The sequence below is a fragment of the Pituophis catenifer genome, unplaced genomic scaffold, assembly GCF_029215685.1.
Source record: "Pituophis catenifer annectens isolate HBS135680 unplaced genomic scaffold, rPitCat1.0.hap2 SCAF_4, whole genome shotgun sequence".
In the NCBI taxonomy this organism is placed as follows: Eukaryota; Metazoa; Chordata; class Lepidosauria; order Squamata; family Colubridae; genus Pituophis; species Pituophis catenifer.
In genome coordinates, this window is record NW_027256884.1 from 33,083,023 (window position 1) to 33,227,201 (window position 144,179).

The window sequence follows — 144,179 nt, forward strand, 5'->3', positions numbered from 1 at the left end:
TTAATTATTTGTGGTGCTTCATTTACTTCCAAAAATGATAGTTCTGATAACTGATACCCTGAGCGTTTGTGCTAAAGTCTGGTCTTGCCAACAGCATTGCTCTGCAGCTGAAGAGATCTAAAGAACAGATTAATGAAAAATAAAATTTTGCTAGCAGCTTTTCAGCCACCAGATGGAACTAGAGTTCTATTGTGTTTATTACCTTTATGATATCTAATATCAAAGCTCAAAAATGTGACAGATATTAGTTCTGACAGAGATGCCTTAGCATCATGTTGAAATCACAAATACATTCTAATTTCCTTCAAGGTTTCTCCTTGTTTTCATCTTGTTGGTCAGCCTTAACATTAACTATGTAGTTTAAGCATATTTTAAAGCTTAAGCACATTTAAGAAACAAGCAACTGCAAGTCTAAACAACTCTTCAAATGACCTTGTAGATGAATAAAATTAATTCATTGTTGTCTTTCAAAGAGAAAGCAAAACATAGCATACAATGCAGGAGAATGCAATACTAATCTACAGGTATTATACTCTAGCACAAAAATAGCATCCATTCTTTCAATAATTCAAGAACTAAACCAAGGAAAATCCACTGGATTTTATTTTCTAGTCACTTAACTAGGAAGCTTATGAAACTTTTTGAACCCCTTCAGAATTTAATGCTATGAACTTTTTTAAAAATGCACATTGTGCTTAATGGGTTTTACTCCCAGATAAGATATGGAGATACAGCTTTCTTTCTGAAATCCAAATTCAATGGATCTTTTTTTTTATTCCTGCAACAGTGTTTGCTTTCGGGATTAAGAATAGAGCCTATGAAAAAAAGAGATCTACTTGTCTCTTTTGATTCTCTGCTATTTTAAGAAAAAAGAACCAGATCAACATATTCCCATAATTGTGTAGCAGAAATGAGCCTGTTTATTTATCTTGTTTGAAAAAGAGCACATCTGCAGAAGCTGGGAGAATGCCAAAAACTGCCACTAATTTCAGCAGAGATGGTCTTTGCTCAGTGAGTAGGAAATTCCAGATCAGCAGATGACTGTAGCCTTCCTGAAGGATGACAGTGCAGACATCAGCGTAAGGACAGGGAAGAAATGCATGTAAAATGCAATGAAAAGTAGAATAAAAAGCAATTGTCTTTTTTGGAAACATTTATTTTTAGCATCGGATGCTTATTATGTCTAACAAAAAGAACTGAAGCTTCAGGCAGCTGTGGGTTAAGAGCCAAAGAAGATACATTAATAGAAATCTCATTTACTGCTACCTTTAATTTAAAAATAAGCAACTTCTATTAGGCAATGGAGTTTCCTCGTTTCTTTTCTCATCATAATCCCAAGGAAAAAAAAAACCCTTCTACTCATGCATAGCTACTACTACCGGTACCTATTATTATGATTATATTATATGATTATTATTATGATTTATCACTTATATCTTTTATGTACACTAAGAGCTTATGCACCAAAGACAAATTTCTTGTGTGTCCATTCACACTTGGCCAATAAAGAATTCTATTCTATTATAGGGAATGTTCTCCTGTCCTTTCTCCCTGGATTTTCACTTAAAAGGGTACAGAATCTATGGCCTTCCTATTGACAACTCCCAGAAGCCTTAGTCAACATGGCCAATAGCAAGGGATGCTAGAACTGCCCTTAAGTAACATCTGCACTGCCAAGACAAGGTTAACTCCACAATCCAGATGAAATGCAGCCATGACTAGGCTCATCCTCACATCATCTTCACAGTCAGCTTCATTTGGTGGATGTGTGACCGCATGTTAAGTGTTGTAGTTGGCACTTTTTTTTTCCCTCCTCACAATTTCTCATCAGGAGCCTGCATTCTTCATCATATTAAACAACTGCATTCAAACAGGCAATTTTGTAATTAACAGATTGGATTCCCAGGATTTTTCATCAAGGTCTGTCTCCCAGCTACTGAGAGTTTTATTTTCCTCTTCCTAATGCATATTCCTCTCCAAGTTTGAGTCTACTGGAGATTTTCTCCCACACAATTTTAGCTGAGTTTCCTTTAAAGCCCCCTTCAGCACAGCATTTCTGCTAATATCCCATATTGTTGAACTGAAAGCCTTCCTTTTGCTTGTCAAAAATCCCTTTTGTTACCATACAAGCTGAAATATAGTACTCAAAGCCATGAGGCATCCTCAACTTTGCTGGAAAGACAAATCTAAAATTTCTTCAGGCTTTATGAGTCACATTAAAAGAAAGTAATACTTTGCAGGTAGTCCTCAACTTACTACCGTTCATTTAGTGACCATTCAAAGTTACAACAGCACTGAAAAAAGTGACTTATAAATGTTTTTCATACTTACGACCTTTGCTGCATCCCCATGATCATATGATCAAAATTCATATCCTTGGCAACTGACTCATCCTTAAGACCATTGCTGTGTCCCAAGGTCATGTAATTTATTTTTTGAGACCTTTTGACAAGCAAAATCAATGGGGAAGTCAGATTCACTTAACAACCATGTTACTAACTTATCAACTGCAGTGATTCATTTAACAACTGTGGCAAGAAAGGTCATAAAATGGGGCAAATTCACAACAAATGTCTCACTTAACAACAGAAATGTTGGGGTCAGTTGTCCTCATAAATCGAGGACTACCTGTACTCCTTTAAAGGTGGAGACTGTTGTATTCCCTAACATGCAATTGGCAGTATAAAGCCTCTCCAGAATAAGCATGAGTAGAAATGAAGAACATTCAGTTGTGAAAAAACTGAGATGGTTACAGCTCACAAAGCACCAGGACTAGTCTAGCCAGATCTCAGGGTATAAGGCAGTGTCTCTCAATTTTGGCGATTTTAAGATGTGTGGACTTCAACTCCCAGAAGTCATGCTGGCTGGGGAATTCTGGGAGTTGAAGTTCACACATCTTAAAGTTGCCAAGATTGAGAAACACAATTCAGTATAGAATAAAAAGTGTATAAGAATACAGAATTTTATCCTTGCAGTCTTAACACGAGGACTTATTACCCTTCAGCAGATGGGATTCTTTTGTATTCTGCACCCAGTAATGCCTGCTATGTACCATACAGACAATAGTATTGGTCTTCTGTGCCATGGTTATAAATTTTCATGTCCATCTGTGCCCTGTTGCACAAGAAGAAGGTTGCTGAGGGATGACTTGATTCTTTTCTGAGCTCTCCCTCTGCCTTGAACCAGATCCTGTCTCTATGTACTGGTGCATCTGTGGTTGTATCAAGCTGGCTATGATGGCATTTTAAAATATCCAAGTTAAATTTCAAGACATGAAATTTGGTTCAAAGCATAAAAAGACAAGAAATGTGCCTTGTTCCTTTATGAAAACAAAAACTGGGATTTAGAATAGTTCATAAAGAGACATTTACTGATAGAGAAATAGACAAATTATACAACAAACTAATTAAAATTATTAAATGGGGTTATTTTTTATAGAAAACAAGAATATGTTCAAGAATATATCAGTCCATATAAAATGTGTAATTTGGATTATATTAATCTAATTTACAGTATGATTTAATTATTGTTGAGAACTAGCATTTGTTATGCTTTTACCCTACATCTTACTTTATAATGTCAAAACAAAGTGGATTTCATTACTTAATATGAGTACTCTTAGTCAAACCATTGGCTGCATTTGCATTTCCAAAAAATAAGTGACAGAAACTCATTTATTTTAATAACTATTTCAGCATCTCATTTTCCTATGCTTTTATAAAATGCTGCTCCCTTCAAACTGTAAAGAAGGAAGCATACATTATTAGTCATTTTCAGTTTACTTTTTTAAAGAAACAAGACAAATCATTTATTTTTCCAAACGTATCTTGAAGGAAAATTGTAGTAAAGGGGCCACACAGAAAAGGACCAGGAGAAAAAGCAAGAAAGAAAATATTTGCTAATTTTCTTCAGCAATCAAAACAATACTACCACATTTGTTCTCTTTCACAGAACAAATACATTTTTTTTTGGAAATATTGTCAATTAGAATGGTAGTGGTTGCTTTATGCTGAAAGCCCCACCCAAGCTGTGGCAAGAAGCTATAAGGGAATGAGAAAACTATTTATGAGCTAGGCCAGCAAAAATGCCAATGGGTCAGAAAAACATTCTAATATAGAAGGCACACTTCTAAGGCATTTGCTATCTGCCGAGTTTAGATCACTTCACTTTTGAACTGTAGTATTAGTATGACAAAGTAGAATAAATAGGTTTCCCCCAAGCTGGAATCTTCTAAATGTGTTGGATATCAACTCCTAAAATTCTCAAGCAGGAGAAGTCTTTTGGTATATCTTGGGGAAAATTGTATCTTAACTTGAAATCTCTTTCTAAGCTTCTGTGCTATTGTACTACTCCAAGATCACATGATGCTATTAAATCAAACAATCTCTAGTGATTTTATTGCCCTGGCTATATAATATTTTTAGGAACAGTAAGGAAATGTTTTGTCATGCCTTCTTCTGGTATACTATTAAGATACACAAATACAACGAAGTAAACGTATCAACAGCAGGCACAAAGACACTTGGTGGAGAATTAGCTAAAAAAAAAACTTAGTAGGCACAAATACAAGTCTACAACTGCTGCTAAAGAGAAGGGCAAAGGAGGATAATAGCCATTTCTTAAATAGACAATGTCTCGTGTAGTGCCTTTGTTTTTTAAGATAGGCATGGAGAGATTTTACAATATGGCATTTAACCAAGCAGCCGTTTAGTACTTGGATTTCTGACAAATTCAGTCCAACTACAAATACACATATACTTAAAATCAGAAGAGTTGCTTGATCATCAGAAAAAGAAAAGTACAGGTAGTCCCAGACTTGCAACTCCACATTGTTAAGCAATGTGGCCATTAAGTGAATCATCACATGACTGGATCCAATTTTACAACTATTTTTACCATGGTTAAGTGAATCACAAGGTTGTTATGCAAATCCAGCATCCCCAATTGACTTTGCTTGTTGGAAGCTGGCTGGGAAGGCTACAAATTGCAATCACATGACCACAAGACACTGCAATTGTCATAAATATGAATGTTGTCAATAGGGGTGGGTTCTAATTTTTTTTACTACCGGTTCTGTGGGCGTGGCTTATTTTGTGGGCAGGGTAATATGGTGGGTGGGTAATATGACTGGTGGGCGGGTGGGCGGGTAATATGACTGGGTGGGCGTGGCCAACTTTTTTTTTTTTTACTTTTAAAAGCATACTTCTGCAACCTTAAGAGGTTGCAGAAAAAAATGCTTTAGAAGCCTCTGACAATCCCAGCTGAGCCGCGTGATCCTTTTACTTTTAAAAGCATTTTTTCAGCCGAAGAGGTTGTAGAAAAAATGCTTTTAAAAATAAAAAAAAAAGCCTCTGATGAGGTGGGAGGAGTAAGTGAGCGGCGATCGGGCCGGGGACCGGATCGGGGCGTGGCCAGCCAATGTTATTACCGGTTCTCCGAACTACTACAAATTTTTACTACCAGTTCTTGTGAACCGGTATGAACGGGGATAACCCATGACATGATATGATGGTTGTAACTTTGAAGATTGGTTGTAAGTCACTTTTTCAAAGCAGTAATAATGTCACGCCATTGTTGAATGGTCATACCTCGAGGACTACATGTAGTTCGTTACATCATTTTGACGACTCTCATTGCACTAGCACTGATGATGTTATATAGTTTGGGTAATGAAACATCTGCAAGAAAACAACAAGCTCAGAGAGCACCAAGGACCCCTCAGAATGATGTGACAAACTACAGGTAGTCCTCGAGGTATGACCATTCAACAATGGCATGACGTCTGCAAGAAAACAAGAAAGCTCAAGAGCACCGAAGACCTTTCATTTCAACCCTGAGCTACAACTATTCTCTTTTATTGGTTACATCATTCTATCAATTGGAAGGAAAGGAGGACTATAGAGCAGAAGCTAAAATAGAACTGCTTAGTTTGAAGGGACCTGATCATCTCAGGGGATCAGGAAAATTGAAAAGGTTAAGGAAAATGACATGTTCAGAAAGGATAATCATAATCATAAAACATGCTGTCTATAGATAGCAAGGTGTTGCAGAACCTGTAAATGTTGGATGAAGAATTCTACTCAATCAACTGCTTTTTTGCAACTTCAGGTAGGCAACAGATATGAAGATGACATTTTGTAGACTGCCTTACTTGGCTGATAGACTTTGCAATCAATGAACTCATGACCTTGTGCAAAGGCAGATGAGCACACTATTAGTTCTGCTATGCTTGCACAAATGTTTTGCAAATGAAATGAAAGAATCTTTTCTCTCTGCTTTACTGAAGGGGAAACCAGCTTCATCTTGTTTATATATGCCTGGACTGGGGCAGAAAAGCATCTAGTCATAATTTCTAAATAGTAAATACAAAAGATAAAGATAATATGACTGAATAGAAACATGCCAAGAAGATCAGTTCTCCAGACATTATTACCAGCATCAGAACCAATGCAGTTCTGAAAATGAGTTGAAAGCACAGCATGGAAAATGCTTGTGTGACAACTTGGAAAAACATTGTCATACAGTTTGAATAATTTTGCACTTTTATTAATTTTTGCTTTGTCCTTAATTCTTTTATTTTCCTTTCATGTAATTTAATTTAATTTAATTTAATTTCCAATTTATATACCGCCCTTCTCCCTGGGGACTCAGGGCGGTGTACAGCCAAGATAAAAAACATAGAATACAAATATTAAAACATTTAAAAATATATATAAATTTTGGCCCGAAAGTTAAAAAATCACAGACTAATTAAAAGAATTTAAAAATTTCTTCTTAAGCCAACCCGGCTTGCTGAAAAAGATGGGTTTTCAGGGAACGATGGAAGGCATTGAGGTCATGGATTCTCCTTATCTCCGGGGGCAACTGATTCCAGAGGGTGGGAGCCCCCACAGAGAAGGCCCTCCCCCTGGGGGCCACCAGCCTACATTGTTTGGCTGATGGCACCCTGAGGAGGCCCTCTCTGTGGGAGCGCACGGGTCGATGGGAGGTCGTCGGTAGCAGCAGGCGGTCTCGCAGATAGCTAGGCCCTATGCCATGGAGTGCTAATGTTATTCTAATGTGCTTCAGTGCTACAAAAATGTTCCCGCGGGCATCAGAAAATCTGACCTTTCAGGCATAATATTGATCGATCTTCTAAGCAATAACAACCACATTGTTCTCACCAAACAGTTGTGTGAGGACGATGACATTGAGGTGAGGGTTAAATTCTTTCTTACACATAGTTCAAAATTTAAATCTTTGTTTTGTTAGATAAGCCACAAGTATTTTGGCTTGATGGTACACAAAGCTGAATTTACTTGTCTTTCCCAAGCCACCTTATCTCAGGCTGGAAATACATTACTATTACTCCATACCCATTTGAAAAGATAATATAGGTAACATATATTTTATTTATTAAGAAAATTTATATAGCCACCCAACTCATAGTGACTCCAGACAACTTACAAAAATAAAATCCTAAACACAAAATCCAATAAGCCCTCATCCCCCTAGCAACAACAATCAAACAGACCACTTGATGTGCTCCCTAGCACCATGGTGTCCCAGGTCCAGTGACAAAACCATGTTTTCAGGGCCTTTCAAAAGAGTATTAAGCTGGGGGCCTGTCTTATAACAACAACAATAACTACTACTACTACTACTACTACTACTACTACTACTACTACTTTATTGTCATTGTACATGTGTCATGCCTGGAAGCCGTATTACCTGTGTGCCTTGAGGATCCAGACCTGCCACAATCATACCATGGGAAGTTGGGAGGGGGGGATTGCATGAGTAAAGTAGAGATAGTCATAACAAACTTCTCTAAGAAAGTTCAAGGCCATGGTGTCCAGCAGCTGTGCAAAGAAGAAATTGGAGGATGTCTTCTGTTCGGGAAAGAACTGATTGGAGCTGTGTGGACATGTGGAAGATATGGGCAAGGTCTTGAACTTTCTTGTGGGTGAGGAAAACCTGGAAGCTTTCAGATTGGGGTTTTCCCAGATGTGCCAATATGATATCCCTAATAAAAGTTAGCTTTGAGGAACTTCAAGCCTCGGAATTTGATTTTGTTGGGGGTGTTACTTGGAACCCTGACAACGTGTGTACACAGTATACCCATACAGCGAAATTCACTTAACACCCAAAGACCAGGTTCAACACACATTATTCCTGCTATCCTATTGATGTGCCCACTCTAATTAGGTTGGTGCTAGTATATTATTGCAACAAAAAGCCAGCAAGCAGTTATTCCTAAATGAACATGGTTGTATTCTTTAAGTGCCATCTCATCAGTTGTAATGGTGTGTGGGAATGACCTTGGGAGACAGGAGGAAGAGTTACAGACTAGACAACACCATGCAAAAGACATCTCAGCCCACAGAAGGAAAAGGGGTGGAAAGTGTCTCAGAAGGTTTTCTGAGCCTCTCCCGCTAATTTAATTTAGTTAAAAGTTATGGTGCGGAAGAAATGCTTTTGTTACTGATTTTGTTACTGCAGTATTGTTATTGTTTTGTTTACAGTAGCGTTTATGGTTTATGCTTCTTGTCTGGACAACCTTAAATGATTGGTCTTTAGTCCAATTTTTCATGGCTGATAAATATTCTCTTCTTGGAAGAAACTAATAGATCTTGATTTGGCTTCCTGAGGACTCTCAATGATTCCCTGCATATGTAAGAGTTAGAAAAAGCCATGACTGAAGCAAAGTACAGATTATTTAATTTAGACCTATAAAATTATACAACCAAAGCTTCCACATCATTGCTCAATTGCCTTCCAACACTCCTCCTATCATCTTAAATACCTCTAAGATACCCACTCTGTTCCACACAGAGGATGTGATGCCTTATCTTCAAAGTGATGGACTAGAGATTCAACATCCCTTTTCCAAAGTAATTTGTGTCTGCATTTGTACAATTACAGCTAATGTGCCAAATGCAACCCTTGCTGAGAGAGCAAGGCATGCCAACAGTTACTCACATCTTGACTGGAATCCAGTTCAACTATTACAATTAGTTCTATTTGGGGCTACCCAGAAATTGCAGTTGATATAAAATGCATCAGTTAGGCTGCTCACCACTGCAAAATATGCTGCTTGTATCAAGTGCTTCCCTGGCCCAATTCAAAGCACTGATACCAATGTTTAAAACCTATCTGCAGAATCACCTCTCCTGCTTTGAACCTGCCTCAATACTTAGATCAGCAGAAAAGGAACCTTTGAAGATCTCTCAGTTGTTATGGAATTGACTTTTTAGTAGAAGAAAAGGATTTTATCTGGCACAGCTCCAAGGCCACGGAATTTATTCCCTGGGGAGATACATTCTTTCTGCCTGAGTTAACATTCTATAGGCTGCTTATTATAAGGAAAAATGGCTCACTCATAAACCATTGACAAGAAAAATGTTCCCTTCTATCACAGAAGGTCTCATGATCCCTGCATGATCCCACAGGACTCAAATTGGTTATACAAGCAGCAAAGTGACATTATCCTTACCATTCAGTTCGAGTAAAATAAATAACTGAATATAGAAAGCATTTGCTTACTGACAAACATGTGTACCAGCAATTTACAAGCATCTTTCTAACCTCTTTTCTTAAAATTTTCCTCATTAGTCTGTTTTGAACCTTTAGTTAGAGATTATTCTGAACACATCCTCAAAGTCCGCACATACATATTTCCTAAGGTTATACACTATTTATGTCACTGAATTGTTTTTCTTATCTTCATCCATCATAATATCATAATTCTAAAGGTGTTGTTGAAAAAGAAAAGGGAAGGCTCACAATGCAGAGAATTTCAAAATTCCATTTCCATTGCCTTATAAAAAGGTTTTTTTTTTCCTGGATCTGACAGCCAAATCTCTCTCATCCCACAAAACTATTTGCTCCACCTTGTTCTTTTAGCTCCTCTCTTCTTCTGTGCCTAGAAGACTACTGGAAGAAGGAGTCTCACTTAAGAGAGCCAAGAAAATTGCTAACATTCAGTTTTGGAAAAGAGGCCAAGGGCTAGTTGAGAGTCCTAGTTTGCTTCACTCCTGAAGGAAAGAAATAAGAATAAGGCAGGAGCAATTTCCAAACTCATCTGCAGTCCATGTTAGTGGAGGCTTTCACAGTCCTGGAGCTTCAGTTAATAGAGGAACAAGCCTTTCAGAAGGCTGGCCTAGGCTGCTGCAGTGAACTCCAAAATCCCATGCTCTGCCTCATTAACCTTTTGCTATTGCTTTGTAAGAGTGCTGGATTTCTACCGCATCAGGAAACAACCATTGTACTCACACTGTAAGAACTCCCATTCATCCAGACTCCTTTCTTTTAATCTGGTCATTTTTTCCTGCACTACTTTTAGCAAATTTTTGAAAATCAGCTTCATCTTAGCCGATACCATAGCTTTAAATTTACTACTATGCAGCAGCCAAAAATGAATAAAAAAGCAGGAGGCAAAATGCTAATGCAAAATAATTAAGGGCTAAATTTGATTTAATGCCTCGTTTATACCAGTCAGTCTGTTTGTGAATCTGTTGTATTAGTTATCTGTTTGTGAAAAAAAACACAAAAGGTGGGACTAAATGTAAAACAAAATGGGAAATGAAACATCCTTCCATTGTTTACTTTTTCATATTTGACAAACTGATGGCATAATTAAGAAACAAAACCTGTTGACAGTTACAGGTCATAATAGCAATAGCACTTAAATTTATATCCCGCTTCATAGTACTTTACAGCCCTCTCTAAGCGGTTTACAGAGTCAGCATATTGCCCCTAACATTCTGGCTCCCCAATTTACTAACCTCAGAAGGATGGAAAGCTGAGTTAACCTTAAGAATCAAACTCCTGGCAGTGAGCAGTAACTTAGCCTGCAGTACTTCATTCTAAGCACTAACCACCATGGCTCATAATGATACAAAAAGGGAGGAAGGCAAACTATTTAAAGCTAATAAGTTCAAAATTAGAACTCTTAATTGTAAAGAGTCCATAACGAAGACTTTTGCAAGAACAATGACAACAATCAAAGAGAAAAGAAACAATCTACATCACAGCTGAACTGAGATACAATGCTTAATTCCAAAACAAGAATGATATTAGGAAACAGACTGGTCATTTCATGTAACTTTGTTACCTTTTGAATGTGTCTAGAGAAGCTGTATTTAGTTTTGCAAAAAGAGATGTCATAAGAAAATATTTTAACCATAAAACATCTGCAGATGATGATTTGCTATTTAGATCCTCGGAATGTGAATATATAAGCTAATTAGGCAATTAAAACCCAAAAGGGCCCCAGGTCTTGATTTAATTCTCCCTGAACTGAAACAAACCCAGTTTGACCGGTGTTGGCTGTATTTTTCACTTAGGTTGATAAAATACCCTCCACCCATAGAAACTGGATATGTAATAATTCCTATCTGGAAGAAGGGAAAAATGATGATCAAGCCAACAACTGTCCAGTGAGACTATTTAGAACTCAACTGAGGCACAGTAATTTCATTTTAAACTTGCATTATATATGGCCAAACGTTCAAATAACAGTCTTTGGCATTTACTCTTTGGGGATTTAGTATCTTGTCATCCATGTTGGAAAGTCCCTAAAAAATCTCCTATGCTGAAATGCTTTGTCCTTGCAAAGATGGGAGTCCTCATTCTGGGAACATATTCTGCTATAGTGTAACTTTTACCGAGATACCCACAGCGAGTTGCGAGCAGCTCTTCTTAGCTCATTCTCAAGACAGACAAAAGAAGTGCCGCTTCTTTAGGTCAGGTAGAACTCCCAAGATGACCTTTGATGTTGTAACATTTATATCTGTAGCCTGCAGAGTTCATGTTTTATTGACAGCAAAGTAGGTTATGAATGATTACAGGCCTTTTTTTTAGAATACCTGCTGTATTTTAATTTTTATTATGCAATCTCTCTCTGTTAATACTTTAATGACGTATGGATCAATCATGAATAATACTGTTTGCAAAGGATCCAGGAAGAGCATACAAAATACGTACAGGCTGAAGGACAGAAGTGGAAAAAGGTGACATGACTGAAACCTTTAAATATATTAAGGGAATGAATAACATTCTAGAAAGCAGCATGCTCAATATTAAGCAAAAATCAAGAAGATGGGGGTATAACCTCAAACTGAAAAGAGGGAAGTTCAAAAGTAATACTTAGAAAGTATTACTTCACAGAAAGAATAGTGAATACTTTGAACCGACTTCCAGTAAGGAAGGGTAGTTGATCGATCATCAGGAACTAAGTTTAAACATGCTTGGGATAAATGCATGTCCACCATCCAACAAAAATAAAAAATAATAAAAAATATAAAATTAATAATTAAAAATAATGTTCAGAGAGTAGGATTTTGGCTTTATGGAAAAACCTCTTTATAAATATTCCATTTTACTTAACAAAAGCATTCAAAAAGCTTTTACCAAAATGATTTCCACTATGTACAGTAAATATTAAGGACCAGAGCTGTTCTAATGAAATTAAGAAAAGTGAACAGACAGTGGGGAGCAGGGGTATAGAGAGAGGATATATAATTTCAACCATGTACAGATAGACCTACCACCACAATTGGGACTGACCAAGGTGGTTAAGTGAATCACATTCAATTTTACTTGCATGTTGTTAAGTAAATCTATGCAGTTGTTAAATGAATCATGTGGACGTTAAGTGAATCTGGCCTCTTCCATTGAGTCTGTTTGTCAGAGGTTTGCTGGGAAGATTGCAAATCAAATGGCAATCGCAAATGGGGTGCTACAATTATTGCAAATGCATGCTGGTTGACAAGGGCCTAAGTTTTGAATACATGACCATGGGGATGCTGCAAAGGTCCAAATCACAGAGACTTTTTTCGGTGCCATTGTAACATTGTACGGTTGCTACACAGATTGTTGTAAATTGAGGACAACATGTACAAAAATTATGGTTAGATGGGTTAACAAATGTTGTGGACTAGCAGCTTTGATGCACTTATTTGAAGACTCTTTACAGCAATCTATCTGCTAGATCAGGGGTGTCAAATGCATCATCACGTTGTCATCACATGACGTATTGTGACTTTTCCTTTGTTAAAATGGGGTAGGCGTGGCCAGCATGTGACGCATGCAGCCCTCGGCCCACGAGTTTAACATCCCTGTGCTAGATGGGTAACATGAGCATGTAGGAATTTGAGGCACCAAACAGTGACTCTTACAAATGACTTCATATGCTTTCTGAGTATATGGAGTATATTATATAGATATATTAAATGGAAATGGGTTTTTCCATTAAGATGAATGAAGTGAGAATGAGGTACAACTGTGTGTAGTAAAATATAAATTTCCCTCATTCAAAAGTACAAAGTGTGCATTTGTGGTATAATGTATGCATGTGTATTGGATAAAATGAGTGACTGATATGTAAGAGTTATGCTGAGGTATACTAAGAGAACGCATGAGTATTGAATTATAAAAGAAATATATTAAGAAAAAGTTGAATGGTCTAAAAGAAAAGGGAAGATCATGACTGAGGAAACTGATGAGATCCTTTAATAGAGAAAAGTGAAATGTTTAAAGAAGAAAACATGTATGAAGCTGGTGGAGACATGGTTTGTTGTTAGTTGTGAAGTCGTGTCCGACCCATCGCGACCCCATGCGATGGACAGAAAGCATGGACAACGTTCCTCCAGGCCTTCCTGCCCTCTACCATCCTCTGGAGTCCATTTAAGCTCATGCCTACTGCTTCAGTGACTCCATCCAGCCACCTCATTCTCTGTCGTCCCTTTCTTCTTTTGCCCTCAATCTTTCCCAGCATTAGGCTCTTCTCCAGTGAGTCCTTCCTTCTCATTTGGTGGCCAAAATATTTGAGTTTCATCTTCAGGATCTGGCCTTCTAAAGAGCAGTCAGGGTTGATCTCCTCTAGGACTGACTGGTTTGATCGCCCTGTAGTCCAAGGGACTCGCAGGAGTCTTCTCCAGCACCAGAGTTCAAAGGCCTCAATTCTTTGGCGCTCAGCCTTTCTTATGGTCCAACTTTCACAGCCATACATTGCAACTGGGAAAAACCATAACCTTGACTATACGCACTTTTGTTAGCAGGGTGATGTCTCTGCCTTTTAGAATGCTGTCTAAATTTGCCATAGCTTTCCTCCGCAGGAGCAAGCATCTTTTAATTTCTTGGCTGCAGTCCCCATCTGCGGTGATTTTGGAGCCCAGGAAAATAAAATCTGTCACTACCTCCATTTCTTCCCCATCTATTTGCCAGGAGGAGACATGGTAGAAACAATAATAGTTTGCAAGAGGAAAAATATGTGAATGGATTTTAGAGGTAAATTACTTTCACTGTGTTTACTTTATCTCATGATTTTAATTTACCTTTTTGGGTGTTTTGCATACCCCAAAAGAGAATCATGATGGGTAAGATGCACAGAAACAGTTCTCTTGGCTGCTTCACATATTATTATTTTATTATTTTACAGATTATTTCATATATTATTTTTATCTGTATGCATGTGGCAGAAAATGAATTTAGAAAAAATGTATATCACAGAGGTAGTCTTATAAAGACAGCTGGGGAGCTGTAAGTCGCTGCCTGCTAAGCGTATACTTTTTGCAAGCCATGATTTGCTGTGTTGCAAAGGAATGTGTCAATTGGCATCCGTTGCTGAATTCCAAAACCTGGCAAAATGAAGCCTTCAGGCTAATTTCACTTCAGCTCTTGTCCTAACTTCAAAACATATGCAATTAATCAGTTCAGACTCCTGGAAGAGCTATTCATCCCTTTCCTGTAACTTTGGCTTGAGAAAGAAACAGGGCAGGAAAAGCATGTAGAACAGTGGCCATAAAAGGCATCTGGCTATTCTTCTTAGTAGTGAAGCATCATGTTGCATTTGTCTGTATATTTCTGCTCTCTCCTCATACTGAATCATAGTACATGTCTGTCTACTGGAAGCACAGGGTGAAAGTGTAGGGTGCTCTCAGAGTCATGTGACTGGAAGGGAGGGGGCAGAGAATGGAGCAGCCACCAACCTTCTGAGCTACAACCTCTCCCATAGAGACACATGGTGAGATTTTTTTCCTGATTTTTTTTTAATTTGCAGCCAATGGCTGATATACCCTATTTTTCAATATGATCTTTTTATCACAAACTCTGCCTGACATAGTACATTTCATACCATTTGGTTCAGTTTTTGAACTGTAGCCAAAGTCCTGCATTGTTAAGTATTTGTTTTTATTATTATGGTTCATCACATAGTCAGCCAGATGTTCAGACTGGAATTGGCATTTTTGTCCACTTATCTAGCCCTTCCCAAGGACGGAAGATAAGCAGATGTGGATGCTCAATGATGTTAAAGGTATTATTGCAGGATGTGAGCTGTTCTGAGTGAATCTGCCTTTCACAATTGACTGATGGTGAATTTGTCAATGCCAATAACGTTCAAGTGGTGCTCCAGTTGTTTTGGGATTGCACCCAAGGCATCTTATTGACAATTGTTAAATCTGGCATGTTATGTGGCAATATATATATATATATATATATATACACATACATATACATACATATATGTCTTTTTCTTTTTCGTAGGCTTTTATGTGCATATTCTTTCTAGGTAGGTAGGTAGGTAAAACCTGGCTAGAAAGAATATGCATATATATATATATGCTCTTTTTTCCCCACAACAACAAAAGTTGGACTGAGAGAGACTCCCAAAGTCACCCAGTTGGCTTTCATGATTAATGGCAGCCTAGAACTCACAATCTCCAGGCTTTTAGTTTGGCATTTTAACCTCTACAGGTAGTCCTCGATTTACAACAGTTCATTTACCGACTGAAAATACTGAAAAAAGTGGCTTATGATCGTTTTTTACACTTATGACCGTCACAGCATCTCCATGGTCATGTGATCAAAATTCAGATGCTTGGCAACAGGTTCATATTTATGACGGTTGCAGTGTCCTGAGTTCATGTGTTTACATTTTGCGACCTTCTGACAAGCAAAGTCAATGGGGAAGCCAGGTTCACTTAACAACCATGTTACTAACTTAACAGCTGCAGTGATTCACTTAACAACTCTGTCAAGAAACGTTGTAAAATGGGGCAAAACTTCCCTTAGCAACAGAAACGTTGCTCCTCAATTGTGGTCATAAGTCAAGGACTACCTGTACACCAAACCGAAAAGAAAAATAGTTTTATTTCCAACACTCCGTTGGGTTACAAGGAATAAAGAGAGCATGGAAAGGATCAAAGGAACAGAAGGGGCGTCTTTGATCTCGGCCCCACCCACGTCTTACTTCTGCCCCGCCCACCGCATGGCTCCCAACAGATTCCTCCTTGAGGTAAACGTGGCTTTCCTCACCGTTGCTGGCAATCTGCAGCCACGTCGAATTTAGAGAAAGGGGAAAAAAAAAAAACAGAAGAAGGAAAGTTTCCGAATCGCCTCCCTGGATTCCTTCCCAGGACACCAACTGCTCTAAACTTCTCATTTACCGTTCTTCCTTTTCTAAATTGCCTCCCTGTGTCTTGACATAAATTGTTTGCCGCCACGAATGCCAAATATCGTCCCCTCCTCGGTACTCGCCCGGCTTCTCTCCACTTCCCCAGAGAAGTTTAGTTCTCTCGCCCCCACTTTGCCCGCACTCTCAGCACGCCCGAATCTCCCTTCCATTTGCTCCAACCCCAGGCGGCGTATTTCCTCGCGCTCCCCCTCCCACCCCAGCTCGGTGTCTTCCCAGCCCTTTGGCAGCACAGCCCTCCGCCGCCGCCCGGCCCCCTTCTTCCAGGAGCCTCCGCCGCCGCCTTGGCGCGCGCCCTCCGGAGACCCTGGATTCCGCCTCCGCTGGGCGCTGCGGCTGGTGCAGGAAGGCGCGGTGGGATTATCTCATCCCTCCTTTTTTTCCGCCCGGGAGGGAAGGGGATGCAGCCTCCCCTTCCGAAAGTTACTAGAGGCGGAGAGAAGGAACCTACAGTTTCTCTCCTCCAAGCAGCCGGGAAAGAAGCAGCGGAGAGACCCCGGGATCGAAGCAGGGACGGCGGCCCCGGTGAGTGACTTTCAGCCGAAGGCTTGCAATGAATGAAGCGCTCGGGCGCTGTCAAGAGGTATGAAGGACAGACTTACCTGTTGGTCATTCCAGCAGCCGCGACCCCCAACATCGCGAAACCAAGAGAGCAAGAGAAGCCCCTCAGCGTAAAACAACTTTCTCCCCTCCCTTCCTGGCTGGTTCGGGCGCTCTTCGGCTTTTCCAGACAAGTTCCGCGCAGCAGCTGCAGGCGGGGCCGCCCCCGCAAGGCAACGCAGGAAGCAGGAGGAGGGAGCCGGGAGGCGGCGGCGGCGGCGGCGGCAGCAGCAACAGCAATGGCGCGTCACTGCCCACATCAACCCAGCCCCCTCCGCGTCTCTTCCCGCGCCCGCGGCGCTGAAGAAAGGAAGGCCGGCGAAGTCTCCCCGGGACGCCTCGCAAGCAACCTTCCCACTCCCCAAGAGCGAGCTTCGGATGGGCGGCCGCGGCTTTCTGACCGTGGGAGCCTTTCTAAGTTCTTTTCCTAGCCATACGAGAGATAACTGACCCACCCACCGCTGAAAAGTTGCCTCAACCCACAAAAAGGGCCGGACTAGAATTTGTGTGTGTGTATCTGTGTGCTTGTGCGTGCGCTTTTGAGGCGCGCGGGGTGGGGGATTTGCTTTCCCGTCTGCCTTCACCTTTGCTGTTAATCTTCTCTTGCGTTGAATCCTCGCCTATCTCCCACTCCCCTCCCCCGGAATCCTAGACTGGAAGTTCTACAATAAGTGGAAAAGGTTCCCCTTCCTAAATCCTATTTAGGTTTTAGGACTCTTCAAATATTTATTTATTTATTTATTAGTTCTATTTATAATTATAATTATATAATTATAATAATTATAAGCAGGAAGCCTGGTCGAAATCATTAGAAATCCTTCTGGACGTTTCTTGTGATGCTTAAAACCATTTTTTTCCCCTTCTTCTTCTTATGTCAGAGTTCTCATTCAGAAGGATCAATAATGGGTGGAGTCAGATGTTCCCATCTGAAGAATCTTGGAAGGATAGAGATGATAGTTGTTTTTCTGGATGTCCATTTACTTAAGAGTATTTCTGAATAAAGACTTTGATTACCTAAATGGCCTACTGAAGTCACTGAATTTTATTTTGTTTGTGGTCTAGAATTACGTCACCCTTTTCAAAAAGAAACCATTAAGACTCAGAATAGCAGTTTGATATCTTTAGATCGGTAGCATCTTCAGGGATTTCAATAACCAGGACAAGGACATGTATTATCAAAAGTTTTTGACAGCTGGTGATAGCAGTAGTATGAGCTTAACAAGAAGGTAGATAAATAGTTAGTGTACTAATAGTTCAAGGTTACAAAAATTTGGAAGCAACTGCAACAACCAATGCATGCCCAGAAGCACAGTTATATAATTCCTTGTTAGCACAGCAAAAATGTCATTTAAAAAACTAAATATCTCCAAACTGCTATTAAATTGAGCCTAACTGCATTTAACTAGAATAATAATTAGAATGGCAGTCTGAGGAGACATTAGATAGGACATGAACTGTGGGTTCAGCAATATGCCAGAAGGAATATCCATAGCTTCCAGACTGAAAGAGTTGAAAACTATTGGCTTTCTAATTCATAGAACAGATTTGCCAGAAGAATGTTATAATAATAGATCAACATTCAAACAAGATTTAAAAGTTCAGGTAAGTGATCATTCAAACTACCAGTATATACCTTACAAAATCCTATAAGTATTTGGGAAAGTGAAGGTGGTAGATTTAGTTGCTTTTCACTGCACAGGTAGTCATTGGCTTACAACCACAATTGAGTGCAAAATTTCTGTTAAGTGAGACATTTGTTAAGTGAGTTTTGCCCCATTTTATGATGTTTCTTGACAAAGTTATTAAGTGAATCACTGCAATTGATAAGTTAGTAACCTGGTTGCTAAGTGGATCTGGCTTCCCCATTGATTTTTTTTGTCAAAAGGTTGCAAAAAGTGAGGACACAGCAATGGTCATAAGTATGAACTAGTTGCTAAGCATCTGAATTCTGATCACATACATCAGGTGTCAAACTCTCATCATGGTGGCATCATGTGATGTATCGGGACTTTTTTTTCCCCTTCGCTAAACTGGGGGTGGGGGGCAGCACGTGATGCATCCGGGCTGCGAGTTTGATACCCCTGACATAGCAATAGCAATAGCACTTAGACTTATACACCAATTCATAGTGCTTTTACAGCCCTCTCTAAACTGTTTACAGTGTCAGAATATTGGCCCCAACAATCTGGGTGCTCATTTTACCCATCTCGGAAGGATGGAAGGCTGAGTCAATCTTGAGCCTGGTGAGATTCAATCTGCCAAACTGCTGGAAGCTGGTGATCAGCAGAAGTAGCCTGCAGTACTGCACTCTAACCCTTGCGCCATGGCATAAGTTACTTTTTTCAGTGCCGTTGTAACTTTGAACCATTACTAAATGAACTGTTGTAAGTCAAGGATTACCTGTAATCAGAACAAGTGTTGACTCTTATCACTTACATGAGCATCATCTTTTACCACAGATATTCACATTTACTTACTTGGCACTTCGATGATTTAAAATAGTAGTAGTAAGAAGGGCACAAAATATATAAAAAAAAATGAAAACAAATTAATTAACACCAACATAACAATCCAGCAGTTAGAAAGGTAATGGTATTTTAATCTTGCCATTATATTTTAAAATGATGAATTAAAAACCAAACCAAATTGAAAACAAAAAGCCATCCAATGCTCTGAAGAATTCCCTTGAGCATCTGGTATAGAGAGTTGGAGAGGCCATTTTAGAAAAAAGCTTTTGCAATTTTCATCTCGGAGAGAAGTAGTTCAGCTGGAGTGTATCCTTAAATAATCTAGTCCAAAACCATATAAAGCACCTGGAAACACATAGAGGGGATAGAAATGGTCACCATACACTGTGTTAGATTTTTAGTTTGGAGGTACTAATGCCTTCTTAAACCAAATTTGACAATTGAAGCAACATCCTGAATAAAAATCCTTTTCATCCCATCCCACCACTATGTAGATATCTGCATATCTACATAGTGGTATATGCAGATATCTACATAGTGTATAGTATGTGTGTGCATTCACACGTACGTGCACTTTCAAGTAAATTATTTAACTCCTGGTGACTGTCTTAACTAGTCCCTGCACTTTTCTTGGCAAGGTTTTTCTGCAGTGGCATGCCATTGCCTTCTTCCTAGGACTGACACAGAGGGACTGGCCCAGGATCACCCAACTGGCTTTTTACCTAAGGCAGGACTAGAACTCATAACATCCCAGTTTCTAGCCTGATTCATTAACCACTGTACTACCAAATATTTATAATTATACAATTTAATATTTATTAAATGAAGAATGATTTTATACACATTCATAGAATATTTCATTTGAGCGGCATTGTGGCCTAAGCAGCAGTCCCCAACCTTTACTGGCTCCCTGCTCACGCAAGTTGAGCTGTGCGTGCACATGTGTGCATGGGCCTGCTGCTTGCACAAGTTGAGCTGCACCAGTGGTGGATTGTTCCCGGTTCGGTCCGGTTCTTGCAAACCTATAGTAATGCCCACCCGCCCAGATGGCATCATGAACGATCTGTACACGTGCAGAAGTGCAAGTGCGTGCGCTCCCATTGTGAACCGGTAGCGGAAGTAGAACCTACCCCTGAGCTGCACACGTATGTGTGCACTGGCCAGCTTCTCACACAGCCCAATTCTGAATAGGCCATGGCCCAGTAGTGAGCCACAGCCTCAGGTTGGGGATTCTTGGAAGGCTGAGAATTCAATCTTATGTAGCAACAGATGTTTTTCTCTCTCAGGGCTCAAAGAGAAAATATTTGCAAACTTCACATAGGTGTCAGGAAGGGCATGTGGCCAGTAAATGCCTAGCTCTGTTCAGTTGCCCTGACTCTACACTGAATAAAAGGTTTACAGGATTGTAAAAAGAAAAAATATAATATTTCATTCATCAGTGTGGAGCTGCTGCTGTTGGATTCCTTCAGTATAGCATTACGTGCAAGAATTTGTCCCTTTATTTGGATTTGTTACAGTAGCTAATGGGCTGCAAGTCTTCCTTACGCAGAGATATGCCAGCAAAAGGACTTCTGAATCTAACACAGAGATCAACATGGTTTCTAAGGAAAGTCTGGCAATGGTCCCCAATAAGTAGGTATTGCCATTGCCTGCTTCCTAGGGCTGACAGAGAGCAACTGGCTCAGGGTCAGAGAACAGAGGAAATAACAGCCACCCATCACCCATGCATTAAAATAATACATTGAGGATATAAATATGGACAGGCCTCCAAGACATCTCTCTTCATAATGTATAAGCAGCTAAAGAACAGGAAAGATCTGATGTGCTGATTTCTCAGACATTCCTATTGTTGAGTTCAAGTCCCATGACACACACACAAACACATACTCAAGATAGTCTGGCGTAACCAAACCCCACAGAGCTCCATTGACAGGCTCCACATATACTTCTTTACAGGGTGAAGTGTGAGTACACCTAGCAACGAAGTTGTTTTATGCAAACAAATAAAGGCAGTAACTAGGACTTCATCCATTTTATATACTGGGGAGCAATTTCTTGCCACTACTCCAACCTACAGTAGCAGACAAAAAAAAACCTAACAGAGGGCATCTATTTTCCTTCAGCATCAAGAACCAGCCAAATCACCAGAATGCTTTGTTCAATGGGAGCCCAAATTGAGTGGTCACCCCAGATTTGAATACAGCATGTAGTTCTGCTTTGAAAAATGGTCAGAAGGCTCTTAGATGTACAATAAGAAAATCAATAGCTGGACAACAACAACAGTGGACCGAGGATGGCAATCATTTTGAAGGTTTACTTTCCTTTTAAAGTATTATTTTGGCCTCTGAGACGTTGAAATAGTATGGCCTTGTATTTGGGTCTGGGCACTGGATGTTCAGCTTTTGTGTTTTTGTAGGGAGGATGCCATCCAATATGTCCATTTCAAATCCTTACAATGCCAAAATAATTTGCACAAGTCAAAAAGAGGGCTGTGAAAATATTTACAGACCCCTCACATCCTGGACATAATTTGTTTCAACTCCAACCCTCAAAACGACACTATAGAGCACTGCACACCAAAACAACTAGACACAGGAACACTTAAAACTACATCAAGCTACTGTTTAGGAAATGGTTGTACATGTAGCATGTTGATGATACATATTTTATTTACAACTACCCTGTTTCCTCCAAAATAAGACATCCCCTGATAATAAGCCCAATCAGGCTTTTGAGCGCAAGGCAATAAGATCAAGCGCTTATTTCAGGGTTCAAAAATATGTAAGACAGGATCTTATTTTCGGGGAAACACGGTATCATCTCATCATCTCATTCTTTGGCTGAAAAAATCAAGGGAATGAGATAACCAACAAATATTGGGACTCCCAGTTGGCTCCTGTGGGGCATATCCCAGTTTTTTTACAATGTAGAATCTGGTAAAGCCGCGGGATGGTACACAATCACAAAAGTTTCTACCCAATTTTAGTGTTATTTTGTATGATGAATGGAATTTATCTTTTAATTCCTCTGCAAGCTGTAATGTTTTATAGTGCTATGTGTTCATTGAGCCCACTTGCTGGAAATGATTGAGCCTTAATCCAAATAATTTGGAATGCTCTGAAATAAAATGTGTAGAGTACACATGTATGCAGGTTCTTTAGTTTTTGAAGGGATTTGAAAAAGAATGGAAATACCACCATATGAGAGTCTGCAGTGAGCCCTTCAGAGAATTAGCTATGGATGTTGACATTTCACATTGTATTTGAAGGAGTGAAAGCAGATTCATCTGTTTCCTAAAATAGCTCTTTAAAAGGTAGGCATGGCTGAATAATCTATTATGCCCCGCTGAACAAAAATAGAGCAAGATTACACTTAATATATTGACAAAGGTATGTTAGTGATCACTTTGACTTCCTTTCTGATTCACTGCCACTGTTCAGTCTGAACTTTATTAAAGATCAACCTTAAAGAGTTTTATTTCAGCCAGTTGCCTCGGGAATAAGCAAACAAAACAGCCAAAATGGAATATTGCCCTTTATTACCCCACCCATCCAAATCTATGTTTTTAAAGTGTTTATGCATGAAACAAACCTTCAAGGTTTACCCCAGAAATTAAGTAGTGTTCTATATTGATTCCTGTATTAGTATTAAAGAACTATTTGTTTAAAATATTAGATGAGCATCCCACAAGCCTAAAATACATTTTATTAGTATATAACTGATGGACTCACATTGTATTAGTATATAACTGATGATGTGCTCACATGTAGAACATTGCAACTTGTATTGTATTTAAGTGGTATTTGCTGCCAGTGTAACACATTAGCTTTAAGAATATTTATGGCAGTAATAATCCAATAATTTTGACACAAAAGTCAAAGTTATGCAGCTGTGCAGTATTGGCAGCTCCTGATGTTTAGTAAGCATTTGGTAAGAATCCAAAAAACACATAAACCCAAGTCAGTAACTCACAACTGACACATCAGAGCCCAATGTGAGCAAAATATATTGCAATATACTCCATCTCCATCTGTATCGTCAAATCCACTTTATCTTTAAGTATCTCAGGTGTTTCTTGATTCATGACAAAGGCAATTTGAAAGAATATGTTTTCTAAGGAAGGCTAGGGCTATTGTTCTTTAGTTCCTCCAGTTGGAAGGATTGAAGCATTTTCTTTTAAAATGATGCCAGAACTTATACTATTTTTTTCCCCTATCCCAAGATGATGGGAAACATAACAGAAACAATTTTGGACCACTGTCCTGCTAACATTGATAAGTATCAAACAATCAAAAAGATTTGAGCAAATTCAAAAAGATGTGGTCCAGAGTTAGATTACTTACTCCAGTCAAGTGCATGGAAATGGCAACTTTACTGTCTTTACAAAACCAATTGTTCCTATCTGAACTGCATAATTTTCCACTGGCCCCAACATGATCCATAATTTTATTGTACCAGCAGAAGATAAAAAGTTGGCCCATTTTTGTGTTCCTGCTTAAGGTTGCTGGGGAGTCAGTATTGAAGTTGTTGTCCTAGCATTACTGTTCAGGAGGAGAAACAGATGAAAGTTTCAAGTGATCCTGTTGAAAGTGGTAATATTAGTCCTCAATTTACGGTGATGATTGGGATTATTAAATGAAGCAGTTGTAAAGTGAGTTGGATCCAATTTTACAATCTTTTATATTGTGGTCATTAAATGAATCACGTGGCTGTTAAGCAAATCCAGCTTTCCCCATTGACTTTGCTTGTCGGAAGCTCCCTAGCAAGATTGCAGATGGTGATCACATGATCCAGAACTCCGCAACCATCCTAATGTGCCAGTCCCCAAGTAAATGCAAATGGAGCATGTGCGCATGCGCTCTCCCATTGCTCACATGAGAATGTGCATGCACACATGCACGTTCGCTGGCTGTTTCCATGGCCCAGTTTCAAACCACTCACTGCCCAGTATGGGCCATAGCCCACAGGTTGGGGACCTCTGAGCTAAAGAATAAACTCATAGGCGAGGAGTCAACCAGAATATATGTATATAGGAAGCTACTATACTGCTCAAAAACATAAAGGGAACACAAGCAGAAGACATCCGAGATCTGAATGAATGAAATAGCCTTATTATACACTGCTCAAACAACTAAACGGAACACAAAACTACTGTATGTAACAAACAAAGTATTTAATAAGGCTATTTCATTCATTCAGATCTCGGATATCTTCTGCTTGTGTTCCCTTTATTTTTTTGAGCAGTGTATATTAAAACTATGCAATAGCTCAGAAGGTGTAACATATTTTATTCAGCTGAGACTTCCTAATCTAAGATAACTGTTCCAGTTTGAATGCTTTTGCTTCAGCAGGAAATAGAAAACACATGTGTAGGCTAATCCAAAACAGTTAACAATTAAATTAAGAAAAAGCACTGAGGCATCACCTTTCTGTCTTGGTTGCTTAAATCCATTCAAATTATGTTTCATCTGGTATTATCTTGCTAATAGGCAAATAGTTTGGCTATATATACAACAATGTTTTCTAAAGAAACCACATATAGAGAGCTCAGAAAGACTCTTTAGAGAGTTCAGTGACAGATGAGCCAAACTGGAAAAGGCAAGAAAGCAAGGCTTCGCCATATTTATCTAAGAATATAGTACAGACAGGAATATACCCATGTAGCTAGGCTTTGAGAAAGTATGGTACATTGGATATCATATCTGCTCCCTTTTATAATTTGCAGCATTGTTAATAAATTCAGATTTGAAAACAAGGCTATCCTCATCAGTATTACAGTTTGGTCATGAGACTTAATTAACTAATACAATATTCTGCAAAACAAAATTGAAAAGTCTCAAGTCCCTACAGTAATATTTATGAAATAAGACTGTAGCCAATTCTCAGCCATCCACAAATCTCAGATCTATTACTATGTAAGTTTTAAAGGAAATACAATAAAATTAGGGGGAGGGAAATCCAGTGGTGTAATTCTTTTATTAAAAAATCACCAGGTTTGAACTGGTTATGGCAGAATGTTTATATATGTGTTTGGAAAAATAAGCACACAAATTGTAGTGTGGTAGAACAAGGATGAGTTTGTTCCAAAGTCCTTTACGTGCCTCTTCTCTCTCTTCATTGTCAGAATGCTAACTTGTAGGAAGGGTGTCAATGGATATATCTCCTCCATTGAGATGATGATTTATAGAAGTAGACCTTCACCTATAGTTGTAGCTACTGGCCATGATGCTAGTCACGATGATGTCCAAATATGTAATTAGCTCTGTAATGTATGTATGTCTGTATGTCTGTCTGTCTCTGTCTCTCTCTCTCTCTGTCTCTCTCTCTCTCTGTCTCTCTCCTTTTTCCATTTTTCTGGAAACAGCTTTACATACTTTAAAAACAGCAGCTCAATAAACTTTTACAAAAGACCACATTTTGCATCCATTATTTTAATTTTGAATCCTTGCATTGTCACATTACCCAAAATCTTTCTCTGTAGTGTAAAATATATTTAAGGCATGTGGATAATAAATTACATTTACAAATTTTGTATTTTAATATACTGAACATACAACCAAAAATGAAAAGTAATAAACAGAGATATATGCATAATTTATTCACAGTCTGAAATTATTAAGAAAAGGATTTGAAATGACCAAAAAGACAATTTCATATTGTCACAGCTATTAATAAAAGTGTGTAGATAAGAAAATAATCAGTAGCAAGTTTACAGGTATGCTAATTCTGGAATTAGTAAACTATTAATGATGGTGCAGAAATTGTCCTTCTCAGTTTAAGCATGTAATGTACATGATAGGGGACAAGTCAAATTATTGACTTGTGAAATTAACACTTTTTAAAAAGGAAGAGACACAACCAATTCTAACATATGTTATAGTGGCTGTCCAGTTCCACCATTCTGAAAATGTTTGGAAAGTGAGCTCAGTTTAAGCATATAAAATGTTTCTTTTCAGTAGTAATAATTGTGTGACATTTCTTGATCATATCAGAAGTCTCTTTGCTTAGCCTTGATAGCACTTGACAGTAGGAGAGACAAAAGCTAAGCATTGTGGCTGTTCAGGTCCCAGCCTTTCTTCACAAGTCAGCCACCTCTTTCATCATCCTGGTCTCTTCTAAATGTGTTGGAGGTCAATGAGCATTCAGTGACAAACTTTTAACATTTCAAGCAACCTTCCCCACTCATTGCTCCTCAGATATTCTCTTTCAATTCTTTGAGACCACATTGGCTAAGAATTCTGGGAAAGGACCTCCAACACATTCAGAGGAGACCCGGATGACGAAAGTTGTGGCTCAACTGTGAAGAAAGGCTGGGATCTGAACAGCCACTGTGCTTAGTTTTCCCTCTCTTACTCTCAGTCCTATCAAGGCTAAGCAAAGAGACTTCTGATATGATCAAGAAATGTCACACACTTATTATTACTGAATAGAAATGTTTTATATGCTTAAATTAAGCTCACTTTCCAAACATTTTCAGAATGGTGGAACTGGACAGCCTCTATAACATATGGTAGAAATGTGTTGAACTAGACAGAAGAGCTAAGGGCTATATTCTCATGTTATACTTCACTGACGAATGATGTTTTCTCCTGACTCTTATATCTGAATGTCTATGAAAATTGATGATGACCAACATATTTTGTTGAATAGGCATTTCTGAAATAGCCTTGCCATTAAAATGTCATCTCTTAATAACTAAATATTTCTTCTTCCATATAATAATTACACTATTTTCAGATACAGGATATTCATTGGAGAAAGGTGGTGAATAGGAACTAAATCATTTCTCTCAAGAACAGTTATCTCCAAAACTTCAGATTTCATTCACAGACAACACAGGGCACAATAGCATCAGCAGCTTCTTCCCTATAGACAACAAGATAATTGTTTCTTAATCCATCTTGGTCTTGTGCTGAACTCTAGCAGTAACCTATTTGACAGCACATACAGCTGGACACCAGGTATTCTATAAACAATAAGTTGCCTCCACCCCAAACAGCTTCAATCACATTTATTCAAATAAATGGATTTTAAATTATTAATGGATCTTAAATTTTGTGAGCTCTAAATTCAAGCTTCTATGCATGTCAGCATCTTTTTTGTACACATTACACACAGAGATCCAATTCTGAAGTAGAATGCAGATAAAAAACAAGAGTCACAAAGGTTAATCTAGATGTGACAAAATGGTATCTTGACAAACCTATAAAAACTACATTTCAATATTTTTTCTTTGGCTAACATTCAACTTAGATAATACCAAGCAATTATATTTTGGATTCATCGTTCATAGCAAAATATCATTTTTTAATCTTTAGATACTACTAACCTAAGTAATGTATCAATGTTTCCTTTGAATGACAGTAGAATGCAGTTTCCAACTGATTTTTTAAATGATGCAATTTGTTTTCAATTTGATTTTTAAAAGTTTGCTCTTAGTCTTTTTCAAGTAGCAATTGAATGGAAAATGCAATAATCTGTCAAAGCAGTGTCCCAAGATTATTAGTCTATAAAGAATCATTAAATATTTTGGGGAATTTCTTATTGTTAAAGAAAAGTGAATGTGCAGAAGATATTCACTTTATTTTTGCATTTGGCTTTCAGTTCCAGAAGAATAAGCATTTTAAAGCTCAGCAAAATTTTCTATTTCTTTTTTTTTTAGTTTGGGGTACTAAAGAAATAAAGCTTGGAACAGCATAGGAAGTCTGTAGTCAGCATTTTCTGTCAATGACAGGCTTACCACAGATCACCAAACTGAATCATACTTCTTCTCCTAGACAGATAAATAGAAGGAATGCAAGTGGTAGTTCAGCCAAAGTTAATAACCTCTTAATGTTTTGAACTGCAACATATAGAATTCCAAGGCTGAAAGTTTTAGAAGTTGTACTGAATCTACTACTGGAGGACAGCAGATTGTGGAAGCCTGCTACTATCAGAAATTCCAACCGAGGGGCGGGGGGGGGGGGGGGGTGTCTGCAAACATACAGAATTTTGCTCTGTGAAAGCTTACAGATTCATTTTGATGAATGACACAGTCACACAAAGTATGTTCTGCAAAATTGTCTCACCAGTCAATGAAAAGGATAGCTCTTCCAAGGAGGAAAGTTCACTGAAAACCTCCATACTTGCCCTAAAAAGGGAGTCAGAAACTGAGACTACAAGACATTACTCCAAGTCCTTCAACAAGTCTCATTTAGAATATTATTATTTCTTAAAAAGAAACAACAAAAAACCAACAACAACTGAGGCAGTTGTGGGAAAACCCCAAACAAGAGTTACCCGGCTATATGCTTCATTCTTTATGGTTGAAATTCTTCTCAGTGCAGCTGCTGATTTTGAATGCCCGAACAGTGAAAACTCATCGGAGTCCGGACCAGCTGTGTAAGTATGATGCCCATCCAGAGGCTTGGGACAGGGTCTCTTCATCACCTTACAAAACATAACACAACTCATATTGGTTTTAAATATCCAGCCCCAGATTTAAATGACAAGACATAAAGCACAATTCAATCTTTTAGTAAATGACACTATACCTTTAATGTGCATACTTGAGATGATTAGTTTGATTATAATCACAGCAATTACCAACTGTAGGAGAGCTATGTTAGTCTATGATAGCAAAAGACCAGAAGGCATCTGATATCACCTTTACTGATTAACATATTGAATTGAAAGGCATCGCTTTTTGTGAGCTGTGGAGATCCAGCAGAGTTAAGCAAGAAATGTCAAGGATCTGCCATGAAACAGACAGTCGTTTGTTCCATACAGATCGATTGGATAATGATTTTAAGGCACTTTTGCCCAATGTTTTTTTTAAATGAATAAATTGAAAAAATATTGAGAAAGAAAATTACTCTATAGTTAAATGTTTTGAATGATTTGAACATAAGTAGTCACAGATGGCCTCTTAGAAGCATAGTTTAGATTGTACTATTGCTTTTGTTAAATAGTCTTTTTTCAACAGTGTCAAATACAGGAAAACAATGGTTGGAATTAGTTGCAGATATATTCAAACAAATGTTACTATGTGTCCCTTCCATTAGCAAGTTAGTAGCAAAACAGACCGGCATACCTTGAGCAATTGCAACAAGTTTTCCTTTTTCTTCTGGGCTTAGTTGCAACATGGTGTCTATTACTGGAAGAAGTCTCTGTCTTTCACTGCCTGATTTTAGAAATATAAACTGCAATAGAACATTCTTCAAATATTCCAGATTAGCAACAGATTTCTCTCGTTCCTGGTTTCTTTCTAATCGCCTTATTTCACTTTTAAGAAGCTGAGAATGAAAAACAAAACAAAACCCAAAGAAATATATTTCTCAGAAGGAAGACAAGAAAGCAGAAAATTTATCAGGCCAAATTATATTAGAAAAATAGCCCAGAAAACAACAATTCCTAATTAGCTATGTGCCTCAGGCTAAAAGAAATAAAATTCATATTTCCTGATTTCTCATATAATAAATTCCTTTGCAGTCAAATTAACTGAGAACACCAACAATCTTCAAATCTTCCAGGGACTTGGAATATTGCACTGTGTTCCCTTCTGATTTCAAGTGTCCCATCTGATGGGAAAATACACCAGCTTCTCTTGAGTTGTTGGGGAGATAGCATATCTATGGGAGAGGTGGTGGCACAGTGGTTAGAATGCAGTATTGCAGGCTAACTCTGCCCACAGCCAGGACAGGAGTTTGATCCTGACCAGCTCAAGGTTGACTCAGCCTTCCATCCTTCTGAGGCCGATAAAATGAGAAGCCAGATTGTTGAGGGCAATATGCTGACATTTGTAAACTGGTTAGAGGACTGTAAAGCACTATGGGGAGGTGTATAAGTGCTATTGCTATCACTTCTTTAAGCCTTAACAAAATAACTATCATGGCCTGGTTCTGAGGAGGAGTTGAAACCGGGACTGTCCGATGGGGATGGCATGTCTCCCTTGGAATGCAGACTAGGGGCTGAGGACAACGGGGATTGGGGGAATTTGTCTTTGTCAAGAACAACTGTTTGTTTTGGCTTACACCCCGCTGGCTTTGACTCGTGCTCTTGCCTGTGCCTCTGCATATTCCAGCCTCTGTATAGCCAAAGCTCTTTATCAGATGACAAATTTTACATTTTATACATACAATTCCATATCGCATTGAAAACCTGAACCATAATTATTTTTAACATATGTATTCATTTGAAACCCTAATAGATAATAGGCCAGGACCAAATCACGTGTCTTAAATTTTTTTCAAGCTTTGTATGTTGCCAACCTAAGAAATTTAATGTCCATCCCTTTTTAAATACCTTGAAGGATTCTAAACATTATTTAAGAAGTCCATTTCAGAACTCTGTTATGGGCAACTTCTCTTCCCTCTTCCATCCCTTCTGTATTTTATTTGCTTATTCATCCACCAAGTTATCCAGTGGTGCAATTCTTTTTTTTTTTTTTTTTACTACCGGTTATGTGAGCGTGGCTTGGTGGGCATAGCAGGGGAAGGATACTGTAAAATCTCCATTCCCACCCCACTCTGGGACCAGCCAGAGGTGGTATTTGCCGGTTCTCCGAACTACTCAAAATTTCCACTACTGGTTCTCCAGAACCTGTCAGAACCTGCTGAATAACACCCCTTCCTGTGTCCCACTTTTGCCCAACCAACGAAAACATATAACAAGAGAATCACTATTTACAAGAATAGAAGTCAAATGAAGGATGGCATGATAGTAGAGTGTGTGAATTATTGTGTGAATAAGAGCAAAATGTCATCAAATTCACATATACTTTAAATCTAAGTTGAAGCATGGTAAGTACAAGCCTACTAACCTTAATTTGTTCCATTAGGATGACATTGGTTGCTTCTGACTCACGAAGCAATCCACTTAAGTGATCAGCACTCTTTGATGTTGTACTTAACTTTTGGACCAACTCTTGTTTTGTGAGTTCTGCTTCCCATTGTGGAGGTTCTAAAATTGTTTACAAAAAGCAAATTTCTGGTTAGCCCAATACATTTTTTTTAACTATATGGATTCTAATTTATGGCTGTAATAAAAAATAATATGCATTTTACACTTATTTTTTTAAAAAAATTAAAATCCAAATTTCCATTCTTACTGGTGCAAACAATATCAAAAGCAAACCCTTTTTATGAACTTTCAGAATGCTAGTCATCAGTTGTCCGTGTATTACATAATTTACATTAGTCACAACTAGTCAACATTATAAAAATAATATATGAAAATTCTACATGTGTTTAGAATACTATTAATTGGCACCATCAATTTAAGAACAGCAGAGATTTGTAAGACAAGTTACTTTATCACAAAATGAAACTTAGAGGGGGGTTTGTTTACTTCTTTGCTATCTCTAACTGTAGCACAATGTTTCCCAGAATACTCAGGAGTTGACGTCCACACCCCTTCAAATGGTTAAGATTGGGAAACACTGCTGTAATGGGCAATGCAAAAAACCTCCAATCCAAGGTTGATGAAGAAACTTGCACAATGAAAGGCTATTTTGACAAAAATAGCCAGGCCAAGGCCGTTCTCCAAAATTCAAAAAACCGCCCAGCAAAGGAAGCAGTTGAAATCCTGTAAACAAGGTTATTTCCATAGTAATATGTAACCTAATGATTCAGGGGCAGAATAGCCATTACTCCTATCCATACCTCATAATAATTTGTCTACTGGTTATATTTTAAATGCATAGTATATTATATTTATTTTGTTGCTGAGCTATAACGTATTCCAAGTGAATGATTCTGGTAATATGTTAGAAACAAACTCTAACCTCCCATGCCCCACTGTATGGCCATCTTACCAAATTTCATTTCCGGCGTATTGAGAAGCTGTTCTAAGGATGGTACATAGGTACTGGCAGAAGACACAGACTCTGTGTCCGTAGTTTCCATTCCTTCACCTTCTTCTCTAGTTACAGCATGCACATCAAGAAGAGGAAGGTCAGTGCTCCTTCTTTCTCGCAAACTTTTGGTTGGTAGAGTGGAAGGAGCAGAATCTGAAAAGCAAATGAATAGAAAATAATTGAGACTATTATTTGAGAGTTACAAGAGATTATAAAATTATATAATAAAACAGCATCGAAAACACCAAGTTACTTACCACAGAGCTGCTCCAATCACTACTCATTTTTGTTGCAAATGAAGCCATTGCATTAAATTATCAATTATACACAGTAAATTACTCTTTGAGATGCCTCTAACTTTGCTACCTGAACTAAACTGTCTTCAGCTGTTCAGACCATAATAAAACAAGTCACTTGATTTAGTGACAAAAATTAAATTTCACCTTAAAAATGTTTATTTAAATGCATGTGACAACCAAGTGGATTAGGTAGCCTTGTTTGAATCCCCCCCACCCCCAATGAAAAATGGTTCACTGCTTACTTTTGGTGCTTGGTTCACTTTGGAGTTGAAAAAGCTGGGTTTCAACTTTAGATAGCTGCTGTTGTAATGTTTCCACTGTCTTTCTGTGCTCCTCTTGCAGATGTCTGACATGATCCCGGAAACTATTCTGAAGAGCTTCATTCTGGGCTGTCAACTGACTTACAGTCTGTGCATGTTCTGACTTTATTACCACATTTTCAGATTGTATTGTGCAAAGTCTGTAAAATATCCCACCCACCCAAGTTTCAATATTAGAAAAAGTAACAAATACCTGGTACTAAGAGAAAGGAGTAGCTATACCACTGCTGATCATTTCTATAAACAGATTACTTTATTAAGAGATACACCCATTACAGGCATCTAAAGATTATTAATGAAGAAAATATTTGGACATATAATTAAAAACAAATCATGGCTAATCATAAGCCAAGATTAAAAATATATCCTAAAGAAACTTACTTTTCTCGGAGTTCTGCTTCCTTTGCTACAGTCTCTTGAAGAATCTTATTGTGCCTGTCCAGCAATGCATCATGTTCAGACTGCAAAGTCTGAAGGTCTACTACGTTCGTTTGTAAATTATGTTGTGTCTCTTGCAATTTAATCTTCAGCTGTTCTATTACTTTTTCCATATGTTCTCTAAAAGAAAGTAAAGTTCACAAAACATTAGAAAATGTATAACTGCTTCTTTAAAAGTTACAAGTTATTAACATACAGATGAGAAATTTGAACAATTTTGAACAGGAAGCTTCATGAAAAATCTTCTCTCAAGTTGGAAGTGGGTCATTTTGATGATCTTTAAAGTGTTGCACATTAAATGTTTCAAGGCATTTTATTTATTCCCATGATCACTGGGAGTCGGATGGTATATACTTTCAATATTATTTGTTTATTTTCAGGCCTCTAAAACAGCTTATTCTGCATTTTATTGAATATTATCATGGGATCAATGTGGTTTGATTAGTATCATTGCATAACAGAATTGTAAAATAATAGTAAGAGAAATAATAAATGGATTTGGGTTTTCTAAAATATATTCACAAGAATGTATACTCCATGAAATGTACATGAACGAAACTTTCTGCTATTATTATTCTGGAGAACATTTAGATCAATGTTTCTCATGGCATGCTAGCTGGGGAATTCTGGGAGTTGAAGTCCACATATCTTAAAAGTTGCTAAGGTTGAGAAAACTGATTTAGGTAATGGGGATTTTTCTTGATTCCGACCTCTTGGACAAGTGAATCTTTTGGAACCTAATGCATTGCTGTCCAGTTACATTGGTATTATATGAATTTATAGATATAAACTGAATTGTAGCTTTTACAGTTTAATATTTTTTTCTTGAAAAAGAATATGTAGGATCTGGAACACACAAAAATGACATATTTCACATAGATTACAAACAGGTCAACTACTAAAACTGCTTTATGTTGTTTTTTTTAAGATGTGACTTTAGTTGTGGTGAGATTTTCACAGAATAGAAAAGAGATTTAAAAAAAACCTCTGTAAATTTTCTTTTATATTCCTTTCTTGAAAAAAGAACAAGAGGAAGAGCTAACCAGTTCTTTAGCATATTAGCATATTAGCTCATTCAGCCAATTTTAAAGGTAAAAATCGCCAGGCTCAAGGTTGACTCAGCCTTCCATCCTTTCTAAGGTAGGTAAATTGAGGACCCAGTTGTGGGGGCAATAAGCTGACTTTGTATAAATATACAAAAGGATGAAGGCTATTGCTTAGCACATTGTAAGCCGCCCTGAGTCTCCGGAGAAGGGCGGCATATAAATCAAATTAAAAAAAAATAAATAGCCAACTGATTAAATATTCTCTGTTTAAAAAATCAGAACAGAAATTATCCAGACTTTATAAAAAATAGCAGATTCCAGATGATTACTCTTCTATCTTCAAAGAAGATTCTTGAGCCAGGAGCTAAAAATATGATTCAAAGCAAAATTCAACCTATTACATATAAAGCTTACCTTTCTTGTTTGGTCACATCAGTTTCAGATTGTGAAGATTTATTCTTCTGTTTTAATACATTATGAACACGGACTTTGTAGTTTTCAAATTCAGAGGTTACAGCAGAATGTTCTTCCTGCAATGAGACATATGATAAAATGAAATAACTACAGGTAAACCTTGATCTATGATCACTTGTGGCCATTCAAGGCTATGATGGTGCTGAACAAATGGTGGCTATGATTAGTCTTTGGAGATCTGCCCATACCAGCAACTCCAAGATCACCTGATCATTATCTGGCCGCTTGGCAACTGGATCCTACTTATGACTGGCTGCAGCACTCTGATTACTAACCAAAAAGTCAATGGGAAAGCTAGTAGGAAAGATTGCCAGCATCTCTTGAGTTGGCCCTCCCCCCCCCACTCTACCTGACTCCCACTAGCTCTCCACAGACCCTGCCTTACCTGAATTGCACCTCCCACACTCATTTGTTGACCTTCACTGTGCACCCTCTTGCATCATCCCTGACCCTGACCACTGCCCATCCTCCTTGACTCACTGCTTTATGACTTAGTAACAGAAATTCCAGTTCCAATTGCCATCATAAGTCAATAACTACCTATACTTTCTATATAAATAGCTAAGTGACCACTTATTCACTAAAGATGAATTAATTATTTCTCTTACTCTACCTTCATAAGATAAACTATTTGAATGTAATGAATATATGCCTAATTTTATTGGAATAACAGAAAAAAATCTTTTCTTTCAAAACGAATACCAATGTTATTCCACACCTTCCCCATACACCATAAATGATAGAATAAGTACAATGTTATTTGTAACCAAAGTGTACCCAGCTGCTTCACAGGACAATTACTATGCAAGCTAGCACAACAATTTTAGAAGTTCTGATTTTGACATGACGCATTAAGATATAAACCAGCCCCTTTTTAAAGCTACATCCATCAAAAGCCTAGTTATAATTACATTCTGAATCATTCAATTTTGCAAAAGCAAACAAGATTGGAAATTGCACATTGCTCACAAGAGCACTATGCTATAAACAGAGTATCTATCTTTTAGCCTACTGCACTCCACAGATTATTCAAACAGGTCTCCCATAGTACAAATATTTTAGCATATTTTCCATCTGCTTTCCAAAATAGCCTTTGGTAAATAGAGCCTACACTTATCCAACTACTAATATCAAGTACGAAGTAGCTGCTGAAGATGTAAATTGTTTCTTTTTAAATCAGTCCCCACAAAAGGTGAATATTTAAAAGCCATTTTTAAGGTGAATATTTATAAGCCATCTTTTAATACAGTCTTATGAATCAAACCTTGGTAATTTCTGCTCAAAACATATACACACACGGCTTTTTACAGTGCCATACTCTATTTAAGTGCCTTACAAACAAATGAAAGTCACTCCTTGTGTATGCAGCCTTTGGAGAAGAGTTATGATATGTAGGAAAATATACCAAATGCCTATAATAGTGGATATAAGAGATAAATAGTGCATTAATCAGCCTAGTTGTGACAGGCACAGATGATATTTCTTGAAAACAATATATCATGCTGACCATGTTTGAACTCTTCTGCTGCCTTTTAATATACACTCCTCAAAGCTGCCCTTGTGGCATCTATTGCATGGAATCTATTTCTGAGGTCTTCAACACCAGGTTTTTAAATGTTATGAATGGTCCAAATGACAGAATGCAAACCGTGAACAATTAATGTCAGTCCCACCTGGTAGGCCAGACTGGAAAACCTATAAGAAGACCAAAACTACTTTTACTGAGATTGGCTATGTAGGTAGTCCTCAACTTATGACCATAATTGAGCCCAATATTCCTGTTGCCAAATGAAATATTTGTTAAGTGAATTTGCCCCATCTTATCAGCTTTTTTGCCATATCACTATAATTGTTAAGTTAGTAACAAGTTAAGTGAATCTGGTTTCTCCACTGACTTTGCTTATAAGAAGCACACTGCAACCGTCATAAATGAGTCAGTGGCCAGGCGGCCAAATTTTGATCATGTGGTCATGGGGATGCTGCAGTGGTCCGAAGTGTGAAAAATGGTCCTAAGTCAATTTTTTTGGTGCCATTGTAACTTTGAACGGTCACTAAATCAACTGTTGTTAAGTCGAGGACCACCTGTATTAACAGAGCCTCGCAAGTATTAACTGTGCTGTGCCTCCTCCCTCACTTTATGCTCCAGTGAATCAGGGATGCCTCTGCGTAAGTGACTTCTGAATGCTCTGGACTTACTGCTTTCAGCCCCTTTTGTCTAAGTAACAGCACATCTACATTGAGGTCATCTTCCTTACTGTCTAAGCCAGGGGTGTCAAACTCACATCGTCACGAGACGTATCGGGACTCCCCCCCTCACTAAACCAGAAGTGGGTGTGGCAAGTGCGTGACGCATCCGGCCTGTGACCTGGGACTTTGGCAGCCCTGGTCTAAGCTATTGAACTGTTCGCAGAAGAATTGTTAAGAGGCAACCGGACTAAGTTGGCTTGAAATACCTTTGTTGCATTACATTCTTCTTCGAGAGCAGCTACTTTCTGCTGATAAGTACTCAAAACCCGCTGATGCTGCTCTAGTGAAGTCCGCAGATGTTCCTGAATTTTGTGCTTTTCGGAAGTTAGTTCAGACAGCTGAATCTGCAAAAGTACATTTATTTCAATAGAATAATTCTCATTTACTCTGATTTTAAGGCCAATACTAAACTGAGGCTGTATTCATTATTTTGAATTGCAAGCTGATTTATTGATTAATCAAATTTATATATCTGCACATTTCATGAGAATTGACTCGTGACACACAGTGGTGGCAAAAGGAGTTTAATCAAACAAAACTCAAGATTGGCAAGTGCTGCCTCCAAGTAAGCAAATCAAATTGACAAAAGAATGACCGAGAGGCCACTTTTCCTATACAGCACAGGAAAAGTCTCCAAATGATGTAGATGTTGACATGTACGCCACAAAGGGATGCGAATATGGCTGCTGCTGCTGCTTTTTACATACATAAAATGAAAGCTGTCATATTGATGCATGTACAAAATGGCGGCAGTTGTATTTCTACATGCATGCAGACCAGGATTCAAAATGTGCAAAAACCTTGGAAAGGAATTTCTGTGTAATTCAGGAACTGCCTCATACTTCTAGGCCCAGGAATTCCACATGCATCCAGGCCCAGTTCAGGGATCTTCTGTGAAAGGCCTACTGTTCCTTATATTCGGGGCAATTCATCTTTAGCCAAATGTGGGAAAATTTCTCTGAATATCTGAGTTCCAGTTCCCAGAATGAAAATAAATTTTATAGCCAGTGCACCTATCCACAGCATTCCTGGTGATGAAGCAAACATAGTCACACAGTTCAAATTTGTTCAATGAGTTGAAAGAGGAGAGGAAGTTATGATACACATATTCCAAGCAGATATTGGATGCAATATCAATATGGATATAATACTCTTTTTTACTATCTGAGAGGGGGAAATAAGGATCTTGCCTTATAATCTTCCATTTGTTGCTGATTGGCTTCTAGTTCTCCCTTGAAAGATGCCTGAAGTCTTAAAAGTTCATTTTCCTGGAATAAAAAATAATCATAACAACACCATTAAAATATTATTATATACTGTTGTCAGAAGGCAGTAAAGCTGAATTAATAGTGGAAAACACAAACTTACTGCTTGTTTTGAGTCTGCCAACTCTTTTTTTGTTTTTACCAGTAATTGCTTGAGTTTGCCATTCTTTTCCTCGTATTCCTGTACAGAGTTCTGTAAGGATTCTAAGGAACAAAGTAATCCTTGTTGCTGACTTGTTTAGAAAAACAACTGAAATTTAATGAAACATGACTTTCCTACATAGGAGTTGATGCAAATTCTACCTGGATAATAAAGCTTCTCTTTTTTATTGAAAAAAGATTTTTTTGTACTTTTTTATTTTAGTTTACAACAGCAGGTCATATCATTGGACAAAAATTTGCAAAAAAATTCAATGATCTGTTTTAACAACAGAATTGTTAGTGTAAAGTTTATTTAATAAGCATTTAACTGATTAGACAATATTAATCATTGCAACAATAATAATTGTGGGAACATATATTCTGTCTGTTAACAGGTTACTGAGTTGCACTGTATTAAAATATGCCAGTTTTATAGCACATTATTTTGAATCAAATACAAAGTCTTCTTGAACTGATATATATCCTTCTATAGGCAGAAATGGAAGCTTAAATTCTAAAAAGCTGCTTACTGATTTCTTCCTGTAGAATTTCTTTCTTTTGATTTTGTATTTTAATTTCTTGCTCGAGATCTTCAATTCTGCTACTTTTGTCGGTAATGTTTTGATTAAGTTCTTTTACAAAACGCTCATAATCAGCTATTTCCATATCCATCAATGTGCTTTGGTGAGCATCCTGTATATTAAAACATTCAGCATCATATAAAATTAAAACATGCAATTTTAATGTTATTCCTTGTCTAGAAGTCATTAGCTATTTCTCTCATATGCTAAATTACTGTAGTTTTCAGACTATAAGACTCACCTGAGTATAAGACGCACCCTTAGTTTTTGGGGAGGAAAATAAGAAAAAAGCTGATTGGGGGTAGATCGGTTTCCCGGAATACCCCCAATCAGCTGTTCTCAGAGGTGAACTTTAGCAACAGGTTCATTGGTTGTGAGCTCTGCGCCTTGCTTTTTTTTCAGCCTCTCAAACGGAGGTTTCAGAGGCTTTTTTCAGCTGGGCAGGGCTACATTTGGTGTAGAAGATGCACCCAAATTTTCACCCTCTTTTATGGGGGAAAAAGGTGCATCTTATACTCTGAAAAATACAGTAACATGCTATCGTTCACATAAAAGTTAGGATTCTGAAACTATCAAAACCAAACAATATCAAAAGATGACAAATATTTAAATAGAAGTATGACAAGCAAATAAACCACTCATCTACCTTCTTTGCCAATTCTAGCTCTTCCAAAACTTTCTGAAGATGTTTCTTTTCTTTCTGTAGTAATGTCTGATATTCTTCTGCTTCTCTGACAGAGTTAGCATGGTCCTGCAAAAATAGTTTGTGCTCTAAATTCAAATAATAAAAATAGTTGTTTTATTTTCTGCTTTTTTAATTGTGCTGTTTACCTTTATTTTTTGTTCTTTTAGAAGCTTTTCAGCTTCAAGTTCCTTATCAACTTTTGCTTTGGCTTTCTGGATTTCTAGCAGTTGGGTTTCTAACAGCTTGACGTTAGTCTGAAGAGTCTCAACACGAGTCAAGAGGTCTTCATTTGCAGAATGCCACTGTTCTTGCTAAAATAGAGAAGTAATACAATTATGATGGCAAACCATTATTCCATTCTGTATATGGAAACTTTTAACATTTAAATATTTGCACTGCCTGAAGCTAAGTTTCCTACTAATTTTCCATCAAGAGCTGCGAAAGCTTGCTTAGCAGAACAGAAAATTCTCTTTAAAAAAGAAAAATGAGAACAGTCAAGACAGCACTTCAATAAGCTTTCCACAGACATTTGGTTACTTACTAGTGACAAGAGAGACCTGGACTAAAAAATCAGAAATCTATTGTCAAAGGTTGTTCTTACATTGGAGCTTTAAGTAGCAGTCTGTTTTCCCAATTTCTCTCTCCATTTCTTCCACTTTAATTTTATCTTCTGCTCTGCAAATGCTAATAGCATTTATTAATAAATGTATTTATTATATATGTTACTAAAAAAATACCTGCTGAACTGAATTCTCCAACTGTTTGGTCAGGTCATCAATCTGACGTTCAAAATTACGAGCTCGAGTCTTTTGAAAATCCAGTTGTTCTGCTTGCTTGTCATATTCTAATAAAAGATTCTTGGAAAGCACATGTAATTTAAAACATTGTTGGAAGAGATATAGGTCCATAGTGCATTACACATGTACAAGGGAGATGCATCTTTTTCTTTACCCCATCACCATGTTAGACAAATTGACTTTTTACCCCAAAGGAAATAAGTCTATATTTTATTTTCTGTAATCTTGTGTGAAAACTATATTGATGGAACACTAGCATGCTTCATAGAAAAACACCAGCTTCGGCATCATATTTATTTCTAAAAATGCCTCCAATTGTATATATGATTGTTGCTCAATGACTTCTGGGTCCAGTAAAAAGTGGAAAGAGATAGCATTTGGGGGGACATCTATGTTTTTTTGCTGATGAATGGATATCTGGTATATGATTGTATCACACCAGGACAGCTTTTTGGCGAGGATGCTTTTAATATGTTCTCAAAATTCTACTTGCATATACTGGACCAAAGCAGCTGCCTGTTCCTGAAATACACCTGGTAAAGATGAAGACATTTTACCTTATAGCTCTCAGCTCCCTGAATGATGTCTGCCATTGAAGACGAGAGTTGCTCTTTTTCTGATTTTATTAATTCTAGCTCTTCTCTAAGGGACTGTACCTACAGGCAGAAAAAAAAATGTTAATCATAGTGGCAAAGATGATCTCTACCAAATAGAAGGATGTATTTTTCACTGATCCACTTTTTCTTTTAAATATCCCACAGCACTTCTGCAGTCTTTCAAAGACTTTCCAATTCTACAGGAGCATTTTTATAATTTAGGGAGAACCCAAGATATAAGAATGTTCTATTCAATGAATATCTTTGGCCTATTAAATTCTGACTCTCACTCAAAGTCTTAAAATTATAATCAATACATTTGCTATCCAAAGTAATGCATCTAGCTCTTTCAACATGAAAATCTTCAAGTGGAAAATCTATAACAAAGTTTGTGTGTATATGTATGTATATATGTATGTATGTATGTATATATGTATGTGTATACACACATACCATGTTTCCCAGGAAATAGGACCCCATCTTATATTTTGGGGGGCTCCAAAATAAGCACTAGGGCTTATTTTCAGGGAAACACGATTTCAGGGTGATTAGCCTGTCTGATTCCCTGTCCAAGCAGCAGGCGGAGGCAAAGGGGAGGAGGCAGGCGATCCGAGCATGCCACAGGGTGCAGGAAAGCCAAATATGTGAACATAAGCCTCCTGCTCCAGCCCACCAACTCTTGGTTTTCACATGGCCCATGCGACGCATCTGGATTGTCTGCCTTCCCCCGGGTCTCTGCCCGGGGAAATCTGCTGCTGGTGCCGCCGCATGAAGATGAGCCTTATGTGGCTGGCCGCCACTCTGGTCCACCGACTCTCAGCTTTCCCGCAGCCCTGTTTTATTTTATGTAGGCAATGCTGTGATATGAATGAAGGGGAATATATGTGTCCCAAAATAATGTTGCAGGATCCAAACTGGGTTGGTCACCGGGACCAGCGGTTTTGTTTTCCAAGCTTTTGGACTCACGAGGGTGCTAGAGAGAAGTTCCCTAAAGATGGGCTCCAGTATGAATCCGAAAGCTCAGAAGACAAAACTGCTGATTCCTAGATTGAACACAGTGATATTTTCAAGAACGTCTATTGACTTGAAACAGCATCGAAGTATTTTGAAAGTTTTTTATGCTTCACGTACCTTATTCTGGTCTTTGACAATGAAGATTTGATTTTAATTAAAAAAAAATGTTTGAAATTATTTAAATAGAGAGCAAGTAATTGATTATTTTAGAAGTTAAAAAAAGAACACTTCTAGAGTTGTCCTTAAGATGTATTTACAAAGCCAGTTCAAACAGAATAAAGAACTGATAAAATATACTGCTCAAAAAAACAAAGGGAACACAAGCAGAAGACATCCGAGATCTGAATGAATGAAATAGCCTTATTAAATACTTTGTTCTTTACATACAGTAGTTTATACACTGCTCAAACAACTAAAGGGAACACAAAACTACTGTATGTAACGAACAAAGTATTTAATAAGGCTATTTCATTCATTCAGATCTCGGATGTCTTCTGCTTGTGTTCCCTTTGTTTTTTTGAACAGTGTATAATTCCAGCAAATTCTACTGAATGTTCAGACTACTGTTACTGTGTGCTCACTGCAAAATCAACTGAAAACTTGCCATCAAATTCACATGCATAAATGTGTGTAAATTAAGAAACAAGAGAGCAACTAAAGCCAGATGTTCAGATAAGCTCATCATTTACCCTTTAAAAACAATAAGATAAAAGCAGGCCTTAGAAACTTTATATTGTGCCAGGATGACATTTATTTATTTATTTATTATTTGATTTCTATACCCACTCATCTCAACAAATGACTTTGGGCAACTCACAATTCAGAAAATATATTACAATTAAAATTATTAACTTTACTTTTAACATATTGTAATTACCTTACCAATGTAAATGTAATTTGTAGTGTAATGTAATTACATTGCCAACACTTCAACTGAATGAAAGTGCAGAGGTTTCTTTTGGCAACTTACCTCTTTCCTGCTAGAATCCAATTCTTTCCTCAATTTCACAGCAACAGCTTTAATTTTATTTATTTTTTCTTCCTTCTCTTTCAGCTGTTGTTCCAAATTTACTAAAGCAAACCAAATTAATATTTTAAAACGTAAAAGCAAAAATCTTCCTATAGTCAATAACTGTATTTAAAAAAATTCATTTCATTATTTGTATCACCATTTAAACTGTATGCTGTATTTAGTAACCATTTCAATGGACTTCAGTTTGAAATGGTCTAAGGTTCAACAATTACTTAGCAGCACCAAATTCAACAACAAATAATGCATATCTAATATATTAAGTGTGTGGTAGAATTTTTCAGTCAACAAATTGAAATAAATTAAGTGATCACAATCTGTCTTAAATGCCAAACTACTAAATTCTTTTTAATTTTTTTTAGAAAAATGTAATGTTCAATATTTGCCTGAAAGCCTGTTATTTAAATTATCCTTTGCATGAGCTTTGTCAATTAAGCATATTTGCTCTCAAGAGCATTATACTAAAACTATAATCGGAAGCCTGTAATTTAAGGCAGATGCAAAGTTTCTTGCTTCGCAGAGACTGGTAGGGTATTACTCCATATAACAAACTCTAGAAAAGCATTTAATGATTTCTGTACAAACTCTTTTGAGCAGTCAAAAATAAAAGAAAACAAAAAGATTTAAAAAGAAAGCAAACAAAATGCATACAAATTACCTATTTTCTCTGTTTCTGGTAATTGCTGATCACGATCAGCAGAAGACTTCTCCACAGACTCCTGCATTATAAAAAAAATAAATAAGATGGGCATTTCAGCAGATGATTTTCCTGTTGCTTAGTGAGGGAAAGGAAGCAAATTCTAGAGATAGAACATCCCATCATAATCTTAACATAAAATGGTCAGACTGGTCAATTTTTTGTTTTTATACAATAAAAAAAACCCAGCAGGATGATTTACAGGTACTCCTCAATTTACAGCAGGTTATTTAGTGACTGTTTAAAGGCACTGAAAAAAATGACCTGTGATTGTTTTTCACACTTACAACCATTGCAGCATCTCCATGGACACACAATCAAAATTCAGAATCCTGGCAACTCACTCATATATATGACAGTTGCAGTATCCCAGGGTCATGGGATCACTTTTTGCGACTTTCTGACAAGCAAAGTCAATGGGGAAGCTAAATTTACTTAACAACTATGTTACTAATTTAACAGCTGCAGTGATTCGCTTAACAACTGTGGCAAGAAAGGTGATAAAATCAGATAAAACTCACTTAACAAATTTTTCATTTAGCAACAGAAATTTTGGGCTTAATTGTGGTCATAAGTAGAGGACTACCTCTACTTGGCATGAAAGACTTCTACATAAATGGTAGACATTACCATTTGGGCATTATTAAATTATAAAAAATGGGCATTGGTCTTACCTTAAATGCCAGATTTCTTAAGTGGGGTGACATTGTCCAGATGAGGGTTGTATCAGTCGGATCTGATGCTGGCTGAGTCATAATTTTTGACCACTCCCCTTGCTCCTCCCCTTTCATGCTCAGTTTTGACGAAGGAAGGCCACCAGAAGTATCTCCAACAGGAACCATCGTTATCAGGAGGAAGTAAATCGGTCCAACGGGACAACTGGAAAAAAACTACTGAACAAGAACAATAAACTGTACAGGCACTGAGACAGAGGGAGGGGCTGGACAATGTCACCCCACTCAAGAAATCTGGCATTTAGGATTGAAAGAGAAGTTTTAATGATCCAATACAATTTTACAGAATATGCAATTAGACTGAGAGGTTTGCAGGAAGATGACAGAGATGATTTAAGGAAGATATCTTCTGAAATTCTGGCTGGGATTTTAAAGGTTCAACCTGATGAAGTGTTTTGCAGGATTGACAGAATTTATAGAATAAACTCCTGGTTGGCAAAACAAAGGCAATTGCCTAGAGATGTGGTGATTTATTTTACAGACAAAGAAATTAGAAATAATATTGTCCAGAATTCTTATGACTCTGCTTTGCAATTTCGTGGAAGAAAGATTGGGATTTTTAAGGAACTCCCACCCAAGATGTTAATGGAGAGGAAGAAATTTGGTTTTCTAGTGAATGAGTTAAAAAAAAGGAATATTCTATTTAGGTGGGACGTCCCAGTTGGTTTAATATTGAGACATCAAGGAGTAAGATACCAACTGGATACAGTCGAAAAAGCGGAAGAATTTTATCAAAAAATTTTAAAAAAAAATTTAACATCTTTAGGCATAACACAGGACAAGCAAAAGGAGTTGGAAATAAAGGGAAAACATCAAATTACAGAGGCTGTGGTAGATAAACTGTCTTTGGACTCCTTGGATACCCCAGCTGGACTGTCTATAAATTTGAGAGCAGTGTCATCTGATTCTAATGTGATGAACTATCAACTTACAGACAAGTGCGTAAATCAACCAGTTGATATACAAGTGAAGGAAAAGACATATGAGATAATAAAACAAAACCAACAAGATCAATTTACAAAGCAGAATGACAACCGATCAGCTGATACACAACTTGTAGGAAGGAAATCTGGATGGAAATGCAACCCGCAAAAGAAAAAGAAAAGAAACAGATCTCGTAGAAATAGTAGTTTCTAAACCAAGCAACAGTGAAGCCAGGGATTTTAAAAAAATAAATGAATATGTGAAAAGATATTGGAGGCGAATTATCGTTTAATACTATCTTGAGGAAAGTGGCAGATCTCTGCAATGCCGTGATTTTGGGATGTGGAAAGAGCCTTACATTGTTGGATTTGAACTATCTATTTTGGATTTCTTTTACCGATAAATATATTATATCTATTTTGAGTTACAAGGCAAGAGAGTCATGCTGGGGCATGCAGAAGATCTGGCTGTTACCCACAAAGATGATGGGGATTTATAATCCTGATGAAAACCACAATTACAACTATATGGAATATAATTATAATGTCACTCGGGTGGTTGTTTTTATTTTTATATATACATGAGGATATTCATTATTGATGGGGGCAGAAGATGACTGAAGATTTTGAATAAACTGTTGCACCAGGATGCTATGTTACCCTATCATGGATGATGGATTTAACAATCTAGTGGAAAGACATCAAAGAAGATACTAAATGAATTATAAATTTAAAGTTATTGTCTTTTTTTATAAAATGAAATGTATATATAGACATATGTATATTTAAGCAGAGTGGGCAGTGGATTATATTTAGAATTGTAGTGCATGGTAATCTTGCAGGAAACTGGGTTGAAATAGGCTAGTTTAGTGATTGATTAGTTTAAGAAAAAGGATTTTTAAGTCATATATTTTGGGGAGTGGAAGAATCGGATAGAACTGAACAAATGTTAAATTTGGAGAAGGCTGCTTTGAAATGTTAAATTAATATATATAAAAGTAAAGGTTATGTTGTTGTAATAATAATAATATTTTATAAGTTTGGGGGAGGAGAAAAAGGGTAGATTGTGAAAAGCGGAGAAAAGCGGAGTTATAAGAATACTTTGCTAAGGGTCAGTACTTTGAGGAGTGAGTAAGGGTATGGTAAAATATTATGTAATTAATTATGAATTAGCTTATTGTTGTGAAGAAGAAGTCACAGGGGGGGATGGGTGGTGAGGGGGGGTTAGGGAAGAAGGGAGGAAAAGGGGGAAAAACTTGTATTTGAAAAACCTTTTCAATAAAAAAAAAAAAGAAGCAAAAAAAAAACAAAACTAAAAAATAAAGAAAAAAAAAAAGAAATCTGGCATTTAAGGTAAGACCAATGCCCAATTTCCTTGATGAGGGTGTGACATTGTCCAGATGAGGGACATACCAAAGATTTGGCTGTCTCAAGGGCGGGATGTCGAAGGGCCTGGAGAGACCCTCGCACGATGCACCTGCTGCAAAACCCTCCTGCCAAATGACGCTTCAGCAGAAGCAAAGGTATCTATCTTGTAGTGACGAATAAATGGCGAGGGGGTAGACCAGGTGGCTGCCCTACATACCTCCTCAAGGGAGGCCTGAGTTGCCCAAGCTGCTGAGGTAGCAGCACTCCTAGTGGAGTGGGCAGTAATGCTATTGGGAACAGGAATCGCCTGGGCCTGATATGCCGAGGCGATGCAAGCCCTGATCCATCTACCAATTGTGGCAGAAGAGACTTTTAACCCTAGGGAGCCTGGCAAAAAGGAAACAAAGCAAGCCTCTGACCTCCTGAAGGGAGCAGTCCTTTTGATATAAATCTTTAGGGCCCTCCGTACATCTAAGGTATGCCACCTTCGTTCCAAGGCATGAGAGGGCCGGGGACAGAAATTGGGCAAAATAACCTCTTGGGCCCTGTGAAAGGGGGAATTAACCTTGGGAATAAATGAAGGGTCCAATCTCAAAACAACTGTGTCCGGCCGGAAAACACAGAGATCCTCCCTAACTGAGAGGGCTGCCAGCTCCGAAATGCGACGGGCTGAAGTTATGGCTATAAGGAAAACCACCTTAAGGGTGAGAAAGCGAAGATGAACCGTGCGGAGGGTTTCAAAGGGAGTCTCAGTTAAGGCGTTAAGGACCTTGGGCAAATCCCAAGTAGGGTATCTATGAATCGAGGAGGGCTGCAAGAGCCTGGCTCCTCGCAGGAACTTTTTTATCACAGGGTGCTGAGTGAGTGGTCGGCCGGATGGACTGGACAAGGCCGTAGACAGGGCCGCCACATGTCTCCAAAGGGTACTATGGGCCAGACCACGGTCAAACCCATCTCTGAGGAACTCCAAGATCTGGGCAGGTGAGGCTGAAACAGGATCTATCTGCCGGGAACGGCACCACCTATAAAAGGCGAGCCAGGAGATATTGTAGAGTCTGACTGTGGATTTACGTCTGCAGGCTTGAACAATGTGAATCACCCTATCTGAATAATTGTCCAGCCTTAGACGGGCCCCTTCAAGCGCCATGCAGTCAGTTGGAGCCACTGAGGGTCCGGATGAAGAAGGTTCCCCTGACGCAGTACAATCTCGTCTGGTGGAATCCACCAAGGGTGAAATGTGGAGAGACTGACCAGGTCTGCGAACCACGGACGGCGTGGCCAGTGGGGAGCCACGAGGATAATTCCTGCTCTGTCGGCGATGACCTTCCGAATCAGGGCCAGAATCAGAGGCAGCGGCGGAAAGGCGTAGTGAAGACCCGGCAGCCAGGTGAGACGGAGAGCGTTGACCCCTTCCGCCCCTGGCGTCGGGAACCTCGAGAAGAAGCGAGGAAGCTGATTGTTCAGGTGTGTGGCGAAAAGATCTATGGTTGGGATGCCGAACCTGTTGCAAATCTGATGAAATATGTCGGGATGAATCTGCCACTCGCTGCTGTCCACCTCTGTCCTGCTCAGGAAATCCGCCTGTGTGTTTTCCGATCCCGCAATGTGGTCCGCTCTGATGGAGAGGAGGTGTTGTTCTGCCCACTTGCCCAGGCGGAATGATTCCTCCATGAGGCGCTTTGAGTGGGTGCCCCCTTGACGGTTGACATGTGCCTTCGCCGCCATATTGTCTGTCAACACCAGAACATGACGGTGTTGCACAAACCGGTGAAAGTGCGTGAGAGCGAGACGAATGGCCTTCAGCTCCAGCCAGTTGATAGGGTTGGCGAGGTCTGATGCAGACCAACGGCCCTGAGTCACGTGTGATGCAAGATGAGCCCCCCATCCGTGAAGGCTGGCATCTGTAGTGAGTACAAGTCGGTCGTGATTCATGAAGAGACACCCCTTGTCGAGAGAAGGCGATGTCCACCAACCTAGCGATCGCCTGACTGAGAGTGGAACTTTGACTGTTGACATGGTGTGAGCTTGGCGTTTCCTTTGAAAAGGAAGCAGGAACCACTGCAAGTGGCGAGCGTGAAGGTGTGCCCATGGAACGATCTGAACGCAGGAGACCATCTTGCCTAAGAGCTTGGATAGAGTGGCCAATGGAACTGATGGAGTTCTGCGAATGAGAGCTACTAGGTCCCTGATGTCTGACCGTCGTTCCAAGGTTAGGTAGACAGTCCCTTGGGCTGCGTCTATGATGGCACCAAGATGGGTGATCCTGGTGACTGGCACTAACTGACTTTTTTTGTAGTTGACCAAGAACCCATGGTCGTTCAGGGTTTGAATCGTGAGGTGTAGGTCGTGTAAGGCTTGCTCTTGAGTGTGAGCCTGAATCAGAATATCGTCCAGGTAAGCCTGGATCCTTACCGGTTGTTGTCTCAGGTGAGCCGCCACGACCGCCAGGACCTTTGTGAAGACCCTTGGTGCAGATAACAGTCCGAAGGGAAGAGCCCGGTATTGAAAATGCTTTCCTGCATAGCTGAATCGGAGATACTGTCGATGCTTTGGCAGGATGGGAATGTGAAGATAAGCCTCCATGAGGTCTATGGAAACTAGAAAATCGTTGGGACGAATCCCTTGAAGAATAGAGGTTAGTGAACACATTTTGAATCTGCGATACACTATGTATGAGTTGAGATTTTTTAAGTCCAGAATGGCTCTCCACCCCCCTGACCGCTTTGGAACTACGAACAGGATGGAATAATACCCCTGTTTCCATTGATCGTGGGGGACCTCCTCTATGGCGTGAATCTGTAGTAGGTGCTGAACTGCTTGGTTCATTAATTGACGTCTGGATTCGCTTTTGGAAGTTGGACATTGAAGAAAGCGGGTTGGAGGCCTGGAGAGAAATTCCAGGGGGAGGCCGAATTTCACAACTGAAAGAACCCAAAGGTCTGATGATGACCTTTCCCACCTGTCCGCAAAGAGGGACAGGCGACCCCCTACTGGAGGATTTGGTAGTGAGTCACTTACGACTGCGGGACTGGCGGAAACCAGAACCCTGAAAGGACCGTTTGGGCTGGAATTTGCTGCTCCTGTCCCGAAAATATTGACGGTCCGAGGATCGATAGGATCCCTGAAGATATTCCTGCCTGGAGGGGCCTCCCTGGGGGTAGGAACGAAAGGAAGGCCTTCTGTAATATGGGGAGGGTCTTCCTTCAGCCCGTTTGTATGTTGAGGGCAAAATTTTTCGCTTATCCCGTGTCTCTACAAGAAGAGGGTCAAGTGATTCCCCAAATAGTTTGTTTGCAGAATATGGAGCTGCAGCCAAGCGCCATTTGGCCTTAAGGTCAGCAGGCCATTGGCGAAGCCAGAGCATCCTGCGGGCTGAAACTGTAGAGGCTAAGGCTCTGGATGCAAATTTGGCTGAATTCAAGGTTGCATCAGCCGAAAATTGAGTGGCAGCAATGATTTTATTAATATCCTGGTGAAGGCGAACCTCACTGGAGGGTACCCTTGCCTGTAACTGTTGAAGCCAAAGGATGGTAGTTCTATTAAAAAATGAGGCTGATGAAGCTGATTGAATTGCCCATGCTGAGGCCTGATGGTTCTTTTTAAACAGAAATTCTAACTTTTTGTCTTCTGGCCTTAGACCCTCAGAAGTATCCCCAGTTACGTATGAAGAAGAAGAGGAAAGGGCCGCTACAGGGCTGTCTACAGGTGGAACTTGCAGGAGTTGAGCAAACTTTGGAGCAACAGCATAATATTTCTTATCTGAACCATGTGCAGATGCCATGGTTGCAGGCCCAGCCCACTGTTTCTTTACCACGTCTATGAACAGTTGTGGAGTTGGTACATAACAAAGTTCAGGGGGGGGGCTCAGAAAAAGGTCCCTGTAGTCCACCCTTTTGAGCCTCCTGCATCTCTTGAAAATATTCATCTTCCTTTAAGGCGGCTGTTAAGCGAGCCTTATGCAATAAAGACTTGAATTTATTGGGGGGAAATAAGCCTGTAAAGGCAGGTTGATCTTGGATTATCCCCTCATCATCTGATAGGTCAGAATGTCTCTCTTCCTCAAACACAAAGGCTTCAATAACTCTGGAGGCTGCAGGAGAATGAGAGCCAGTAAGGCTGACTGCAGGAGAAATTCTAATACGGGCAGATCGCTCTGAAATAGCAGAGCCAGAGTGGTGACCATGAATATTGGCTGCCATTCTAGAAGCAATGGACTGTTCAATCAGAATTCTCAATCCTTCTGGCACATTTTTTAAAGGATCTTCGGGGTTTAGCACAGGCATAGAGGATTCACCTGTTGAAGCAGCTGCAGCTGCATGCCCACCAAATACAGGAGTTGCAGGGGTCATTAATTGACTTGCAAAGGGGTTTTGCAAATTGCTTTGGTCTTGTTGAAGAACATTACCCTCTCCCTCCGAAGACCAGGCCTGGCTAACAGTTGAAATGGGAGGAGGGGGGGGTAGATGGGGGGGGGTCCCCTTACCAGGCTCAGTTGCAGGCACCTCACTAGCTTGCCTTTCTAGAGATTTATGCCTCTTTGTTAAATCCTTCTCCTCAGGCTTAGAAAGGTGCTTACGTTTGGAAGTTGATTTCTTCCCAGTGTACACAGTATTTTCCTCCCCATGGGAAGAGCAATCCGCCATCTTTAGTATACTCACTGCGACCACGATGTCGACTGGAGAAATAGCTTTTGGTTTCAGTTTCGCCACGTGGTTGAAATTTGAGATGGCAACGACTCTGGCGTTAAGCACGATGGCTGCCAGGTCACACTTGAGCAGGAGGAAACTCTGCTCCGGAGGTATCTGTCTAGGCAAGCCTAGAAACAGACCTCCTCAGCGCCCCCACAGCCACGATGAGAAAAAATAAAAAATACTGGCTGGAAATGCCACAGGGAGAGGCAAGAAGAAGCTTGCTGCCCCCCCCAAACTTGCAGACTCGTTGGTGGCAAAGCGGCAAAAAACTCCTTTTAAAATTGCCGCGGCGCTTCAATTAACCGCTCTACAGCTGATCAGCGGTTTTGGGATCGCTGTAGCGTGGGCGGCGGCCCGATTTGGCGATTTCCCTTAAAATTAGGGAATCGCTATTATTGTTGGTGGTATTGTGGTCTAGGGCCCCTTAAACAATCGTTGGTGGGATAGATCAAAAAAATCCCCCCCAAAAAAGACAGGAAAAAGAAAAAGGAAAAAAGTTCCCTTTTAAAATGGGGCTTTCAAAATGGCCGCCGCCAGGAGCGAAGCAAAGCCTAAGGCAAGACCGGCAGGCTACAATAGAAAAGGGGAAAAAAAAAATAGCCTGGTAGACTGGTACCTTAGGAAAATTTAAAGGTGGTCAAAAAGACTTACAATTCTGTGATATTGAACAGACCTGGGCTGTATAGCCAGATCTGTAGGAGATGTTTCTCTCAGGCCGACTGAGTCTAAACTGAGCATGAAAGGGGAGGAGCAAGGGGAGTGGTCAAAAATTATGACTCAGCCAGCATCAGATCCGACTGATACAACCCTCATCTGGACAATGTCACACCCTCATCAAGGAAATCATAAAGCATTATAACATGTTTGCAGGTAATCCTAATTTAGCAACTGCCTTGATTAATGACATTTCACAATGTACAAGTGTTAAAAAATTAACTTTGTAACCAACTCTGTTGGCCTATAAAGCAAAAGAAAGCTGAAGTAAGATCATAAAGAGGGTTTTAGTTTCATTTAGTGACCATTTTGCTCAATGACCACATTGCCAGCCTCACTTGTAGTCACGAAACAAGTACAAACTGTATTTTGGATCAGCCATGACAAAGAAACCTTTAAATTTATTAACTAGTAGTCATGAAAATCAAACTTGAAATCCATCTCTGAAAACTAAGGAGAAAAAGGCCTCTTTTGAATTGATGTAAGACAAAGGTTAATCTTTCATCATTCAAAATACCATTAATTTTTATTTTTAAAAAACCACCCTTCTCTGACTCCTGAAAGAAAACTAAGCTAAATGCTACTCCCTAGCCCAATTTTGATCAAAAGATCATTTTGAATTTGATAATGTACAAACATAAATACAAACATACATCCATACATACCCATTTTGGGATTAAAACAATCTTGTTTGCTAAAATGAAAAGGAACCATTGAAAGTTCAAACAAAGTATATCTTTGCACTTATTCTCTTATATACATGAGCAGTAGAGAGTTTGCATATACTTCCCCAAAGCTTTCCAATTTAAGTCTTGGGGTCTAAAGATTTCAATAATAGAAGTCTAAAGATTTCAATAATAAAAGTCTAACCTTTAGCAAAGAAAGTTCGGCTTGCATATTTTTCAGTTCAGTCTCCTTCTGCTCCAAAATTAAGGTTAGATTTTTCTGTTCGTTTTCTGATTTTTCTTCCTGCTCTTTCATTTTGTTTTCTTGATTTGCATGTTCTTCAGAAATATTTTCAATATGAACTAGAAGATCTTGGTTCTCCTTCCTGATTTTCTCACTGGTATGTTTCAATTCTTGAATGTCAAGCTGAAGTACTTCTTTTTCTGAGAAAGCTCCTTCTAATTCCTCCTTCAAGAGACATTTTTCTTTTTCATAATCCTCCAATAGAGATCTGAACTCTGTGCAACGAGCTTCATTTTCTTCCTGGACACTCTGTAATTCCTGCCGCAGATTAACATTTTCATTTTTCTGAGAGATCAGACTTTGTTCCTGTTGCTTCATTTCTGCCAAAAATTCATTTGCAGTCTGCAATGTGCCAACAATATCTTCTTCTTTGTTTTCATCTGGGTATTTGGAGCCCATCTTTTCATGGAGACTTTGCAGTTGACTAACAACAAGAGATTTAAAGGCCTTTTCTTCCTCAAGTAATTTAATCAAATGGCTTTTTTCTTCACAGGCCATATGTAGTTTCACTTCTAAGCTCTCTGCTTTATCTTTGGATAGATTCCAGTCTCCTTTTTCAGATGACAAGCGGTCTAGCTCCTGCCTTGCTTGATCTTGTTCTTCCTTCAATTTGTCGTTCTCACTTTTAAGAGCCTCTATTTCAGATAACAGCCCTGTTCTATCTTGTTCAAATCCTTCCATTTGTTGTTCAAATTTGATCAGCTTCTGCCGGTTTGTTTCTTTTTCTCCAGAAACACCTTCCAGTCTCTCCCCCAACTCTTCTGCCTGTTGCTTTAATTGATGGTTGCATATGCTGAGAGCTTCAACTTCTTGCTGAAGTGCCATTACCGTCTCTTGTTGTGTTTTGCATTTTTTCTGCAGGTTTTCTATTTTCTCAGCTGAACCTTGCATTTTGTCACGGAAGCTACTATTCTGTGAGGAAAGTTCATTTTCTTTCTCTTCCATTTGTTTTAGGTCAGACTCCTTTTGATCAAGACAACAAAGCAGTTGCTTATTCTCTTCTTGAAGTGTCCCTATTTTATGCCTGAGCTCTTCTACCTCCTCTTTTTGGGAGGAGAACTGTTCTATCTGTTGATGGAGAGAATTGACCTCTTCTCGGAGGACATCCCTTTCATTGAAAGCAGCTCGAAGCTTTTTCTGTAATTCATCAACATCAGAAGCCTGCTGTTGCTTCATACATTCAAATTCTCGGCTTATCTTCCCAGCTGATTCCCCCAATTCAGTCTGCAAAGTTACCAGTGTTTCCCGCAAGTTCTCATAACTAGCAATGGCTTCTTCTTTCTCCTCTATATGCCTCTGACATTGTTCTTCAAGGTGCTGTATTTTAATAATAAGTGACTGGGTTTTTTTCTCTGCACTCAATGTTATAGCTTGATTCAGTTCACATATTTCTTTTTGGTGGGTTTCTATTAAACCCTCCATTTTGAGGCTATTCTCTTTTATGTGTTTTTCGTATAGTCCTTTTGCTGATTGGAGCTCTGATTTCAGTTTTTCTATTACACAACAATGCTCTTCTTTGGCAAGGTGAAGTTCATTAATTTTGAATTCCAAATCTTCCTTTTCATGAAAATATTCATCTTTTATGTGTTGTACTTCCAATTCCAGTTTCATTTTAACATTGTTCATATAAGTTAATTCATCTCTTAATATACTATGCTGAGATTCCAGTTCTTTGAAAGCTTTCTCTATATGCCCAGTCTTTTCTACCATTTCTGGTTCTGTTTCAGTATTTCTGGTCTCATTTTGATTTTCATCATCTTTAGTCAAGGTTTGCCTTATGCATTCCAATTCCTGCTCATATTTCTCTTTACAAGCCTGCAATTCAACCTGCATCTCTTTCTCTTTTACCTTGTATTGCTCTATCAAGTCCAGCTTTAGCTTATCTACTTTAATTTGTTCCTCCTCACATACTTTAGCAGAGGCTTCAAGTTTTTGTAGTAGCTCTGATAGCTCATCTTGGTGAGAGGTCTTCAGTTTGTCTAGCTCTTCACCTAACTCATCAATTCTGTTTTGATACTGCCTAGAATTACTTTCAATAGTATTTTTTAGTTTGGTAATTTCCTCCTCTTTAGATGCATTGGAAAATTCTATCTGTTTCTTTAGATTCAAGATCTCCTCTTCGTAAGTGATCTTTGTCTGCTGGCCTTCTTCCTGTAGTCTTCTAATTTCGTCATGCTCTTTAGTATGGAAGTTAAGCTGTTCTGTGAGCTGTTCTTGTTTTTTCAGTTCTGTATGCAGCTCCTTTTGCAATGTGGCTATAGTTTCCTTATATTTGGACTGTGCAATTAATCCTTCATTTTTAAGGCTTTCAATTTCATTCTGGTGAGAAGTATTCAATTGGGCAAACTTCTTCTGCCATATTTCTTCCTGAGCAAGGGCATCCTAATTTAAAAAAAGTAAATCAAATATGTGATGAAGCATCATAAAAGCATCAGGTCTATTTTATAGAACTAATAATCAAAGGATTAGTAGATTTTACAAGAAATATACAGGTGCAATCTGCAGAGGTACTATTATTGATGTCTACCTTTATCTCAACTTAGAGCAGTGATTTTTCTGATAAGGGAAAAATGTACATTTCATATAACGAGACAGGATTTCTAAATACAACGGATATACTATATAGTCTGTAAATAATATAAACTTAATTGACTTAGTTCCTTTCCAATTTATTCCATTTGTAAAACTGAATGTGAAATCTATGTAGCAATAAGCTTTATGTTAAATGATAGACCTACCAGTATGTGTAACAGAACTGAGTATCAGATTAGATCCTAAATTATTTTTAAAAGTATTTCAGATTTTTTCCAAAACAGAGAGATCAGAGAACAGTAAAATGTTTAACAAAGTAGAAGAATAATGCGAATTTAGAATACAAATTTAGAACTTCTATATTTTTTATATCTGAACGCCCCAGCTGTAGAGTATAACATTTTCACTCAACATATATCTGTGCATTAGTGTTTGGCTTTACTTTTGTCTGTCATTAAAATACTTTTTCTCACACTAAGATTTGCAAATCTTACAATGGCACACTGTTGACCCACATTTCAAGACTGGAATACCCATCTGAAAGAATGTAGTTTCCCAATCTTGATAACATTAAGATGTAGACTTCAACTCCCAGAATTCCCTGGCCATCAGGAGAATGGCTGGCTAGGGAATTCTGGGAGTTGAAGTCCACACATCCTAAATTGTCAAGATTGAGAAACACTGTCCTATACACAGATTTTAATGAATATTACACTCTTGTGGGGTTCATTCCTAGCATCTACACTTACCTATTTGCAAGGGAGAATTGGGCAGTGCATATTAACCAGAATTTGGAGCCAAAAACTTAAATGAAAGCGTTTTCTGTTACTCAAATCTATTTAATAAACTATATTTTAATGTCAATAATTTCCTATCAAATCTTCCTATGGAATACCTCTGCTTCTTGCTGCTTTTTCACATTGTTTTTTTTCAGAGCTACACACTGCTGCTGGGCTTCTGCTTTTTCCAAAAGAACCACATTCAGTTTCTCTGTAAGTGCCTAGTTTTGAGAAGAGAGGAAAAAAGTTATAATTATCTTTCAAAAGCAGATATACATTTAACTTTATTAAAACACACACATTCACGCACACAGCATTTTCTCTAAATTCTTTTTTTTTTCTTTGCCAGAGACAATACTAGAATCGCTCTCATCTCCTGGAGTTATTGCTTGTTTTGGCATAACACCCAGAGGTTTGAGGGGGTGGGAAGGAAGTTATTCATCATGCGTTCTCTTATGTGAAAGTTTTTCAAAAATATTTGTTTCCATGTTAATTATATCAATGATATTTCAGTGAAATTCATCTGTAGACATTCTTCATAAATAAATGAAGGGTAAGGAAAATAACTCTGTCATTACCATTAAAGTGAAAAAATTAACAAAAACACAATTTATCAACACACATCCTACAGTCAATTTTGGTTATAGAAGGTATTCATCATTAATCCCAAAATATAGAGTAAATGTCAGGATTCCAAGTAACTCCCCCAACGAAATCAAATTCCGAGGCTTGAGCTTCCTCAAAGCTAACTTTTATTAGGGATGTCATATTGGCACATCTGGGAAAACCTGAATCTGAAAGCTTCCAGGTTTTCCTCACCCACAAGAAAGTTCAAGTCCTTGCCCACATCTCCCACATGTCCATACAGCTCCAATCAGTTCTTTCCCAAGCAGAAGACATCCTCCAATTTCTTCTTTGCACAGCTGCCGGACACCATGGCCTTGAACTTCTCTTAGAGAATTTTGTTACGGCTATCTCTACTTCACTCATGCAATCCCCCCTCCCAACTTCCCACGGTATGATTGTGGCAGGCCTGGATCCTCAAGGCACACAGATAATATGGCTTCCAGGCATGACAGTAAACTTTGTTCATCAATAAACATCAGGCCTACTCTACCACATTAATCTAGGAGAGAAGAGGCAAAAGAAAGGGATGATAAAAGTACTGGTACTTATATTTTTATGGTTAGCCCTAGTAGGAGACTATGGTTAGAAGGTTTCACTTGTGTTTTTCAATTAGTGCAATTTTTAATCCTACCTGAGCCTTAAATTGCAGTCCATATGAGCCAAGCAAACCATGGTTAATTAAACCATGTTTTAGTAAACCTTTTTCATTTTAGAGTTTGAATGCAATACTGAACTGAGTTTAAAAGAAAATGGAAAACAGCTCTTTGTAGCTACAGTGAGGAAGGGAGAGGAAGATGAATGAGTCTAGGTTTCTACATGTAGTATTATATTATAATATAGTATTTCATCCCAAAGTTGCCATTACGTCTTAGAGTAGGTAACACCTTCTTACTAGTTGTATGGTAAATTAAGTAATTAAAGCTAACAATTCCTTTCACTATTTCAACTTTACTTTAAAAAAAAAATACATTTTTATACCAGACATGAGGCTATCATAAACAGTATTTAATTCTAAGATAGAGCACAGAAGACACTAAAAAGCAATCCTTGTTAAATGAAATTCAATTAAAAGTTATTCACAATCAATCAGCAGTCTGTATTTTATCTCTAGGTAAATGATGCAAAAGACACAAAGAGCAATGTGAGCATATAACAAGCCATTATCGTTCCCACTGGACCAAACAATGAATTTCTTGGGAATTAAACATTATTGCACCATATGTTATGCATTATTATGGATTCATACCTGAATAATATCATCAGTTCCTTCAGCCACAGATGTTGTTTTTAGTTTCTCAATTTCCTTTTCTAATTCTAGGGAAAATTATTATTTGAGTATGAATCAGTATCTTGTTATATTTGTATCTTATTTTTACACAATCCAAAATATAATTTATATAACCTGTAGAGTTCAGCATTATTAACAGGAACATGTCTAAGTTAGTCTGATATTTATAGTTCTTCCAAGAAAGCTTCACAGCATGGATGCTAATGCAAATTGGGGCTGGGGGTGGGGTGGGTGGAATATAGAGGAGGAATTGGCTAAATTTCTCCAGAGTATTCTGCTATATGGCTTTTAAATAAGTTTAAATAAGTTTCTGTAAAGATACCTGCAGATCTGGATTTCACTTTCTGTAAAAGCATCATTTGCTTTTTCGCAAATTTGATAAGATCTTCTCTTGTTAATGTGTCCAGCTGTAAAATCCATAAATGCAAATTAAAATGGATGCATATTCAAATTTCATTTAATCATCCAGATAATCATACAGAACATAATATTTGGTTCTGCTCTTCAACCAATATATTACTGCAGATCGCTGTTCAGGACTCATAAGAAAACATTGTAATATATGATGTAATCTTTTTGATTTAATATCACTATAAAACATATTTAGTTCCAATAGACCTGCAAAATGAGATCAATCTTTCAGAACAATAATATTTAAAGAACTTATGTCTTCTGAAATTACAATAGACCTGCATATTCCTCCATGATATGTTTCAAAATATTATTTTGGCCAATTAAATAAAGCAAGACAGCTTGAAGAGCTCCATAAATACTGCTCTACGGGTCTAGTAGAATAAAACCTTCAACTTCCAAGTCATTACCAAACTACAACAGACAATATTGAGGAGGTACTAAAAGTTTCAGTAACAAAATTCCTGATCCAGAAAAGAAACCCTTTGAGGGTTTTGGTCTTACAGACTGAAGAATAATATACTACCTGAATAATTGGGCAACACTGATTTCCAACTGAAATTTCTGCAGTTTATCAAGTTGATTAAGGATTAAGATTTAAGATTTATTTAAAGGCTTAAATAAAACTATCTTCAGACATTTATAATTCTTTGATTTGCTAACCCAATTATACATAGAAGGAAGTTTAAAAAGAATATCTGAACACTGTAAACGCTGTATTTTATTTTAATCAGATTACTGCATGAAAATTACTTTTCCTGGTATGATTGGAAGATGTTTCTGGTAAAAACTATATCCATCGTTCCTTGACAAATAAAAATAAATAAATAAACTTAATGGCAATGACTCTATTTACATTTAAAACAAAGTTAATATTTACATTAGAAAATGAACCAATTTATTAAATTAGACTTCTGGAATACTGTATCTCATTCTGGGCACCACTGTTAAAAAAAAACAGTGACAAATCAGAGGAGATTCAGGGGATTATTAACAAGATAGTGGGGGTTTGTTAATATAATAAAATAAAGCCTTATAATAATATTCAAAGAATCTGGGTATGTTTAGCTTACAAGAGAAACAACTAATAGATGATAGCAATCTTTTAAAAAATCTGAAAGTTTGTCATACAGAAAAGAGAGCAAATTTATTATTGATTGCCACAGAGGTCAGGTCCAACTAGCTAAAACTACAAGGGAGAAGGTTCTGATTAGACATCAGGACAAATTTTCAGACTGTGATAAGCTATTAGCCAGTGAAATAGGCTGTGATATGAAATGATAACTTCTCCTTCATTAGAGGTTTTTAAGCAGAGGCTAGATAGTCACCCACTGAATCCAGAGTGGGGTGGTGGTAGCAATCTAGATCAGTGTTCCTTATTCTCAGCAACTTTGAATTGTCTTTAACTATCAGACTTCTACAGCCAGCAGGTTGAAATCCATATATTTTAAAGTTAGTGAAGTTGAGAAACATTCATCCAGATGACACTGATGGTGACTTCCAACTCTATGATTATAAAGTTCAGAAAAGTTTGTAGAAATATACCTTTGATTTCCCTGATGTGGCTGTAGGAGGAGAAGCTGCCATTTCTTGTTCACTATCTTGCAGCTAAGCAGAAATAAAGTTTTATATTGAAAAAAGCATGAAATATCAAAATGTATTATTATACCTATAATATACATACTTATTCAAAAAAGCAGTTTACAAAAAGAAATAGCATTTAAATAATTTCATTAATAAACCAGTTAAAAGAATAATTAACATTTTAAAATTACAGAAAAGGATCTTAGCAATTCTGCATTATATTTATCCCAAAATATTTAGTGGTACTTGTTAAAGTTACATAACACTTCGGATTTTACTAGGAAGAGGAGAATACAGAATCTATTTGTATTTATTAAATTAGGTGTGTCTTTTTCTTACTGTTGCAAGATTTCTGCTTTAATGACAGAAGGGAAGGGCATTGTGGGCCAGTCTGATACAGTGATTGGGCCATCAGGCTAAAAACCAGGAGGCTAGAATTCTACTTGCCAAGTTGCCAAGAAAACTGTAGGGACTCCATGAGGTCATCAGGAGTTAAGTTGAAGGCACAAAATTCTTTTTGTGGGAGAGCATTAGACCTATTTGCAGGCTTCCACAGCAGCCTTGTAATCTCAGGAAAAGATAACTTTTAAATGATACACAAGCATGTGCTGCATTTATGTGCTAACATATTGCAAAGCACCTTTTCCACATCTTATCAAAAGCACTACAAAGTCCTACTGTGCATGATTTACTCCTGGAAGAAAAAAATGCAAACTGTATATACTAAAGTTCAGTTAGAAAACCAATCACCTCCTATGGATTTGGTAAAAAGAAGAAAATTGTATTTGGATATTGTGAGAAACAAAAGTGTATTACAATACAAAACATTATACCTAGGCTCATATGCTTCCCTTCTCTTCTTTCTCTGGGATAGCTATGAGGAGAAAATATCCTTTTTTCTTCTATTGTTTTAAATTACGGCAAGCCAGTTTCATAACCCACAATTTGAATGGGCCATAGTTAACATTAACCAGAGTTGTCACACCTAGATGATATGGCAAGTTAATAAAAAAAATTGGGCAAGGGGATTTTAAACTTTTTGTAACTATGACAAATTGTAATGGGGTACACTAAACTCATTCCAGTCTTGATATACCATGATATACTATAGTGCACACATAACTGGGTGATATATGAACACCATGGCATCTCATTGTAAAAGCTCTTAACGACTTTATAAAAAGACTGAAAAATAAAAGCGAATCTTAAAGACTCCTACAGAATAAAAACATCAGTCTCTCAGCACCACCTTCTGGTAGAAAACTTGTAGCTCAAGACAAGAATTCTTACTAATAAACCAACGTATTTCTGGGATTTATTACTTGTAGAGAAAGTTTAGCCCAACTTTTTCCCTATGACATTTAGAATTTTTTTTCTTGTATTTTTGTCAAATGATGAATACCTTTTCTAGATCACTTAATCCAAAAAAATCAGGAGTTATCAGGGCCAAATCTGAGGACATCCGATTTTTAAAAATTGGTCGTTTCAATGCAATACACGGACACACAAAAGCTTAGAACATAAATTTATTGCAAAGACAATCAACAAACTGTCGAAAGTACAGAGGAAATTATATTCAGCATTCAGAGCAGATTATAAATGTCTCAAACTTTTTTGGGGGGATGGGTCTGGATTAGCCTTTTAATAAGCCACCACACTGCTTCATTTACTGGGGTGATGGGGGAAGAGTCCAGACATTACCATATTTACTTGAATGCATGTTCTCTGCTATCGGCTTTCCTTTCCACAAATCTATTACTTAAAGAAAAGTAAAGGATAATTACAATGTGTTGTTTATACTACCTGAAGTTCATTATTTGTAAAAAAAATCAGAGCGGGCTTATAGTACATTACACTAAACCAGTTTACTGAACAAACCACAACGAGTTCACTCAACACATGAAGCCAAAATCAAGCAACAGACCGTGCCCACATTTCAATAACTTGTTTTTTTTGTTTTTTTTACTGTATATCTGAAGGAAGTGAGTAAAGCCCAACATATAAGCAACTTCGGTAAAGTTTTGGTTGCAGCCCAAATAGCCCTTTTGTTGCTTCTTCTTAAAGAAGCAACCGCGCCCTCCTTGCTCTCAGTCTGAACCAGGAAAGCTTCACTTGTTGGGACTGCCAGGTTGCTGCTAAAGCCAAAGCGAGCAAGATCAAAGGCGATTCAGCATCATCCACAATGCAACACACACACACACACAACTTGGACCCCATTCCAGGCTGCTTAAAAAGATTTACGCCCCTCGGGTGAATCACTGTGCCGGTGTTTCCAGAGCACTTGTGAAAAGCGGACAGAGTTGGGGACCCCCCCCCCCGGGTTCCCCTCGGTGCAGAATAGAAGAATATCGAGCCACCTCCGAGCATCACCCAGCGGCGTTTTTATCGCCTCTTCACCGAGAAAAACGGGGCCACCCACTAACGGCGGGGACGGAGGCCCTTTTACAGCCGGAGGGAAAGCGAACCGGAAAAGCCAAGCCTCGTGGCTCGCAGGCGAGCGAAACGGGGCAGTTCCAGCTCCCCAGGCGGCGCCCCACGCGCTCCTCTTCCCCGCTTCCCCCGGCCGGTTACCTCCATGGCAGCGCTGGTTCCGGCTGAGGTGGGGAAGCGGAGGTCGCCTCCGCGCCAGCCCTTGAGCCGCTTCCGCCTTCGTCACCGTTCGTCCGCGCGCCCTCCGCTGACGTCAGCGAAACCGCCGCGAGCGCGGCCCAAGCGGAGTTCCAGCGAGGGCCGGAAACATCCAAGCGGCCGCCAGATGGTAGTAGGGAGCGTTCTGAGAGCGTTCTGTGGCCCCCTAGCGGTCGCCTGATTCTTGCCGGCCGGATTTACCGTTATAATTTTAAACGCTTGCCAAGTTTCGAATTTTCGGGCCTCGAATTGCCATGGCAACGGACAGGCTTCCTTACCTGTTTCTAGTTTCTCTCTGTACAGCAGGCGTTGGCCTTCGCCTGCCTTGTCTGATATCTTCATAGTTAAGAGATGGTTCTTTGGCTGTTGCTCCGTGACCACCAAGATCACTGCATAAAATAAATGTTTTTATATTTCCCTTAAAGACTTTGCAGTACTGTGCTTCAATTTATAACTTCCTTGGAAGCAGCAGGGGGCAGCACTTATCCCGCTTTGACAGAGGGTGAAAAGCTAAGCAGGCTTGACCCTAGTTAGTAATTGGATGGAAGAATAGCAGAGCTCCTAGTGCTGTTGATTAGATTGGAAAGATTTTTTAAAAAATAACATTTTGGAAGGAAGCCAACAAAAGCAGGATGTCGGGAAAATTGCATAGGGTGTAGATGGAATCTTTAGGTTGCAGAGTTACCCTGAAGACTTAATTTATGTTTAGCCTTTGAGGCTTGGAAATAAACAAATTGCAAACTTGAACACTGTGGGTCATATACATGTACTCCCAGCTGAGTGTGCAAGTTGTCATTACAATGCAACCAAATGAAATGTATGTTGCTGTACAAACATATAAGCGAACATTTTTATCCACATGCTCTGCCAAACTGAAATGCAAGGGGGAAAATAACAGGTCAGGCAAAGCCAATTGAATTATCAAGTGGGCTAATTTTCTCCCATGTAAGATTTTTGAAAAAGAAAAGGAGAGGTAACTTATTTCCTATTAAATTCCCGTTCTAAGCACACCTACTCAGAAGTAATTAGTATTGATTGCTTTTAGGAAAGCATACTTAAAATGGGAAACTCTTGTTCCTTTCCAGTTAACAATTATCATTTTATTTGCAAAAGTATGTCGAATTTATTTTCTACAGGTTAGTCATAATATGGCCAAGTTTTGTTTCCTTATACATCCTACATAAAACATCCTTGCAAAAGGATAGTGTGCTTTAGATGAAGGTTTACTTGCAACTATCTTCTAATAAACGTGGATTTTACAAGGGTCAGGCAAGAATGTTTTCAATTTGTAATCCTCCCATATTTCTCTGCTCCCTTTCATCCTTTTTGTTTAAAAATGAAATATATCAAAGGAAATAACATTTGTTTGATTGGTAGCACTAAAAGTAGACTAGAAACACCTATATTGCCTGAGAAACTTAACAATAGATACAGATTTTTTTGCCTGATTATCAAGTGTTACATACAAGAATTGCTACTAATAAACAAAAAAAAAAGTATTTTTAAAGTATGTTGAAGTCTTATTGGTACTTTTTATGCAGTTCAACAATATAAACCAGAAGATTAGTGTTAAATCGTGGGCGATTGAAGGAAGACTCAAAACAATGTAACTGTAACTCTTTTATTTAACTCCAGAAACAGCAATGGGAATTCAAACCCCGGGCAACCCTTTATATAGGAAAGGGGCTGTCCCCGGCTGCAACCACTGACGTGCCTTCTAATTTCCCGCTCTCAGGACTAATTCCTGATTGGCTCATTTGAACTGTACTTGATATCTAACAATTAGTACATTAGAAACAGCTGCTGCATATCACTTTCTGAACAATTTCATATCTGAAAGGTGGAGTGATTACATCCATATTGGACATATGTATTTTAAAAGGAGTGATTTAAAGAGAGTAAACAAGGGAAGAAAAACATGATTACCCACAGAGATGCAAGTCCAAAAAACCCTACCAAGGGCAGAAAGCAATTTGAAGGCTTCATTTAAATGCTTTAAAGTTAGCGATAGACTTTTCTGGGTGAAGTTTGAGAAACTTTCATTGCAGGGAATAGTTTTGAAAGATAAGGAATAGTAATAACATGAAGGATTGATATCCCAAGATGGTGACTGTAATACCTAGATAAATTAAGCTATGCATCTGACTGTATACTTACATATCCTATCAAGAATCATATAAGGACAATATACAGAATAAGAAGCGTCTTCATTTTACCAACTTCGGAAGGATGGAAGGTTTAATCAACCTTGAGTCTGAGAAGCAAAACATGTTAAAAGAAAAACCAGAAAGTCCAGCTGCCTCTTGAAAAAGCATTGTTGGGAGAAGTTGCCATAGTGTATTGTCAGATCCTCACAGGACAAACCTACATATGCTTGCTTCCAAGTTTCTAACATATGCAATATTTATTATCCACTTTTATTATTTGTATAAATAACTCAAGAATGAATGCTTCTTAGTAAGCTATGAATGCAAATTTAGTAAATCTAAGTTTTTAGCTGCTTGCCAATGATGTAGGTTATATGCGCAGAAGAAGCCAAAAGTCAGCCATGTGCTCCAACCAATTTGGCATCACACTGAAAGCAATTACAGAAATATACTTCCTAGGAGTGGCCAAGCTTTCAACCAGCTATGCCAATTTTACTGAAACACATTAAAGCTTCTGATTACTAAAAGTAAGCCCAGTCAATGGGAACTCTTCAGCTTTATACTAAGCCTGCTACCTGAGAAAGGCAAGTTGAAAAATAACAGTTACCATTAATAATATTTTAAAATAGTTTTAAAACCAGGACACGGCAAGGAGGATGAGAAGGGTGACTGATGTGTGCATTGATGCAAATAGCTTCCTGGGCTTGCCTCTAGGATGTGCACATCAATGTATGAACACCTCTTTGTGTTCAGTTACCATGACTGTATTGTGTTCAGCTAAGAGGGGACTAGTAAGACAGACTCAGATGACCAACGCAGAAAGAATATCTGAATGCATTTCATGATGAGTTCCTTTCAATACAGCATCTCACAAGAAAATAGTTACCTGCATATTTTGTTTCAGTTCCACAAGCAATAAAGGATGGAAAGACAATTAACATAATGTGAGAGACCTCTCATGTCTGGGCATTTAGACTGGCTAGTATTTTGTCTGGTATCATATCTACTCTAAATAAAATAGATGCGTGTTTCCAGAGAGCCTGAAAGGATATGTATGTGTGTCAAAAAAAAAAAAAAAAAAAAAAGTCAAGATGGCAATTGCCATGGAACAACTGAAGCTCTGCCTCTTTTTATGAGCATTGTGCACGTAATGCATGCAAAAAGACCGTGAGGCTTTGATTGTGGGGTTATGGTACCATCTTGACTATACCATACCTGCTGAGTCCCCTGCTGGTTTCTTCCCCAACTTATTAATTTACACTTTTTCTCCCAAAAGGATGGAAGAACCAACTGGACAGGAAGATTTCTTGGTAAAGGCATAGTTTCAGCTTTAACCAGGCCTATGAAAAAATCACATTTTATTCAAGAACATCCTTTAGCTTCTTTAATGTTGTTTTGTGAAGCTCTGAACCAGACTTCCCAAACCTCATGTACATTGCTAATGTGTTGTTACACGTTGTCCTATAGTGAAATTACACTGATATTTATGCCCTTCCCATGATCTTTGCAGCAACTATAAATATTGTTTTCTATTTCCATGTAACCTTGGAACATTCAAGCTCATTTAATCTATTGGGTCAATTTGTTCAGCATTCCTACCCTCCCATATTTATAGTTTTAATCTATTTATATTTTTATACTTCTGGATATTATATTTTTAAATCAGTTTGTTCTTTGAACAAAATGTTCGTGGTGAAAACTGGGAGGCACTATGCCCTTATCTTTTAGCAGCTAGGAGCCTCAGAGGTTGTGAGACAAAGGAACTGATTGCCATTTCTTAGGAATTTTGATATACCATAAAATTGTTGTTTTTTAACAGTATAGTCAAAATTATTTAACACAGCTTTGCTTGTACTTGTTGATTATCTAAAATGGAGCTAAAATAGAGCTGGTGCTTCCATCCTTTGATTCCTTTGTCCCAAAATATTTTTAAGGACAGATCCAGAGATTGGGAATTGGGGGCACTGCATTATAGTGGTTCTCTTTTCTTTATAGCTAGTTTCAATTGTGCTGAAGGATGTGTGTTCACTCCTGAAACTCCCCCCTTGAAGAGTACACAAGATCCAATGGTCTCTCCCTTCCTTTCCAACCTCTATATGAAACCACTAGGTTAGGTCATTTGCTGGTTTGGAGAACTCTATCACCAGTATGCTGATAATATCCAATCAGACATTTTGGTTTGAGGCTGGCCAAATGAGGCTGTCGAAATCCTGTTTCTGTGCCTGAAGGCTGTGCAGGCCTGGATGAGTAGAAATTGACGCTGGCTATTGCTACCCAGACTGAATGCCTGTGGCTGTTTGGACTACCTTGAGATGGGCATTTTCCATTTTATTTCTGAATTATTTTTACATTTACCCAATCAGGACTTAAGAGCAACTTTGGGGGGAGGATTTCTCTTAGACTCAAAGTACCTGCTCAAAGACCAGCCAACTTTGCACTAGCACACTCTATCTGCTGTGCTAGTGTATCCTTTCCAGGATCTCCCATGGCCTCACATCTCATGATTTGCCTATTGCAAATGGCTCTAACTTGGGATGACCTTGAAGACCAATTGGAAGCTTCAGCTGGTCCTGAATGCAGAGGTGTGAGTACCAGTGAACATTTGTGAGATGTTCACAAGCTGCACTGGTTGCCAGTGTGCTTCTGAGTACAGTTCAAGGTGTTGGTTATTACCTATAAACTAAAGTGACCAATCATCCTCCTTTAGGGAGGACAGTCCTTCTTTTGTAAGTTCTGTCCTCTCTCAAAAAGTGTCCTCCTATATGTCCTCCTTTTCGATATTTGAAGACTAATCTGTAAATCTCCGTATTTGATTGATGCCGAGCCAATCCGTTGCGTGTGATGTGATGTATTTGCATTTGACATGATGATCCGTCAAGGCTCGGTACAGTGTGGCGAAACATGATTATGAGACGCATGCGCTCTGTACAGGAGAATTGTTTTGAGAGAGTGTGCCACATGCAAGTGGCTTTGTTTGCTATTCTGTATTATTATTGCAATTAATAAAATGTTTCTTTTATTTATGATTTTTTTTTCTTCAATTTATTTGTGTCCTCCTTCTCATTGTAAAAAAGTTGGTCACCTTATATAAACTCCTTCATGGAATAGGATTCAGTTATTTGATAGATTTGTCTCACTTCCCCTTGAATGAACAGGGTCATATTTACAGATCTAGGAAGTGCAATTTCTCTGCAGTGGCACCTGCCCTTTGGAATGAAGCATCCCCATCCTGGGAGTTCTGGATAGCCTTGAAAACAGGCCTTGTGGTAGGGTGGATGAGGCTCCCTTGTCTGTGATACTTTATACTTTGAATAATTGTTTAGCTTGTCATCTTGTAATTATTTTGTAATTTTTTTCTAGTCTAATTTATTGTAGTTCATTGTTTTTATATTGTTCTTTATTTTGTGAGACACCCAGAAGTGGTTGGAGTGAGAAGCAGTGGTAGGTTGTTACCTGTTTGCCCCAGATTGGGCAAACCGGTAGAGGCAGCAGTGGGAGGCTCTGCCCACCGCCCGGACGTCTCTGTGCATGCACAGTAGCGAATGAAATTGAAACCCACTACTGGTGAGAAGGCATCACAATCAAATCCATCCATCCACCCATCCATCCAGTCTGAAGCATTCTTCAATGTTGGTTTGATTTATTCTTCACTGTACTTTTTAAAGCATATATTAACCTTTGTGGAAGAACAAGGTAGGGATTTTAGCTAGATTGTGAAACAGCAAACACGAAGAAACAGAGGACAGACAATCTAAAAGTGCAATAAATATAATGGAAACAGAAGGTGAAGGAAAGAGTAATGAAATATCCATTTCTTGATAAAAAAATTATGCCATTGACTGCACCATTCTGCCAAGAAATTCTCATCTCATCCATGGAAAGCTTTTACTTTAATTAAATCTATTGATTTTTCAGTATTTAATGTGATTGACTATGATTAAAATTTATTAGTAGACATTTTTTTTTCATTCTAAATGTTATATTTAGACTTCCATTCCCTTAAAACCATTTAGAAAAGATGACCTTAACACCAACTTCTTTATCTTTATTTACTAAATTAGATGTACTAAAATATTTTAGGGAGGCTTTCAATATATACATCTTAAAAAAGGAACTAGGAGTTTGCACTTTTATTTCTCATATTCTCCCTTCAGTACAATATTACAACTGGATGAATTCTATGGAACTGATTTATGCAAAATGTGGCACCATTGATGGATATGCCAGACACTAAATATTTTGTTTATTTGGTTCTAATTTTGTTTTATTTGCTTTATTTCTTTTAATATAGCTCTATGTCCCATTGGTAAGTGGAAATTATAAAATCTCATACAGTTTTTGTTTATAGTCTTTTAAAAAAATGATTACACACTTAGAATATGTTCAGATAGTAAAGAGTGTACGATTTATACATCAAAAGGCAGTGCTGACCCTGTTTAGCTTGTTAATTGTTTTTTTCTAATTTATAAGGTAGTTGTATCTCTATAATCAAACAGATTGCAAAATTGTATTTCCAAAATGCAGTTGAATCTTTAATACAGTATTAAGATCAATATGAATCTAATGTCCTTCTAGTCCTTTCATATCAGAAAGTATTATGTTAATACAAGCCACAATCCAATAGTAGTAAGTAAGTACTCCAGTAGTAAGCTACGTACTTACTACTTATCCAGGTGCAAGTCCATAAAATTCAGTGGGGTTTACTTTCTAATGCTGTATAGAAGTATATGCTTGCTTGTAAATAATTATTTTCAAATGCTATAATGTAAGGGCTAGACAGCTTATTGACATTTTAACATATAGGTTTGTCAGTATTATGAGAAATTGCAGTTATGTAGTAGGCTTATCAGTAGGTTAACAGAGGATGTTAAAAAATTACAAATTGAATTCTCAAACTTCTTGGTTCCTATGGCCAAGATTGTACAGTATGGCAATGAATATGTAATGTGATGATCATTTTTATTTTCACCTTTTTTCCATAAAGACACATATGGAATCATGTTTATTATATTAGCCTCATGATAGATCTTTGAAACAGAGTACTCACAGCACCCGGTTAGCTAAAATTTGGATGTCTTTTTTCAGCAATGTGCAATTTAGAGTGGAAAAAATAATAGATGCAGCTTCTTCTGACATGTGTTCAAATCCACTTTTAGCCATGAAATATATTGAGCTAGCAGCTTTAGCCAGCTCACTGGCTTAATTGCCACACCCGATCCAGTGTCCTCTTATAAGAATCAAAATGGCTGAACCTACCTACCAATCACTTTCAAGCAAGCCCTTTATTTATGTTGAAAACAAAAAACAAAACAAAACAAAAGAACAAAGAATGTCACTGAATTACAGAATGAAACGGAAAATCCATATAGTGAAAGAAAAAGCACTTGAGACTCCATTCTTTTTAATCTGGATTTTAAATTAGACTTAACAACCCATGCCTCATTGGGTCATTGTTTCAGAGAGGTTTTCTCATCAGATTCCTTAATGCCTTCAAAAATGACAGAGCTTCTAATGTACTTCCTTCACTGGAAAAGTTAGGATACATTCCGAGATGTATCTGCCTTGTTGAACTATATAGAACAATCAAATATCAGCACAGGAAATGTCTTTATTTTTATTTTTTATTTATTTTATTATTCATATTTCTATGCCGCCCACTCTCTGAGGACTCTGGGCAGCTTACACCAAAGACAGTATACTAAATAGCATATTGCCTCCAACAATCTGGGTCCTCATTTTACCCACCTCGGAAGGATGGGTCAACCTTGAGCCGGGAAGATTTGATCCGCTGATCTGCTGAACAAGCAGTCAGCTGAAGTAGCTGCAGTACTGCACTCTAAACACTGCACCACCTCGGCGTCTTGTGCTGTTTAGTATTGTGTCATAAATAGCCCCAAAGGTGCTCTTTTAAAAGGCAACTGGACTTTGTTTTTCTTGAAGACATTTTGCTTCTCATCCAAGAAGCTTCTTCAGAAGAATTGAAGAAGCCTCTTGGATGAGAAGTGAAATGTCTTCAGGAAAAACAAAGTCCGGTTGCCTTTCGAAAAAAACACCTTTGGGACAACCATGACCTGGATGACTGAGAATCTCCGTAGACCAAGGGTGAAATCCAGCAGGTTTTGACAGGTTCTGGAGAACCGGTAGTGGAAGTTTTGAGCAGTTTGGAGAACTAGTAGTGGAAATTTTGAGTAGTTAGGAGAACTGGCAAATGCCATTTCTGTCTGGCCCCAAAGTGGGCTGGGAATGGGGATTTTGCAGTAACCTTTCCCTGGAGTGGGGTGGGAATGGGGATTTTGCAGTATCCTTTCCCTGGAGTGGGGTGGGAATGGGTATTTTGCAGTATCTTTCTCCTGGAGTGGGGTGGGAATGGAGATTTTGCAGTATCCTTACCCTGCCACCAAGCCACACCATGCCCACCAAGCCATGCCCACACAACCAATAGTAAAAAAAATTGGATTTCACCACTGCCATAGACATACGTCATAAACTGTTTAGATCATGTTGAACTGTAAAAAAGAGTGAAACATCAAAAAAGGAAATGCTTTATGACATTTTGTATGTCACTAACTGCTTTATGATAATGTTTCTGTCAGAAAAATGTTTTATAAAGTTTGTCAAATTTTAATTCCATGGGAGTCATGTGTCCCAGACTTTGAACATATTCTGCATGTTAGCCAAGGTATCTTTGTTTGTCTTATGGTGTACCATTTTTCTCAGTTAAAAGTTACGGGCATCAGAGCTGTAGTATTATATGGATACACATTTTTCCATAGCCAACACAAATTTTGGCTCTCAACCATCAGTTGAGAGAGAGACATTTTATTTTGATCAGCAGGAGCAGAGTGGAAACATGAATTTGCTGCTTGCATGTGCTCAATGTGCTAAAAAAATTGGGAGGGGGTATTAAATGTAATAAACAAGCTAGCTGTTACACTTCTCTGGTTCCTTCTGATGCCACGTACTTCTGCATTTCCTCTGGAAGACAAATGAATTACAATGGTTTCCCGAGCTCTGCATGTGCTGCTGGAGGCACTCCAACATTAAGATATGATATTATAGTCAGCAAGGATAGCAAGATAATGAAATCTCATTAGGCTCCTACAGCTTTCCAAAACACTTTCTTGAAAGATATCAGTTTGTGCAATGATTCATTTTCCTCTCAGCACATGACCTCAGGGATGGTTCTTGTAAAATGCATAATATATAGAAATGGCTAGAAATGGAAGTAGTATGAAAATTTCTCATTAGTAAGAAGAGATTTGGTTTTTGAGATCCAGGTTTTTTTTAAAAAAGAGTAATTAAAATAAACATTCACACACCCAGATGATGCTTTTCTTAGGGAGATATGACAATCATTTTCTGTAGGGGCAGCTGGCAGCCCTGTGAAGAAAAAAAAAAAAGAACTTTGCAGCAAAGAAGGGTATTTGGCTAAAGTAGTAAGGAAGGATGAATGATTCCCCCCTTTGCTCATCAATTCCTGATGAAAACCTCCACAGCTTCCTTTATTAGAACAGTCTTTTCAAGAAAGTTCTTCCATCATTTCTTTGTCTGAAGATGATTATGCTAGTTAGGATTATGAATCCTGGCCTAGTACCCAGCTGGATGTGAGTGAGTTAGGGGGTGGCTAGGTGGAGTTGGTTTCTTTGAGGCAGGTTGGAAACTCTTTATGGGAATACATTTGGGATTGAGAGTTTAGGCAGGCATATCCCAGTAAGCAAATTGTTATCTTCCTTTGGTGGATCTTGTCTTCTGTATTAGCTTTCGCAGGAAGAACAGCATGGATTTTAGTAGCATTACAATCAAAGGGTTTCCCTGTCTGATGTTCAAATGGTTGGCAGAGATGCCTACAGTGTGACTTATCAATGTACATGCTGATGACTCTCTCAAGATGCTGTAGAGCCCTATTTTCAGAGAAAAGGTGATGGCAGATAAAAAGCCTTTATATTGTGAGTGTGCATACTTCTTTTGCCTGGCAATTTGTGCTTTACTTGGAGTTTATGGCTGCACCACCCTCAGAGTTCCATTACATCTACTTTAAATGTGCTTAGTTCTACTGTAGAGCCACCAGCTTCATCCATATTTCCACTACTAAGTGGGAAAAACACTTTACTGGGGTCCGGCAAGAGCTCTTCCATTAGGACTCAGAGCACCGACAGCCGATGATTCCTCTTTGGGGTTTCAACCAACCTCAGCATATGTTTTTAACTACTGCATGAGAAAATCCTTTCACTAAGGTCAAAAGGCCACAATGTTAATTTCATGTGCCAATGTAGCATGTTAAGCAGAATAATAAATAGGAATCCTTCAACTCCACGTATTTTTTTAAAGCACTGCTTGTTATCTAGCAAAAGGATTGGAAAGTCGAGGAAAAATGTTCTATTATATTGGGCAAATTTACTATTTCATATATCATGAAGCTGAGCCCTAAACTTTGATTGTACATAAAGTAAGTATTTGGTTAACAGCCTATCAAGGGGCTTTCAAACTACAGTAGTAGCATTGTAGTAAACTGGAAATAGATGCTGTCATTAACCTTTGCTGTTACAGGAACAATGTCTTACTTTTCAACATTCTTATTAATGAATCTGAATATGTTGTTACTGTTGTTCAGTTGCTAAGTCATGTCTGACTTTTTGTGACCTCCATGGACCATAGAACGCCAGGCTCTCCACTGTCTCCCGATGTTTGTCCAAATTCATGTTCAACAGTGACACCATCTAACCATCTCATCCTCTGCCATTTCCTTCTCCTTTTGCCTTCAATCTTTTCCAAAATCAGGATCTTTTCCAATGAGCCTTCTCTTCTCGAAGTGTTTGAGCTTTATCTTCAGAATCTGTCCTTCCACACAACAGTCAGCATTGATTTCCTTGCCATCTTAATTATTAATTTACAGAAGAAAGAAATAAAATACCTACCTAAGCCATTTATGAAAGACTGTTGCCTAGTCTATTGATGCAAATGTTAAAAATGCAAAGTAGTCTAGAGTTTGTGATTTTTTTTGCTTTCAGCCATTGATAATGTTTAAATGTATATATTCAAATAACGTTAAAATTATAATTAATGCATATCAAAATATCTTTCTCATATTTTATTAATATTAGTAAATATAAGTTTTGAAATGAAATGTCACATTTTCAACATGCATTTTATTAAGGTATTGAATTATAATCAATATGCATCATTTATTTTCCTATAGATATATAATACATTATAAATGCCTAATATTTAATACGTTGTGTGCAGTTACAATTCAACAGTGTCAGCATGTCTTAATATTTCCTTTCCTCATCTCCAATCTATTGTCCTTCCTGCAATTGTAGATAGGATCCAATACAACTGAAAAAAGCCATTTTTTAAAGGCTGGGTGAGTGGCTATTCCCTGTCACATAGTACTTATCTTTAAAACTGATTCAAGAAAATCAGAAATCTGTAAATATTCAGTCCTTATTTGAAATTAATAGTGCAAATCCAATTTTGTATGGTCAATTTAAACATTTGTTCCTTGCCTCCTCGCCCTATCATTCTGCTTTATCCCAAGCCAATGTTGTGATTTTATTTATTTGTTTGTTTGTTTATTTTTCATCACCTGGTTGGAATCTGTATTCTTGCTAAGGGTCCTCCCCCACCCCCCCAAGATAACCATAAATCTTACTGGATGAATTCCCTTGTATGCAAATTACAGACATATGGTCTTTCCCTATAAGAAATATTAAAAAGGGGCTATGTTCTGGCAATTAAAGTCATTAAACCATGTATAATAGAGAGCCAGATTAATTTTGGCAGAGTTTCTAAACTGCTGGTAGATGAGTGCGTAAGATATCTTTTAAATCTGGCCTCTTTTAAAATCCTTACTTAGGAGGAAGAAGAGCTTTTACCCTGGCAGTGCTAGAGGGGAGTTGTAAGAAAAAAACTCCTATCCACAATGATTGTGCCCCTGTGGGGGGAAGTAGAAACAGCTGAGCTTGTGCTACTTACTTGTCAATATATTAGCCATATACAAAGTGCCTCTATCAGACTACTGCTAAGTGGAATTCCCAGGTTGTCCCCGGTATCTATAGGCATTTTTCCTACTGTCTGACAAAAGTGACATCATAACATATAATGTAGCCAAAGTTTGTATGCCAGTGTGCCAATTCAGGAAGACGTCAGTTCCTATTCTATACCCTCAACAGATCCTTAACAAGTCCTCTGGCGAGACTACAGGTAGTCCTTGACTTATGACCACAATTGAGCTCAACATTTCTGTTGCTAAGTGACACATTTGTTGAGTGAGTTTTGCCTCATTTTATGACCTGTCTTGCCACAGTTGTTAAGTGAATCATTGCACTGTTATGTTAGTAACACAGCTGTTAAGTGAATCTGGCTTCCCCATTGATTTTGCTTTTCAGAAGGTTGGAAAAGTTGATCATATAACCCCAAGACACTGCAACCATCAGAAATATGAATCAGTTGCCAAGCATCTGAATTTTGATCATGTGACCATGGGGATGCTGCAATGGTCATAAGTGTGAAAATCAGTCATAAGTCACTTTTTTCATTCACTTTTGTAAATTCAAACAGTCACTAAATGAACTTTTGTAAGTCAAGGACTAACTGTATTCTTGCAACTGATGGTTCGTGGTGTTGAGACTACTTTTGCTATTGTGAGTGTTTACTCAATTGTTTTATAACTTCTGAGATTTTGGAAGTGATATAAAAAGTCAGAGGTTTTCTCTCCACAGAATAATAGCTGCAATAGAATATAAAAATTAATTCAGATTTAAACTGAGACTGTCAAATTTCCGAAAGATGCCCTAATTAATTCAAAGCTTTGCAAGTTGACAGAGACTTTATTTCATTGCTTTTCCTTATTGAAAGATGTAAAGATAAATGTTTTGGGAAAACCCTTCTGGATTAAAGGACCGATGTCAGAAGATGACAGAACTTTTTCAAATCTAGGAAAGAAATATATCAAAATTTCAAATTCTTTATGTACGGCTTAGATGCTAGTCTACGACCATAATAAAGATTTGATTTGATTATATATAGCCTGACAATTTTAAATATTTAATTCATTAAAAAATAATGCCATACTTGCTACCTTTATCTACATAGGATGTGTGTAAATATGTACATGCATGCTTTATGAAAGTAACAGAGATCTCCTATGAACTTATTCTGAATGGGTCAAGATTGATGGAATTTTTTTGTTTGTGTTCCCCATTGATTTTGCTTTTCCAAACCATTGGACCATTGTTTACTGCTGTATATGTCCTTGGTCTGAAAATATCATGTAAGCTTCACAGCAACATTCCCAGTATTATGATTAATGTGTTTTCCAAGAGACTTAAGCAGAGAGCAAAATAGTAGTATAACAAGTCAGTAACCAAAAATGTTTATCTTGTAATAAAATATATTAATGAGATTCCAGCTCAGAACATAATGTCAGGGCTCTGTAAGGTTGATTTACACAATGAAGTTTAAAAAGACCAGTGTTTCCCCTTCATGAAAAGTAAGGAATAATTTGTTAAATGCTACACTAGTTCAGATAAATTAATCCCTTGATTATTCAGAAAATTAATACAAAACTAGCTGATCAAATTCCTGAAATGACTTTATCTGGAAATCCACAATCCCGGACACGTACCGAATCAGTACAGAGAGGAGTGAACATCTGTATGAGCTGGTCCTCCCAGCAACAATATTGCTTATCATATATAATTACTAAAAATTAAAGCAATATTGTAGGACAATTGGAATAGTAACATCACAGAAATCTCAACAATTATATAAGCTGGGCCAGTAAACAAGTAAACAAGTAAACAAGTATTTAACCAAAAGCTTGTGCAGTTTGGCAGCAACTGAATGTGGAAAGAATTCTACAGTTTTGGCCTCTGTATTGAGAATTAGCTGTATGGTTAAGAGATTATCCTTGTTAGAATGTAGCTCAGTGGTAGAATTCAAACTTTTTTACTACCGGTTCTGTGGGCGTGGCTTGGTGGGTGTGGTGTGGCAGTGGAAGGATACTGCAAAATCTCCATTCCCACCCCACTCCAGGGGAAGGATACTGCAAAATCCCCATTCCCATCCCACTCTGGGGCCAGCCAGAGGTGGTATTTGTCGGTTCTCCAAACTACTCAAAATTTCCACTACTGGTTCTCCAGAACCTGTCAGAACCTGCTGAATAGCACCCCTGATGTAGCTACTTGGTGGAGCTTTCTGTATCTATATTTGAACGGGAGATTAGAATTAGAGATTAGATGCCTTAGAAGAAGTTTATGTTCATCTGCAGGGCGATTCATCCCTTGATAAGTGGACATACTTTTTCAAGAAAGAGCCAGCTCCGAGTTTACTGAAACTGTTCCAGTATTGTGCATCAATTCCGGTATCAAATGCAAACGTTGAACGAATTTTCAGCGTCATGGGAAATTTGTGGACTGACAAACGTAACCGACTGCTTGTACCATCAGTTCGAAGTGAACTTTGTACATTTTTTAATATTTCTCAACGTTGTACTGAAATTAAATAATTATTCCTTAAACACAAAGAATTGATCAAAGCTGCGCAGTCAAATAAAAAATACACACGACAGCAAAGTAAAATGTAATTTAATATTTTACATATTATTATAATATATTTGATGTTTTGAATTTTAAGTAAAGTTTTGAAGTTATTAATACGTGTTAAAATGTTTGTAAGAAAATATATAATTTAACTGTAATTTTTTTTTATTTTTTTACTACTTAACTGCCCCCCCCCCCGCTTGTCTGCTATTTTTTGGAAGCAGACCTGGCAACCCTAGAACTTATGCAAGGCTTTGGGTTTGAGTCAAAATGTGTTTCATACGTGCCTGAAGATGCAAATAGAGCATCTTTAAAGTTATTAGACTTCACACAAGGGTGCAGCAGTAAATTTCAGCTCACTTAACCCCTTTTTTTATATTAGGCTTGATGTCAGATGACATGGTACTCTGATATGACTTGATTAAATTAGAAGCTAACATTGCAGACAAGAATGAAATCTTGTACAGCTGATTTGCCCGTGGTTCTGCAAGGAAGCTAGGTTTAAATTGTAAGCCCTTTCTACCCATCTTTTCAAGTTAATAGGTCGTTTACTGGTCTCTTGCCAATCTTAATAAACAGCTCATAAATACTCGAAACTGCTGGTGCCTACCTTACAACTTTCAACCCTCACAAAAAACGCCACATATTTCCCCAAGATCACTTATCAACTGCAGAGGAAAGCCCCATCATTCCAAAAAAATGTAGGGTAGCTGCTGTAAGGACTTGCAAATGGATGCTATGTTTGGGCTCATGTGTGCCCTAAAGCACCATTTCTGAAATGCTGTACAACTTTTTTTCATAGCTGCTTTGTAGAACAACTATAGATATACAGTTCATCAAAATAAAATGTATTGATTGATTTACAGTATTACTCAGATTTCTCTGTTGCTCCAATCACAGAGAAGTTTACAATCCTAGCACAATATGGTTTAAAAAAACAAACAAAGATCAAAGAAACCAACACATAAATATTCACAGAACATATTTCCAGATGTGCTCACCATCATCTACCCCATCCAAAAAGTCCTATGACAGATTCAAATGTTCAAGGTTCTTCAGAAACTTAATAGAAATAGGGCAATTATATTAGCAAAGAGGTGAATTCAGAGGAAGGGATACATTGTCAAGTAATCTCAATAGTTGATATTTGGTGATCTAGTGATCGTTAGCATACTTATGATACCTTTCTTCTGACAGATAACATCACCTAGTGGCTTCACATGGATGCTAAACAGCAAGGGGAAAGGACCAAGCCAGTGGCATCCTAGTGGAGTGACCAAGAATTTCCTGATCAAGTTGGAAGTTGCAACTCAGGAAGAGTTTGATGGATATTTCAGTGATTGATTGATTCTTTTCAAATCTCTCAATCTTGGAACTTACTATAAAGTAACATTTAAGAGAATTAATCTATAGAATTGTTTTCTAATAGGAACTACATGACCAGATAGCTTTGTTAGCATTTTTCAGTAATTCTTTCATATGCATGAAATACTTAAACCTGTCAGAAGCTTTGAAATACTGACAGAACATCCTGAGCAAAGCACGGTACTTTTGACAGACCTGTTTGGTTTTCTACTCCTGCAGCTTTGCTTCACTGATCAAGGAATGCAGTTATGTTTGTCTACGTTCACTTTTTACTTCACAGGGGTTGCAACCCTGAAAACTGAGTGACAAAGGACTGTCAATCAACATGAGACGACTCTTGGCTCAAGATCTAAATTAAAAAAAAAGTGAGATACATGACAATCACAGTTTAACCTGTGAAATAAAAATACTTTTGAAGTTTTGACAGCTTGTGGCTTAGATTCACCATTTCTGACAATGCTGTTAAGCAGTTAAGCTCCTCTCCCCCCAACTAGCAGTTTGCTAGATGGTTGTGCAAGCAAATAATATATTATTGCTTCTGGGGTTTTAGTTCCTTTCTACCAATTTCAGAAAGTGATCTAGAACAGCAGCCCCTAATCTTTTGGGCGCCAGGGACCTGTTCCGTGGAGAGAGGTTTTTCCACAGCCTGGAGGGGGCATGGTTTTTATGTGCTGCCAGTATCCTGCAAATGGGGCTTCACTTGTTTGCGCGGCCTGGTTGCTGGCATGCCAAAGCCCGGTGTTGGTTCTGATCTAGGAATTTTTTCTGGTGGGACTGGTCATTCAGGGAAATCTGGTCTACCAAACTATGGGATGTAGCATACTGCTTCCGTTTTCGTCTTTCAGCCCCAATCCAGGAGCCTTCGCAGGCAGTCGCTGTCACAACAAACTATTTTTGTGTTGAATTTATATTTCTTTGTTGGTAAAAATATAAATTTAACCCTGATCTAGGAGTTTAGTGGAGAATTTCACAAATACAATGTATTTCTTGGGCCCATTTGCCACTGTAGATCATGACCAAAGAGTGGAGTGGGACAATCAGCATTTTTTTCTGTGAGATGCTATCCCCTGGAACAATTTGACTCCCATTCTGCTGCCTTATAGAATCCTGCAAAAACTTGCCTTTTCCAGAAGGCTTCTGAGGTTTGATTAGAAGAGCAATTATAACCAGAATGCTTGATTCCTCTTTGTTCCATTACTACTAATTGTTGTTGTATTGTTGTTACTAGAAATTATAATGAGAAGCGGTGCCGACCACCACTTTGACTGACTCCCAAAAAAGACTGGACTAGTTCATGGACATCATGGGGATCAATGACTTGATGACAGCATGACTACCTCTGGAGACCATCTGCCAGGAGATGATGGGCTTCCTGGTGCAGGTGGTTGGCTACTCTGAGCACAGATTCTGATCCAGCAGGGCATGCTTATGTTCTTACGCTTTTATATTTGCAAACTGTCTTGTATCCATCCGGACTAAGATAAATTTCATAACCCAAAGGAATGAGCAAACAAATAAATATTCTAACAGCAAAACGAAGGAGCAAGAAATCCCAAGGTAGTCGTATAAAGCAAAAGCTGCTTTCAGATAGGATGTAGTACTGATCTGAAGCTATGTTCTGCTCACAGGCTGTCAATGCTCCATGTAATAAATCCTGAGCTTTCTCCTTTGTTTTGTTGCCAGAAACATCAGCAGAGGGCGTACACACTTAATGGAGGAAAAAGCCAATGACAATCAGCCTTACAAGAAGAAATGTAATAGGAGAGGTCACTGTACATAACATAAATGAAATTATACTTTATCTTGCTTTCTTTATTATTAAAGCATGAATATATTCCCATATCTGATAAACTCCCTTTGGCCCTGGGGGGGGATTACACTGAGTCTGAATCTATCTTCATTTATTTGGTGAGACACAGCTAAATTTGGATGTACTTTAAAAATACATAAGTTAAAATAATTATACATGGTAAATAGACTGACCTATTTATGGTTGGGCCTGGAGGGAGGGGTCCCTCTGGTAGAAATGTGCCCACCAGGCTTCCACGCATTCCATCAACCGAGGTCTCAGGGGAGGGGTGGGGGAGTAGCGGTTATTATTAGAGAAGGTTTTAGGCCGAGGGAGGCCACTGTTCCTCAGACGGCCGGTTGTGAGACCCTCCTTGTGAAGTGGGGTCATGGGGTTCAGATGGGTTTGCTGATCACGTACCTGGCTCCCTGCCACGTGGCAGCAGCCCTGCCCGAGCTACTCAACGTTATCGCCGTGGTGGCGGTTGATACCCCCAGACTTATGGTCATGGGGGATTTCAACCTGCCGTCCGTGGGTGAGACATCTGAGGTGGCTCGGGAGTTCATGGCTTCCATGACGGCTATGGATCTGACCCAGCTAATTCATGGCCCTACGCACATGGGGGGAAACACACTGGACTTGATTTTTGTCTCTGGACAGTGGCTGAGTGATCTCGAGATAGGGGACATAGCCATCGAGCCCTTGTCATGGTCGGATCACTCTCTCCTTCGCCTTGATCTTCGAACCGCTGCTCCCCGCCGCAGGGAGGCGGAACCGATAAGATGGTACCGCCCCAGGCGCCTGATGGAACCTGATAGGTTCCAGACGGAGCTTGGGCCAATGCCTGAGGTCCTGGCTCACGCCTCGACTGGAGACTTAGTGGCCGCCTGGGATAGGGCGGCCGCTGGAGCTCTGGATCGAGTCGTGCCTTTGCAGCCTCTGACCCGGCGCCGATCTCACCTGGCTCCTTGGTTTACCGAGGAGCTGAGGGAGATGAAGCGCCGGAAAAGACGCCTAGAGAGTAGTTGGAGGGCCAGTCGCACTGAATCTGACCGGACACTGGTAAGATCTCATATTAAGAATTACCTAGTGGCGATAAAAGCAGCGAAATGTACTCATCTTGCTGCTCTTATTGCGTCATCAGATAACCGCCCGGCCGCCCTGTTTAGGGTGACCCGCTCCCTGCTCTACCAGGAAGCGAGGGAGGACCCCTTGGAGGGAAGAGCCGAGGACTTTGTTCAGTATCTGTATGACAAAATCACTCAGATTCGGGAAGATCTGGACTCCGACTGGGTAGATCCAGTGGGGATGACGGAGGCAGGTCCTGAGAATGTTATCTGGGATGAGTTTGACTCTGTGGCCCCTGAGGACGTGGACAGGATTCTGGGTAGACTGAATGCGACCACATGTTTGTTGGACCCGTGCCCCTCCTGGTTAGTGCTGGCTTCCCGGGAGGTGACGCGAGGCTGGCTCCAGGGGATTATAAATGCTTCGTTGAGTGAGGGTGTCTTTCCCGCCGCCTTGAAAGAGGCGGTGGTGAGACCTCTCCTCAAGAAGCCTTCCCTGGATCCGGCAATATTGGCTAATTATCGTCCAGTCTCCAACCTTCGCTTTGTTGCGAAGGTTGTTGAGAGTGTGGTGGCACGACAGTTTCCCTGGTACCTGGATGAAACGACGTATCTAGATCCGTTCCAGTCGGGCTTCAGGCCTGGGTACAGCACGGAAACAGCATTGGTCGCGTTGGTGGATGATCTCTGGAGGGCTCGGGACAGAGGCTGTTCCTCTATCCTGGTCCTATTAGATCTCTCAGCGGCTTTTGATACCATCGACCATGGTATCATGCTGCACCGGTTGGAAGAGTTGGGGGTGGGAGGCACCGTACTACGGTGGTTCTCCTCCTTTCTCTCCGATCGGTCGCAGTCTGTGTTGACAGGGGGGCAGAGGTCGACCCCGAGGCCCCTTATATGTGGGGTGCCACAAGGATCGGTCCTCTCGCCCCTTTTGTTCAACATTTATGTGAAGCCGCTGGGCGAGATCATCCGTGGTTTCGGGGTGGAGTACCATCAGTACGCTGACGACACCCAGCTGTACATCTCCACCCCAGACCACCCCAACGATGCCCTTGAAGTGATGTCCTGGTGCCTGGAGGCCGTACGGATCTGGATGGGGAGAAACAGGCTCAGACTCAACCCATCCAAGACCGAGTGGCTGTGGTTTCCGACGTCCCGATATAGTCAGCTGGTGCCATCGCTGACTATTGGGGGCGAAGCATTGGCCCCCACGGAGAGGGCTCGCAACTTGGGTGTCCTCCTGGATTCACGGCTGTCTTTAGAAGAGCACTTGACGGCCGTGACCGGGAGGATTTTTCATCAGGTTCGCCTGATCCGCCAGTTGCGTCCCTTTCTGGATCGGGACTCGTTACGCACGGTCACTCATGCCCTCGTCACCTCCCGTCTGGACTACTGTAACGCTCTCTACATGGGGCTCCCCTTGAGGAGCACTCGGAGGCTCCAACTGGCGCAGAGTGCAGCCGCGCGGGTGGTGATGGGAGCGACGTGGCGCTCCCATGTAACGCCCCTCCTGCGCGAGCTGCACTGGCTCCCGGTGGTCTTCCGAGTGCGCTTCAAGGTTTTGGTTATCACCTTTAGAGCGCTCCATGGCTTAGGACCTGGTTATCTACGCGACCGCCTGCTACCACCAATAGCCTCCCACCGACCAGTACGCTCCCATAGAGAGGGGCTCCTCCGGGTGCCGTCGGCCAAACAATGTCAACTGGCGGCCCCCAGGGGGAGAGCCTTCTCTGTGGGGGCACCTACTATCTGGAACGAGCTCCCCCCCGAGATACGGAGGATTCCGGATCTGCGTACCTTCCGTTGCACGCTTAAGACGTTCCTATTTCAGCAAGCCGGCCTGACCTAAACTTCTCCGCTTTTAAATGGGAATTTTAAATTTGGTTTTAAATTATTGGGGTTTTAAATATGGTTCAGCCAAATTTATTTAATTTGTTTTATCTCTATTTTAAATTTTGTACTTCCATGTTTTATTTTTATGGCTGTTCACCGCCCTGAGTCCTTCGGGAGTAGGGCGGTATACAAATTCAATAAATACAAATAATAATACTGGCTCTGATTCATTGAACAAAAGATGCTTCCAATTTGTTGTGGTGGTTTATCTCATGAGTTTTTGTTTCCTGGTTTTATTGGCCATGTTTGTGACACTTACTACCAATTTTCTTTTAGAGTATACTACCAACAATTTTAGAATGTTAGTGGCAAAATATTTTTTGGCCTGGTTCCTTTTTATAAAACCATCCAGAACAAAAATTATACAATTTCCCCAGAAAATAACATTTATAATATGTTATTAGGAAAAGAAGCAATGGGTCAAAACTAGTTAGAGAGAGATCCAACTTGGAACTAAGAAGAAATTTCCTGGCAAATGAGAACAATTAGTCAGTGGGACAGCTTGCCTGATGCCTCCCAAATCTCTGGGTGCTCCATCACTGGAAATTTTCAAGAAAAGATTGGGCAACCAATTGTCCAGATGGAATAAGTACTCCTGCCCTGGGCAGAGGGTTGGACTAGAAGACCTCTAAGGTCCCAGCCAGCCCTATGAGTCTGTGAATCTATGAAACTATGTCTTAATATCTGTGATATAGGGAAACTAAAGGTAAAGGTTTCCCTGTCCAGTCATGTCTGATTCTAGGGCGTGGTGCTCATCTCTGTTTCTTAGCTGAAGAAGCCAGCATTGTCTGAAGACACATGTGATCATGTGGCCAACATAACTATATGCCAAAAGTGCATTGAACATAGTTATTTTTCCACTGAAGTGGTACCTATTAATCTGCTCGAATTTTCATGCTTTCAAACTGCTAGATGGCCGGGAGCTGGGGCACAAACAAGAGCTCATGCTGTTGTGCAGTGCTCAGGTCTCAAACCCGGGCTGTCAATTTTCCAGCTGACAAGTTCAGTGTCTTTAATTGCTGAGCCATTGCGTCCCCTATAGGGAAACTAATATGAAAAAATCAGAGGCATCTTTCCCTTTTTGGTATATGTTTTCAGTTGATAGTTTATATTGTTAAATACTGTATTTTTTGCACTATAAGATGCACTGGACCCTAAGATGCTCATTAGCTTTAGAGAAGGAAAAGAAGAAAAAAAATCTGCCTCTGCCTCCCAGCATCCATCCGGCATTCATCTGGCTAGTGTCCTTGCAGCAAACAGCCAACAGCCTGGTCAGCTTCAGCACGTTATCACAGCCCCAGCACGCGGCTCATCACGGCTCTGCTCCGTTGCACCCACCACCGGTCAACTGAGCTGAGCTGCTGCCAGCTTCACTGCCAAGCAGCTGATTGGCGGTTGGATCAGCCTCCCAGAATACTGCTGATCAGCTGTTCTAGGCAGCGTAGATCGCCATCACCTATTGCTATCGTTCACCGCCGCCACCTTTCGCCATTCTCTACTGCTGCCACTGATCTCTGATTGCCACCACTGCCACTGTTCACCATCACTTATCACTGCCTATCTCCATTGACTACAACCGCCGCTGTTAGCCATTTGCCGCTGCCGTTCGCCATCACTACCATTAAAAAGTACTTTAAAAAAGTCAACATGGCAGCCACAAGATGTGCACATAAAAATGGGTGCAATTTCATTTGCACCATTGGGATCATCATCTTGGCTTTTTTGACCATTCTCTGCAGATATATCCTTGTCCACCTGCTTGAATTATCCAGTTGCAATTCAGATTGGTTGGGCTGAAATGGTTGGATCCTGGAGCAGCTCTCAGCTTCCCAGTCAGTTTGAATAGTGAGATGGACAGCATATTCAATCAATCAATCAATCAATCAATCAAGGAAATGACTTTGCCTCAAATGGCAAACATGGCTTACTAAATTTCAAAAGGAGGCATAGAGTGCCATGATGAAATATTAATGTTAACTTTATGAAAATGCTAATAATAAAGCCTAAAATTCCCCTTAACGCAAACATATAGCACCATAATATAACTGAGTGCAGGATTTTCATCTAAAGACAAAGGTATGGGCAAAATTATAGTCATATTACAAGGAAATTGGTTTGAGAGACTCATGATAGTATGAAAGAAACTATTGTGCTCAAGGTTGCCTTCCATCCTTCTGAGGTCAGTAAAATGAGGACCCAGATTGTTGGGGGCAATATGGTGACTCTGTAAACTGCTTAGAAAGGGCTGTAAATCACTGTGAAGCAGTATATAAGTCTAAGTGCTATTGCTATTGCTATTTTGAAATCTAGATTCCCATGTTTGACTGCACTAGGGAATTTTTGGCTAATACATTTGGAGAACACTAAATTGTGGAAGGCTACATAAAGGAAGTTTACTAGGAGTATCCTTTGGGAATGGCTAAAATAAAGTCAATATGGCAGCCACAAGATGGGCACATAAAAATGGGTGGAATTTCATTTGCATCATTGGGATCATCATCTTGGCTTTTTTGACCGTTCTCTGCAAATAAATCCTTGTTCATTTGTTTGAATTATCCAGTTGCAATTCAGATTGGTTGGGCTGAAATGGTTGGATCCAAGACCAGCTCTCAGCTTCCCAGTCAGTTTGAATAGCAAGATGGACAGCATATTAAATCAATCAATCAATCAATCAATCAATCACTCGTCTTGTGGGACATGAGCTATGATGAAGTGGGCTGAAATGTGCATTATTTTATTTTCTCTGAATGGAGTTAAAGGAAAGTTTCTCTGAAAAAATAATGTGTGGAAGGGCAAATTGACTCCTTCACAGTAAACATCACTATTTATATAATCCTTTATTTTGGTGCTTTCAGCTCACACTTTCTGATTTCACAGACTTCCAAATGGTTCATTGTATGCCAATTTTTGGGGTGCTACTGTCCAAACCTCTCAGCTATTATTTGGCTGAACACAAGAAACTGGATGGGGAGGCAGTGAGAATATGAAGATCGGCCCTTGTACCTGTCATAGTATATCAGCAGCTTAGCAGGTCATTCTGTGCTGTGAAATGCCAAAGATGATTTTTCTCTAAAGTTTTAAAGGTTAGAATGAAACTTGCAGTGTATAAGTTTCAAAAGTGTCAGAGTTTACTAGTCTGAAATGACTGAGATATTTAAATTAACCATAATACAGATAGTCTAAAATAAAAGAGGGTTATTTATTTTAGAATTTTTAAGTAGTCTGTGTCTTATTAGACATTTTTGGATTAATCTTCTTAAACCCAGATGTGTTGGGATTGGGATTGAGCCAGTGTGTGATGGGCAAAGGGTCAGATTTTATTGTGTATGTGTGTGTGTGTGTGTGTGTGTGTGTGTGTGTGTGTGTGCCTTGACCCAGTGTTTATTTACTTATTTATTTTCAAGATTTATATAAGGTTGCCCCACTCAAACAATGTACCTCTAGGCAGCATGCAACATAAACACACAATAAATCCAAAAGAGGAAAAAACAAATGAAAGCATAGAACAATATTTGTTTATAACAGTAGACCAATCATATATAAATAAAAAACCTAAGATGGTTACCATGCATATAACGAAATCACCAGAGGAGGGATTCCCACTCAACTGGTTCTAATGCCTGGGGACCTCAACTGGTTCTAATGCCTGGTGACGTCTACTTACCTTTACTACAGGTTCACATCGCACCTGCATGCGCAGATGACCTATGATGACATCCGGGTCAGTGGGTGGAGCTTCCCGCCGGTTTTACTACCGGTTCTTGCGAACCGGTCCAAACTGGGGGCAACCCAACACTGCTGGGGACAAGTGTTGACTCCTGATAAATCCCTGCAGTTTTCTTGGCAAGATTTTCAGAAACACCTCTTGCCTCTTTCTTTCTAAGGCGGAGAGAAAGTGATCTGACCAAAGTCACCCAGCTCGTTCATTGCCTAAGCAGATTAGAACTCACCATCTCCTGGTTTCTTAACCACCATACAAAACTTCAGACAAATTCAGGGCAAGCTTAGACAAGTATTTCACCAAGGGCATTCAATAAAAGAACAGTCCCTTTTTGGTATGCAACGCAAGCTAAGGCTTCAATTGCACAGTTGTGGCTGTCATCTTCAAACAGACCCGATCTCACTATCTCTCATGTGTATCTATACCCGTGATGGCGAACCTATGGCATGTGTGCCACAGGTGGCACACAGCACCCTCTCTGTGGGCACGCAAGCCATCGCCCCAGTTCAGCTCCACCACGCATGCACACACATCTCCCACTGGCCAGCTGGTCATCGGGTGTCTGCTGTGCAGGGGCAGGGGCAGGGTGCATGCGGGGGGCCGCACACACATGTGTGGGGATGAGTGGTGTATGCAGGGGGCCTGCGCACATGTGCAGGGAGTGGGGCACATGCAGGAGCCACACGTGCTGCATGGGAGTGGGTGCATGCGGGGGCAGCACACGCATGGGCAGGGGTAGGGCGCATGTGCAGGGGCCACATGCACATTACATTTGGGGGATTCGGGCATGTGCGCACTTTGGGCACTCAATCCGGAAAAAGTTAACCATCACTGACCTATACCGTAACTTTGTTGTTATGGAGAAAAATTGGAGGAGGAGGGCTCTTACAATATCTTGAACACCTAGAGTTAAGAAAGGGTACAAATCTGCTGAATGAATGAATGAATGAATGAATGAATGAATGAATGAATGAATGAAATCCATCTATGGCACCAAACTCTGATATATTATAGCTGGGTTTTTTTCTGTACTTTTCATTCCCACAATTTTGCCCAATTCATAAATAGAAGAATAGAATAGAATGCTTAAATGGAAAGAGATGATACTATCATATTCATATAACAATTGCTCCTAAATAGAAAAATAAAAATTACTTGAATAAAGGGACATGTTGAGTAGTAATTTCAGTTTGATTTAACAAATTTCTTGTGTCAAGGTAAACAATCCATTTTTGGGTGATTTGGAGAAAAATACTACCCATCCTTAAGGTCAGCATCCTTCCTAATTCTTTGCTCTGCTATTCTATGATCTGATATTTATTAGATCTGATAAACAGAAAGTCGCTATTTTACTCAGCCTATTACTATATTAAAATATCATTTTTGTTGTTGTTCATATTACCATTTTCTGTACCAACTAGTATCAGGTCATTTTAAAAAATTGCAATATCTTTTTGAAAATATAAAATTCTTGGTTTGGATTGTGTTCATGTTTTGCTTCACTGGATGCTTTTAACTTCATTGGTTGCTTTGAAAGGCAATTTAGATATAGAAACGCATCAAATGCCTTCAGGAAATTCAGTACTATACAAAAGAAGACAGGCAGCCTTCAACAAAAGACAGGATAGCATGCACTTATAAAATGTAGGCTTTGCAGATTATTAACATGCTAACAATTATGTATTCCTAGGCAATCTTTTTCAAGTTGGATGACAGTTCTTAAATTTATACAGTTTCAGGGTTACTTTAAAAATCAAGGCTCTTTTTTCATACTATATTTTCTTTGCTCCCATATAGGATTAAACTGACTATTTCTCCAGGGACTGCCTCACTTTTTCACTTAAAGATATTGATTTGAGATAAGTGCTATTTGGTTTCTCATGAGCCACGCAGCTGACATTTTTGTTCTTGCTGTTTTCCAAATGTGTTACTCCAGTGTTTCTCAACATTGGCAACTTGAAAATGGGTGGACTTCAACTTTCAGAATTCCCCAGCCATCATTTTGAGGAGTAGATTTTTTTTTCATTAGTACAAGGAAGCTTTTCTATTTTGAATTATTTGAAACTAAATTTATATTGCCATATAAAAGAATAAATCTTTATTGCCATTTTAGACCACAATACAAACTAAAAATGCAGTCAGTAAAACACAAATGAATAAATAATACAATAGTAATAAAACAGTAAAGATTCATCCTAATTAGACTTTAAAAAACATAACTCAGAATTCATACAATTAATTCAATTAATTCTGTAGAGGCTACAGTATGTGAAGAGTCTACCGTGTTTTCCCCAAAATAAGACCCTGTCTTATATTTTTTTGAATCCTGAAATAAGTGCTTGGTCTTATTGCCATGCACTCAAAAGCCTGATTGGGCTTATTATCAGGGGATGTCTTATTTTGGGGGAAACAGGATAGTAGTTGTAAAACAAAAATTTACAAGACAATATGTAACTTTAAGGTCTCTGTCAGCTTATAGATCTATTGTCTATATGAAAGGGATAGACTGGTTACTGACTCAAAGTGATTTATATGACAAATAGGTAAGGTCATGTGTGATGTTTGCTATCTAACATGGTTGCTGACCCTTTGTCTAGGTTATTGAATCAAATGTTGACCTGCTTTTACTGTCATGCATGTCCTCTGTTGTTCAGATGAGTCTACCTGCTTCTACTGCTCTCTAGGGCAATAAAGAACAAATCTCATTATAGCTTTAGAAAGAAAAATCAAATTGTTTTCAGTGCTAAACATGCTCAGTTTCTTCATGTTAATGGGTCTTATAGCATGCATTTTATACTGTTAAATTAGTTTTGGTCCAGTTTGATTTCAAAGTGTCTTTCTGTGTGCATGTTTGTGTATGTATGATTTTAGCTTCTATATTATCCCATTCTCTTGCATATCAAGAGCTACAATGTGGATATATATTTAGTCTTCCTTCTTCCACAGGGAAAAAAAATCATATAATAAATCTTACGAAAAGTATAAGGTGATGCTGTCTCAAAAAGGATTACTCCATAAAGCTATATGAAGAAGGTAGGATATTGATAATATTAATAATGATTTATTCAGAAATATTTGGAAAGTATCTAGAAATTCCAAGCAGCCAAACTAGCCTGAAGATGTTAGGAATGATTATGGAAGGAGTGAAATCCAGCAGGTTCTGACAGGTTCTGGAGAACCGGTAGCGGAAATTTTGAGCAGTTCAGAGAACCGGCAAATACCACCTCTGGCTGGCCCCAGAGTGGGGTGGGAATGGAGATTTTGCAATATCCTTCCCCTGCCACGCCCACCAAGCCATGCTCACCAAGCCACACCATGCCCACCAAGCCAATCCCACAGAACTAGTAGTAAAAAAAATTGGATTTCACCACTGATTGATAGAGAACAAGATTTTAATAGAGGGCAGACTATTGCTTCAGATCTTATTATTGCTTCACTTTTCTTTCTTGTTTATAAGATAGTAATGATTTTTCATGAAGAAGTTAAGTTTCTGAATTTAGACAAAATGCTAGGAGATGATGTTTAATAGACAAGGTATGTTTTGTTAACTATTTTTTTTTTTTGGCAAAAATGGAAGAAACTGCTCCACTTAATGAGATTGTTTTTATTGGAAGTAACAATTTTCTTTGAAGTAACAAAGTTGGTTGGAATGTGGTGATCTCTCCCTGTTAACAAAAGGTGAGATGGGGTTTGTTGAAGGTGGTAGCCATTGCTTTCATTATCAACATACATCAATTCTTACTAATGGTTAATACTGATTTTTATTGCTCTGGTCTTTATACTATATGTACATATTTCTTTTTACCTTAATAATGTTTCAGTAAAGCTGACATTTTTCTGTAGGATACTCAAGTGTTCTTCAATATTTCAGAACCTTCTTAAATTAGCCTGCAAGTCATAGCATATTTTCAGTGTCATCACAGAAAGAAATCTGCACATGTCCTCAGAAATTGCTGCATGACATTTCTTCTTCTTCTTCTTCCTCCTCCTCCTCCTGAAGGTAATCGGCAAATAAGATTACAGTGGTCAGAAGAGTGAGGGGCAAACCTTGTGACAGCTTCAACTTTGCTCCTGGTATTTCTTATCTCTCTATGTACCATTTTTGCAGCCAGAGGAAGGAATTGATGAGCTACTTTTTGAGTTCTTGAAAATGGAGATAGTAAACAGGTGATTCAACCATCCAGATGCCTATTGTTTCTCATAGCTCTTCATCTGAACAATTCAGTTTTGGTAGGAAGACCAACCAGACTAATCCAGTGATCTGCAAAGCTCATTTATCTTTCTTGTTTCACCTCCTCCAGACTGCCAATTGTGATGCAACCAGAGGCAGTCTATATATTTTCTATGAGAAAATTCAGCGAGAAGGAAAGAAACAGATGAGTAAATGGGAAACTTGGATGGAATATGTCCAGAGAAGTACCCATGATTCATCAAAAGTGTAGAAGATAAATAATGGGAGATTTGGGTGAAGAATGACTTCTTTATGCAGGGCATACTTAAGACTAAGGAATTCATTGCCATTTGACATTTCTCATCTGATAGCTTTAAATGGAGATTAGATTAGATAGGTTAGATGGGACATTGGAATCTTATGCAAGATAGTTACCATCTTCTAGATAAAACATACTTCTGAATGCCATTTGTTGATCAGCAGCAGTGGAAAGAGAGTTATGTCTGCATATGAGTTCATCATATGCAGACATAACTCTGGCATACAGTGTCATTGTATGAATGAGAATGTTGCACTAGAATGGGTTTTGATCAGATCAAAGTTGATGATTTGGGGCTGGTTAATATATAAAGCCCTACATGGGCCTGTTTACTTGAGGGACTGCCTGTCTCCCATAATATCTGCAGAGTTGGCATGTCTGGGTTCCTTCAATTAAGTAATGCCATCTATTGGGACAGTAAAAATGAACCTTCTCTGTAGCAGGATCTGCCCTTAGGAATGGGGTTCACCCTGAAATCCAATTATATACAACCCCTGGTTGTATATAATTAGAAAAATAAAAAACAAGGAATCTAGGAATCTTCAAGCATTGGAGCAACAAGCATAGAAGAAGGAGGCTATAAAATGAAGGGATTATTTTTACAGATACAGTTTGGTTCTCATAACAACACATATTTGAGTAAAGAAAAGATTCCAATAAACAATAATTCTAAAATAAATAATCACTGAATGTGGGGTTGTAATCATGGGAAGCCATCCTTGCCAGCAGTTGGCTTCAAGCTTGATTGCAATCAATGGGACTTGATTACATGATTGTATGAGTGTTGGACTGAAACCTTACGTCTGCGTTTTTCTTTTATATTGTTTTAATAAAACATATACCTGTCAGAAAAATAACAGACTTTAAAACATGTAGCTCAATGACTGTATTACAGACAGGTAACTTTTCTATGGCGCTACAGGCGCTGTCTGTAAAAAAATTATTATTAAAGTTTAACTAATTCAGTTTGATTCAGAACCAACTGCTTAATTTGAGATGCTTTTAGATTAAAGATTTCATTTAAAAAAACCCTCCATAAACTAGAATAAGGGCCACTTGATCTGTACTGCAAAATTCCAGACAGCCATTACATGGAAACAAAGACATTTTGTGTGTGGGGGGGAAACCAACATTTTGCTATTCTACAATTTGCTATGGTTATTTCTCATGATAGGATCAATTATTGTGAATTTCATCTTCCTCAAAGCAAACCAAAAATTATAGGTATTTTAAAAAGATTTTAAAGGATGCTACTTGAAAACCATTGCATTCTTTCTATGAAATTCCTCAACACTTTAGACCAGTGTTTCTCAAGTTTGCCAACTTTAAAATGAGTGGACCTCATCTCTCAGAATTCCCTAGGCAGATATGACTGCCAGGTATGTTTAAATTAACATATAAACTGAACAATTCTCTTAGCAAAATGTAAAGGCAGTCACTTTCATATTAATTAAATTGTGGGAAAAATACAAGGTAAAGTATTTTCCATCCTTCACCCTTTCTGTTCAAAGCAAAATCAGACTGAAAAAAGAAATCATGCTTGTACTTTTACACTGATTACAAGTGTGTTCTCTGTGTAGCATCAACACTAATAAAAGAGTAGGTTAAAGTGTTTGGTCTTTGTGAAGTTTTAAAAATAGCTACTAGGAAGCCCATGTTACTAATGGGAGTGAGAGGGATAAACACTTCTGGGATTGGCAGAACAGAATACTCCTCAATATTGTTAAAGCAACATATAATTCAAGATTTACATGCTGAGTAAAGTTTCCCATAATTCTCCTGTTATTTATAACAACTTTTCCAGCACCACAGACCAGAGGTGGCAACGGGGGTAGGGGTAGGGGATGGTTTTGTAAGAGCAACCTAATCCTGTGCATGTGCAAATGGAGGGTTGTGTGCTCGCCTGCTGCTTGTCCTGCCCAGTTTTCAACAGGCTACGGATCCGTAGCTGTCTGAGGACTGGGACTTGGGGACCTCTGATCTACAGCTAGAATTTTCTCATGGTTATTGATAGTGGTATGTTGGAAGGAAATAAAGGGGCTGGAACTTACTTATTAATAAAACCAAGATACCTTTGATTCAAATGTAGTTCCTGATACTACAAAGATACCTCCTCTTCTTTTCTTGGTAACAATATGGAACATGTCAGTCCAGACTGCAATCATGGATTATCCTTGTAGCTTCTTGTTATGTACGGATTGGCTAGAATCTACATAGGTTTTCATGCTCGCCACATATTGGCTAGAATCTGCATAATGTTTCATGCTCACCGCTGATTGGCTGTCCGGACCGTGGGAGATTTAACCTGCTGTCATTGGCCGGCTGGTCTGCCTGGAGCTCCTTAAAAAGGCGAACTCCGGCAGCTCAGCCGGCAGAGCACAGTCACATTTTGCTGGAAATAAAAAGATGCTGAATTCACTAACGACTCTCGCCTGCTGTTTTTGTGCCGATCTAACAATTTCCTATTGCACCACAAACTCCTGGGGAAGACAACACCGTGGATCTGGGGACAGAGGGAAGACCAAGCTTTTGCAGCAGTGAAAGACCTCCTCTCATCCGACAGCGTCCTGATTCAATATAACCACACGTTGCCAGTTCGGATCACCTGTGACGCCTCCCCTTTTGGAGTTGGGGCGGTCCTCAGCCACCGCCTACTAGATGGAATGGAAGCACTGATAACATACTACTCCAAGACCCTGTCATCAGCCAAGCGCAACTACAGCCAAATTGATAAGGAGGCCTTGGCTGTGGTGGCAGGGATCAAGCGGTTCCATGAGTATGTATATGGTAGGCATTTCGAGATTGTAACCGACCATAAGCCCCTATTAGGACTTCTTGCCGGTAACCAACAAACCCCGCCATACATGTCCCTGAGCATGACCAGATGGGCCATTTTCCTCATGGCATACGACTACGAGCTGATCCACCACCATGGCAAAGACATCAGCCACGCTGACGCTCTCAGCTGCTGCCCGCTGCCAGAATTGGTGGAAGACCCCGCACCCACCGCCCAAGTGCTGTTGATCGACATCGACCCGGCCAGCCCAGTGACCACCAGAGACATCGCTGAACACATCCAAAAAGACAAAATGTTAAGAAAGGTTCTGAACTGGGTGTTGAGGGGGTGGCCACAGGAGAACCTGGGGGAGGAGTTCAAGAGTTACCACAGCAAGCAAACCGAACTGTCAACCATTAAGGGCTGTTTGCTGTGGGGAGAAAGGGTCGTCATTCCCCAAAAGCTTCGGAGGCGTGCCATGGATGCCCTGCACTTGGGCCACCCTGGGATTGTAAGGATGAAGGCATTAGCCCGGACTACATCTGGTGGCCCCAGATGGACAAGGACATGACCGAGTGGGTGGCCACCTGCAAACCCTGCCAGGAGACGCAACCAGCGCCACCACAGGCATCCACCCATGAATGGGAAGTGGCCAAGGGGCCCTGGTCCTGCATACATATTGACTTTGCAGGGCCAGTAGAAGGACAGACGTTCCTGATTGTCGTGGACGCATACTCCAAGTGGCTAGAAGTGATTATTATGCAGACAACCATGACAGAAGCCACCATCCGAGCCCTCCGATGGCTGTTCACCACCCACAGTCTACCCGACGTCCTGGTTTCCGATAACGGCCCACAACTGACAGCCAAGACCATGGAGGCATTCCTCGCAGAGCAAGGGATCTGACACGTACTCATCTCTCTGTTCCACCCAGCAAGCAATGGGCAGGTTGAGCGAATGGTGAGACTAACCAAGGAAACCCTCACCCGAATGGGCCCAAAGAATTGGCAGGAAAAAGTCGACCAGTTCTTCCTCACTCAACATATCACCCCCCCCCCCATGCGACCACCAACAAGAGCCCAGCGGAGTTGCTGATGGGAAGAAGGCTGAGGTTGCAACTTGACCGATACCACCCGGACTATCTTCCTGAGATCCCCTGGACTCCGCACAACCCACGCGGGCATTCAACGTACAGGACCGGGTATTTGCACACAACTATGTGGGGTACCCGACCTGGCTAGCGGGCCGAGTCGTGGCTGTCACTGGCCCCAAGTCATACCGCATTGAGCTGGAGGACGGGCGGATCTGGAAGAGGCATATCGACCAACTCAGACACCGCCTGGGGGACCACCAAGCTGAGGAACCAGGGCGACTGGACCGCGACCGGAGGGCGAGAGCAGCAATTGCAGAACCTGAGGTCTCCACCCCTAGGAGCACGCTCAACCGCCGGCCAGGAAGCAGACAAGCAGGAAACAGGCCTACCTGGTGGCCCAACAGGGGAACTACTCGTGAACCAGAGCCGCGACCATTCCTCTGGGATTGAGGGCATCCAGCAGGAAGCGACGGTTTCAGAAGCCAAAGGAACCAGGCTGGAAATCGACTCGCGGGCCGAGGAGCTCCAGAAGGCAGCCGGAGGAACACCAGACTCGATCGCTGCAGCTACGATCCCGGGGACAAGTGAACTACGCAGGTCCAGTAGGAGGCCGGCGCGCCCTGCCTACCTAGAGGACTACGTCACATACATAGGCAGGGGATTGGACAGTGTTCATTCTAGGAGGGGAGGGGTGTTATGTACGGATTGGCTAGAAACTACATAAGTTTTCATGCTCACCACGGATTGGCTAGAATCTGCATAAGGTTTCATGCTCACCGCTGATTGGCTATCCGGACCGTGGGAGATTTAATCTGCTGTCATTGGCCGGCTGGTCTGCCTGGAGCTCCTTAAAAAGGCGAGCTCCGGCAGCCCAGCCAGCAGAGCACAGTCACATTTTGCTGGAAATAAAAAGGTGCTGAATTCACTAACGACTCTCGCCTGCTGTTTTTGCGCCGATCTAACACTTCTCATCTACTGTATTTTTCAGAGTATAAGATGCATTTTCCCCCTCTAAAAGTGGGTGGAAATGTCTGTGTATTTTATACACTGAATGTTGCTAAAGCCCCCCCACCTGCCGGCCCCCACCCTTCAGACATTTTCGGCCTCCACATGCTCCATTTTAGAACTCTTCTAGGCTGTGGGGATCAGCACAGCACATCACTGGAACTGGCCAAAAATGTGATGCACGGAGGCCAAAAATGTGGAGTTTGAAGGTTCATAATGCAACATGCGGAGGCCGAAAATGCAACACGCAGAGGCGGCGATGTGCTGTGGTAATCCCAGCAGCCTGGAATGGGTCTAAAACAGAGCATGTAGAGGCTAAAAATATGATGTGCAGAGGCCAAAAATGTGACGTATGGAGGCCAAAAATGCAATGCACATAGGCCAAAACGCTACACATGGAGGTAAAAAACGTGATGCACGGAGATGGCAATGGGCTGTGGCGATCCCCACATCCTTGAACAGCTGATTGGTGGTATTCTGGGAGGTTGATCCAATCGCCAATCAGCTGTTGGTATCAGGCTGCGATAACATGCTGAAGCTAACCAGGCTGTTTGCTGTTTGCTGCAAGGACGCTAGTCAGATGTATACCGATGGATGCTGGTAGGCAGAGGCAGAATTTTTTTCTTATTTTCCTTCCCAAAAACTAATGTGCATCTTATACTTTGAAGCGTCTTATCTAACCATGCCAGCTTTTCAAGCTCAGCTGCTGTTACGTTGGTGCTGCAATTTCTGAGGGTATACCTGTTTTGATAGTTCATCTGATCCACAACACTGTCAGTTTCCTACATCCTCTATGGCCATTTTTGATTCTCAGAAGAGTCTGGCCTGGTTAGTACTGCTAGGCAACACCATGGCTTTGCTCTAGTGGGAAGTAAAAAAAACCAACCTGGAAGAAGATCTTTTCAGCTTATGTCTTCCCTATTCTTGCCAAGAAAACTAGTTTTCTAGTTTTCTAGTTCAAACTAGTTCATGGAATTACGAGTTGAGCTTGACCTAGGAGTCTTTGCTTTTTATAGAAGGAATAAATTTCAACATTAAAGTTACCGTCAGTGCTAACTGAAATGATATTTTAACACTTATTAATTCAGTCTATCTTCTCAGATTGAAATGAAGTTAACTTGTGAAATAAATGACACTTTGCTAGATTCCTCCACCCCACCCCCGACAGCACAGCTCCATGAAAAATGTTATGATTTGACTTATGATGCCACAGCATTACTCTGAAGTATCCCTATCTCTGCCTTTGCTACCATTTCCTATTAGGCGTCTTGTCATACTCTGTGCCTATCATTCATTATAGTTGATGGGTCAATAGTGGGAAACCATCACTCTCTTGCTGTTCTCTGGTGGATTTTATCTTAGGCTTTTTGCATTCAATCATGGCTAATAGCTCTTCTGGCACAAATTCAGAAAAGCAAACAACATAGTGGGTTGTTGTTTTTTTTAAAAAACCTTTTATTTATTTTTAAAATGAATATATTTGCATTGGCCAGAATGGGAAGTGTCAAAAATGAATGCATAATAATGCATTCCCCCATTTTCCCCAATCTCTGCTAAGAATTTAACTCCTCCCTAATAAAATAATTACTTTTTGAGACATACATTTTTGGCTAACAACAACAAAACAACAACAATAACAGTAATGATGATGATAATAATATTAAATACTATTTGCCTGCAAGCATGAACTGATGGGAGCACAAAATAGACAAAGTAATAGAAAATGAAGACACTAAAGTGCTCTGGGACTTTAGAATTGAAACAGACAGGAACCTGCAATAAAATATCCCAGATGTAACAATTGTCGATAAGAAAGGCAAAAAAATCTGTATAGTGGATATCGTAGTATCTGGAGAAGGCAGGGAGAAAGAGAAAGAACTAGAAACTATAAGAAAACACAAAGACCTACAAATAGAAATAGAACAACTATAGCAAAAGAAAGCAGAGATATGTGACTTGGGTGCAATCCCAAAACAACTGGAGCACTACTTGAACATCAATGGCATTAACAAAATCATCACCAGTCAATTGCAAAAGGTATCCTTAACTCAAGTAGCTTACAAACAGTGACAATGACACCACCAAACAACAATATAGCCTATCTGAAGTTCATGAGAAAGACTTGATAGGTGGACAAAAATGCCAAATCCAGTTTAAACATCGGGCTAACTGTTTGATAATGACAATTTATGTTTAGCACAGAGATCAAAACAGCAATGGATCATTGTATCTTTAGAGATATAACATTCCAATATTTTAACAAAAATCATTCCAAATTTGGCAAATTGCTGTATGCCTTTATTTATTATTGGTAATTTTTTCTCATGATAGATATATGTAAGATGATAGATATATTTAAGTAATAATAAGTAATTTTCAACTGTCCAGAGCACCTTTTTAGAGTGAGATGGAAATGAAAATTCTGGTCTTAATTATGTTCTAAAATTGAGGACTACCTGTATCAGTGTTTTTCAACTTTGCAACTGCAAGATGTGTGTACTTCAGCTTCCAGAAATCTCCAGCCAGAATGGTTGCTGAGAAATTCTGGGTCCACATATCTTCAAATTGCCAAGTTTGAAAAACACGAAACTCTATGTTGTGGAATCCAAAAATGTGCCAATCTTGTTCCGTGGCACAAAACTTTTTTCAAGAGAGAATTTCTGAAGAATGTAAGTAAATCTGCCTTTGCCTGGATGAATAATGATAAGTATCATTTGCATCGGTATCTTACCAGACCTATCAGTCAGTAAAGGAACGTTTCTAACATCCTGTCATATATACTTCCTGAAATGAACATCACTCAAATAGAATAGGCTGACATTGCCAGCTATGCCTAGTTAAATACTACTTCAATAAATTCAGCAGTTTTCAAAACGTGCTTTGTATGAAGTAAACTTGAGGTTGCTCAAAAGCGCACTAGGGATTTGTCAATGAAATCACAAACTTACTGGACAAATTCATATAAAAGATATAACTTGAAAGGAAAGGATCTTGGTCAGGGTAGCCCTGTATTTGAAGCAGGGGTGGGTTCTAAATTTTTTTACTACTGGTTCTATGGGTGTGGCTTATTTTGTGGGCGTGGCTTGGTGGGGGGTAATGTGACTGGGTGGGCAGGGCCAACTTTTTTTTTTAACTTTTAAAAGCATTTTTTCGGCTGAAGAGGTTGTAGAAAAAATGCTTTTAAAAGTTAAAAAAAAGAGCCTCTGATGAGGTTGGCGGGGTAAACGAGCGGGGACCAGGCCGGGGACCGATTCAGGGGTGTGGCCAGCCAATGTTATTATCAGTTCTCGGAACTACTACAAATTTTTGCTACCGGTTCTTGCAAACCAGTGCGAACTGGGAGCAACCCACCACTGATTTGAAGCATGGGCACATCTGCATTTTAAAAACATGTGAGAATCCACCCAAAATGCCATTTGCCATTTCTTAATTTTGTCTTCTTTCTGGATAGATATGCACACTTTTTAATAAAACTTAGAACCACTTAGAGGGTGACTGCCTCTATGGGGAACCCAGATCTAGCTTTACTTTAGTGTTAGCTTAAGTTTCATTTATTTATTTACCTTTTTATTATGCTATTGTAAGTCATAATAAATATATATTTTTATTACACTGGATTTGTACAATATTTGTACAATATTGATTAAAATTATGGTACAATTGAATTCAAATGAAGCAACAAAGAGGAGACTTGTGGAAAAGGAAGAGTGAGCTGGTTGAATAGAGTGACTAAATGCAAGCAAAATGCAGGGAGAGGAATGATGGCTGGGCATGTGAATGTAGCAGTTAAGGGGATGTCAGATTAAGTAAAATGCTGAGAAGATAGACAGGTGGGTAGGGCCCAGATCATGCAGAGGAAGAGGGGAGACGGGAGTCCTCAGCCCCACCCACCCTACTAGCCCCAAGAAGTCTCTTCCAGATAAGCTAACAAGATTTTGGATTGAGTGGAACAGAGCAGGTCTGGAAAAGTCTGGGTGAACTTCTGAACTACAATGCATTTTCTGATGAAAATGCTGACTGGGGCTATTTATCAGGGGTGGGTTCTACTTACCTTTACTACCGGTTCGCAATGGGCCGCATGCTTCGCTCACGTGTGCGAGCTTCTGCGCGTGCACAGAAACTTCCTGATGACGTCCAGGTTGGTAGGCGGAGCCTCACGCTAGTTTTACTACCAGTTCTTGCGAACCGGTCTGAAATGAGGGCAACCCACCACTGCTACTTATCCTCTCTTTTCTCTCTCTCCCTCCCTCCTCCCCCCCGTGTAGGCAGGATGAGGGGGATTTTTGTTATCCTAGAAAGGAATAGAATATTTTTTTAACTCTCTTCTTGGTCAGCCAGAGAGAGAGAGAGACAGAGAGAGTTGATAGGCTTATGGCATTCCTTGTCTGTTTACAGTATTTCATGGTCTGCTGCAGACAATTGAAAGTCAGTTTCAAACTGATTCTGGGAATGGGAAACAAAACAGAGAGTGTTTCAAGGACAGAAGTGCTTTAGTTCTGGGCTTTGGAATATGCCCTAGACTTATGTTCAATAAGTTGGGAATTTGGGCCAACAAATCTTCCATTAATACCGGTATAACAAGTCTAAATACTGATTTCATGTTTTTAACAGAGACATTGTGAAATATATTTTCAATTTCCACAAGGTAGGCTGCATAAATAACCTCACCCCTCCAATCCTCAAGGGAACTGTCAAGCAAGCAAATAGGATTTTACTATGGCTGATGTAGACAGTGGCTTAAAATATGTTCTCTCGGTCGGATTCCATTAAGTATTCCTCTATTTAGTTCAATAATGTAATTAACATTGTGGGTCTCTTGGCCCTTTTTAAAGGAATTATGCACAATGACTCACTTGGGCTTTATGAGAACAAACTCTCCTGACTCAAAATGATTCAATCACTAAAATTGAATCTGGCAGGCTTTGGAGATATATCTAAAGCAGAAGAGCCAGCACTTAACCTGATTTAGGGTCATCCTTAGTGTTTCTCAACCTGCACCAAGGTTAAAAAAATAAATAAAAATAAATAAATAAGAGAATGTGAATATGGGATAAATTATTTTAGTTATAAGTCGGAGCCTTTTCCATCATAATATCACTAATGTTTTAAATACAAAGCAGTATTTAAAATTAAAATCGAACTAAGTAGAATAAACATTATGAAGTAATGATTTGTGATAAAGTGAAATTGAAGGGAAAAGAATATATTATGAATGTATTTAGTTCATATTTGTATACGTATTCTTTAACATACAGATACTAACCTGCAATTGTCCATGTAATCCATCAGGCTGAATCTATGATTAAGAGAAACTATTAGGTTTTTTAAAAAGCTTTTAAGTACAAAATACAAAGAAATCTTTATTATTTGATGAAAATTCTGTTATTCTTTTATGTAGATAGGATAATGATCATGGGAAAACTTGGTGAATTTGAGATAACTCAGTGGATATGATTTATATTTAATATTGTTACCCAAGCTCTTGTTTGGAGCAAAAGGTGGAGAATAATTTTTGTATAAATTAAAAAAACAAATATGATTTGTAGTATAATGCAGGAAAAGAGTTTCCAAGTATTATTTGCAATAAGAAGGCAAATATCCACGATCCTAACAATCACCAGAAACTGGGATAAATTGCTTTCATATTTTTTCTATTAGATGACAAGGGGGGTCCTTAGTAAAGAAAATTGTATCTATAGATCAAAGGCTTGGGAGGGAAGAACATTGCATGATGCCTAAACTGAGGCCATATCCGGACCCCATAAATCACAGAAATACTTCATGGCAACAGAAAGTAGTGTTGTTTTCTCAGTCCTGCTAGTTAGTGGCTATCCAAATTTCTTCAGCCAGATATGGTAGCCCTAATGTAGGAATTACTTTAGAGATCCCCATCTGCATCCATGTATGTAGCCCAGTCAATGCCAAACACATTGGGCCCAAAACATAGGCAATGAGTGATGATGCAATGAAAATTCTTCAGTCACTTTTTTGTCCAATACTGCAACCATAAGAGATGTCTTTGGTTTTTAATTACTAATGAAACAACACTTGGTTTATATGAGCAGTAATGAATGGGCATTGAGCATTGAGTATATGCACATTTAACCTAAAAAACACATGCTAAACTGAGTTACTTAGTGACATTGACCAATGCTCTAAATTTAATGTTTTATCTCAAGACATCACAATCTCACTTTGCATTCTAGACTTCCAAGGAGATTAATAAAGGAGAAGATATGGGATACAATTACATCTACCATATTATCTGATTTAGAAAATTCCTAAGAAGCCAGTCAGTGCAAGTGATGATAAAAGCAATTGGGTTCATTTAGTGAAGTACAATAATATTTTATAAGTAAGCAAATAGTATCTGAAATCTATGTCTGTTTATTAAGAGTTATATCAATCCAGTGAGGTGAGGATTGTGTATTACTGCTACTTGAGTACCTCATGTTTCTTCCTGCATCTGATGAATTTGTAGACCATAGTAAATAAACCAGTTTTTAAAGTACTTTTTGAGGTGGCCAATAAAGTTACTTTTTCTCGATTTAAATTGATTTCTTTTGTTTTTTTTAAATTCTCCCATGACCAGTTCTTTATTTTTAGAGATTTTTTTTCCAGATAAATCACTTCCCACTGCTTTCAGCACATCCAAATAATTAAAAGATGCCAATAAATTGGAAGAATGCCAGATTGCCTATATCAGCTCATACAGTATCAACGATTTCTCAAAGCATTTCATTGACATTAAAGTACTGGGAAAAGCAGTACTCTAAAGAAGCTTTCTGTTTAATAAAGATATTGTGTATTTTCTTTCCAACCTCGTGGAAAATAACAGCATATTACAGAACAAGCTTCTGTAATAACTCTTGAAATTCATTCATCCAGCCTATGATGTGAAGTTGGTCCCTTTCCTTTTGCCATGGTCATATCCTTGCAAGGGTGTCTCCATCATTATAGATCAGTGATGGTTAACCTTTTTGCCATCACATGCCAAAAGTGGGGGGAGCGCAGGGGGGTCACACGTGCACGTGCCCATACCTATTATTCTATGCGCTCCACCCCCCTGTGCATGTGTGCATGACCCCCATGCACTCCCCCCATTTTTGGCATGCGATGGCCCAGTGGGCTCGGTAGGCCTGTTTTTTGCTCTTCCCAGGCTCCAGAGGTTTTCTAGGAGGCTGGGGGAGGCAAAAATGGCTTTCCCCACCCCCCAGAGGCCCTCCGGAGGCCCTCCAGAGGCCGGAAACAGCCCATTTCCCGACTTCCGGTGGGACCGGAAGGCTCGAAAATCAGTTGGCCAGCGCACGTATGCATCCCGGAGCTGAGCTCGCATGCCCACTGATATGGCTCCATGTGCCACCTGTGGCACGCGTGCCATAGGTTTGCCATCGCAGTTATAGGCAATTTGAAATCTGGTTCAAGATGTTCTCCCATGAGAGTAATATTTTCCCAGCTATGCTAGCCAAAGACCTTCCATGTCAACATTTTTGGTCACATGGAGGAAGGAGTCTTCAGAGGCTGACAATCTTCTGTGTGATAATTGGTCCATTGCCAGATTGCACCCGCTCATCCCGGCACTCCCATCGGCCAGTTTTCTTGTAGCTGCAACAGAAGTCAGAGGTGTCACTCACACGATCTGTAGCTACTGTTTTTGTGTGATTACGTCATGGGTGTATTGACTTTGCAGAAACTCAGCTGCAGGTCTACTAAATGGTTGATATTCCTTTTGGCCCACAAATTGAAAGCCTTGGCAGAACGCAGGGATTTCTACTCCCAAAAGACTATTCCACAAACATTTTTCATCCACTGCTTCTCCCAAAGACACATTCAGCTCCGTAGTGAGAAAATAGCCTGCTGCAGCCATTTGTTTGAGCCCAGGTTCATGTGGCAGCAATTTATTTATTTTTGTCTGGCAACAGAGTTTTTGACAATTTGATATTGGCCTGAGTGAGGAAAGACTCTCTGTACTTTTTTTGTTAACTCAGTTGCTGCACTAAAAGAAAACTATGTTACTTTCTGTGGTGGCTTTGCTGCTGATATGTGGTAAAAAGTAGCCTGCCTCTAGGACAAAATAAACCACATGCATTCTCAGCAGGGGCATTTGCCATGTGTGTGTGTGTGTGTAAAACAAATCTAGTTGGCAGCTGTCAAAGCCCCCCCCCCTTTTAATATGCATCACACAAACAAAGAGCAGGGTTGTGATCGTACAATATGGCTGTCTTCTTGATTTTTTTACCTCCACCCTGCAACAACCCTGGACCTCAGTGTCACAAAGTGATTGTTGTTTTTCAAATTCTCTCTCCCCCCCCCAGTGAAAGCTAACAGTTATTCTCTGGTGAGCTATAATGATTCTTTTTAAAACATATTTAAGGATATTTTCTCCTTAACTGAAATCTATGAGGGACAAAAACCACCTGTGGCTATTAGTGTGAAATGCTATTTCCAAAATCAGAAGAAACATGTCTCCGAATACAAGTTGTTATGCAACAGCCATGTGGGCTTCCTGTTAGAACTTGAGAGTCCCGAGTTCAAGTTCAGTTATGGCCATGGAAGCTTATTGGTGATGCTAGGCCGGTCATTTTTTCTTAGGGCAGCCCAACTCACAGGGTTGTTGTTGGATTGAAAAAATGAAGGAGATTTTTAGGTAAGCCATATTGAGTTCCTAAAGGACAAGTGGGCTATAAATCCACCAAAGAAATATTTAGTTTAACTGACTAATGAAATGGTGGGGGTGTTTGGAAGGAGTGCCATTTCACAGACATTTCACCCAGGAGACATGTCTTCTTGATTTCAGAATCTGCCCTGGGGAACAATCTTCCCCTGGAAATTGGAATGGCTTTGACCCTTGTGGCCTTCCAGAAAACTATAAAAACCGGGCTTTTCTCACAGGTATTAGGGGCAGTTTGTTAATGGAGTCTTGTAATGGTGAATGCTATTGATTTAGGGTTATGTGTAAGGGGTCTCATGCGCTGCCCAGAATTATTGGTTAAGACTGGTGGCCCTACACATTTCTTAAATGAAAATAATAAAACATAATCCAAAGATAGTATCTTTTTAAAAGAAAGAAGTTTACTCTTTCTCTCTTCCTAACTTTATTTATTGGTATTTAAAAAATATTTTTGTACAATCTGAATTATAGTTGAAAGAATAGCGTTCCATCCACTCACTGTCCAAATTGTGGGTTTCCCTGTGAATTTGCTTGCCAAACCTTTGCCGCCAACAGTCTGGAAATGATGATATTGTGAGGGTATTGCCCTCACTGGTCAACTTTCTCTTGTTTCTTCTTCTAGTATCCAGCCACTTTTAGGGAGAGGGGACAGAATGATCACTCAATAGGGATGATGTTTTATTGAAAAATTTGTTTTCCCTCAGAAACGCTGTATTCCAAGTAGCATAGCAATAGCGATCTATGAAGAAAAGGCTAAAGCCAGGGATGTTCTCACTATTTTGGATACTCTCAATAGTGATTTTGTCTCCTATCTTGTCTTTCCAACAGAAGCACTTGGGAGATTCAGTTTTCTGCAGCTTAAAGAAGGCAGAATGAATATATTTTCCTTTTGCTGGCTTCAACAAAAGGTAAGGAAACCTCTTGCTTCTGTTAGGATCAGTGCCCATTCCATGGCACCCCTGTACTGTGCTTCCATTGCAGTGTTTCCTGGCTGAGAAATTCTTGGAGTTGAAATCCATTCATTTTAAAGCTGTTGAGTCTGAGAAACACTGTTCTATTCATTAGACCATATTTGGCAATCTGTAACATTCCAGAAGTTCCTATACTGGAAGTCACACAATTTCTTGCTGTTGGGTTTGCTTTGTAGGGATATTGCAAGTTGTAGTTCTGCAACATCTGGAATGCTACCACCTGCCTGCCCCTTTATTGGATCTCATAAATATGTTAAAAAGGAAGGAATGCATGCCATAGCGTTTTGCCAATTCACACCAGATAGGTGAGCATGCTAATAAACAAAACAAACAAATTATTAATAAATTGATAAACTGCTACTGTGCAGGCTGCATTAGTTACAAGTTTGCTTCCAGTTCTAATTCAAGGTGTTGATTGTTATCTTTAAAGCCCTACATTGCATGGGTCCAGGGTATTTGAGGAGCTGTCTTTCCCCAATGGGACTAGCCCATCTCATTTGCACCAGCAGAAGAGGCCTGCTATAGATCCCATATGCCACAGTGTCAAATTCACGATGTCATGTTGTCATCACATGATGTATCATGACTTTTTCCCCCTTTGCTAAACTGGGGCTGGGGGAGCCAGTACATGACACATCCGGTCCATGGGCCACAAGTTTGACACCCCTGCTGTATGCTAAGGAATTCCAGCAGCTGGGTTCAAGGAGAAGGGCATTTTCCATTGTGGTTCCATCTCTACCACTCTACCATCAGAAGTGAAAACTGCTCCCACTCTTTTGGCCTTCCAGAAGAGGAATAAAACCTGGCTTTGCCAGTTGGCCTGGGACCCTGAGGAGGGCAATCATCGCTGGAGGTGGCTAATGGGGCAAGAAGATCTTATCTCCATCCCATCCATCTCTTTAATTCTGGTTTCAGAATAATTTTAAAATCTTAATATTATCATTTTAATGTTTTAATGTTTTAATTATTTTTCTACTTGTTTTATAATTTGTAAACCACTCAGAGCCACCTTATAAGGGAGATGGGTGGTATAAAAATTAAACAAACAACCAAATAAATAAATAGGTTCTCAGGATGAAGACTACCTTGAGTGAAACTGTTTTCCAGGTAAATATATAGATATGTTCATGTAATTTTCTTTGGAAATAATACAAAAGTAGTTTGTCATTTCCTTCTTCTGGAATATTATTCAACTTCCCAGTCCACATCCCATTCCTGCTGGTCTTCCATTCAAGTGCCAATCCTATTTAGCTTTTCATATTAGTTGGATGTGACCTCATAATAGCAAACACACATAAAACATGCACACAGACACACATTTATCTGATTTCTCAGTAACACTAAGTATGTAAGGGATATCAGTTCCAAATGAAACAGCTCATATGGATCATTCTTTTTGCAAGTACTCAGGATGCAATAATGGTCATGGTAGTTCCCTTGAAGCAAAGGGGATTCTGTTTACATTGTTCATGATCTCTCCAAAATGATGAAACATCAATTATTTTTAAATCAAACTACCTGATTTTGTTGATTTGTTATATCTGATACAGTTTGCAATGTTACCACATGCAGTACTGTTGCAGAAATAGTCCTGTGAATATTCAGCTCTTTTAGATTCTACATTTCCTAAAGAATATCAGTAACCCAGAACATGTCAGTTTAATTCTGACATCATCTGTCACCAGAGCCATTATATCACTTCCTTTTGTGACAATGTGTTATGCTGCCTATGACCACAGTAAGTAACCAGACAGCTTGAAAAGGTACAGTATGTGCATATATACACATGTATACCAAAACAAAACAAAAAGTAAAATGACCTGGCAGAAAAGAGTAATGATTGTAGGAGTCATTAGTAACTATAACTTTCATGAGCAAGTTTTTTTTATGTAAGCACTTACTCATAACTGTGATTGTTCACTTTGTCAGAGACACAAACAAATGATGGCAAACATCTGTAGTTCAGATGTAGGATAAGGGTGGAAGTTTGTTCTCCAAGCTTGTGGATTGATTTCTAAATGTTTTGTTAGCAAGCTAGGTATTGGTAACATCTTCAGCAGAGTTTAGAGGATGTCAGTGTCAGTGTACTTCTTCTTATAAGGGCTTTGTGTGGTCAGTAGGTCTTGAGATGGGGAGGTCACGTCAGGTGAGGGTCAATTAAAAACCAGAATCCACAAACACCAGCTGACAGTCAATTTCCACGATTCCAAATCCCTAATCAATACCCATAATGATATCGAATAGCACCAATTCAATTGGAGCAGTACAAGAATCATTGGCAATCATTACAAAGATGGGATAAATTGCATTTATCACTATTGGGTAGAATTTCTGTAATTAAGATGAATGTCTTACCAAAGACACTTTTTTTATTTCAGATGTTACCAATACTTACAATTGATAATCCATTTAAACAATAGCAGAAGGATATTTCTAAATTCATATAGCAAGGGAAAAAACCAGGGGTAAAATTCAGCCGGTTCTATCCGGTTTGGGCGAACCAGTAGCAGTGGCTGCGGGAGGTTCCACCCACCTGCGTGGACATCATGATGTCACTTTTTTGTGACATTTTAAGCCTCTGTGCATGCGCAGAAGGCTTTGCACATGTGCAGACAAAGACAGCGCATGTACATTTGTGAACTGGTAGGGAAGGTAAGTGAATTTCACCCCTGGAAAAAACCAAGAATTAGATATAAGCTACTGCAAGATGCTAAGGAAAGAGGGGGTTTGGGTCTACCAGATGTGAAATTGTATTTTGATGCATGCTGTTTGACCTGGGCAAAAGAATGGGTGAGCCTCCAGAATAAGAGGTTATTTGAACTAGAGAGCCATGAATTAAGATTTGGATGGCACGGCTACTCATGGTAAGATAAAAGTAAAGTTAATGTTGATTTTAATAACCATTTTGTTAGACATGCCATACTAAGAGTTTGGAATAAATATAAAACCAGGCTCTTTACGAAGCTGCCCCTTTGGGTGTCACCACAGGAAGCCTTTTTTAGAAAAGAAATGGTGGCAAAGCCAGACTGGTTGACATATGGCAAAAATGTATCTTTTAACTCAATATTGTGACCCAATATTAAAGCTGAGGGAAAAACCTGAATCAGGTTATGTTTTCATAAGCTCAATAAGCCATGAATTATGATTTACAAATGACAATGACATGATGTGAGTTACATTAACACAAATAGTGCCAGTGGTCACAGATCTATCTATAACTCAATGATTAAAGGTTCTAAAATTCTACCAAATATAGTAATTTGAAATAATAATGATGTCAGTACTACTATCTTAAACGCTACCTACTACTGTCAGAACATTACATTACTTTTCATTATATTAAATGTTGTACTGGCTAGAATAAACTCTCTGATGAACTTCAGAGTTAAAGCATTATGCTTCCATAAATCAGTTTTGTAAGATGTAAGTGCTATCCAAAGATACAAATATTATTTTTTGAAGAAAAGAAATTCTTATCTCTAATTAGGAGATGTAGTTTTGATTAGATTAAAACATGATTGATTTGAATGCGGGTGAAATAGACATCATTCATATGAAATAGGCATATATTTGGATTCAATGTCAAGTTGTCTGTTTGCATCACTTGTTGCCTTTTGCGTATGATGTATTTCTGTTGGAGCAGAAATGTTTTTCCATTTCAAACTTCACTGTTACTTGTCTTTCAGTCTCATCAGTCTGTCTTTCTGTGAGAGGCATACTTTGACTACTTTGATCTTTGACAGCTATTTTGTAAATATATCTTTTCCATGGATGTCATTTGATATTGAACTCTGGACATTGTCTTAAAGTTCCAAAAGTGCTGTCCAACCCCTAACTCTAACCCAAACCCTCCACAATAGAGTGATAATATATTGGATAATATATTTTACTAAAGATCAGTAATATTTCCACTTTCAATTTGTAAACATACACCTGGTTAACACATCTTACTTTTAACAATCCATATGAATAAAAAAGCAAATTTATCCTCTTACTAACAATTCTAATTGAGCCCCAATTTCTGTTCAAGCCTGTTCTGTTCTGTTCATTACAATCCAATCTAGATGCATAAATACCCAAAATATTTATTTTCCCAACATTTGATGACTGAACAGGATCAAATGTAGGATCCTTGAATGTAGGAGGTAAAAATCAGGATTTTGACATCAAGCTTATCTGTGTTGTTTCCCTAAATTATCTGCTTTCTTATATGAAGATCTGCTTTTCTTTCTAGGCGTATTTATGTATTTGGGGAAATTTTCTTACTGGGTTTCTTTTGATGATTGTCTCTAGCATAGACTGATCGTCAGGTAAAAGCTGTGTTGAGTTCATGTGATTTAATCTCACAAAAATAGGGATTTTAATTGCTATGCGAAAGCTTTTAAAAACTTTTTTCCTTTTATCCATTTCTGTTGTGCTCGATTGGTTTTATAAGCCTCTGAGGAAGCTCATAAGCACTTACTCCACCCTGCTCTGCCTTTCTTTCACTGCTAGTTTTATGATGATGAAGAGACCGTAAATGTATTGATTCTTTCCTCCCAACCTCAGCACAATCTTTTTTATAGTCCAAAGGGAGTCTTCATCTCATTAGAAATAGGTGGTTTAACTTTCACTCTGATCCAATTGCAGCAGGAGCTAGAAGAAGTGTTAAGGACACTATCTTTATGCATTAGCTTGAAAGACTGAAGACTTCTGTAGTTAGTGATGTTCGATATAAGAAAATAACTTAACCAAGTAACTCCTCATGCTAATATTAACTTTATTGGATTGATGATTCTAATATGGATGTAGGTGCTTCAGATTCAGATACACACATGGATTCCCATGTGTGCATTTTAGTACACACAGGAACCCATGTAGCATAGTTGACATCTCCTCACACCATCTCCATCTTTTTCTGAGATCAAAGTCTCAGCAAAAGACGATTACAGGCATGTTGACAGAAGTAACAGCTGCCCCCACCCCTCTGCTCCAAAGTATCTTTTCCCCCTGAATGTGAAGCACTGCAGAATCCTGTGTTCTAATATAGGTATCTAAGTTTTTTGTTTATTCAAGAAGATTGGTTTTTTTCATGCATTTAGAATATTCTTTTCAGGTTCATGTGGAAGCCTAAAGAGAGTTGAACTGCTTTAATAACTAGCAGAAGGGTCCATGCTTGTGCTTGCAGAACGTCTAAAACGCTTCTTGTAATCATTTTTGAAACCTGCCGAGTCTTAATAGTCATTTAGAGAAAAACATATAAACCATTAAACAATATTGCTAAGAATAAGGTCTGATTGTGTGCATCTTAAAGAACAAAATATGGAAGTGTATATCTTAAAATTGCCTGTGCATAACCCTCCTGGACACTGGAGGACAATTAGAAGCAGTTCCTGGCTCCAGCTTTAGTAGTCTGAAACTGTAGCATCTGGAATTGCCTTAATTACTGATCTAGTTCACTGAAAGGAAAAGACAAAATCACATCAATATGATTTTTAAAAGCCCTTATTCACTGAAGTGTTTATTTCTAATCTAAATATTTTGTGTGCAATCTCTGAAGAATCTTTTTAGCTTAGGTTCAACAACAAAGCGTCAACAGTGGCTTGACTCCTAAGCAGCAGGAAGTTCTTCATGAACAGTTACCATTCATATAGTGAATGGTATAGTGATAGTGAACAAGACTCTGTCTTTGCTCCCCCCACTGTCCCTTTTAGTGCCTTGATTTATGATTCTAAAACTGAAATGATGGGGGGCGGGGGGAACAACAGGTAAACAAGTAGAACAACTGTGCCCATTTGGGCAAGGAGTGTTGTGGCTCGCCAGCGGCCAGCAGAGCTGGCAGCAGGGTCGGACAGTGAATAGCTTGGGGAGGAATTTGGGCCAGTCCTGAGGGCTGGGGAAAGCTCGGACGAGGGCTTTGCATTGGAGGCAGAGAGGGAGTTAGACAGCAGTGAGGCAGAGGAACAGCTGGAGCCCGTTCCAGGTGTACATATGTGCAGAGCTGCCAGAAGACAAGAACAATTAAGAAAGCAGGGTAGACCAGAGATGAAATGCTAGTGATTCGCTCCAGTTCGGATGAACCGGTAGTGATGAAAACTACAGGTTTGGGTGAACCAGTAGTAAAAAAAAGCTACCAGTTCCTCTGAACTGGTATTTCTGATGATCAGCTGTGCAGCATGAAATCCTGCTTTCTAGTGAAGCTAAATCGCGTGCCACAGCTGATTCCCCTCTCGCTTCTACTTACCTTCCCAAGCCTCCTTTTGGTGCAAACTGTGCATGCACATGCATGCAGAACACATGTTTGGCATGTACTGTGCATGCACACACAGCTTGCATTTGGCACATAGCGCGCATGCGCGGCCAGCAAACCCGTAGCAAACTGGTTTGGATTTCACCACTGGGGTAGACTCGGGAATAAGGCCACACCTTGGAGATGATTGATCCCTGCCATAGGACATAAAAGAGGAGCAAACAGGATGTGGGCTTTTGCAGGAAGCAATTAGTTCATCTCGTTATAAGATTGGAAAGTTCTGTTCATGTCTCTAATAGACTCGGTGCCAAGTTTGGCCTTGCTCTGCACTTGGAAATTGATTCTCTGGCAGCGTTCCACGTGAGATAAATTGGGGGTTGATAAACATTCCTCTGAAAGACTGTTTGCCAAAGCCTTGTTGACTGTGAATGAACGGAATTCACAGTCATGTTAATAAAAGAGGTTTTACTGGGATTAAGAATTTGCTTCATGCTTTCTAAGGAAGCCTAGGTCAGAACAAGGATATTCTTTTAAAATGTTGAGATTTGGGAACTAAGATGTTCTAAAAATCACAGTGATGGCAGAGAGAAAGCATCATTATTCCCTCTGTCCCCACAGCTAGGAGGGGGAAAACAGCTAGGACTAAAGTAAATAAAATGAGATGAAATAGTTTTGAAGCAGACTGAAGCCAGAAAGTGACAACTGAATTTTAGTGTCTGAAGCATTTTAGCATCCTGGTTATTCCATTACTTATTTATTATGGGGACAGTGTATTTGGATAAAGAGCTCTGTCAGTAATCAATTTGTACATTTTAAAGAAAAGTTATCTTATACACAAAGCCCTTTCTCTAAAAAAAGGACATGATCAAAGTCTTATTGATTGTGTTCATACAAGGTGCTTAACCTGGTAAATTCCAAGCCTAACAAGCATTTATAGATCTTGCTAAATTTGGTTATTTTAATCCAGGATTAGATATGTATGTGTGTGTGTGTGTGTGGGTTGTTTATTGCTTGAATCCAAATCAACTGAGTTATTATTCAATTTATTGTACACTCAAAATACAGATGTTCTGTGACATTCAACAAATGCCAAATAACCACCTTCTTTTGGATTTTTATTTCACTTAAAATTGGGTAGAGTTAATAATAATAATTATTATTTCCTGCCTTGTTTTCTAAAGAGATACTGATTCTTTGTTTGCAGAGTTGCGTATTTTCTCCTGCTGCTAATTCCATTACATGATAAAAGAATCCTTTTGATTTAGGAACATATTGAATTGCTGTGGTGAGAAAAACTTCTTTCCTAAGGAAAAGCAATTAACTCAGTTCAAACAATTATCATCTTTTACTACAGGTCTCTAAAATGCATTCCAATGTCCAACAAAAAAACTACTGTATAGTGCTATTCAGATTTTTGTTGTTCTGAATAATTTCTCCAACAAGAGTTTTTATGTATTTAATTTATAGGCCTTTCCAAATGATGGGGTAATCTTATAACTCTAAAAATATATAGATTATAACATATCTATCAAAATAAAAGATGCAGATGATAGAAAAAGCAAAACAGAGAGCCAGTTTGGTCTAATGGACAAAGGAAAACAATAGAATGAATGCAATTACTAATCCAGGAAAAAAGGTCCCAGTTCTATAAAAGTCTGAGCTGCACCGAAGAACAAGATATCTTAGGAGAAAATGTACACAATACCTTGCTTGAAAATACCGTGCTTGCAAATGGCACAAGGAAAAATGATGTACAATTGTGAAACCATGCATCCACGAACAGAGAGAGTGGTTGAGGTACTAGCTATGCAGCTGGAAATTTTCTGAAGATAATTGGTTTATCTTTCATTTGACCATAAATCCAATTTGCCTCTTTGACTTCCTGTATTGATACAAATGGAGTAAATCAGTATATGGCTTAGGCAGTCATGTCTAGGCAAGCATTTTTCATTCCTATTTTATCAATTAAATGAGTGGCAATTGCATTACCGCCGACTCTGCTCCCAGTGCCCATAAATATTCTTAATGCTTCTGCCTAGCAAAACTCGGAGTGACACAGACAGCTGTACTCATGACTCCTTCCTTTTTATTCTTTGACATATGGGTCAGACTGTTACAATTTGTGTTTGCTGCTTGGAATGGAGAAATATCAAAAGGGCATCTCTTTGTCTTCATTCCCTTGCTTGCATGGGAACATATTGTCTGACTTTAGATGTCAACAGATTTAGCTGGAAGCACCATTTTATATTAGCAAGGAAAACATTCTGAAGCAGCTGACGTCTGATGCTCAGGATGTATTTTTCAAGTTCTCATCTGATTGGACAATAGAATAATAAGAACCTGAGATACAAAGTGACCTCATTTTTTTAATACGTATTTTAAATACACACAAACAGAAAATGATAAATTAGAAATGATGTAATGATTCCCTCTCAGAGATTCATAAAATCTTAAACTGCTTTTAGCTTTTGAGGCTCCTAGCCATTGACTAATCAATAAACGATGGCAACTGAAAATAAAATCTTCCCAATGACTTAGATATTTTTAAGTAGAACAAGCCAATGTTTGAATCCTTTAAGGCTTTGATAAAATAGACTTTGTTTTTTTCCCCTTCCTTTGGCAGGGATATATATCCTATGGCAGATTTTTTTTTTTTTTAAAAAAAATCTCATAATGTTTGTTAAAATTTTTGTCACTTTTTATAATTTAGTATTTGAATTTATGTAGCCATCCTTCTCATAAATGACTGGATGGCTCACAAACAATTTTTATTTATTTATTTATATGCCGCCCTTCTCCGGAGACTCAGGACAGCTTACAAGGCGTTAAGCAATGCCTTCATACTTTTGTATATTTTATACAAAGTCAGCTTATTGCCCTCACAAACCGGGCCCTCATTTTACCTACCTTAGAAAGGATGGAAGGCTGAGTCAACCTTGAGCCTGGTGAGAATTGAACTCACAGTAATTGCAGGCAGCTGGAAGCTAAATACTACCTTTAACAATAGCATTAGTCTGCTGCACCACTTTACAACTGTAAATAGAATACTGTACAGCAATTCAAAAACAAGAAAAAACAATACAAGAGCATATTTCTCTCCGACCGGTCGCAGTCTGTGTTGACAGGGGGGCAGAGGTCGACCCCGAGGCCCCTTATATGTGGGGTGCCACAAGGATCGGTCCTCTCGCCCCTTTTGTTCAACATTTATGTGAAGCCGTTGGGCGAGATCATCCGTGGTTTCAGGGTGGAGTACCATCAGTATGCTGACGACACCCAGCTGTACATCTCCACCCCAGGCCACCCCAACGATGCCCTTGAAGTGATGTCCCGGTGCCTGGAGGCCGTACGGATCTGGATGGGGAGAAACAGGCTCAGACTCAACCCATCCAAGACCGAGTGGCTGTGGTTTCTGACGTCCCGATATAGTCAGCTGGTGCCATCACTGACTATTGGGGGCGAAGCATTGGCCCCCACGGAGAGGGCTCGCAACTTGGGTGTCCTCCTGGATTCACGGCTGTCTTTAGAAGAGCACTTGACGGCCGTGACCGGGAGGATTTTTCATCAGGTTCGCCTGATCCGCCAGTTGCGTCCCTTTCTGGATCGGGACTCGTTACGCACGGTCACTCATGCCCTCGTCACCTCCCGTCTGGACTACTGTAACGCTCTCTACATGGGGCTCCCCTTGAGGAGCACTCGGAGGCTCCAACTGGCGCAGAGTGCAGCCGCGCGGGTGGTGATGGGAGCGACGTGGCGCTCCCATGTAACGCCCCTCCTGCGCGAGCTGCACTGGCTCCCGGTGGTCTTCCGAGTGCGCTTCAAGGTTTTGGTTATCACCTTTAGAGCGCTCCATGGCTTAGGACCTGGTTATCTACGGGACCGCCTGCTACCACCAATAGCCTCCCACCGACCAGTACGCTCCCATAGAGAGGGGCTCCTCTGGGTGCCGTCGGCCAAACAATGTCGACTGGCGGCCCCCAGGGGGAGAGCCTTCTCTGTGGGGGCACCTACTATCTGGAACGAGCTCCCCCCCGAGATACGGAGGATTCCGGATCTGCGTACCTTCCGTCGCACGCTTAAGACGTTCCTATTCCAGCAAGCCGGCCTGACCTAAACTTCTCCGCTTTTAAATGGGAATTTTAAATTTGGTTTTAAATTATTGGGGTTTTAAATTATTTAATTTGTTTTATCTCTATTTTAAATTTTGTATTTCCATGTTTTATTTTTATGGCTGTTCACCGCCCTGAGTCCTTCGGGAGTAGGGCGGTATACAAATTCAATAAATACAAATACAAATACAAATATTAAAATCTTCATAAAGTACATAAAAACCACAGCCAAGGTATTCCCATTCAGCAAAACAATCATTACAGGTACTTCAGCAGCTCCACCATAGTGCCATCTTCTTAGGCAAAACCCATTGGCAAAACCATCTCTTCACAACCTTGTGAAAAGCCACCAGAGTCCATGCCAATCTGATCTCTGGGGAGTTGATGTTCCACAGGGTTGTTGCCATGGCAGAAAAAGCTCTTCCTGGCTTCCACCAGATGACAGTCCATAGCTGACAGGATCTGATGGGTTGGGTAGATGTAATGTAATGTAACTTGATTGAGGCCTTTCTACAGCTGCTATGAGTTGAAACTCCTTTATTTCTCAATTAATTTTTAGTGCAACAAGGATGGAACACAGGTATTCTTTTGGGGAGATGGGCAGCTTTATAATTTTGATAAACAAACAAACAAACAAACAAACAAATGGTGAGGTTGAGCAAGTCCAGGTTCAGGTAGGCCATCTGTTTGCTGTTTTCCCCCACCTAGAATTGTTGCAAGTGCAAGGTTGGATGTAATGGATTTTTATTCATAACTGAACCAGATGGAAATAATGTAACACCAATTAGAATTGGCATCATGCTGTGTATGAATTTTGATTTTGGAAATTTAAAATTTTTGTACAGTGTACCTAATGCTTTTACCTCCCATTTTTGGCCTAGCACCACTGTGAAGTGGTTTGGAAGAGACAGAGTGACTGGCTGAAAGACATCCATCTGGCTTTCATATCTAAGGGAGAACTCACAGTCTCTAGTCCAGGAACACTTACTCAGTACGCCAAACTGGTTGTTAGATGCAATACAAACTGTTGAAGGTAAAAGATTAAGTGCAATAATGTTTATATGTGTAAAATTTTTGTATGTATAAAAAGAGAGAGAAAAAGAAAGAAAGAAAGAAAGAAAGAAAGAAAGAAAGAAAGAAAGAAAGAAAGAAAGAAAGAAAGAAAGAAAGAATATCTTTTAGATGGCATAGCCTACTGTATATCATGAAGTATATTGGTGCTGGTATTTACTAGTGTATCTTCTATTTAATATTTAAGCTCAAATATTTCTCAACATTTTATAAAAGCCACAAACACTAAGTGTTTACCATTCCTGAGTTGGGATTACAATTAGTCAGACATATTTTTCATTGTTTTTTTTTTTGTTATGTTGTCAAAAAATAAAACACTTGTGTTGATGAATCAAGCTGCTTAGATACTGATTACGTGAACTACTGCTGTGACTGAAAGCATAAAGGCACATGTCACATTTTCTGCTCTCACAGTGTACAAAAAAAGCTGGCAAAGTAAACAACACTTGAGTGTTTCAGTTTTTTTGGAATCCTCACCAGGAAGTCAGTGGCACTAACAATGTTCCTTGGGGATTGTTCTCATCCCATTATCTTATCTTGATTATGTAGTGAAAGAATGGCAATTGTAATAATCAGGCAGACAATGGTCTTCCAGTAGTAATAGTATTTCTGTCAGATATATTTCATAAGGTTTGTGTTACTGTTTAATTCTGTAAAACATTTTTTCTTTTTTTTTTTGTAAAAAATTTTTTATTTTTTTTTCCCAACATAAACATAAAAAATGAATTTTTTTCAAGAACGAAGTATTGGTCTGGTCACAAATGGGTACACTAATTTAACAAATGAAAAACAAACAATTTTAACATGAATTCCAACATCTTAATAAATTTTTCTATTATCTCATCATACATTCTAATCTCCTACTAAGGCAAAACTCCTTTTTATATTCAATTATAAATTCAATTATAAATCAAAATTCAATACCGCTTTATCTAAATTTTTTATCCCTTGCTCCTTTTAGCATCAACATTGAACACAAAGACAATCAATTCTATTAATCTATATATTTACCTTACAATTTTATCACCACAAATCTTAATTTCCAAGTGTATACAACTCAATTCTTATTTCAATTTTAATCAAAATTTCTTTCTATTTTTCTCGGTTTCTAAACCCAATCTATCCTATCATGTTCTTAAACTTTTACACAGAAATCTCAAAATTTACCATTTCATTTTAATTATCACCCAACATTTTCTTTTTCACCCCTTAATAATTATTCTTCAATATATTCTCCTCATTCTCCTCCATTACTCCACCTATTATTTGGCTGATTTCCAGCATAGCATATTTTGGCTGAGTTTTCAGCATATTATCCTCCATTAACTCCAACTTCTATTCTACTAATTTATTAAAAATTTCTTTTTCCATATGTTATCTATTAATCCACTATTTCCAACTATACTCTTCCAGGGTGTTTCCCCATTTATTTCTTAATATTAATCATTCCCAACATATATTAAATACAATCACAATTATAACTTCCATCTGTGTACCTTAATACATCATTAAAGATCATTAACAATTAATCATAATTATCATCCACCACTTCGTTAACAAATTAAAACTAAGCATGTTACTGCAGTTATGCTTTTATGAACATATCACTTTTAGTCACCTTAGCTTCCCATTTCTATTTTTTATAATATTTCAATCTTTGTTTACCATAAGCACTTCTTGTTTTTATTTAAAGCTCATTTAAATTTTGAAGCATTTAAACACTTAAACAATCAAACATTGCTGTTCAATTTATCTATTTTGCTTTTTCTTTTCCTTATCTGTCCATATACAATTCAATTCAAAGTCAATACTTCCACGCTTAAAACTCTGCATATCCTTTTGATTCCATTATAAAGTCTGTTTCCAGTAAAACATCAGCTTCTCAACTTTTGGTCCTGTGCCAAGGCTTCTGTTGCTGCACTAGTTAGTTAAAAGTTTATTAAACATTGTATTTCTTCTTTCTTTGTAAAACCATCAAATGACAGAATAGGAATCTCCAAAGTTCAAAAAGCCATAGTTCTTTTCAAGGTAGTCCACAATATGTAACAAGTCAATTAAATTCTTTTCAGAGAAAAAGAAGAAAAAAAAAACAAGTTTCCACTATCAACACTTTCACTTAGTCACTTAGTCACAACTTCAATCGCCATTTTGAAGCATTTATGTAGCAATCCATTTGATCTCTTTGTCTGGCTTTTAAAGGTGGCAAATCCTTAATTTCGCTTTTCTCTTTTCAAGTTCATTTCAGTTTTAGCAATAAAGTTTAAGTATCTAGCTCTGTTTAGTTAATAAACAATTCCCTCCAATCTATCAGTGGTGAAATAAGTTCTTAAAGGGTTTAAAACTTCTTTCCCCCCCTTTTTTTCCCAAAATCTTCAAGCCCTCAGATCTTCAGCCGCTAATAAGGCTGGGGGTCTTATTTTAACATGTCCTCATTAACGCGTTGTTCTCGCCTGGGCTGGTGTCACTCACCTGGCTCCAAAGCACTTTGTCCTTTCTTCCTTCCTCCTGCACTTTGCTTATCCTAATCTGTCGCAGTTTCGAGGCAGCCGCCATGGCTGCCATCTCCCGCCGCTGACTTAGAGGATTGCCTCCAGCCTCAGGGGAACTTGCCCATTCCTCTCAGCCGCCCAACGGGTTCCTCTCTTTCCCCTGTCCGTTCAGGACAGGGTAGGTCCGCAGATCTGTCAGTGGCGGTTAACCAGCCGGGGTTTTGGAGGGGCTCATTGGAGCTCCGCCATTTCCCCGACTGCATCCCCGCGATGCCAAACCGGAAGTCTGTAAAATATTTCTATAGGTTCAGGTGTATCTCCAGTGATCTGTCTTACTGGTTCCATCAGCTCTTTTATAACTTCTTTGGTTTTGTTATTACTGAAAGAAAAGATCCAAAAAAGCCAAAAAGCCTTATCAAAGACTTTATAGAAATACACATGCAATTTATCATGTTTTCTGGATAAGCCTTTTATAAATGAGTAGTAACTGGGTTTTTTTTTAATCCCTTCCCTGTCTTTTCTTTATTTCCATCCACATATCTAACTCACAAGAGATGAGCAAAACCACTTACTCCTCCCTGTTCTCTTAACTTCTTGACCAACATAATGCTTTCTTATATTAAGTTGGTGTTGTGTTGATTAGCTGATTGAAATAGCAGATGTCTGCCATTTTCAAGTCCATGGTGCTTTTGAAGCTAGCCACTGCTTTGGAGCACATATCTATCAAGCAGAAACTGACCTACTTGGATCTCTAATACTCTATTTGTCTCTAGATTTCCAAAGCAATCATCAATTATTTTAGTTTATCTCTGCTATATTAGAGAAACAAGGAATTTTAACAGGTCTGAAACCTTAGCTAGCCATTGAGAATAATAAGTGCTTTGGCCACTTCCTAATGGTGATTTAAAGCAATGAAGTGATTTGGAACATACCAATCCTTTTGGCTCAGACACCTTGGGAGCAGTGGTGGGTTGCCCCCGGTTGCACCGGTTCTATAGAACCGGTAGTAAAACTGGCGGAAGGCTCCGCCCACTGACCCCGATGTCATCAAAATGCTTCTGCACGTGCGGCCCCGTTGCGAACCAGTAGTAAAGGTAGGTAGAACCCACCCCTGCTTGGGAGTAATTTTTCAAATAGCTAGGGCCTACACTATGTAAGGCAGTGGTTTTCAACCTTCCTAATGCCGCGACCCTTTAATACAGTTCCTCATGTTGTGGTGACCCCCCCAACCATAAAATTGTTCCTAAGACCATTGAAAATATGTTTTCTGATTGTCTTAGGCGACCCCTGTGAAAGGGTCGTTCGACCCCCAAAGGGGTCCCGACCCACAGGTTGAGAACCACTGATGTAAGGGCTTTTATAGGTCACCACCAGCACCTTGAAGTACAATCACAAGCATATGGTGCAGCTCACAAAGTAGTAAGATTGTCAGGTGATCATATGAAACATACTCATTGCTACCGGTGCTGCTTTATTCTGGATCAGTTGAAGCTTATGAGTGGTCTTCAAGGGCAGCTTCACATACAGCACATTCCATTAGTCAAGACGTGAAGTGATTAGGACATGAGTGAATGTCTTGTCTAGGAAAGAGCACAACTAGTGGGCCAAAGGAAACTATGCAAAGGCTTTCCTGACCACAGCTGCCATACAGTGGTGGAATTCAATTTTTTTTACTATCGGTTCTGTGGGCGTGACATGGTAGGTGTGGCTTGGTGGGCATGGCAGGGGAAGGATACTATAAAATCTCCATTCCCTCCTGATCAGCTGGGACTCGGAAGGCAGAGAATAAATGGGGGCGGGGCCAGTCTCAGAGGTGGTATTTACCGGTTCTCCGAACTACTCAAAATTTCCACTACTGGTTCCCCAGAACTGGTCAGAATCTGCTGAATACCACCTCGGCCATTAAGGAAAAGCTGTGAGCCCAGGAAGACCCCCAGATTGTGCATCACTCTTTAATGGGCAATCAATCCATTTAAGAATAAAGATGGAATATCCACAAATATAGGTGATCCCAACAGCCATAGCATTCAAATTTGGTAGGACTGAGTTGAAGATTCTTTCTCCTCATCCAGGTCCACACAGTCTCCAGGTACTGGGGCAGAAACGTGACACTCACTTAGGTGGATGGATGGTACCAAACCCAAAACAGTGGCTGACCTTATTCAATGGCTTCATGCACATATTTAATAGGAAGGGATAGAAAGTCAAACTCTGTTGCACTATGGTGGAAGATGATTATTTGTAATAATTTTTTTTGTCCAGGGTTAATTTTTAAAATGTGCTTCTTTTGCTAATTGCTATTACAAATGAAGAAACCAGAGTATATCTTTTCACTTTTCCTACAGCAAATAAAGCTGATTATTCATGCTTTGGGAAGTGGGACAATCTTATAACTATTATATCTAAGCTAATGCTTTACAATAAGACTGAACATGGATTTAATAATGTGCAAGAATTACTTTTCCTCCTAATAGGACCCATTGTCTTATAATTAATAGCAAGAAATTAATGAAAAATAGTTTTCATGAATGTCAATAATTCATTGAAACACAATGGATAGTGCCAGCATCAATCTAAGTGCAATTACTGAACAAACAAAATGAATCACAAAAAATTATGCAGATTTTTCTACAGGTTTCTTTTAAAAATATAAATGGTTTATATTGCATATTAGGACTTTTGTTGTTGATTAAACTGTTGTTTAAGACTGTTGCCCAACAGCGTTAATAATATAATCCATTTTCTTTGTAAGGTCAACTGATTTGGTTTCTAAAAATATATTTCTATTAGCAAATTAGGCTCAGAAAGCAATGGAACCAAAAATAGCTGAAGCTGCAAGACTCGCACAATGCTTACGCAATGTATAACTCATAAAGTGATTACAACTTTCTAGCTGAATGGCTGATCAGGGGATTGATATATACTCCCTCTTGGTCCTGCTGGGCCCATGTTTCAGGATTTGGTATACTATATGTCAAGTGAAAATTTTAAATTCTTAGAGCTTTACTTTTTGATCAGGGGTTTGGGGATTTCCCCCCCCCGCCCCAATATGAATTTTTTTTGGAAAACTCAGGATCTAGACATTGTTCCACTCTTTGCCTTCCATCATTCTTTGTTGTATTGCTTTAGAAACAATGGAGAAAAAGAGTGACTGTGCAGAAGGAATTATAAAGCTGCCCCTCCAATTGCCCTGAGGATAAAAACTGAAGGGGTGGCCAGGTGCCATGTGACTTGCTTTGGGAGAAAAGAGGACAATCCAGGAGCCAATAATGATAGAGCTCCCAATTTGTGAGAAACTGTTTGCCTCACATAACTTTAGAGAAAACCTATAGAACTTCTTTGCAGGGATTCCTCTAGAGCAGGGGTGTCAAACTTGATTTCATTGAGAGCTGTGTCAGGGTTGTGTTTGACCTCAGAGGGCTGGGGATGGCGACGTGGCTAGGGAGGCATGTTCATGGTGGGCATGGCTGGGGTGGGTGTGGTCACAGTGGGCATGATACAGGACTTGTGTCAGGGGGACATCTGTGGTGGTCAAGTGCTGAGGCAGGACTTCCCTGAGAACCTCCCTCACTCTCATTATACAGCTAATCCTCGTGTTATGAATGTAATAGAGCCTGCCAATTACATTCATAACCAGAGGATTCATTTGTTTGAATCACATTAAATGAACATGATCACTCCCTGTTTTCCCCAATGCATTTGTTAATTGAATGTGCAGCTTATTAAATGCACATGAGCTATCTCAGAATGGGGAAGAGCATGCGGAGTCTAGTGCTGGAGCAAGCCACCCAAGGTCTTCCCCAATCTACTGAGATACCTCATGCTCCCCTGGGGTCCCTACAATTGCTTCCCCCCTGTCCTGCCCTGCCGGGTCTTCACAGACTGTATCTGTTTTGCTAGTGTCCAGTATTCCACTGACTTCTCCCCACCCCATTTCCCATGGATTACTTACTTTTTGAAGCTCTCCAAAGCTTCAGAAGAGGCTGACTTACTGGCAGAGAAGCCAAAGTGGGTCAGATGATGGCAAAACTGTAAGAATGTGAAATCTAAAGAAAACATTTTCACCAGCTTCTGATAAAAGACTTCAGCTTGGGGCCATGTGGCCTGGGCGGGGCTACAGCAGCCTCAGGAAAGCTTCAGGGATCAAGGCAGCAGCAGTAGCCAATCAACAAGGAGCTTGTTTCCTTTGTCTCATCAGGCTGAACTGCAAATCCTTTGTTGATTGGCTGCCACGCCCTAATCCCTGAAGCTGCCAATTCAAACTAGCTAGTCAACAGCAAGCTCATGACTGGCCAGACTGGGCCCAAACCAAACCTGCAGGCCCTCAAGCACAGAAGCTGTTTTCCTTACGTCTCATGTTCTTACAGCTTCTGAATAAAAGACTTTGGCTTCTCTGCCACGTGAGTCAATCTCTTCTGGAGCTCTTTGAAAGTAAGTACAGTAAAGCCATGGGAAATGGGGTGGGGAGGAGTAAGGGGAATCCAGGATGCATCCGGCCCACGGAGGCTCCATTTTAGCCAGTAATGGGCCGGGGGCGGCCTCTGGAGGCCCCACACTCCTATTTGGCTGGCAGAGTGCTGCAGGAGGCCATCCAGGCTGAAAACAGGGTGTGGGGGTGCACCCGCACCTGCTGCACCCTGTTTTTGCTAGCAGAGTCACAGCAGGCTGGTCCTTTGCTATTTCCAGGCTGGCTCCATGGACCGGATCTAAGCACCCCGTGGGCCAGATCCAGCCTCCGGGACTTGAGTTTGACATCCCTGCTCTGTGCCTTACCCTGGGTCATCACACTCCCTTTTTAGAATCCTCTAATCCCTTAATTTGGAGTCCAAACATTAATTGACTCAGACGAAGAAGTGGTACCAGACCCAGATTCAGCAGCCTTTCTGTACTGACCAAGTGTGGAACAGAATCAAGCCTTTAGAGCGCTCCATGGCTTAGGACCTGACTACTTACGGGACCGCCTACTACCACAAACAGCCTCCCACCGTCCGGTACGCTCTCATAGAGAGGGGCTCCTCCAGGTGCCGTCAGCCAAACAATGTCGACTGGTGGCCCCTAGGGGGAGAGCCTTCTCTGTGGGGGCACCTACTATCTGGAACGAGCTCCCCCCGGAGATACGGAGGATCCCGGATCTGCGCACTTTCCGCCGTGCTTTGAAGACACTCCTATTCTAGCAGGCCGGCCTGGCCTAATTTTTTCCCCTTCTTTTAAATTTTTAAACTCAAATTTTAATTTGTTTTAAATTATTGGGAGTTTTAAATTGTCTCGGGCAAAAATTATTTAATTAGGTTTTAATCATGTTTTAACTTTCGTATTTATGTATTTTATTTTGTGCCTGTTCACCGCCCTGAGTCCTTCGGGAGTAGGGCGGTATACAAATTTAATAAAATGAAAATGAAAATGAAATGAAAAAATGCTTCCATACTTTCTTGAGTTTTATATATCTCCAACTGAGTTTTAGTTTCTCCACACTATAGTGGGCACACTATAGATTTGTGTGGATTGATGCTTCCAGAATTTTCAGGCCAGGCATTCTGTGCTGATTTTATTTGATTGGGCTTTTTACTGAATACACAGAATGTTTTTAACACTTTGCACTAAATGCATGATCTGTGGACTTTGGTCACATTTGATTCTCAAATTTGAATGTGATCTTCCGAGTGTTTCTAACAGTTGCAATTTAATTGTGCTTTTGAATTAAGTATTAGGTGCAATAATTAAATAAAACAGGATAATTGTATTAATTATAATATTTAAATTTATATTTAGTTTGGATTATCTTGTATTTCATTTTGGTTCAGTCCTCATCCCCTTCTTTGTTCTGAATCTATCCCATCTTTCAGAAGACATCCATTGCTTAATGTGACTCTTGAACCAGAAAAAGTTACTCAATCTTATACTCTAAAAATCCTGAACACTCCCAATGAATTTGGCAATGACAGCAACAGCCCTATTTATCATGTCAGCATTTCTCTAAAAGGGTAGTTTTTCAATAGATTTTATGTCAATGTAAAAAGACAGAAGAACCACAGATACTATATGATAGATTGATGAAATTATGAAACTTTGATATAAATTTTGTGGGCCAACTTAGAAAGATAACCTACTGTATAAAAAAATCAAGTTCCTTTGAATTTCTGTGTCAGATTTTAAGTAACTATTTGTGGTTTCTTTATAATAGGGACAATCATTTTATTATTCTATTTTATTATTTAGCCTTACATTCTATGAATTTATGAAATAAATTATCAACAGTACCATCTAACTCAAGTATGGAATGCTTTGCACTGAAGCTCAAATATTTTCATTTTTTGTTACTATAAACTGAAATTTTCTACTTCCTTGCCAAAATAACATGCATAAGATTCACTGTCTGTCATGACATTTAGTACCAAAAGAAAAGATTACTCATAGGGAGTAATTTGTATATAACATTCATTTCATAGTCTCAACTGTCTACTTTCTAAGGAGAAAACAATAGTAGAACTTGAAATAAATCATGGAATGCAGCAGCAGTGGCTTGATGAAGTCAATAAATCATTTCTGCATAAAGCTGAACACAAATGAATTTTATTTGTGTTGCATCAGAGATGTTGATTGCCATTATTGTCATAAGCAGCAGTTTTGAAAATAATCATGCAACATGGACACTGGCATTCTATAGAATGACCTGTGGAGCCATTCACCTTTGGGCTCTGAGGTAAAATTGGGTACTCATGCTATAAATACCTCAGACTGATATTCTTGTGCTGCCAGTAAATCCAAGGTGATTAGAAAAGTTTACATAGTGAGATTTGATTGCCTTGAGTTTTCCTTCTCCTTCTTCTATGTAAGAATGTGACAAAAGTATTAGATAAAATATATTGATGGATGATTATGTGTAATCAGGCCAGAGTTGGCTGTTAGTGACATAACATACATATTATTTTTCTAGAACTATATGTCCCAATCCTGACTCACAGAACCTTCCAATGATATACCTATTGTTGCTGCAATTAAGTCCATCCACCTTGCTGCTGATTGTCCTCTTTAACTTTCACTAAGTTGAACTTTCCCATATTCTTGTTTTTTATGTTCCATGTTCTCACTGTAATCCTGTCTTTGCAGTTTCAGATTTTTCTTTTCCTGTATCGCAACATTGGCTATTAGACAAAGGCTTTACTCTAGCCACACCATAAACACCATTAGTACTTTGAAAAATCCTAAACTCTTCCTCAGAAGCATGTTGTGCGATCTGACTCAAAGGACCCATTATGTGGTACTGTATTGTCAATTATTTTATATTTTCTATCGATATGCTGTTCTAGATAAAAATATAGAGTAATCATCCATTGCCTTTTCCTGTGCAGCATTAAATGATATCTTCATTGGTTGTCACCGATATCAGTATTTCCCTATATCATTTCTGCCTGATATAAGTGCCTACTTACTTTAACTGGGAAGTTGAGATGACGTTCCTGCCTTGGGTGACCTTGCCAAAAGTATATATTTTTGGCATATATTCTTAATGTTCATTGCTCAACCTTCCCAGAACATGTCTTCAATAGTAACATAAAGTTACCTACAACCCTCATTTACAACCACACCTCAACAGGATGTGCAGCATTTCAGATCTGATATCAAAAATGTACCTTGGTAAAAATGTGAGGAGAGAGCCATGCATACACTGTTCTGAGTTCCTGAATGAAGGTGGGATTTAGCTCTAACCATAAAAACCAAATAGATAATTTATCCCAGAAGATGATATTCTGAAACATGGACAATATGGTATTATTATGAAAGGCAAGAGAAAATAGGACACTATGGAATACATTCATAGTGGAAGGACTTCCTTGTTTCTCAGAGTCATTACTGCTAATAAAGATGCACATTTGTTACTGGAGCCTAAAAGGCTGTCACTTGGCAGATCAGACACTGTGCAGTGTTTGGTGATTTAAATTGTTAATCAGCCAGCAGGGTCATTTTAGTCATTTAATGAGAATGCTCAACTCCCTAGAATTGCTTTCAAGCCTTGATTTAGAACTTAGTATAAAGTGAAGATGTTCTAATAGAATACTGCAGAATTTGACATGAAAGACCCAATATCAAAGTCAAGGCAATTTGCCACTTGCAGATACTGCAAAGCATGTGTTCATTTAATAAGTACAGCATTATAATGTTTTAAAATATTTTAAGTTGTAATCACCTTTATAGAAAGAGTCTAGTTTACAGTTTTGTAGAGGTTTATTAGATTTCAAAAGCATAATACCAAACAGATATTTGGATCCCATTATATTGCAACATTTTCACTATATACATAGTGCTACACTCATGTATTCTGAGTACACAGAGTACCCTCGTGTACTTTTTAAATTATAATTTAACAAAGTTGGAAGGGACCTTGGAGGTCTTCTAGTCCAACCCCCTGCTTAGGCAGGAAACCGTACACCGCTTCAGACAACTGGTTATTTAATCTCTTCTTAAAAACTTCCAGTGTTGGAGTATTTACAACTTCTGGAGGTAAGTTGTTCTACTGATAAATTGTTCTAACTGTCAGGAAATTTCTCCTTAGTTCTAAGTTGCTTCTCTCCTTGATTAGTTTCCACCAATTGCTTCTTGTTCTACCCTCAGATGCTTTGGAGAATAGGGCTCTGAAGCAGTGGTGAAATGCTCCTGGTTCAGACTGGCTCGGGCGAGTAGGTAGCGATGGCAGCGGGCAATTCGGAGAACCTGTAACAAAAATCCCTGCCCCCGCTCCCCATGCCCAGCTGAGCCGCGCGATCATCAGAGCCTTTTTCTTTAAAACGGCTCTGAGGAACCAAGCTCTGACGATCCCAGCTGAGTTGCCTGCTAATCAGGCAACTCAGCTTGGATCGCCAGAGCTATGTAAAAGAAAAAAACTTTTTTCCTTTTAATGGCTCTGACGATCTGCTAATAGGTAGCAAAAATCCCTCCTCCTCCCCCCTCAGCTTGCTTACCTTAGCTGCTGGTCGCAATGCCTTGCTATATTCCCTGCAATCCATTGCATCAGCAAGCAACTGAATCTCCCTGCCTGCAATCAAGCAGGCAGGGAGTTGTGGACTTCAATTCCCAGAATTCCTCAGCCAGCAAAGCAAAGCTGGCTGAGGAATTCTGGGAGTTGAAGTCCACAAGTCTTAAAGTTGTCAAGGTTGGAGACCCTGTTCTATTGGGTAAGTTTTTTTCCCCTTTGGGAGCTTTAAAAAAATAGTTAATTGGTTTTTTTTAAGTTGTTCTTTTTTTAGACCTAGCCATTTAAAGTTTAGGAAGTTTTAAATTTAGCTGCTTTTATATAAAAATAAAAATAAATTAAAATAATATTTGTGCAGCTTTCTGAGATTTAGTGTGTTTCGGTAGTGTTTCACTCTAACTACACAAACACACAAAATCTCACAAAGCTGTATGTGGAATTTTGTGTGTGTAAAGTGTGAAAGTTGGGTTTTGGGGCTTTTTGTGGCTGTGTGAGGTTCCTGCTTGTTGCAGGGGCCATTTTGGGTCTAGCACAGCTGCTTTTACATTGTGGGTGAGCCATTTGTGTTGTGTTGTGTTTTGTAGGTTAAAAAAGGGCAAAGAAGTGACATTGACTTGGCCACGCCCACCTGACCAACAAGCCACACCCTCCCAGTCACCTTACCACCAAGCCCCGCGCACTAATTAAGCCACGCCCACAGAACCGGTAGCAAAAATTTTTAGATTTCACCCCTGCTCTGAATGTAATATCAGAGTTTGGGTCATGAAAGCAGAGTAGTCCTTACTGCATGAAATCTTGTTTTAACGTGGAGTTTTCCTACATGTCTGAAAATAGAGTGATGAGAAAAGAGTCAGTCTTTGAGGGAAAACTCATGCTAAACTACAATGCCAAATAACATGAGAAAAAACCTTGGTCTGACAGTGGAAGTGGGAGTATAACAGAATATATACTACAAACATATGAGTTTACCTGATTGCAGGTATCAAAAGAAGAAGATTGCATTCTTCTTCTTTTCAGAAGAACACAGATTTAAATATTCTGTGTCTGAAGATGTAACTTTTTGGGGAAATATTTCAAGCTGCCAAAATAAAGAACATTGAAACATATATCTAAAAATGTTATTTCAGCAGAATCTCTGTTTCAAAAAGAATATAGCATCCAAGTAAGATATCAGATTGTAAGTACTACTTGCTTACTGTGTATAATCAAAGAGTAAGAAAATTGAGAAAATTGCTGAAGCAAAAGTGAACAGTGAAAACACCAAATGCATAAATGACGGGTCCATCCATACCTGTGATAAAATACACTGCCAAAATTAACTGGATACAAGCAGAACCAGACAGGTTGAACCAAAAATTGATGCCTATTCATTATGAATTATATCCCCATAGTATATTATATACTATGGCATTATAGATCCCCTGTGGAAATGGAGGCAGAGGTTTAGTTCAAATCAAATAAATAGTTGAAGAAAAAATGAATAGGATGATCACGTAAAAGACAGCCCTAAGCAAACACCATTGTAAATTAAAAAATTACTGAATGTTCAGAAAACAAATATTGAATAATGTAGGAATATTGAAATAAAAATTTGAACAAAATACTGGGAAGGAAAAGCACTACATGGTCAATTTTTACAAAAGATTGAAAGGAAAGTGGATAAAAATAAAACCTAGCAATGACATAAACTAGAATATTAAAAAAAAAGAAACTGAAGCCTTGATTTTTTATTGCTCAAGAACAAGCTATTGGAACTAATGCAATCATGGCTGGAATTGAAAAATTCTCAAATGATTCAAAATGCAGATTGTGCATTGAAGCAAAAGAAATTGTATATCGTATACTCAGCACATGTAACAAGATTGCACAAACTGATCATACACAACAATATAACACAGTTACCAGTGTTCAGCGATTCACTGAAACATCTTTAAAAATTGTGTGCCAGTAATAAAAAATTGGTGAGAATATAGAGTTTAAAAAGTAGTCAAAATGAGTAGATTAAAATATTGTGGGATTTCCTAATGCAAACTGATAAAGTCTTTATAACAGCAGCTTTAGTTCAATTGATGTGACAATACCAGGAGATAATAGAGTAGAAGATTACAGAACAAGATCACAAAGTGTCAGGATCTCAAAATCAAAGTTTAGAAATTATGGTATAAATCAATCTTGGTGGTGCCAGTGAGTTATTGGCACACTACCACACAAAAATATATTGGACAGCATTTATGTTGACAGCACTTGATGTTCAGCATATATGCTTTCTGTGTTTAAGATGGTGAAGCTTTTGGGGGTCATAGAGTCTAAAACATCAAGAAACATCAAGAAAGGGCAGATGGCCTTTAATTAGTATAGATTAGTATAATTTGCTAAGGCGGTGTTTCCCCAAAAGAAAAAGTTGGCATAAACAGTTTGAGAATGTAGTTTTGCTCAGAAAGAATCTTTGAATCACATCACTGAACCAGACTAGAGAAGAAGGGTGGGGGTGTGAGCCTTATTTCTATATGTAATCTTCTTTTCATTTCATGCATCAAATTAAATATTCCAAGAAATAATATCAAAACTACCCCATGAGATATATGTCTTTTAGCAAACATAACAAGATTAATTTAATAAAACCCTCAAAGAATAGCTATTCTGTTTATTCAGTGTGAAAAGATCATGAAGGAACATCAATATTTTGACAGTCTTACTGAAGCTGAACGTCACTGCACTTCAGGCTGAGAGAAGAAAAACGAATGTATAATAAATAGTCAATAGAATACATATGATCATATTTTGGCTTTTGTTGCTATTGAGTAAGTAACTAAAAAGCATCTTAGCAGCAACAAGACACTCATGTCTACAAGTCAGCATCCCTGCCGATGGAACTTTTCTCTCATCCAGTCTTTGGTGCATGTTTCATTGTCTGGCTGAAATAACAAACAAGTATAACTGAACTATGGAAAGTACACTTGAAAAGAAATTCAATTGTAGGATGTCTTTCCATTTTTTTGCTTTTATAAGTGATTACCTTATTAAGGCTTCTGCTTCTCAACAGCTCCATGGAGAAATATTTGTCTAGGGGCACTTACAGTTTGCAACTGCAAAATAAAATAAAAATAAAAATCCTGGCCATCAGCATCTTGCACATCATAAAGGATTATTTGTAAGCAGACAAGAAAATGCTGAGGAGTAAGGTTTTGTCCATTCTGTGATATCTAAGCTGACTGTGAAAACCAATCAATATTGTTGCCTGTTATATTTAGTTTAAAGTTATACGCCTACTTTCCTCTCTGAACTGAAAGCATTTCCTCTTCTAGTTTTATCCCCACCACAACCCTATGATATTGGTCAGGCTGTAATATTGTGAATGGAATGAAGTTAAGTGAGCTTTCTTGGCTGAATGTGAACTTCATCATGGATTTGATCTTCCTAAAGTAGTCCAAGACCCATAAATTATTTATAAAAGAAACAATATTGTGATCCTATATACTGTATACAACTTTTTAAAAAGAGAAGTGTTAGTTAAGAGTTGCTGCTGAACTTTGGAAAGTTTGGTTGACTGCAAAAATGAGCTAATCATTCCTACAGAGGAATTATTGAGTCTGTCACCTGCACCTCTATAACTGTCTGGTTTGGTTCTGCAACCCAACAAGACAGACACAGATTTCAGAGGATAATTAGAACGGCAGAAAAAACAATTACTACCAACCTGCTTTCCATTGTGGACCTGTATACTTCACGAGTCAAAAAGAGGGCTGTGAAAATATTCACAGACCCCTCGTAACCTGGACATAAACTGTTTCAACTCCTACCCTCAAAATGACGCTATAGAGCACTGCACACCAGAACAACTAACACAAGAACAGTTTTTTCCTGAACATCATCACTTTACTAAACAAATAATTCCCTCAACACTGTCAAACTAATTATTAAGTCTGCATTACTATTAATCTTCTCATCATTCCTATCACCCATCTCCTCCCACTTATGACTGTATAACTGTAACCTTGTTGCTGGTATCCTTACGATTTATATTGACTGTTTCCTAATATGATTTGATTGTTTATTTGTTCCCTATGACTGTCATTAAGTGTTGTACATTATGATTCTTGATGAATGTATCTTTTCTTTTATGTATACTGAGAATATGCACCAAGATAACTTCCTTATGTGTCCAATTACACTTGGGCAATGAAGAATTCTATTCTATTCTATTCTATTCTATTCTATTCTATTCTATTCTATTCTATTCTATTCTATTCTATTCTATTCTATTCTATTCTATTCTATTTGGAATCTAGAGAATGTGACAGATTGGGGGAGTCCATTTTATGGGTGAAGTTTGCTGGGTCCTCCTAGCCAGCCTGCAGATGCAGGCATGCCTAACCTTGACTCATCTTCTGGAGACTGATGGAGGCACAGAATGAGTGAGTTCTGCTGGAGCAGTACTTACAATGCTTTACCAACTTCCAGCAAGATGATTGAGTGGCTCTGTTGGTGCTGGCTGTGCCAGCCGCTGAGGACTCTTTCAGGAGCTACAAGCCTTATACCAGTCTTTAAGAGGATTTACATTATGTCTGGACCATCAATTCCACGTCCAAATTCTACCTCAGATAGAAACCTGGTCTGTGGGGGGACCTGGTGAGATTGGTCATGCTGGGGGGAAATAGTGTCATGGATGGTCCTGAAGTGGGCTCAGTCAACAAGGAAGAGCCTGCTTCAGGAACTTGGGAGCAGAGTGTGGCAGAGCATCTAGAAGGTGAGGGGAATTCTGGATCAGGAGTGGTTGAGCATGTAGAGGTGAAGATATCAGGAACTTCAAAAGGGCCAGAGGAGTGATTGGATGAGCTGCTGGCTGACAATGGAAATTCAGAAATGCAGCAGCAGCCAAGAGGCTTGGGAGGCCAGCCAGAAGAAGAGGGTGGAAAAGGGACATAGCTACAACTGATGAGCAGGGATGAGGAGGAACTGCCACCTCCGCCAAGTCTTAGATCACACAGGGCCAAGCAGAGAGAGGTGTAATGGAGGTCAGTGAAGTTACTCATGAGGAGGCGCCTTTTCCCTCCTAATGAGTTGCACTGGTTGGCAGCTATTTATCCCTGCAAGTGGAGCAGAATGATTCTGAGAAAAACTCTTCCATTTCGAATTGTGTGTTTGTTCAACCACTGTATACCTTGCCTTGGAACTTTGCCTTTGATTCTGTTTCTGGACTTTGGATGTTGCTTTGTGGACCTTGGAATTCATTTTGGTTTGTGGGATTTGTGCTTTGGATTCTGAATATGTCTTTCTTGGACTTGCTTTGTATTTTTCCTGACCTGGGAAACTGGACTCATTGGATCTTGCTCTGGTTCCTTAGTGGGGAATCCTGGACAATATTATTTGGGGCTGGTGAAGCCTCAATAAAGACTTCAAAACCTTGTGGTGTGTGTATGTGTTAGTGGGACAGGGAGACATATTTAAATTTAGTTTGCATTATAGAACATGTAGTAAGAAAAAGGTATGAAAAAAGAAGATATATTTTAACTTCCATTATTGATCTTTGAATATTGTAATTTTGATCTCTGAATTTTAGTTTGGGTCTCCAGGAAAATGAAGCTTTTTATTTCCCACAATGTCCTCAGCTTAATATTTGGGACATTAAATGAAAAGAATGACTAGACCAAATTATCTAGTATTGTTTAGGGCATATTCATCATTGTCCTAAGAACTGCCAAGCTTTGTCATAGAACCACCATTAAAATCTAGCCATGATTCAGTTCTCTTGGTTGTTATATAATGGAGATATATACTTATAGGGTATTGGCTAAAAATGTATGAGAATGTTTAGCCAAGGCCAGTGAAAGAATAATTGGTTGGATAAACAATTTTCTTCATATTACTTATTTATAACAGGTCATTGCATATCAGTCTTACTGACTACATTTTCCTGTTCACTGTGCATGGCAAATAAGACCTGTAACACATTAGCACAGGCTTTGCTTCTTTCTCTACCATTTCAATTGTATTTGGTAATATGTAATATGCAAATGTAGGATATGTAAATATCCTATTTGGTAATATGTAATATGTAAACCTTTTTTACAACTAGGCTTTTAGGCTTTGTTACTAACATAGTTTCTGGGGTGAGGGTGGGTGCTAGGGAAGTGGATATTTGTATTAATAAGCAAAGGAAGAACAATCTCTTAATCAGCTGAGGCAAAAATTGGAAGGGGTAAATTTAATGTTATCCGATATTAACTTCATCAATCCTAAAGGAAAGTATCTTGTTTTTGGGTCATTGATTGCACCACCAAACTGTCACTGAAGTAAACAATTCTTTAGCTTAAACAAGTTTGAACACTTTATCTGTTATATACCTATTTATGCTTTTCTGTGCCAAGGAGCTGCTTCACAACAATGGTTGTCACTACAATGTTGCTGAAACATTTCTTAAATCCCTATCTTCCAATCTCATTCTGAAGGTCCAGAGCCATCTGCAAGGTTTTGTCCTTCTGAATAACACCATTAGGTATTTGTTCAGATTTCTGGTACCAACCTTATGTATTTGCTAAGATATTCCTCAGCCTGAGTTGTTTCCTCATGACTGATTAGAAATGCAGTTTATTTACATACAGATACAAAATACACGTGTGCAAAATTCTCTCAGTAACATATAAATTTGTTAATGCAGTTAATAGTTGAACATCTCCAAAATATCTTCAGGAGGCTGCTGCTTCCATTTACTTGGCAAAGAATCCTGGTTATTCGTTGTATATCTAAAGAGAAGTGCAGTTAAAATGTTGTATCTGGTTTGTTCAGGTTCCTGGCTTAGGCATGAACATTGCATTAAATATCCTTGAGCAAATAATTATTACTATTATTTTTGCAACCTAACACATTTTACTGGATTCTGTAAGACTACAGAATAATCTTGATGAAGGTGGTAATTTTAGGAGGTTCTCTTTTTGACATGAAATATGAGTTGTGAGTTGTGAGACCTATTTGGGATACATCCTGGCAAATTACTAATAATCACATCCTAATAACTTTGCAAATTTTTTACCAACAGAGCAATTCAGTTCAATATTGCATTGTAGAAATCATACACAGTGCACACTGCTTAATGTTAAAATAAATATATATATTTTTAAATAGCTGGACAAAAATGAAGCCAAAGTAGACAACATTTGATATTTTTTTCTGAATTTGTGGGTATTAATATATTGCTGTACATGCAGAGAGAAACTGAGATATTGACAGTGGAATCCTTATTTGAGTCAAACATCTTTAAAATATATTTATGACAGACAATATATATTTATATATAATATACATTAATAAATAATAGCTATAACTATTACCCTGTTTAAATAGAAGACTTAGAATTATATACTGACACATTTTACTGGATCAAATCAGCACAAAGTGTAGACAGGTAATTGATCATGTTTCTTCCTATGACTTAAAATATTTTAAATGTTAATGATCACTCTATGAAATTAAATAACTAAAATCCAACTGTTAGAAGTATTAATATATTTCAAGTTTACATTCACTTCAGTCTCTCATAACATTCATAACATAGGAATGACCAGTTTTGTCGCTAATGAAACAAAGTAATTTTTTAAAAGCTTACTTAGAATTACTTCCCTAAGCATGGGAGTTATGTAACAGGAGTTACAACAGGATGATTTTATCTACTTCTGTTACTATTGTTAAGCAAGCAAAGCCTTGGAACTTCAAGTTTGTGCAAAATTGTATTGCTGCGAGCAGGTACAATGAACTCATTCTGGAGTTTCATGGTAAGTAAAATGAGCAAATGGCAGCTTAATTTAGTCTCTGATGCTATTTTGATCTGAAGAAATCTTCTAATGGAGTATTTTACCTGCTTTGTGCTGCAGTCCTGGATCAAAAATAGCTTTTCATTTTTGCTAGAATTATATTTTAACAGTCACATCAGAATCATGACAAATTTCCTTTAATAAATATAGAAATAATGCTAATGAATAAGTTTAAGGACATGATCCAATCTTATTATGAGTACAAGTCTAACACAGAATAAGTTCATAGCTTTAATAAAATTTTGTTTGCTCCCTCCATTTTTCTATTAAACCTCTGAGTTTTCATGCTTGGGTGAATTGAGCATGTACATACTTGATATAGAATGATGGTCAGCTACCAGTACAAGTTACAGACTTTTCCATCATATGAAAAAATAACCCAGTGTTTAACATTACTTTGTTTCTGTGACCCTGACTCTTTGTATTGTTTCAATGATCATAGATATGGTATAAGGATCATAAAGATTGCAGATTTCTTTTTTAATGGAAAATTCTGCTTGGACATTTTGACAAAATCTTTCTCCTAAAAATATGTAGTGCAATAATAGATGCTGATAAAATATATTAAGTGAGAAGTGTGAATAATATGCTGAACCATCTCCTTTAGAAGATCAATAAGGACATTTAAAACATTGAATATACACTTCCTATACACAAATTTGGTTTATCCTATTCTACAAGGCAGAATTTTGTTATGAATTCATAATATGTTCTTCTTTCTTATCTTGAAATCTGAAAATATTTAGAATGTGATCAATGTTAGCTGAGTCATAAAACTTAAATATGAAATATAGATCTGCTGTTGACTATGAAGTCCTACCTGGGTTCCGCAAGATGCAAAATATAAATATTTAAAAGCAACATGTATATACAGTATCACTATTTCCTAGAAATATGTATTTGCAGAAATTAATATTAGAAGTTGTAACAATATAGCTTGCAGAATACCCTTCAGGAAATCTCTAGAAACATATTTCATTAACTGGATACAGTCAGGAATAACCCACGTTACACTGAAAACACTGGATTTTTAAAAATCCAAAATAAAATTTATTTTAAAAAGGCATGACAATATGCTGTATACCAAACATATAATTAGCTTTGGCAAAGGAAAATAGAAATAGAGAAATTTTACATTTCTCCCTCTGTAATCAATGACAGATTACTTGAACTGATTTAAGTGAGGAGAGAAATACAATAAGAGATTCATGCATCTTTTCCTTTGTAAAATCAGGTCATGCTCCTATTGTATTTGGTAAATTTCATTTCTTGTCCTACCATTTTCCCATGTCTAGCAGTACAGGAGTGGAAGTAATACAATTAACTAGCTTCACTAGTTAAATACATAACCAAGATGTTGAAATGCCAATCTATGGCTTGCAGCAATCCATGGCTTGTATCAATCTCTGGTTTATAATTTGTTTAATTTGGTAGGCTTGGAAATAAGGCTATATTTTTCTAAACCAACAGAACATATGGTGAGGATGTTTGTTGGAGGCAGTTTGCCAATAATGATTCAGTTCATAAACCGAAATGAAATTACAGTTTTTTAAAAAAATTAAATATAAATAGAGCCAATTAAATTTGTTATCTTATATATGTATTAGGTTAGTATTAAAGAAAATTTGCACACAGACTGCAAATTAACCTTTTAAAAACTGGTGAAAAGTGTAAATATTCAAAATCCTATTGATTTTTTTTCTTTTAGCAGCAATTTAAATTGTAATCCACAATTTTATACATTTTAATCAAAATATGTAATTGGTTAATTTACTATCTCTTTCCTCCCTCAAGTTTAAAATGCCTTTTAATAGACAATAGGATATTTCTACATATACAATTTTAGGATTAAATTGTCTTCTTACAAGCATTGAAATTTGAGGTGTGTGACAGGGAAAATGGATTTGGTTTCCTTTAATGTTTTTTTTTAAAACACATGCACTGCCTATTTCATTATGATATTAATTCTACTGGAGCTGATAGGCTGTCTCTTTCTCTAATGCTATGGTTCAGCAATGCTCATGTAATGGTAGCAGCCATTTTCTATCTAGACTCCACCTGGAAAATACTTCACTGAACTAATGAAGAGTGAAAAAGTAATGGGGAAATGGCAGCAGCTTAGGGAAATAATGGAGTTCATGAATCTCCTCCAATTTTATGACTCCCTGAAAATTATAATTCTTTTGATGATTTAGTCATTTGTGAATACCATAAACTGGGTGTGTAATCCTTAGTAGTTCTCACTTTCAAGAATACAAGCCATCTTTCCAGCTTTTCCTCTCAGATTGAATTCTCAATTCAAATTTTTGCTGTATTTTTTTTTTTACTGCTGAGAGGAGAATATTACACATTAAAATATTTAATTAACTTTTGATGGAGTATCTAATGTATAATTCACAGTTCAATAAAAATTATATTCTGACCAAAACTAATTTTTTACCACAAATCAAAGAATTGTTACCACACTGGTAGCAATCTATAAGAGAGGCAAAAATAATGCAGAGAGAATGATTTGAGACATCCAGTGAATGGAAAGAAGTCACTAGTTGTGGGAAAGCAGCAGAGGGAATAAATATAATCAGCCAATGAAGAAAATCTTTGGGGTGCACTGGATCTCAGTATTGTGACAGCATTTCTCTGTTTCCCTCTCCTCTTGAGAAGAAAAGAAATGTTATTCAGGAAAATATTCCCTAATGTCTGAGCACATGTATAGCATGTAGCTTTATGGATGAGAGTTTAGTGTGGAACACAATTTAAAAGTAACAATTCATTCTTTTTTCTATTGTTTCTGAGAATAAAAAACAAACAGTGTCAGCAACCATGCAGGTTTTTATTTTTAATTTTTTTTGCACTGATTGGTCATTCTAGATCAGAGGTGTGGAACTATGGCCCTTTTATAGGGCCATAGTCATAAAAGGGCCATAGTTTCCCATCCCTGTTCTAGATACTGATGGATGGAGGATGTAATCTTGCTTCCCAAAAGGCTAATTGTTCCATCATATATTTAAGGGAATGCATCAAATGCTGAAACACATTTTCCTGCTATTTTCCTGTAATAAATTTCAAAAGGGAGCATAAATCCTCTTGCATACATACAAAAGCCTTGCTCAGAGGACCATATATCACATTTATCCAAATTAAAACTGCTCTGGAGAAACATGGATATAATTAGGTGAATGCACGCATGATAGCAATTTACCAAGGCTTATATTGACACTGACTACAAAAGGTGATATTTTGCACACATATACATACACTGAATCCACACTGTTAGATGTTATACAAAGCTATGATTTGAATGCAAGGTCAACGTAGTCTAATCAAGCAGTTAGCTACCTAGCAATGTTCCACAAAGAAAAAAAGAAGCAGAAAATCCAGATGATTAAACTGCCTGCCAAGGAATATCATTTCAGATGACAAAAGGGATATCAACAGTTGGAATAGTATTATACATAAAATAAACTCTGCACATTTAAAGCTACCATGCTTGGAAGGCATTAATCAGCTAGCTGCTTTTTTTTTAATGACTGTTTTAAAGATAGAAAATGCTGAAGAAAGAGAGATGCTAAAACTTTTATTCTCTTCCCAGATCATTTTGAGCACCGTTTAGGAATTCTGAATATTTAAAAAACACTCAAGGGCGCTCTAGATATAACTACTTGAAAACCAGGGTGGCTACATCATGGTTGTTATTTTTTACAAGCTTTATAAAAGAGTAACTGCTGAGAGAAAAACCTTAATTTTCATGAAAGAAAAGAATATTATTAGAATATTTCAATTTACTAATTGTAAGGGGCTGAATCTATAGTTTAAAAGATATAAAATATACATGGTTATTAAATCTATTAATTTTAGGAGCACGATTTATTGCTGGAGATCATAGAATCTGTTAAGTTCCTCTTCTTTATTGAATACCTTGCTACCATACAGGACACACTAGCTGATATTGAATATTTGTTTTCCCTTCTACTTCTGAAGGCAAGGGAGCAATCCCTGTTTTTTCCAATCTTGGCAAATTTTTTATGTTGATAAAAAAAAATCAACAATGTTTCCTATTAAACTTGTGACACAAATTAATTATATATTTCAAGAGTTTCTCTATTTGAGAAAATTCCATCCTAACTATAAACTTGGACAGCAGCTGATGGTCTCATTTTTTCTAATGACATCACTAAAATAGCAGTGCTATATATTGCCCTTTGTGTAATTACATTTTGTTTAAAGTGTTAGGATCTTAACACAACATTTGGTTTCTTATTTCTAAAAAAATTCAAGAAAGATTCACTACTAAATGTTTACACTTGAAGTTAATGTTCAGTGGTGCAGTTTTGGGAATGCTGCTGACATTCAGCAGCTCAATCTTGCTCCAAGATGTGCAAAATAAAAGCTGTCAAGTTAGCAGATGGGGGAGAACTGGGAAAATGGGGATTCTGAATTTGCAAATTATTTCTACCTGTGCAAATTAGTGATATAAATTTTAAAGAAACCAATGTTTTTTTTCTCTGGATGTTGAATTTTCTCTCTTATTGACATTCAAATACTGTAGTGGAATGAGATATACTATAATTCTCCCCAACATGTTTTTGATAATACTGTGTAAGAGTTTAATCCAAATTGTTCCTCTTTCAAGACACAAACTAAAAGAGCTGCATGGTAGTGGGTTTTTTTTTTTTTTGTCTCCATCCATTTCTTCCCAAGCTACTTTTAATTTCCCATGGCAGCATATCCTGTTGCACTATGGGTGAGGCAAAAGCAGTATTTCTCTTCATCTGGGCTGTTGTCATTTCTCCTCTGCAGTGGATACCTCTGGACTTGAATCCATATCGCTGAAGGCTTCTTTATTTGTAAAAGTAGAGCTCAGATTCAAACTGTGTCGAGGGTTCACTGGTGCCAGTTCATTTAAAACAATATTGTCACTTTTCACAAGAGTAGCCTTGTCCATGTTCTCTTTACTGTACTTTGCAACAACAGCATCAAGGAAGTCTAGTTTGGGTGGTAAAGTGCCACTTTCAAATAAGTATTTTGCTAGATAGGATACTGCAATATTTGTAAAGAAAGAAGTAAGCATAGCTAATGTCTTAAAAGGAAATCTCTGAATGTATATGCCATCATCATCAAGATACCAACCAGGATACAAAATCAAAGGCGGTAAGGATAGATAAGCTTCTCCTCCAGTAATTCGAAGTAGGAGCCCAAATAAGTATCCTATAATGGCACCATAAGTATTTGTTCCTTTGATAAAAAGAACACATAAAAGTTGGGGGAAGATGATGATGTAAACCAGATCAGAGCTGAGGTACCAGAGACCATATATGGATTGAGCTAGCAGAGCCATCGCTGTTGCTGCAGCTCCAAACATAAAAATGGTAATTCGCATGACCCAAACTATTTCGTTGTCTGAAGCCTGTAAAATATAGGAACAGTTTGATTTTGCTTTCTACTACAAGTTTTTATATACTACATAGGTATCAACAGAATTATATGAATAATTCAAAATGATAAAAAATGCTGTTAATTAGAATACTTATGGCTCATAAACTATTTGACATCTATAACATGACCAGCAATTAAAGAATCTTAGGCATATAAGATATATCTAACATGAACAAAGATTTAATATACTGGATCATGATAATATCCTTCCCTTCACAATTCTGTTCTGTTCTGGCAACCAATTCTGGTATAAAAGGAATTTTTCCTGAAAGATAGGAAAATATCATTACAGTATTATGGTTGGTTACAAAGTCATCTGGACTGTGATTAGAATGGATTTGACATTTTTTATCTGTCTAGCAAGTCCTTCCCAAGGACCTAGGATAGGTAGATATTGTGTGAATTATTATTATTATTAGTAGTAAGTAGTAACAGAAATATATACTGGAATTATATATATATAAAACTCAAGATAGCAAACTATTCTCTGTTTGTACAACCTGGAAGGAGAATATTATATGAACTTTTTCATCCTGTAAACTGTTGGGAAAATTATCTATGCTATTTCTGATTGTGAATGTGGCCAGCAGAAGAAAATCCAAATTACTGGAAACTCCTTTGAATACATGTAGGAGAATTGTTTTCAGCTGCATTCTGGTCAAAAAGGCACTTTAAAAATTTTGTTTTAAATGCTGTATCTTCATAAATGGTAACATTGCATTTAGTGCAAGTTATCCAGCTGTGGAAAAGTTTTCACTTTGCAATTCTTTCCTTGGTCATAAAGCCAAAATCCTGTAAATTGTAATTCCAATATTATTCCTTCTATTTAAGGAATTATTCACCTGGCTTGTTTCACTTTATTCATAGTTGTCTCTGCATTTACTCAAAATTAAATAAAGTAGGTTTCTAGGCAAAGGCCGCTTATTTGGAGCATATATTACCTATCTCACAATTTTCAGTGTGAAATGTACAATGAGAGTTCATTGAAAAGATTTGCCTGTATAAATCATTAACTCAATTTTAAGAGATAAGATTGCAGCTCATCTTCAGTATAAGGTATAGGATTGATTTTCCTCTTTTAAACTTTGAAGATTAAAAACTATGGAAGACTTTTGCTTCTAGAACATCCAAAAGTTTGAGAACATCAGAAGCAAGTGAGCATAATTCCTTCACTTCTCAATGATTGTCATAGATTGAACACAAATGGTTCAAGGTACTCTTTCCTTCCTATATACATGAAAGTATCAACTGCCAACTACAGCTCTTATAACATTACAAAATGATACTGTGTTTATAATATAGTCT

General features: G+C 38.6%; 2 protein-coding genes and 1 long non-coding RNA gene across 3 annotated transcripts in view; 1 reads left to right on the forward strand and 2 right to left on the reverse strand.

Annotated features, from left to right (window-relative positions):
* Positions 1 to 17,161: 17,161 nt before the first annotated feature.
* On the forward strand, positions 17,162 to 18,075 carry LOC139316497 (uncharacterized). Its single transcript, XR_011600371.1, has 2 exons — positions 17,162 to 17,565; positions 17,935 to 18,075. It is a non-coding gene; the product is annotated as an uncharacterized lncRNA (long non-coding RNA).
* Positions 18,076 to 28,711: 10,636 nt separating this feature from the next.
* Positions 28,712 to 63,250, reverse strand: GCC2 (GRIP and coiled-coil domain containing 2). The gene is made up of 23 exons (XM_070943240.1): positions 63,181 to 63,250; positions 60,571 to 60,633; positions 58,937 to 59,021; positions 58,573 to 58,640; positions 56,816 to 56,920; positions 53,290 to 55,770; positions 43,951 to 44,011; positions 43,233 to 43,333; positions 41,210 to 41,308; positions 40,593 to 40,712; positions 40,002 to 40,166; positions 39,817 to 39,921; positions 39,120 to 39,282; positions 38,552 to 38,652; positions 38,374 to 38,451; positions 37,390 to 37,527; positions 34,877 to 34,992; positions 33,360 to 33,536; positions 32,901 to 33,118; positions 32,318 to 32,512; positions 31,325 to 31,464; positions 29,597 to 29,798; positions 28,712 to 28,953 (listed from the first exon to the last, which is right to left on the reverse strand). The coding sequence occupies exons 1-23, from the start codon at positions 63,184 to 63,186 to the stop codon at positions 28,883 to 28,885; spliced, it is 5,058 nt and encodes a 1,685-aa protein (XP_070799341.1). The 5' UTR covers positions 63,187 to 63,250; the 3' UTR covers positions 28,712 to 28,882.
* Positions 63,251 to 142,221: 78,971 nt separating this feature from the next.
* The window catches only part of SLC5A7 (solute carrier family 5 member 7), a 21,707-nt gene continuing 19,749 nt past the window's right edge, over positions 142,222 to 144,179 (reverse strand). The window contains exon 8 of the mRNA XM_070943447.1: positions 142,222 to 142,845. Coding sequence (XP_070799548.1) covers positions 142,222 to 142,845 — 624 coding nt within the window. The remainder of the gene's footprint in view (positions 142,846 to 144,179) is intronic.

Excerpts from the sequence above, each read along its gene's own strand:
- GCC2 (XM_070943240.1), bottom strand. Across the intron at positions 39,922-40,001 it reads TAAAAGAACAAAAAATAAAG|GACCATGCTAACTCTGTCAG; the intron begins GTAAACAGCACA and ends CTATTTTTGCAG. Across the intron at positions 32,513-32,900 it reads AAGTGAACCAAGCACCAAAA|ATTCTGCTCCTTCCACTCTA; the intron begins GTAAGCAGTGAA and ends TTTGCTTTTCAG.